The sequence below is a fragment of the Pezoporus flaviventris genome, unplaced genomic scaffold (genome assembly GCF_033815535.1).
Source record: "Pezoporus flaviventris isolate CSIRO_AGI_PZ_B2104156 unplaced genomic scaffold, CSIRO_AGI_Pfla_v1 ptg000213l, whole genome shotgun sequence".
Lineage (NCBI taxonomy): Eukaryota > Metazoa > Chordata > Aves > Psittaciformes > Psittacidae > Pezoporus > Pezoporus flaviventris.
Genome location: NW_026892761.1, coordinates 7,371,801 through 7,490,788, shown reverse-complemented (window position 1 = coordinate 7,490,788; position 118,988 = coordinate 7,371,801). Strand labels below are relative to the sequence as shown.

At 42.0% G+C, this 118,988-nt stretch overlaps 2 long non-coding RNA genes across 2 annotated transcripts; both read right to left on the bottom strand.

Moving 5' to 3' along the window:
- Positions 1-9,474: 9,474 nt before the first annotated feature.
- LOC133262523 (uncharacterized) lies at positions 9,475-12,936 on the bottom strand. The gene is made up of 2 exons (XR_009741336.1): positions 10,805-12,936; positions 9,475-9,890 (listed from the first exon to the last, which is right to left on the bottom strand). It is a non-coding gene; the product is annotated as an uncharacterized LOC133262523 (long non-coding RNA).
- A 13,141-nt stretch (positions 12,937-26,077) lies between these two features.
- On the bottom strand, positions 26,078-109,001 carry LOC133262540 (uncharacterized). Its single transcript, XR_009741345.1, has 3 exons — positions 108,852-109,001; positions 31,917-32,976; positions 26,078-26,777 (listed from the first exon to the last, which is right to left on the bottom strand). It is a non-coding gene; the product is annotated as an uncharacterized LOC133262540 (long non-coding RNA).
- Positions 109,002-118,988: the final 9,987 nt, after the last annotated feature.

Genomic DNA, 118,988 nt, shown 5'->3' with positions numbered 1-118,988 from the left:
CTTTTCAGCATTTTAAGGGACCCAGGCAAGCAAAGCCCTGAGCCCCTGCACTGCTCCATCGAAACTACTTTGCAGGATGCATCCATGAAACATGAGCTCTTTAACCAAAAGACAAGTTTTCCACTGCTCTTCTGTGTTCCTTCGGGCACTTTGCTGTAGAGAGGGGGAGAAGACTTGTTATTTAATGGGCTATGGGCGCTTTACTCATGCTTGCAGTAGTTGTATTTCTTCCTCGTTTTTAATGCATAGATATTAATCTGTGTGTTTGTGTCAGTGCATATACATATATATTTATATAATATAACCATATGTAGCTATATGGATATATTATATACATATAATTATATATGAACACACATTTCCCTCCCCCCACAATTACAAACTTGGGGCATGATCCTGTAATTGGCTCCAGTTGGCCAGACATATGCAGCCACACAAAGTCAGCTACTGGATCGAGGGTTCATAAAATGTATATAATATAGACTACATTTTAGTGGTTTTATTTACAGCTACATGAGATCAGGCTGTGCTACTCTATCTGCTTTTACATGCAACCATTAGTTAAATAATACAGTTTTAACCAATTTTATATTTATTTCCAGAGAAAAGGACTGTCCTCAGACATAGCGTTATGCATTGGTGTATCTTTTTAAAAAGAAAACTGTTATGTTAGAAGTATATAGCTAGGCTGAAGAACTTTGAAATATACATTACTAAATTATTTCCTGTTCTTGCTGAGCAGTGGTTTTCCAGTATTAATATTTTGTTACTTAATACAACTTTCTCTCTTTCTGTAGAAGCATTAGCTTAACCTTGGAAGAGTTAATACCATTTTGTGAGTAATTTGTTCTCACTTTATCTGGAAGATAGCCATATTTGCACATGAGGAAACTGTCTTTCCTCAGTTATCTGAATGTTTCACCACAGTGCCTTCCTGCCATTGTACCAAAGGCCTCCAAATATATTCTCAACAGGGTGAACAACTCTAATGCATTTTCCATCAAAGTTATACCATGTGAAGTGCACAGGGCTTGTTGGAAATCAGAAGTTCATCTCTTTTTTTGTGTGTGTGTGCAGTTTTTTTTTTACTTCCATTTTTTTTTTCATCCAAGCTTTGGCTGCAAATACAGGATGAGCTTCTATAAACTTCTGCATGAAGTATATGAATACCTAGACAAAAATCATCATTCATGATATGTAAACAGTCTGAGAGTGGAATGGGAGTGGACAGATACCAGGAAGATTTGGTTTTGTCAGTTATGAGTGTTGGAAGTACAGTTTGCCAGGAGATTAATGGCTTGTGAAGATACTTGCAATGAAATATGAAGTCCCGGTTTTGTTTTTCTCCATGAGAATGAGCAAATGTCAGATCTGAACAGCAGCGATGGAATGAAAGTGTCTAATGTATGTGTTTTTATTGGTAGAAAGAATGTAGAAGAGCCATGGTTTTTGCACTTGCTTTATTTGTATCCATGTAAATATGTATCACTTCCATTCTTCCTGTAGGAGTACAGCATTTTCTGAATGTAGAATATTTCCAAAACCAGCACTATGTTATTCTCTATTGTATAAAATGCTGCTGCTTAAGAACATATCTAAAACAGTTCTCAAATTAGCTAGCATGGGTTTTTTTGAAGTATATTTTGTAATCCGTATCTTTACAAAAAAGTGTCTATGCTTTTTGTCTGACCAAATATGCAACACCTTTTTGGATTAAGGGTAGTATTTATAAAGGATCGATTTTCATTTTCTGAGTGTATTTTCTATGCAATTGTTGTGGAATTGTTATTGTCCTAAAAAAAGATGTATTGGATAAATTTTCCAAAGGCTTCAAAGACAGCTTTAAACACTTCAGAAATATGTTTCTAAATATTTCAGTCTGTCTTTTTCCCTTGCACTTATTTCCAAATTGCTACTTAATAGGGAACAATTCTGCCAGATGGGATTCCAGAAAATGACTGTCTTAATTTCAAATCCTACATTGATTCGGTTCTTCATAAATTTTGCACCCCTTAAAATCTTCTCATGTTCCAGTTGATCTGCAATTGTGAGTGTATGTTACTTATATTACATATTGCACTAGGAAGGGATGCCAGAGTTGGGTTTATCCTGGGTGTATTGCAGCTTCTTCAGAAATCAGCTGTTTTCCTCATCGTTTACATCCCGGTGATTTCTTGCCTGTAAATAAGGCATCTGTCTGCCATCACATGTGGAAAGTTAGAATTCTTTATTCATCTCAGTTCAGAATGAATAATTCACCGTTTTGAATGTTTGACATAAGATTGACACCTGTCTTGTTTAGTGTCTGCTACTTTAGAACTGCAGCGGGTGACAGCTGATAGCAGTCTGTCTAACTACCAGTCAGTATCTAATCTACCATGGGCTGTTTAAGATTTGTTTAGTCATTCGTATTGTTCCTGGGTTACAAAAAACCTAAATTGGTACCTGGCCCACATCGTAATAAATTTCAGATGAAGGTGCTGATAATGTAGAAGATCATACAGGCTGCAAACCCTGTTATCTGGGGAAGGGTTAGGATTTTGAGTTTCTTTTTAATAACACTCATAAAATAGCAAAACTGCATGGAAAATTCTAGGATGAGTGAGCCACAATAATGAATAATGATGTATGTGTTTGTAATAGCTCAGAAATCCACAGATGTGGTGTTGGAATAATCAGTTATTCCAAGATAAACTGCCATCATTTTACTGATGCTTATCAGTACCTTACTACACAGGCAGTGTGGTGAGACCTGGGACTACAGAATCAACATACAGGCTGAATAATGGTGGCCTAATTGGGACTTAACATATATGTGAGTGTGTGTATGAGTCTGTGTAATTATAAAGTGATCCTCCCTCACTGAAATCCAAACCTCCTTGCTGAAGCCCTGCCCTGTACAGTCAGGTAAAGCCGTATGTTTATAGATACACGAGTGAGCAATTGGCACTCCAGTCATCCTAACAGATGTCTTTGTAGTCAGTTTGTTCAAAAGCCAAAGTTTTAAGAATTGAAAAGGGATTTGTATCATTCACATTCCTACAACAACATTGTAAACCTCCAATGTAATGAGTTTTTGCTATCTGTAAAATATTTTTATATATTGCCTCTACTATGGTAGCTTAGCAATAAATGAAAGGATATCATCTGCTGCATGAGTGTTTGGTCTGTTCTTACGTACCTTTATCGCCTTTGATAAAGTAATATCAAGGGGTGACTCATCCAATGGATGGTTGTCCTCATCACCCTCCTAAATACTCACAGAGACATGCATAAGGATTTCAGAGTGTGGAGTACTTTGCTAATGAGATGCCCAGTACCCCTCTGCGTTAAGATTTCGCTCGGTTTCTGTAGATGAGATGATAGATTGTTTCATACAGTGACAATTCTATGAACTTCATTTTCTCTTACCATTTGTTTTCACTCTATTTTTCCATTCCCACCAGCACCATCCCAATAAAAAGCTTTAAGCAACCCACATCAACAGTTTTGTCCTAAATACAGCTATAATTGCCATCTGTGTAAATGTCCTTCTGCATCAGTATGTGCTTTTTGGGGACTGGGGATGTACACCATTGAGATTTTTGTTCATCTAAATCTTAATTCTTCATTTCTCTACTGGAGACACTAAAAGATACATTTTCCTACTGCTGTGCTGGAAGAATGCCCAGAGCCCATTATGTCTCAGTACGAGTCAAGTTTATACAGCATACAATTAAAGACATTTACCTTAACAAAATCAATATTATCCTTTGCATTTAAAAACAGAGAATTCAAACCATATTTGATGCATTTGTTGGACAGAGAGCAAGCGCTTTGCTTTGCTTATTCACAAAAACCTCAGCAAGCGCCATGTGGAAGTTCTTAACTCCCAGTACCCTGTACAAAGGCTGGGAAGCTCATAAACCAGACAGGCTTCGCCAACAAAGCAGCTGTTACTGGCTAGGAGAGAACGTTTTATGATGAGCAAATATATGGCACACAGGATTTGAGCTTTATTCAGCAACAGGAAAAGTTAAGTAACCTAACCTGGAAATTCCACAGTTAAGGGCTGAGAACTTGAGCACCTGACCTGATACTCTGGCTTTAATTTATATCTTGGGTCCAAATTAAAAGACTACAACAGTACCCCAGATTTTTGCCTTAACGGGAAATTTCCTGGATTTTGGAGACTTAACTCCCTCCTTTATACCCCTTCAGCACAGCTGACTTTTTTTCCCCTGATTTACTTTTCAGGGTAGCTGCAAGGAAGAAAAATTCGTGTTTCTAATGAACATCTGGGTTTCGTATGAGAACTCACTTGCTCGCGTGCTCCATTGTGTAAATAGGCAATTTACAAGTTCTTTTTTTTTTCTTTGTTTTTAATACAAATGTAATTTACTCGATTTAGGAAGCTGCCTTTCAGCTTCATACCAGATTCTTTTCTCAGTACATCATCACTGGCTTGCTCAGGTGGCCATGCTCAAATGAGCTGCTGCTAAGGGAGCTTCACAGGGAAGGATGAGCCGCCACCCAGCACTCGCCTCGTCCTCCCTATCCCTGCTTACCCCCTGGGGACCATCTCCCCCTGTCAACATCACCTCATTGAACTAATGTAGAGAGGCTTAAATCATTGTTATTCATCATTTTAGGGAAGGCCACAGCTACTGAACTGAAGGGCAGGACTGCTGGCACAGCAAAAATGCTGAGGTTGTGAGGCCTGCGGCAAGGGGGAGGTGGGAGAGGCTGGCAGGAGCTGGGCTGCGTGAGGCACAGGTTCTCAAATGGCTCACCCCTGACGTGCCTGGCTGAAGGATGTGCCCACACAGCCGTCTCCTGCTGCCACTGGCATCCTGAGGCCGGGCAGGGCTGAATTCCACCCCATGAACGCATTGCAAGTGCTGCACATCGGCACTGCTCAGCTCGCTCACTGAGTGCTTGCAGGACAGTGGCAGCCCATGGACTTGGCAGCCCAGATTTCATCCATTTTACTGCCTATTTAAGCACCAAAGCGTGTCTTTGTGGTTGCAGGGGGCAATGTAACAATTGCCCAATGTCCCCAGTGAAGCTGCAGCCCCTTCAGGCTCATCCCCATTCCCTGCTGTGCAGCAGTTCCAGAGGGCTGCTGTGATGTTGCAGCCGCGTTACACCAGCAACCGCCCGTGCCCACAGAACAACTCAGAGTGTCTCCCATGAACGCACACTTTTCCTCTATTCCCACTTGTTTACACCAATCCCTTCTGCCCAACCCTTCCCGAGTGCTCCCAGACCTATGCCCTTGTTCCCAGCCCTACACTCTTGTTCCCTTTACCCTTTGATCCCATGTTGGAACCACAAAATGGAGCCCTCCAGGAAGAACACCTTCGTCCTGCTGGTGGCCGAGCTCAGCCCTTGCGGAGGCGAGGAGGCAAAAGGCTGCCTGCAGAGTAAGGAGCCGGTGGGTGCCGAGGCAGGCGTGGGGCCGGGTCTGTGCCCTGGCCCGCAGGCAGGGAGCACGGCCGCTCACCCCTGCCCTTGCTGCTCTGGCAGGCCCTGAAGCCGTTACCGCCCCGCAAGGCGCTGAAGAGAAGGCAGAGGATCCTCCGGCTGAACGCGCCAGCCTGGCAGAGCTGGTGGGTGCTGCTGGACAAGTGGCAGGGCTGGTAGGTGCTGCTGGACAAGGAGCCCCCGGCCTCCTGACAGCTCCTCCTGCGGACGTGCCTGGGGCCCCAGCGCCCCACGGCTCTGCCCGGGCAGCGAGAGGAGACCGGGGTGCCCAGAGCCCTGCCCCACAGCTGCGCTCCGCAGCTCTGGACAGCACCAATGCACTCTTCTGCCTGGCATTTGCCTTACACTTTCCCAACGCATGCGGGAGCTGGAGGAAGAGGCCACCAGCAGGACCCAGCTGGGGCTGCGCGAGGAACCGATGGATGTGGATGTGGAGGAGGATGAGGTGATGTATACCAGCTGGTGAGGGGTAAGGCAGCACGTGCCCCCCATCCACTGCTGGCAGTCAGAGTGGGCTGGCTGCTGCCACACTGGGGCTGTGTGTGCCCGCTCCACTGCACGGACACGGTGCCCGGTGGCCTCACCCTGGCGGCACAAGTGCCACCACCGCACTGCCCTTGGGACACGCGAGCCCAGTGTGATCGCGTAGAGCCCAGCTCCCAGCCCCAACCAGGGCTGAGCCCCGCGGCAGAGTCCCGCTCTCCCCAGCGTGTGGCAAACACAGTGACCATCAGTAGCCTCACTGAAATGAGCTTGTGCTGCCTGTTTCCAGGGCTGGTGGAGTTATGTTTTAACGGCGTTTGAAGATTTGTTTAGAAGAGTTCCAGTTTTCATTGAAGATTGTTCGGTTTAAAGAAGATTGTTCGTTTTTCAGTAGGAGTTGTAGGTTTAGGTAGAATAGGTGTAGTTTTAGGAATAAGCGTTGTTCTTTTAGGTAGAATAGTTGTAGCTATAGGTAGAAGAGTTGTATTTTTGAGAAGAACGGTTGTTCTTTGTCGTTTATTTTATTTTTTGTTTTGTAAATAAATTTCTTGACGTTCTTCTTACCCAGTCTCTTTGTATTCACTGCGATCACACGTGGCTTTGGCAGACAAGTGGTTTCCAGTTGCTCTGAGCTCCCAGGGCTGGAGGGGCCATGGGGGCTGGCGCTGGGTGCTGGGGCACCCCAAGTGTCCTCACGTGGGCTCCCTGCCCTGGCAGAGCGGCTCTTTCAGGCTCTCTGCAGCTGTGGGGAGGAATGGGCATGGGCGAGGGACCAAAGGTCTGGGCGCTCACCCCAACCCCTCAGTGGTTTCAGGGCACCTGGTTTGGTCCTGCCATCGGGCACAGCCTGTGCCAGCGCTGACCAAAGCTTCTCGGGCTGCTCCTCAAGCTGGGGGAAACACGGCCACGTACAAGGGATCAGTCATGGAATCACAGCATCACAGCGTGCCCAGGCTCATGTCACTGTGGGGAGCAGCCTGCGCCAGGCATCCTTTTGGATGCTGCTGCCCAAACCAAGCCTTTTACCCCCTTCTGTCCCTTCCTCCCAGTGAGTCCCTTGGTCCCCATCCCGCAGGATGGGAATTGGGTCCGGGTCTGGAGCTGCTTCGGGATACCAGGTGTTGGCGGCTGCAGCTGGAGCCATGGTCACCCGCCAGTGCTGACATGTGGGACCCTGCAAGCGGGCAGGGAGGGGGAGCGGCCAGCAGCAGAATGGCAGCGGGGTGCAGGGGGAGCTGCCGCGTGCATGAGGTGTGCGTGCAAATGCAACGGGGACACGCGAGTTCAAGGTGCAGAGCTCTTGCAGAGCCCTCCTGAAGCAGGCAGCCCTGGACACCCGCTGCTGGCACCGCATCTTGTGCTGCCCTCGCAGCCTTCGCTGTGCATGGGGAGCAGGTTCTGGCACGGGCTCAACTGTGATGGGCACAGCTGGAGGATGGCTGGGCAGGGCTGAATTCCATCCCCATGGACGCATCCCAATTGCAGCACATGAGCACTGCTCAGGTAGATCACTGACTGCTTGTGAGGCAGGGAAGGAGCGCAGGAGATGGTCCTGGCCCGTGGCAGCACGTGCCCCCCATCCACTGCTGGCAGTCAGGGTGGGTCGGCTGCTGCCGCGCTGGGGCTGGGGCTGCAGGGACACGGTGCCCAGTGGTCTCATCCCGGTGGCACAAGCGCCACCACCACACTGCCCGGGGCTGCTTCTGGGACACGTGAGCCAAGCCTGATCACACAGAGTCTGGCTCCCAGCCTGGTCTGAGCCCTGCGACAGAGTCCCACTCTTCCCAGCATGTCCCAGGGCTTTGGCAAACACAATGACCATCAGTAGCCTCACTGAAACGACCTTGTGCTGCTTGTTTCCAGGGTTGATCGAGATAGAGGTGTTGTGGAGAGGGAAGGAGGTTTTTGTTGAAGAGCTGCTGCTTTTCTTAGAAGATTGTTGTTTTTCGTAGAAGATTGTTGTTTTTCTTATCAGATTGTTGTTTTTTCATATCAGATTTTTAGTTTTCATAGAACAAATGTAGGGTTAAGAAGAGCTATAGTTTGTTTTGTTGTTTGCTTTTTTTTTTGTTTGTTGTTTTGTAAATAAATTTCTTGAGGTTTTCCTGACCCAGTCTCTCTTTGTATTCACTGCGATCGCATATGGCGTTGGCAGACAAGTGGTTTCCACTTGCTCTGAGTTCCCAGGGCTGGAGGGGTGGGAGTGTGGGTGCTGGGACACCCCAACTGTCCTCATGTGGGCTCCATGCCCTGGCAGAGTGGCTTGTTCAGGCTCTCTGCAGCTGCAGGCAGGGCTGGGCACAGGCAAGGGACCAAAGGTCTGGGTACCCACAATGACCCAGGCATCAGCACTGCTCAGCTCACTCAGGCTGATCATAGGACAGTGAAAGAACAATGAGCATGGTCCTTGCCCCATGGAGTTGGCCAGAGCAGCATTCAACCAGTTTAATGTCTATGTAAGCACAAGATTCTCTGCACAGTTCTCTCGCAAGAAAGCATAGAGTTTTGCCGATCTGATGTCTGCCACCAAGTTTCACACACCAGGCAGTGGATAATGATGATAGATTATGCCTTTTCTATTAACCACAGCACCTCTGTATTAAACCAACACAGCTTCTGCAGCAGCTACAAGACTCCCCGGCCTTTTTCTTTGTTCCCCAACACTGCACACTCCTATTTTGGCCTCCGAAACCCACCCATCACACAGATAGGAAAACCACACCAAACTTACCTGAAAAACAGGAGATGGTCGACCAGCTGGGGTACAGAAACCAGAGCAAGGATGGAATGGAAACCAGATCAATCATGGAGACACTGTACCCTATATAAATTGATTATTTCTGACAATATTGCTGATTCACACAACAGGGAGTGGGCTTGGCAACAACCAACCATTGTTTTAACTATCCCTTAGTTCTTTGGAAACAGGTTAAGCTAAACATGTATTTTTTTGTAACTAAGGAGCTATATTGAAATGAGATCCATTTTTTGTTGCTTATAGTCCAGGACTTATCCCTTTTCCTAATGTTATATGAGACAAACCCAAATCCTGCTGGCCAACCTGGAGCCCTCTGAAATAAGCATAATGATGAAGGCGGTGAAGAGGCCGATTCACTTCTGCATGCAATTTCACCTGTTGGGTGTTTTATAAGCAATGAGAGCTGGAGGCTTACCTGGCAGGAGCTGAAAATCAGACTTACCCACTCAGCCTGGCCATCACTTTATCCAGAGCATTTTTCAGTGGTGAAGGAATCCAAGAGCAACGGAAACAGAAAAGCACTGAAAACAGGATTTGCAGGCACACAATGAGGGATGGCTGCAGGTTGTATTCTTTGAAGAATTGTGCACAGTCACACGCCTGTGACTGTTTAGCAGGACAGTCCATCTGGTTACGCTTTGGAACACATTGTGTGTTTCTAGACAATAAATTCCTACACGTATCAGTGTATCCAGTTTTCCATGTGGGAACCTAAGATAGAAGACCCCCTGCATTCGCTGTCAGTCACAGAGAAAACAAAACATGCAAAAATTTAAACATTTTAAGATTACAAAATTCCTTGGGTTTACCCAGTGGTTTTTCAGCCCCACAGCACTAATTTCTCAGGGAAATATTATGACCTTGTTTGGACAGATGGTGAAACTGGGGCATGGGGAATGGACTTACCCAGTGTCCCAGCTCCAGCAACTGCAGTAATAACTGGGGACAAATTCCAGTTATCAGAAGTCTGATTCCAGATCAATGCCCATGCTCCACTCCCTCAGATTCATGAAGTTTGAGGTGAGTGCCTGCATTTCTTACCAAGGAATGACCCCTGATGAAGACTGGCTGCTGGCTCGCTGGAAGGTAAGCAACTGCCGCACTCAAGTCCCATAGAATTGTCTGGCATGGAAACCACGGATCATGTGAACGTTGTTGCTGTTGGCACAGGGTATCTGGTGCTCTAGAAGGAGAAACACCACCCTGTTATTCTGCTGTCCTTTGTTTCTGATTTATGTTCTCTCTAAAGCATGAGTGAAAGGTATTCACTTCATTTCTGCTATGTGGTAGAAAGTGGGATTTCAAGAATGGCCAAAATACCTTCTACATTTGCTGCAAAGACAGCAAATTCCACATTTAATTCCTCTTCAATAGATGCAAAATTTGAATACTAATACAGAAGCCACTGAGTAGTTGTTATGAATATAAATTCAAGGTATATTTTCAGCTCTGGAATAACATGGTTTTATTAAAATAATTTTTTATTATTGTTTGGTTCAAACCCAAATCTTACTGTTCTAGAGGCTGGAATTACTCTTAGGTGTACAGTGACATCATACCTGGCCAACCCTCACTACTCCCCATTGAGTCAGGGATTGCTTATTCCTTCTAAATTCTCTGCTGCAGGATGACATCTACCCAAATGGACACATGCAGTCAGTTTGAGATAGGATTTTGCAAGTCTCTGATTTGGGCATCATAATATAAACCAAATTTCAAAGGGAGCAGTAGGTACCCCATCATACTGGCACGCTGGAAAACATGGTAGCAGGCAATTATATACTGGAGAGCAAAGCTATTTTGGTGAGCTGATATAAGGCTTGTTTCAGTCACAAAATTTCATCCATCCTGTTGCCATGAACTCACTCAGGCAATTCCCATCTGATTTATTTTTATCTCAGACTTAACCATAGGAAGATTTTTCTTTTCTCTCAAACTATATTGCAGGCCTTAGTCCAGCCCTTACTGAAGAAACATCAACGTCACCAATGCATCAGCAATCCCAGATGGCAGCAATTGCAGAAGCCTTGGCAGCAGGGAGGAGGAACACCCAAAAGTGGGGGGTCTTGGCATGGTGAAGCCACATGAACCTCTTACCTTGGTGCAGATCCAGCTTAAAACCCATCAGCGCTGTAGGCAAATTGAATTTGTCCCACAGAGGATAAGGGGCTGGGTGCAGCTGTGTTCCCACTGTGAGAAGGAGAGAGGAGGCTGGGGGTGAGATGACACAACAGGGACAGCAGCAGCAACGCCTCAAGGACTCTAGCACAGGGGCATCAGACAAACTTCCATGCTTGGCTCTGCCCATGCCCATGCCCAGTCCTACCCAAAACCAGAAGGAGCCACAGGCACAGAGCCATCCACATGCCAGACAAACTTCTCTTTCTGTCAAGCAGACCCCTCATCTGTGCTGTGTTTACCTGGAGTGCTGCTTAAAGCCTAGTTCATGAACCTGTCCCTTTTTTTTCCTGTTCACTTTTGTGCAATTTTAAATATCCCTCTCTGGAAAACTGAGTCTCTGAGATGTACAAACCCAGCTGAAGAGTCAATACTGTCTCCTCAGTTGTCATGCTGCACATCAGCAGGCCAGGATCAACACGCTGATAGCATCAGGCCGGTATTGTCCCAGATCTCTTTTTTCCCTTAGCTGGTAGAAGACAGGAGGGTGGAAGAGGGAGAGGAGTTCATCCAACAAAGCATATTTCTTGGTTGCTGAGAGACTTCAACTCTCCCTAATGAATAAACACAGTGCACTTAATTTTGTTTATGAAAACAGACTTATTGTGATGGCAAAAAGCATGAGTCAGTGCCCTGAGTGAAGGGGAGTGCAGCAGCTGGAGACACTCACCAAAAAGCAACGCCTCGGAAACCAGAATAACTCTCATCTCACCCAGGGCCAAGAGATGCAATTTCTCCTTTAACACAAACCACCAGGGTACAGAGAGTGAGAGAAGGCTTCCTCATGGCCTGGCCGCTGGCTGTTGAGCAAGCACTGCCACTGCTATCAAAAACCTTTGCTCATTTGAGAATGAGCAGCAGGTACCAGCTGACACCACATACCCTGCTCCCAGCCCAGCAGCATCCTAAGGATGCTCCTGATGAAGCTGGGCTGAGCCTGGCTTACGGGTTTGGGCTCCTGGGTAACAACTTTGGAGCTGCTGCTGGTCCCTCACTGAAATACAGCAGACACACAAGGGAAGGTATGTATTTGAGCCTCTCAAGGAGAATGAGTTACAGACTCCAAGAAGCACATTTCTGCATTCATCTCTGCATCCCCTCTGATATTTGTTGACATTTATTTAGCTCGAACAAAATAAGCAAAGTGGGATCTGAACCTATCACTGTGGCTTCCTGGCCTCGTGAAGGTCCTGAGGCTTCAAATAAGCAAATACAATAGGAACACTCTTTCCTTTAACTAATTTTACTGTCTGTACTTACTGTTGAACTTCCCATATGCATTCCTCATCCTCTGAAGTGGAGAGCCTAGTGTGCAAAATGCACACTACAAAGTGCCTTTAAGGAGCCCCAAGTTGCCAAACATGTTGCCCCCTTTGCTGCATTGTTCGGTGGCATGTCACCCTGCCACCAGCACCCTTGCAGAACAAGGCTCATTAGATCTTCATCTAGTCCTCAGGACATTACTGGCACTTCATAAATAACATGAGGCCTTCTTTTAGATCATGGGCTTTTTGTTTTCCTTCCTCAGTTTCACTGATGTAAATCTGCCATGTATGCACGAGGCTATGCCATGGTGATGAATGACGCTGAATAAGGACCCACTTAGCCAATTTTCACTGTACAGAGTTTCATTGTGCGGCAGAGGGTTAACACACAGGGCTCTGTTCAAACAAAATGAGGTAAACAGAAGTTCAGTGCTTTTCCTTCCTTCCTTCACAAAAAAAACACAACCCAAAACCAAAACCATTTTCTGAAGGCCAAGCATGGAGGAAGGGAAGAGATTTAAATTAAATACCTAAATTTGCTTATCCTGTGTCTAGGTCAGATATGCAGGCAAATATACTAGATGTAAGAGCAAACTATATCAAGAGGAAGATTTTTAGGTGCTGCAGAGAAGGCAGCAATTGGTGACATTATTCACAATGTAGAAGGCAGATCAAACTACCCAAACTCCCTGAAAATGTCCCCAAAGACTGAAACAGGCAGAGATTTAAAGTTCTGTGTGTTCCACTCTCCACATCAAGTAGAGAACAGCCTGTCAGTCTGCTGGATGGTGTGTCCTGGGTTCAGCAGTAGCAGTCATTTTTCTCCTTCTTGGTAGCTGGTGCAGTGCAGTGTTTTGACTTTCGGCCTGGGAACAGAGCCGATAACAATGATGTTTTGGTTTGGCCAAGGACTGTGTGAGCCTCATGCTCTGCCAGGGAGGAGGGGAAGCCGGGAGGAAGCAGAGACAGGACACCTGACCCAAACTGACCAAAGAGCTATTCCATACCACAGCATGTCATGCCCAGGAGGTAACTGGGAGGGACCCGGAAGTGCTGGGAGACTGCAGGGTTGCAGGAGGTATCGGTCGGAGCTTGGTCGGGCTTGGGGGGCGAGTTATCGGTCAGCTGGTGCTGAGGTGTTGTATTCTCTTCCCTTGTTATTTCCTTTATCGTTGTTATCATTGGTGGTAGCAATAGTGATTTGTGTTATACCTTAGTTACTAAACTGTTCTTATCTCAACCCGTGGGAGTTGCATTCTTTTCGATTCTCTTCTCTGTCCCACCGGGAGTAGGGGGAGGGCAAGAAGAGGGGGGGAGTGAATGAAGGAGCTCTGCCTGGTTTTAAACCACGACATGGTGTCAGCCCCAAGCATGCACACACCAGCACATCCAGCTCCCCTCAGTATTTAATACCCAACACGAACAGGGCTGCCAGATTTCATCAGCTGCCTAAAGAACACTGCAGCTGCACGCACAGCCTCCAATTATCGCATATTTTCACCCATGCAGTCCACTGGGACTGACTCAGAAAACTGAAGGTGTTATAAAAATTTAGTCTTGGCCATGATCTGATTTAATTATTTCATTACAATTGATTAATATCAAGAGGCAATAATAAGCAGCACTGGGCGCGCGGGGAGTCTCCACTCCACCAACAATGCGCACTGGGGTTTTTGGGGTACATCTCTTATACCTCTCGGTCCAGGATTTCAGTTCCTGGTTTTGAGTTCCAGCCAATCCTGTTGTCTTCTTTGCCCGAAACTTGATGTGGCTCCTTTTCATTTGCTTCTGTCCCATCTTCTGACCCTGCTTCTGACCCTGGGGTCTTCTCTCCAGCTAAAGAAACATACTGAAACTTCTCGGTAATACATTAACAGAAAGATGTCTATCACAAGCTTAACCACAATCTTAGACCCATATATTTAACAGGATGTGTCTCCTTGGTTACCTAACCCCCTTAAAGCATTCAAGCAGTTAAAGCTAAAAGCATTCCTTATTGTTTTAACAGTCTAAATGATTAAAGAGGGGACTAGCTTATTCCCTTGTTTCTTCTTTCCCATCATTACATTGACAGCAACATTTATTATAATCAAGGTCATTTTTATACATTCCACACATGGTACACTGGTCACAGGTGCATTGGTAACAATGATTCCTAAGTTCTTGACACGAATCATTCTCGTATTCTTTACAAAGGTAGGTGAGAAATCAGTGCAGGTAATATCAGTTCTTCAGTTAGTATCTTTGATGGCTAAATACAACTAACCACAAAAGAATGGTAGACAGCTCTGGGCTGTCCATTATCAAGGGACTCTTCAATAGCTTTGGCCACAAAGCAGAAGAAGGGATGGACTTGCTGGAGGTTGTACTTCACCTTACCACCACACACCATTTAGTATTTTAAACTATACCAGTTCTCTACAAGCTAAAACTACTGCAGTGAGTACATCATGCCTGCTAATAGAAAAAGGTAGAGGAGGGATGCGACTCGTGGATTTTCATCACAAAAGCCTACACCTTTAATTGAAAAACCAACAACTAGAGAAAATATGTATTAAACAATTCGAAAACAAAACAAAACAAAAACCCCCAAAACCCCAGGCTGACCAAGATAGATATTTACACTGATTTTGCACTAGCATACATCAAAATTTAGGTACAAAGCTCTGAGATCTGAGAATTAATGGTTCACAGGACTACTGTTGAATTGTATCAGTTACTTTTACCTTTTATGTTTTTGCTTCGTCAGCACAATTAATTTGCTCCCTTCCTCATCTAGCCAGTGCCCCCAGCTGATGTCCCCCACACTATGAGAAAACCAGTTTCAGAGGGTTGTTAGTTCAGCACCTTTCAACTGTAACTGTATGTTTAGCTCAACAAATTCTGTTAAAAGCGTGTTACATATCAAACAGAGCCTTAGATAAATAAAGGACAGCAAGCAATATTAGAAGTCCTGCTGCAGACTGTGCTAGTTACAGGTCAGTGCCTTCTGTTACTGTAATTCACAGAAAAATTGCCTTAAAAAAAGGTGAAAACTCCATGATCCAAGATCTTTTCCTCTTTTTGGTACCAGATTTGTCCCCCAAAGCTTAAGATTGTTGAATCGCAGATGGATTCTTTTCCTGTTCCTTTGAAGTTTCTAACTAAAGAATGACTTTTCATGCACCCAAGTAACAAGTGATAGGACAAGAGGAAACAGCCTCAAGCTGCACCAGGGGAGGTTTAGGCTGGATATTGGGTACAATTTCTTCCCCAAAGGGCAGTCAGGCATTGGAACAGGCTGCCCAAGGCAGTGCTGGAGTCACCATCCCTGGAAGTGTTCACAAACCGTGTAGATGAGGCCGTCAGTGACATGGGTTAGTGGTGGCCTTGGTAGTGCTGGAGAACGGTTGGACTTGATGATCTTAAAGGTCTTTTCCAACCTCGTTGATTCTGTGATCTTCAATACAAAACCAATTCTTTATCTGCCACAACAGCAGCAAATGGAAGAGAATGTGACACCAGCCCAAACAAAATGTCAGGAGTTTCATGCAAACCTGTGGAAATTCCTCCACTAGTTCTCACAAAGTCAAACCTCTCTGATTTCCTGACTCCATGAAGAGCACGAAGCCGGAAACACCCATCTCCCCAGCAGCATCCCTGAGACCAACAGGTCCTGGATACGTGATTTGCCCTTCTGTTGTGTGCTGTAATGCACCTGGCACAGAAAGCTCTGTCCCTTTGTAACTGTCATACACAAGACACTAATACAAAGAAATAATGGTGAATGATAATTTTCCTATAAGATCCATATGAAATAGTCTGTATCCAACAGCATTTATAATTCCGGGGGGGGGGGGGGGGGGGGGGTGTCTATTAAAAACCAGTTCTGTGGTACTAAACTTGGCTCAAACCAGCCCCTTAAAAAACAAACAAAAAACGCTGGAAGCCCTGTAGATTAGTTGGCTTTTCACCAACCAACTCTGATTGAAAATCAAATGCAGATGTGAACAGAAAAAAAAGCAGCAATTTCAGCTCTCGCAGCAGCCGCTGGTTGTTGGCATGCTCCAGAAAAACATCATTGCAAACTGGTACCGTCTGGACCATGCTGTAGCCTTCATGGCAATTATGTGGCCAGAGTGTTCTTGCTGTCCCTGTTAAGATAAACAGTGCTTTCCGCAGCAAAGAGAAAGGAGGGATTAAGACAAGCAAAAGAAGAAAAAAGGACTCAGATGGGAAAGCTTACTTCTCTTACAGCTAAGGGGTATGTATGCAACTCAGAGCTAGAAGCCAAGAAATTCATCCTCTGGTTTCTTCTTGAGAATGCCTGGATGGGAAGAGTCCTTCTGCACAGGGCAAACGTGGGCTTCATCACCCCAAATTGTAACCACCACCAGGAGAACAGCAATGGGCTGGAAAAGGGGAAGAACACTGAACAGTTTTAAACCCCTTTAAAAAAGAAATGAAGAAGAAAGAGAGAGTGTGATGATAAAAGATGTTTTGTGATGTACTGGCAGAGGAGCAGAATTGATGATGTGATGAGTCAGTCCCCTCTTCAGCATTAACAATCCTCAACATGCATCTTCCTAAAGCAGCCTCTGTTCAGGGTCCCTGATTCTAACATCAGCAATACTTTCCTTGGGACAAGGATCTGTCTTCTCTCAAACTTAACTCTTCCTTTGGGGGAAGAGAAAGCTACCACCTTGCCATTACAGATTATTTTAAGGGTGGAGGGGCTGCTTGAGTAGCTGGCTGTCTTCAGGCAAGAGGGGAAGTTTTGTATCAAAATACATTTCATGCGACTGATCCTATTTATTGCACAAATTTCAGCCTATTCTAGCTTGCCATACCCAGAAATACAGAGAATTCAACTCCTGAAGACTCATTCCCTCGTGCAAGATGCTTGCGGTGCCTGTCACACAAATGACATGTTGTCATTTGTTGTCTCTTGGCAAAAAGATGTGCAAAATGAGACTTGATTCACCAACAACAGCAAAAAATTCCCCTCAAAGTTTCCTACAGAAGTAGAACCAGAAGGTAACTCTTAGTTAATTCTCTCTGGAGAGTGAGAACTTGGAACATCTTTGCAATACTGTGTAGCAGTATGGTTTTTAAAAGACAATAATTAAGGCTGTAATAATACAGCCCCAGAAGTACGAGTTTTATTAATTTTGTCCCATTTATCTACAACAAAATGATCTGAGATCAGAAAAACCATTGGAAAATGAGAGTGGAAATAAGATCCTTCCATTAGTAAAGCATTCACTAACATGGCTATGGATAAAACATCATCTCTGCTTCCTGACTCATCTCAGAATTTGTAACTATTTAAATACCAAAGTACTTTGAATTTTATGTGGTCACGATAAACAGCAACTAGCAATTCAGTTCACAACCTCAATGTGTAATACTTTATTAAGGCAGGCTCTCTGCCTCGTCATCTGCTTTCTCTTCACCCCTTTTCTCATTTCTGCATCACCTTGCATTACTACCTCCTTTTTCTCCCAAGAGACTATCAGACTCTCCACTATCTCCCGGTATCTCCACACAGGACACCCACAGCTCTCTGTGAGCTCACGCTGGTACCTACTGCAGCTATGAAAGCAACTCCGACCCCTGTGCGCTTGAATCCCACATTGAAACTCCCTGTCCACCCACAAGAGGTGGATAATATATGGTGTTATCCAAAATATTATTTAAGGTGGCTCCACCCATAGTTCTGCACTTACAACCACCAGAAATTACAAGTAATTAGTTTAGAAACTGTCCAGTTTGGGATTTGCTCATCCCCAGATCATCACCCTTCGGGTCAATGTTGCGTGCAGGCTTTGGGCACTGCAGGCAGCAGCTCAATACTGTATCGTCCCCATTGGTCCTTCCACTAGCAAGGGAACATGCTGGCTTCACTCTTTAAATAAAAATAACTGCTTTAACATTGCACAATAAGCACAGTCCTGCTGCAGAGAACAGCTGCTAAGCCAGCTTCAGATCTTTACAAGCCTGCAATCTTCAAAAGAAAAAGAGACAGAGTTCAATTTGCAGTTAGGGATCTATGAATACCCAGTTTAGTTTCTGCTGGGGAGACCTGCAGGACACAGTCCCAGGGAGAAAAGCTCTGTGAGTGCAGTGAGGATGTACTGCTGGATCAGGGCAGAGGTGGCTCATGATGGCTGCACTTCAAAGCAAACTGTGACAGAAGGAAAACAGAAAGAACTGGACTTCCCCCACCCCACACCCCCCATCTATTAACTCTTCAGTGCTAAGCTCCTTCTCTAATATGAGCTTATAAATTTACACATATCCAGTGTTAATGTAAGATTTAATTCATCATCACTGTCACCCCAGAATGCAGACACTACTGCAGTCCATCTGCAGGCCTGGAAGCCCTATGTAAGCATTATTTCGCCTGCATTAGCACACCTTTGTTATTTGATCTCAATGAGGTAGGAAGTACTCTCCGTTTTGAAGAGCAAAGTGGTTTATCATTAGGCAAACCACTAACAACTCGTTAGCACAAAGTAATGAAATCCAGAAGTCCTGGCTCACTCTCCTTCCTCTCTGAATCGGAACCTCTGCCTAACCAGACTCTTTCCTCCCTCCTGACATTGCAGTATCAGAGATCTTCCCCAGCCCTGCAAGTAACCATCACTGCATGGAAACTGGATTTCCCAGTTTATTCTTTCCACCCTATTCACTTTATTTGTGGGGTATATTCAGACCACTGCAGCTGAAACACTCCAAAATCTCCCTTTCCTGCCCCACTGTGTGCAATGAGGACCCCTGACCCATCCCTGGAGCCTGAGCTCAAGACAGAAGTGCTGGTGTCTCACAGGTAGTGCCTCAGCTACCCAAGGGTTTGAGCTGCCACAGAAAGGACAGCATGCATTCCTAGTCCTGTGGATTATGAGAGAAATCTCCTTCTGCAAAAAATGAGCCGAGAGGGCTCGACCTCAGAGCCTGCCTGCAGACAGAGGCCATGTGCATGATGAGCACATGCACATGGGGACAAGCTCTGTGACACGCAAGTTTCTGCCCACTTGGCTAGCTATTGCCCTGGTGGTAATTTGGGTCTGGTATACATAGAAAGCATTTCAATCAGATTTTTGGATTCGTGCTGGAAAACTGAACCCCTGTATGAACAGCCCTGCTTTTGTCTAATCCACCCAGGCTGCACCGATGACAGCCTGGGTCTGTACAAAGACATCCATTTTGCTCAAACTCTTCCCTCAAGACAGAGCAGAGCTGGACTTGAGCCTGTGCCAGAGCTTGCATGAAAGCAAGCTGCTCATGGGCAAGTCTGGACTTGGAAGTGGACTTGAACATATGGTCCATTAACTGCAAAAGCACATCCCAAAAGTTGGGCGATCTGGCCCTTCTGAGATTGATGGCTGCTGACCCCGAAACCTAAAGACTGACCAGGATTTCAATAGCAATATTTTACAAGAGCCTTCCAGCTACTCAGAACTGGATTTTCATCCTTTCTCCTGTTGCCAGAAAGGACTTCAGAGCATGTGCTAAACCCAAAGCCTTTCAGCTCCTTTGCTGTGGAGTTCTGTCCTCCATTGGGACAGCCTGAGCCAGAAACCATCTGCCAGCTCCCCCAGCATGGCTGCAGCCTCCATCCAAAGAGATTTAGGTCCTTTTTTGCAACATCTGCCAGTTCTTACCTGGCTTCTTTAAGACTCCAAGTATTTACCAAGCTCTGTGGCTCCACCATTTACCTCCTATGTGTCAAAGTGTGCACCCAGATGGAAGCACCTGCGGTATTCCTGATACCAAGATCACTGTGGGAGAATGTGTGTGGAAGTTGGATCAGATGAGTGCTGCTTCAGTATTAGGCCTTATCAGCCACGACTACCCAGGTTACATCCCTGCATCCTAGAGAGGGATGCAATGTGTACATTGCTCCCTTCATCATTCTCTATGGGAATTTGTGACATCTGCAATACATTATAGTGTTTTCAAAGAAATGCTGTCTACATTAAGTAGAAGTATTTGATTAGCACTTCATTTAGAGCATGTGGTACCGCTCACAGTTCCATTTTGGGCCAGAGATGATTTTCAAGGGTGGGTGGAAAACAGCCGAAAATGCCAGGAGGCCAGTGTAGTTTGCAACAGCCACTCACCGCTCATTTCTGTTTGCACATTACTGCAGACTTTGCAGGGAAGCTGCTGGAGTTTGTAGCCCCGATGAACTGAGAACAGACCCTGAAAGCAAATACACACACAGAAAGTCACAGGAATGAATGTTACAAATGCCATGTGTCTCCTTCATCTTGTTTCTCACCTGCGGCTCCCCAATCAGCATAGGGTCCTTCAGGAGGGAGACTGCTCCTGGGGCTGTGGAGCTCAAAATTCCTTCCCCATCCATCCCCCCTGCCTGGGGATGCAGCAGGGAGCTGTGCCCAGTCCTGCCTCGCCCAGGGGAAGCCCCGATGATGATTCAGACACCCTTTGAGTCATCATCCCCCCTCCAGAGAGGCTAATGTGCTGGCCAAAGCTAACAACAGCTCCTAAGCCCTGGGCTAGGATCCGAGTGTAAGGGGTGGTATCACCCCATCTCTAACCCAAGGACACTGGTTCCTTACTCCCCACCTGCATACCCAGCCTGAGTCCCTTAACTCAGGTTTCAGGTAAGTAACCCCGAGTTATTTACAACAGGCACAACCTTGCTGTAAATAATTTTAAAAGCAAATCTCTCCAGTGTCATTTAATGGAACTTGCCCATGATTTTATCAGCTCCTGTGAGGACTTGGAAATTCATGCGTCCATATTGGCCTAAATAGTGCTCCTTAGAAGGAGTGCCAAAGCCTCAAATCTAAGCTTCTTGCCAAGGTTGAGAGCAAGTCAAAAGACATCTTACAGGCAGACAAGAGCGAAATCATTGCACTAGAACTGCTGGAGTGATCCAGCTATATATTTCACACCTCTCAAGCTTAAATCTTGATGTGTCCAGCCTCACATTTTTGCATCTGCTTGAAGCCTAAGCCCCAGCTACCTATTACCTTCCTGATACATACAAAAAAAACCCAAACATACAAAAAGCCCCTGGGTACATGGAGCAAATGTACTGTAATATTATCAGAATAAATTTTTGCCTTGTGAATTATTATAGCAAAAGGACAAAACCAAGCAGCTGCAGTTTTGTGCAGTGTTACACCTGAATGCACACACATTCATCCATATAGATATCTACTTATATTTATGTAATAAAAATTCTTCCTTTGCTGTGTACAATCAAGTGCTATTAAAGTCAGCGTGACTCTGTGGTGAACACAAACACAATCATTGATCATCACTTGCCTATTTTTTGTGCAGTGTTTCAACAAGTTTCTATACTGTAGTAACATCCTATACCATCTCTCTGCAAAACTTTTCACTGCTGCAGGTGACACTAGTTATCCCTTTTTCACATTTAATTCTGTTAGCATATTGCCTTCAAGTATCAAACTCTACAAGAATATGGCCATTATCACTGGGGATAGTAAATAACACAATTCATGGACAAACAGGACTGTTGTCATTTTGATAACTAGAGATTCACACAGAAAATGTAAATCTTGGTACTAGATGGGAGGTAACACACACCTCCAGACCAGATTTCTGGTTTTCAAAATGTAACCAACAGAATACTAAGGCTGCTGCAAAATCTACAGTTCAGGTTAGAAAACATCCTTCTGAGACTCATATTTTGTACCCTGGCCCTCACCGCCAGGCATAACCATCTCTATCCTGCGTATGTATAGCATACACTGCTGAAACCCTGGAGTTGCATTTGTAGATGCTCTAGAGCCTTCCTTTTTGCATGCACTGATGATTGTCTCTACATAGCTAGGCAGACATTGGCAACAAGTTCTGAACATGCTATTATTATGGGCACAAACTTGGATTTCATTGGAAAATGGAGCCTATAATGTTTCATGAGGTAGAACTAATATTGTATCTAACACTGGGAAGCTTTGTCCTCTGCAGTGCTATTTGAGCTCATGCCTCTTTGAAGGCTGTTGTATTAAGGAGCTGTTCTGTGTCTCGTGGGGTTATACATCTCATAGCAGTATGTAATTTAGTGACTCTGCTCCAGCAAATTATAAAGCCCATGTCAGAACCTGGTCAGACATGGTGCAGTGAACAACGTGTGCCACCAGGACAGCTTTCCTGGGGTCTCTTAGCAAATTAAAAGGTTGGTCCCAGTTTGACAAAACATAAATGCAAAAGGTGCTGGTCCTGATATTTGCAATCACTGTGACTGTGTCTGCCATGGTAAAAGCATGGAGAAGGCTAAATTTGCTTTTTAGCATTACATAATTCATATTATGCACACAGACTCCTGGGAAGAGCATGGCTGTTCAGCTCCAGCCGGCTCTTGCAGAAGGCAGCAATCAAGAATGAATGTTAGCAGATGCAGGATCAGCACTTCAACACTGAGCATCTCTGTAGCTGCTTCCTTGCAACTGCAGGATAGGGAGGAGCTGGGTGTTGGGGAGAAACACCACATGGAGCAGTCTTCTTGGGGAAGCAAGGATGAGGAAAGTGAATAGAAGGGCAAGAAGTCTCATGGGGAAGAAACTTGGATTTACACTTTCTGAAGAAATAGAGACAGGATATAATGAGGAGAGAGGAAAGATATCTTAAGCTGTGATTCTTCTGGCTTTCCTTCTCTTCTCCACATATTCCCTGGAAGGTTTCCTGGTGGCACAAAAAGCTTCATGTGTATCTTGTTTATTTTTGGCCTGGATAACTTCCTTTGGAGCCAGCCCAGCCCCTGTTAGGAACATAAGATAAATCTGGATTCATTTGAAACTCCCTTTGGAATAGGCAGGGGGGTCCTTGTCAACATGTCAGATTAGGAATGCTCCATTTGGCTTAACTGAGCTGGCCTTTGGTTTAATCCTAAAGGCTCCATATACTTCCATTGTCATTTATGCTCCAAAACTTGCAGTCTTTAGAGTTATAGACTCCCCCCCCCCCCCCCTTTTTTTTATTGAAGGTAGCATCTTCCTTGTTAAATGCTAGTCCTTTGCTGTAAATCAGTTCAATCATATCCACCGGAGATGCTCCTTTGATTCTGGTCTAAGGAAGTGGTTTTATCAATTTGAAAACAATACAATTTTAGTGATCTGAAAAGTTAAAAAAATGTGGCAACGAACAGAGGAAAACTGAGGAAGGAAATATTAATGAAGGATATCTGAAAATCACTGCAGCACCGAGTGGAATTAGAATTATATCTTCTAACATAGGCTTCTCGGGTGTTACTGGCAAGTCACTTCAGATGCATGCCGTAATGTAACGTCCACTTCTGAAAAGCTGCTTTAATTGTCATTCTTTTACCTAACAAAAGGCTAAATTCATTAGTAAAAATAGCCTTCCACGTTAACAAATTGTAGGTTCTCTCAAGTATTACTTTATGGCAGCCAAAATTTTCTGAAAACTGAATCAGTCAGAAAGCCTTCTTGGATTTCTGAGAGGATAGGTAACTATGAACGCAGTGTGCTGAGCTGGCACTCAGAACATCTGGGTTTAAATCCCATCTCTGGCACCTACAGCATCTGGCACCCATGCATCTATTGTGTGACTTTCAATGAGTAACTGTCTTGTATTTCCCAGCCCATGGAACAGGGATAATGACCCTTCATCACGCTCCCATTTTGTCTGATCCAGTTAGGTACAAAATTAATCAGTCCAGAGCCTGGCCTTTCACAGGCACTAACCAGCCAGTGTTGACCAGCCAAGCAGGACCTGGTCAGCTCGCACAAAGCCATACACAGAGCCTCAGCCCTGTGTACGATGAACATAGAAAACCACAGGGTAAAAGGAAATTGGTTTTTTTCTGTGTTCAGGTTGCAGGTTGGTAGTTTCCATTATTGTCAGTTTCATAGTCCAAAGTGTTTGAAATTTATAAATACTGAAACTCCAGGTTGTCTGACCTAATTTTCATTCATAAGTATGACAACTCTTTCCCAAGGTGCTGATTCTGTACCGCTCAGCCAGGGAGTTGTAAGGCAGAAATGTGAGTTTTCCTTTTGTATGTAGATAAGCAATTTCTGGAAACCAAAACCAACCCAAAGAAATGTGCAGCATACCACAGACCTCTATATGCTGGCTGACTGCAGACACACTACTTGGCAATTCAGTGTGATAGATAATGGGACCTCAGCGTGAGCTGTGCCCCAAACTCAATACCAACGTAAAAAAATCAGAATAATCCCTATGGAACAATGGACTACAGAAGATGTTTCTCTCTCTGTTTCTCAGTTCTTTCAGCCTGGTAATTATATCGATATCAACAAAAGAAGTACCAAAAAAAAGTCCCCCATACAAACATGCATTTCAAATTAACTTCTTATATGATGGGCTCTTCAACAGACCAGTATCAGTTTAGATGGTAAAATCATGCTTTGGTCTTATGTAAAGATCACTGTAAGACAAACAAATCAAATGCTGAACCTTTGTGAGAGCCAGGCAAAATACAGAAAGTGATTAGGAAGAGATCTAAAAAATAAATGACATACTTTCCCTACAATGTGAAGCTCTGCAGGCAACCTAGGATTTGTTAATTAAACACCTTATTAAGGGCAGCAAAACTGCTGATCATCTGCTTTCATTATTGCAGAGGAATCCAGAGCAAAACGTGTACAATTAAAGTTACCAAATCCTTCCACCAACTCAAATACACAAATTCCAAAGTTATTGGTAAGATAAGCAATAGGGGGAGGTTATTAGGAAACCATTACCCTTAACTTCACTTCCAAGAAACCCAGTTTCTAAAAATACAGGTACTAGAAAGTTATTTGGATATTAGCTACTGCGCTGAAACAAGTTGTCACGGAGACTTTAAAACCCATAGTGCCACAATCTTGTTGCTGCTCTTTCTGGAGAGGGCACATGGACTGCATTTGCAGGGCACTGCACATGGGTCTGCTGGGCAGGTGCAGCTCTGCATCAGGCTGGACACCTTTTCCTAGTTCAGAGCTTGAATGATGCTGGGAAAGCTCAGGACATTCAGGAAAATGTTCAACCATAATGCTCAGAGCTGGAACAAATAAAGCTGTCATACATTTTTAATATTTCTCAGCTATTTAGAATGTGAATATTCATCATTCTTGCAAACCAGAGCCTGATTAGATTCATAAATTATTATTGCTTAAATGCAGAGCAGAAGAGGCATGCATTTCTCATTTCATGCAGAGGAGCCCTAGTTATCTTATGCACAGTAATGAGATAGCAAGCACACACAGTTTTTACTCTTTATGAAGCATTAAGAGGCAAATATAAAGCAGAACTTCACAAACCATGCCAGCCCCTGCCCACCCTGCAGTCCCAGGCAGCAGTCTTACTGAAGTCACAGGCACCTCAGTGTCCCTTCACTCAACTCCTGCTCAGGTTTTGACTGACACACAGCTCATGCTAAGGCCTCGTGTGCTGAGAGCAGCATCACTGGGTCAGAGAGCAACACACAGGCAGGACATGAGGGGTATAGGTTACTATGCAACTGCTGTCACCTCCCACAGCCATCACCTGCATCGTTGCATTGTAATTGTCTAGAAGCTTCTTCAGAATCTACTATGGAAATGGTATAGAGCAAACTTCCAAGCTGGAGGGTTTAAACAGATCACCTTACCCAAAAAACCTGTTCTGAAGAAGATGCTGAGCAGCAGGAAAGGGTGGGGAGGGACCTGCTCTGTAAGGGTGGTGTGTGTATCAGCTTTTTCCTGCACAGAGTAGAGAAAGCAGGGCCCTCATTTCTTTCCTGTTAGGGTGGTGAGGCACTGGAATGGTTGCCCAGGAAGGTTGTGAATGCTCCATCCCTAGCAGTGCTCAAGGCCAGGTTGGACGAGGCTTTGGGTGACATGGTTTGGTGTGAGGTGTCCCTGCCCATGGCAGGGGGGTTGGAACTGGATGATCTTAAGGTCCTTTCCAACCCTAACTATTCTGTGATTTTATGATTTCACCCTCTCACCTCACTGAATGCTACTGTTTTCAGTGGAGATTACAGAACTCTACAGGTTGTTTCTTAAAAAAGAAAAATAAAAGCTGCAAAGGATCTGAAAAGCTTTTAATCTGGTTGGCAGGGGATTAACATGGGAAATTTACAGCTCTCCACGGTGAACTGCAAACTGCACAGAGCCCTCGGGTGTCCTTCACCCCTCCTGGAGTGTTTGCTCAGATCAGGCTGAACCCAAAGACAGCAGGCTGAAACTGCCTTCTCTGAAATCTTCTTGTGTATCAGAGGGAAGAATAAGTAGTTGTCTAGACTGTGGTGATAGCTGCACCTCCTGAGAAGCCCTCAGCGTAGCTAAGGACATGCATAATGCAACTGGACTAAACACATCATATACGTTTGGGGATATTTCCAGCTCCAAAAGCTGCAGATTATTTTCTGGTTTGTAAATGAATGGAAGCACTCAGTTCCCCAGTGACACTGCCCTGCAAAGGCACCTCAGCTCCAGAAATGCACCAGTGACATTCAAAATGTTATTGGTGGTACAGAACAGTATCACACAGAACGCGGCCAAAGACAGGGAACACAAACAGAGCAACCCGTATTCTCATCAGATATGAGAACTGATACTCACACAAGTGCTGTGACCTCTTGTTGCCCTAAAGTGCAATTCCATTTCCATCCCATTTTCAGGTCTTTTTGAACTGATCTGCTCAACAGAGAGAAAATGACAGGGGTTAGTTCCACAAACTAATAACTACAAGTGAATAGGTCTACTAGGTATCAAAGGATTGGGCCAAATGCATTTCATTTTAAAGATCATTAATAGTAATAACAATAATGATAATAAGAGATGCACCAAATTTGAAACTGACAAGTCTTCCTCAGTATCAAAATGTAGAAATCAACAAGGAATTGTTTCTATTTAGATTTTTGTTGCATAAGACTTCCCATTTTAGCTTCTTCATAGTATAAAAATAGCACCAAGGTTAAAACTAAAATCTAAATCAGTTCTATTATATGTGAATTAACAACAGTTCTAATTTCAGGGTGCCTTTCCTTTTTCCTGAACTTCATTTTTCTATATTTCCTTTTGAGAGTTGTCCAAGATCATAGCCTTGAATTCAAAACTTTCACCGTTTTCTTGTACGTCCAGTTCAAATCCCAGGATTAAATTATTTCCTGGAATTTAAGTGTCTCTACAATGAATGAAGTACAGATTAAAGAAAAAAAAAGCAGATTATTTAACAGGTATGTTTCTTTTGAAAAGAAACAAATATAAAATGCCAATCTGAAATAATAAGAACTTACACTGAGGCATAAATTTAATATAAGCTATTTTATATTTTATATAAATTATTTACATACATTACAAATCGCACATCATTGCTGCTGATGTTATGAAGAAAGTCAAGCAAGTGACTGAAGGAAGTTATGCTCCAAGAAGCTGGACAGTTAAATGAGCTCTACTTTGGGTAGCAATTGTTTCTTCTGTAGGAATGCAGAGGAAAGAAAATGCAGTGTGTTTGTGTTTCAGTATATCTGTGTTCAATGAGTGGGTCATTCAATGGTGAGAAACCAGCTAGAGTTGAAAAAGCAAGAAAGTTAGTTTTCTTCTTCCAACTTTTACATACAAATGAGGTGTGAGAGGCTAAGTGCTATTAGCCAATGCCAAAACTTTAGCAGACACATTGACAAGAAACAAGTGCTTCAAGTCTCAACTTTGAGAAAAACTTCCCTTAGTTCAAAACTACATTCATTTTAACTGTGTGCCTGTGTAAACTCACTGCTTTCCTTCCGGATGTATCCCAAGTATTTAAAGACAGCTTTTAATGAACAATTTTAAGCTGCTGCTTTTGTGACTTTTAAATTACAATTCAGGTTTATTCAAAAGCAGTTTCACACCACCGAAACCGGCAATCCCGTGAATAACGTATGTTTGTTAGCGCATCTAAAACAATAAAAAAACTGATCATCTGTATGAATGCCTACTGAGTTACAGAACGGTTTAAACATTTACCTGTAAGGTCTTCTGTCTGAGAGCGGACTTTATAGAGCCAAAGAAAAATAACACATAGAAATCAAAATTTACTACGAGCAAATGCTAACCAGCCTAAAATCCATTCTTGAAGTCTAATGTCAACGACTGCTCATACAGATCATGGCTTTTAGTTACAACTTAAATAAATCGGTTCTCCCCAAATATTTCATTTGCTTCGCGGCTACTGAGGAGATTGCTAGAAGAGTTACAGCACTCCACAAGTGCAAAACTGCCTTCTGTGGCGTAAGATAACTGGAATTTTACAACTGACGTGCTCCTCTCCAACTAAAGAGAGTACGATGCAGAAAATGTCATTTTCCTTGGTAGCCACAAGAGGGGAGCCTTTTCCTTCTGTAACTTAGGGGAAGTCTGTTCATAAACTCGACGCGTGGAGACCGTTGTAAGATGGAAAGTCAGCTCCTTTGATTTAGCAGAAAAGCTTGGAATAATTTTCAAAGTCAATAAATACATACAAACAGTCAATTAACAAGAAACCAGCCAACTTATAACGGCACTAATTATTTATACATGCATGTTGAAGACCCATTGTTCTAGGGCTTTTACATGAAAAGTTAATTTATATAGAACTCTGCAGTGCTTTTCCTCCCTTGTGTGAGAGCATGTGTAAAAGCCATGCTGTTACTCAGCACACTGTGGTCACTGGAGGAATCCATGGGCTTCTGCTGAAAGGCCAAATAATCTGAAGTTAAATGTTCAATGACAAAAGGATGGGCTTGCTGTAGACTGAGAGCTCAATGTCATGCCTGCTGTTAAACAACAGATTTTGTTGTGAGTGTTCTTGTCTTATATGGACAGTTTAAGTATTTGGTGAGCGCAACTCACACTTACAGAAATGAGCGGGTGTTTGTCTCCTGTTGAATGTTAACAACTCAGGGCTGGATCCACACCCACCAGGGTCAGTTAAATCTTTCCCTTGATTGCAGAGAGCTTGGATCAGCCCACAAGGCTGCGGTGGGACTCAGACTTCAAACCCTAGCATCGCCAGAGGAGGCACCACGGCTTTTGCAGGCAGCATAAGCCAGCAAATGCTGTGCCCAGCCTGATCCCCATGAAGGTGCTGTGGTGGCTCTTTGGAGAGAAGGCGGGTTGCAAGGGAAGACTGATGTCCAGTCTTCTGGCACAGGCTCAAACCCAAGACTCATGGTTCAGGTTGAAGGGAGCCTTACAAGGCTGGGAAGTAAACCCACGAGTGTTATTCTGCTATCACTTGCAAACTCATCCTTTTTTATAACAAAAAAATATTCCCCTTGTTGTAGGAAGCCTCAGGTAATTCCTGCCTAACTTCACCTATCAGTCAGAGCAGGGTGTCTGTGCAGGCCTTTCCAGCTTCAGGGCCAATACTCTCATCTCGAGGAAGGTAAATGAAGATTAAATGGTAACTACCAGCTACCCAGGAGAATGTGAAACTGAGGCCTGCCTGAGAGATAGAAGATGCTTCAAGGTGCGAATATGAAACATTAAAGGAGGAAGAAAAGTGTGAGCTATATTGTTTTTCTAATTCAATAAATAGACTGGAACTCACACACATCTTCATTTTATGGATAGAATGAGGCCCAGCTTGACATTCATATTCCTGGAATCATACCTTTATCTCTGCACAAGCTCAGTCTCTCAGGACGAAGAGCAGCAAGGTACTGATCCTGAGCTGGGTACTAATCGCACTGCAAACACATTTCTTTCCAGCTACAAAAGAGCAGTCTGTTTCCCTTGAAAACTGAAACCCTTAAATCAAGTCAAGCAGTATTGACCAGGCTCCCATGGCGGGAGGCAGCAGTAGAGCTGGCGGGTACCACCCTGCTGCTCCGCTGAGAGCTGCTGCCAGCCCCTTGGGAAGCACCCAAAGCTCTGCACCATCACCAGGAGCTGGGTCAAGGGCAGGACAATCTGTCTCCCTCTGTGCACCCATCTGTCCTCCATGGAGCCAGGCTGAAGCTAACGCGGCAGTGCGACAGACCATTATCCTCCCAAAGGGTCCAGGGACAATCTGAGCTTCACGCATGAATTTGCTGCCTCTGGTTGCATCGAGGCTGAATTTGGTCTCTAGTGTTTTTGCTCCGGCTATGCCCCTGCATGTCCCTGTAATGGGATTATCTGATGACTGTTCAGAAGCCCTAGTGTGAGTATCTGGATATTATATCCCATTATTCTACTTACTATTCAACCTTTTTATTTTAAGGACAGCTTTTCTCTCTCCTCCCACTCCCACCTCCCTCATGAAACTGTGGAGTCATAGAGCAGTTATGTTACTATAACATTTGATAAGCTCAATAAAAAAAGCAGAGAACATGTAGTACCAGAAGGGATACAATGGGATTTTCAACTATTGCTCTGCCTTTGTACAAGAGTAGTATCTTTAGAGCACCAAGCACTGATTTAGCACTACTAGACATCTCCACGATAGCCTGAATCAAGCTATGACAGGTTTCAGATGACACTGCCTCCACCATAACTATCTAATCCAAAGCCCATTACCTTTTGATATACACTGCTGGTTGCTAGAAAAACCAGGGTAAGGCACAGCTGGCTGTCAGTGGTAAAATATCTGAGACTTCTAGTTTTCAATGGCTAAAATTTCAAGCGCATAAATTATCTGAAGTAGTTCAAGCAGTCTTTAGAAAGTCAGCTCCTATCAAAAGCTGATTTAGCAGCTGTTTTGACAGCTTTCCAACCTCTTATTGGGAACCCCGTTGTCTTCTTACCACAACATCATTTTTACATGGCAAACGGGCGTGGGACATTGCTCTGGCTGTGCACTGCACATGTACAAACCTTCGTGCGGTTTAGACTGTAAGCCTGTGGATGAAGAAACAAGCCTTGATTGCTAGGTTGTCAGAGTTCATGGATTAAAGCTTACCCAAAGGAAGGATTACTTTTTGTTACCAATGTACTTCGTTTTCAGAGAAGAAACTGCATATAACAAAAACCCTTCACTTGAAACAGGTCCATAAAAGAGAAAAATAATTGATATTAGGTGAGTTTTTTATCACCAGAAAGGAATGAGGTTTTAAAGCAGTTTTGTTCTTCTTTACAGCTGCTATCAATTCTGACCTTCCCATATAACTCATCAGCAGTCTCTGATTCAGACTCTTATTTCTTCTTCTTTAAATAAAGGGAAAGAAGTAATGAATTTTCACAAAGACATCTCATGCCTCACAGTTTCTCAGAAGTCTGAATTAAAGTAGAACTACAAAAAACCAGTGAGCTTCAAATAGTTTGAAAGAAGTTCTTATCCTCACCATGGATCAGCCTTTATCTTCATGGTATTTCTTTCTCCATCCCCATACCAGTTCTCCAGTCATTTAGGTAGAAAGGAGCTGATATAAAACAAAATAAACCAAACCACAGAGTGAAGGAATTTGACCAGTTAAAATGTTTGGGACTTCTATAAACAAGTATCATAAAGTAGGAATGAAATCAATTAAACCAAAAAAAGTTCACACACTTTTCACCCACGTGGAGTCCACCTCATCAAGAGAAATACCTTTGCTGGGAATGACCCAATCTCCTCTGGTCTCTGGCTTTATAAATGACATTTCTCTTTAGCATGGTACCCACTATTTGCTATAAACAAGTGAAGAAACTTGACCTATACATGAGATAACTGAGGAATGATCCAGCTCCTGACAAACCTAAACGTAAAGAACTGTTCTGAACAAAGATGTGCTGGTCCCACTGGTATGTTCCTGAAAACCAGGTCCCCTTTCAGAGGCATGAGAGAACTTTATTTAGAAGTGTAACTTTATTTAACTTCAGTTATGGAAACCTTGGCCCTAAGACTTCACTCACCTGGCAGTGCTGCAGTTGACGATGACATTTCAGTTGCCCTCATGCAGCAGCTCTCTGCGCCCATGGCAATGCTTCTGAGCATCTCCCTTAATGAGTTACTTGGGTGAAAACAAGTTCAAGCTGTTGCCTGGTGAGAGAAGGTTAATCTGATGTTAGATATAAATCCTTCTGCATAATTAGTGACTGTCTCTTGATGATATAAATAGCATTATTAATTACACTGATATTAATACTGCCACTAACATTGTAAGTTTTCATTATGGATACAAATTGAGTTTGCTGCAGGATCACAAAGCCATTAACAGAAGGAATGTGCAAATCAACCTTATCTGATTCCCTAAGCAGGACACAGTCATAGACCCAGAAATATACACTACAGTGCTCTTGTTAATTTTCAGTCCATCATCACTTTCTTTCCCTGGACAAAGGCTCTGGGCACACCAATATTGAGACGTTATTGAGATGTTATGCCTTACCATCACTGTAAGAAGCTGTGGCTTGTATGTGTTTTGCCTGTTGAAATCAAGTGAGGGAAGGGTGCACTCAACACAAACTAGGAGAACTTAGGAAACACAAGCATGCCAAATACCCAGTAGCTATTTACATATTATTGCATTGAGATTCTATTTGATTTGCCCTCAAGACATTTACTGGTCTTATTTATTTGAGCAGACAGGCCAGCAGCTGTTGTGGCAGAATGTCCCAAATTCATCTCCTTCCCTTTATCCATTTCTGTATGTTTAAATTCCCCTAATAAGTTGGGTAGATGCTGCTCAGGTGTATGCCTGTCTTTCTTACCCAAGCAAAGCAATCTCAGAGATTCAGTGTGCATAAACACCCCAAAGCAGAGCTTCTCTCCATCCTTTTTGGTCACCTCAAGAAACAAAATATCCCATTAAGATTACTGGTTTGTCACATTTACTGTCAGGTCAGAAATCCATGTTCCTCACAGTATTTCACTCTGTTCACCAGATTCTGCCTGCAGCTCAAACTGGAACCAGGCACAAAGTAAATTCTTTGGCACTTGCAGAAATTGGTGGAGTAGGAGAAACTTCCCACCCTCCGAGAGAAACAAAGGAAATCTAATTAATATCCATGTCTGCAGGGAGGCTGGGCTTCTGTTTCTTTGGATTTAGTCATTAATCTGTTTTCATTACTTTCATTAATATTGTCAGCCATGCTTCTGCTACTTTATACTTTACCAAGTTAATTAATGCTGAAGATTAAAATGCAGCTGCCTAAAACATCTTACTAGGATTCAAGGTGGGAAAAAATATATTCTAGAAATAAAGTTTTATGAAAGAACCACGTTCTGAAAGAACCGGTGGAGGAACATTCTTAGATGTCAGAAGTGAGCTGAGCTTCAAACAGCACTGTGATCTCCAGAATTTCTCATCTGTGAGACAGATTAGGGAAAACAAAGAAAAAACCAGATCTCCTTTTCTGCTTAAAAAACTGTTTAAATAATATCCATACTTGGACAGTGTTTTATCTGGGAACATAAAATCACAAAGGACCCCAGACCAGTACGTAATCAATGGATTGCTTTGCCTTCTGCCTAGGAATAACAGGCCCCAAGCGAAATCCCTGGGGCCCTGCATGGCTGAGCGGGCTGGAGACTGCAGATGGAGCTTCCAGCCTCAGGTTGCTGCTGGCTCACAGCCCGTCTGGGATTAATCAGAGGCTATCACCATCCCTCCGCTGTTCCGTGACTCAGGGGCTGGTGCAAGCACAGGCATTTGAATTCGTGCGGCTCATAAAATAAAACTGCTTCTCATTACCATTTGCAAGCGTGCATTTTGTCACAGGCTGTTAGGAAGTTGTAGATGCAATGAACATTAAGGCAACAAATACTTGGAGGCTTTCGAAACCTCATAAAAACAAGGGTTTAAGTCATACTTAATATCAAAACCTCAACCTTCAGAGATCAGAAATTGTGATGTAGGTGCTTAATAAGTATAAACCCATATACTGCACTTAAAAACCATGGAAGAACCAAATGAGAATTTGTGAGGCTATTCTACTGGAAGAATCTCCCCCACACTTGTACTGTTAATGAAACATTACAATCATGAGTGGCTCAACAGGGTGGGGGGAAAAGAAGAATAAAACCAAAGATGCTGCCAGGAGTGCTAAATGCATACATTGGCATATTTGTACTTATTTCCATTCATTTTATATTTCTGAATTAATCTGCACAGGGGGGTGTCAGGCTGTGTGAGCACTGGAAGAAGGGAGCAGGGGGCATTGTGCCACCAAACTCATGCATCCTGACACGGAAAGAGCATTAGCATCACCTTTTGCACCCCCTAGGACAGCACTGCACAGCCTGCAGCCTGAAACACTTGGACTAATTGGAAAACCACCATCCATAGAAATTAGCTGATGCTTTTTCTTGCTGTCTTTTCAAGAGTTCATATGAAGGCAAACATTCTTCTGATCTCACTTGAGCTCACTAAGAAAGCAGGGATGCAGCAAAGATGTGCACAGCATGCTGCAGGTGCCCCCATCCTGCATACACAATGCACAGCAGCAATACAGGGCACTGACAGCAGTAATGGTATTTTCTATAATAACAGCCTGGTGTAATCTGGTAGGAAAAATGGAAAAAAAAATAGAGTAGAAAAACAAAATAAGTGATTGACAAAACTGTCAGAAACACCTGAATTTGATCAGTTACCTACTCAGGTGAAATTAATACTGTAAAAATGATCCTTTGCTTACAGTACACTAATTCCATGCTGGGAATCCCATTCAGAGGCTCACAAGCCATGCTCTTGAAGTTTAAAGATAAATATCATGTCTCCTGTTAAGACAGAATTTAGTCCAATCATATTAATGCTTTTGTAGAAGTAATTGCATAGTCTGTCTCTAATTGTACATCAAAAGGAGCAACAGTTTTTACTAATAATACACATGAGTGAGTACAGATGTATGTGTAGGGGCATTTTGAACTGTAAAACACTGGAACTGGATGACAATGCAGAGTCACAGCCTCAGCTCAGGAATTAAAAACAAACAAAACCTATGAACAAACAAAGATCAGATTTATGATTTTTGCAGCTTTAATTTAATACCTTATATTCTGAAATTACAATGTTCTCATCTGCAATCAAACAAGATGTCTGTGGCACAGCCAGGCACTATACGTCCAACCAGACTTTCTTCCTTTTTCTAACTGTTTTCTTCTAAACACAAGAGAAGAGTCTTTGAGATCTCTTGAGTCATGTACCCATCCTCAGGCACACACCACGGGATGGGAATCTGGCACCCACACATTCTGTCACTTCTAGGGCAGCAGCTTCCCTGGACGTGATCCAGAGTACATGATGCCCTGGCCAGGCTGAATGCAGTTCTTCTTCAGCCCTCCCAAGAACTACACCAAAAAAAACCCCAAGACAGTTTGTATTCCAAACAGAAGACAGCAGGCAGTCTTTGACTTCAGAACGTCAAACAGCCTTGTGTTTGCTAGGATTTTACCTCAAGCTAATCAGTTAATTGGAGCTAAGTACTCTGAGACAGCACACATCCCTCTTCTCCTAATGAAGAGGCCACTGCCGCCAGGCTCCACACACAGTCCACTCACAGCTCCCTGCCCCTCCGACGTGCTCAGAATGTAAAGCTAAGGAAATCAAGAGGACTGCAATTGAACCCAGAGGGTTTTCAAACCCACTCAAGCACCATAAAGCCTTTGGATGCGCACAGCTAGAGAATTGCAAAACTTTATTACTGAACCAAATCTTGCAGGTTTTATCCTGTCTGGTGTCTCTTGCCTATGAGCTGGAATTTGGCATGAGTGTGCAGCAAGTTGCCAAGATTTGCTTCATTACAGCAGAACCTTGCAGAGCAGTCATCCTCATGGAAAAGGACTTTGGGTCCAAGTGGCTGTTAGAAATAACTGATGGCAAGTGATCACTCTGGCATGTAATTATTAACAGTAAAAAAATAGTGCCATCTCACTGCCCATCTATTTGCACGGTTTAAACAACCCGCACAATAGCTGTGATTATTAACAGCATTGCCAAGGAAGAGTTAAAAACTCACAGCTAGGTGAAATAATTTGCCCAGCCAGTTGTCAACAGCAGAGCTAAAGGCAAAGCCACAAACTGGCATTACTAGGCTGTGTCCTCCTTTCCAGGTTGTACTTCTAACCATGACTGTCCCTCTGTGAGGACAGCAGCTGCTCGCTACTGTCTCCCAGGGGTGTTTTTCCTCCTCTCTCTCCTTTTTGATCCTTTCCAAAGTAATCTGTGTGCTGATGGGGGCAGCCAGGTGAGCCCAGACCTGCACATCGGATGAACAGCTCAACGGGATGATGCTTCCCAGGAGCCTTTTTCCCAGGGCTTGGTGGGGAGCGATGGGGACAGGACTGGCAGAAAGAAGCAGTGACAAGCACCGGTGGCTGTCACCTCTTCCACTGGCGAGACAGGATCCAAAAGATGTGTCTATCTGCCACGGGAGCCTCTGTTCTGAGACCTTCAATATCCCGTTTTATAAATATTTCAAGCAGTGAGACTGTTAGCATACAGTGCACCTAAAGGCATCCAGAAGCTGTCAAGAGGTTTCCTTCCCCTCACTGCCTCTCCTCTCAGACTTGACTGTGATCTATGTCTTGCAGGAGGTTTTCAGCTGCTTTGATTAAATACTTACACTATCTATCCCTGCACCAGAACCAAGCCCTCGGTTGATACTTTGACTGTCAATTTTGCCTCCTTTTTCTATAAAATTTACTATTTTTTAATTGATACACTTCACATCATATTTTCAGTTTTCTTTCCCACTGTTCTTTTAACAGCATTATTGATTCAAATGGATGCAATAAATCCTATTCAAAGGAATATGGTTCCTGTTTAAGATCAAATCAGAATGTCAAGCCAAGTTAACTGTTGTCTTAAAAGTTGTAGTTAGATCACAGGATAAAAATCTTTCTATTGGGTCAGATTCTGATTACAGATTCAATGAGATTTGCATGGTATGAGACAGGACAAACCTGACCTTTAACATTAAAAGTTAAGCAATAAATCTTAGCAATTAGTATTTAAATAGCAGTAGCAATATGCACACTATTAGTTACTCTGAAATCTTCAGGTACCCTCAAACCTTTAACACAGGAGAGTTTTCCTATTAAAAAGACTACTGAATCCTGATGATGTGGATAAAACCACAAACAAAATACTAAAAATATCTTTCTGTGGAGAACAGGGATGTTATTTATTCCAAGCCACCCTGTGTCCAAAACTCAGAAAGCTGATGTCCACGTGTTTTAGAGTTCCAAAATTTCCATATATATTTGAGTTTTATATACAGGCTACATTAGATTGCCAATATTGAGCCCTATGATGATAGGGATACAAGATAAACCTGTTATAGCAAAAAGGCCAAAAGAGAGTCTATCCTGCCTCTATAACTCATTTAGAACAAGTAATATCCACTGCAATGATGCAGCAAGCATTGCTGGCAGGGAGAGAGAATAATCTGAGGAAGATAAATCATTTTTAAAGCACCCTGCTTTGTTGGGAAGCAAACCCAGAGCTCAGAAACTGATGTCCTGGCAACTCTGGGCAGCAAATGCAACCTGTAAAAATAGGGGACTTGCAGCTGACCCCACTCACAAATGTGCTGCAATGTTTGATTAACAAATGCCAGGACAGCTCCTTGTTTTCCCTCTGACAGTTCCCAGAGCGAGAATATCTACAAAGTCAGGGTTCAGAATATATTGACTTCAGGTTGCGCCAGGGGAGGCTTAGACTGGATATGAGGAAACATTTCTTTACCAAAAGGGTTGTGTAACCTGGTCCAGTGGTTACACCAGGCTGGACCTGGAACCAGGCTGCCTGGGGAAGTGGGGCACCATTCCTGGAGGTATTTAAAAGACATGTAAGTGCGGCACTGAGAAACATGGTTTAGTGGTGCTGGGTTAAGGGTTGGACCTGAGTATCTTAAAGGTCTTTTCCTAACCTAAATGATTCGATGATTCTACAATTCTCACTAGAGAAACTCCCTAAATCTGAAAAAAACCTGCTAGGCTCTGGCAAATACTTGAAGTAGCACTTCCTGCACTGAATACCTCTGCAAGCATGAAATAGCAAATCTACATCTCTCATCCCACATCAGGCTTGCACTGCATTAATTCATTGATATTACTCTCAGAATTAGGACCCTTGATCTCCTGTGCAGTTTAAACACTAACCTACATACCAAGTTTTACCTGGATTCACCCCAAACAAGGAAAACAATACGTTGGGGTTTATTTGGGGGCTTTCTAACATGTTTAACAACATCCTTTTATACTGCCTGATTTTATATATCTATCTATGCAACCATGAGGTCTTATTACATTCATAAAGATTAATGACAGTAAAGATAAGCCAAACATATTTTCACTTCTCGTCTCACCGTGCCTAGATCCATCCAAGTTAGGCATGTGCTTAAAATGTTAAGCACAGGGATCCACGGGAGCCAACAAACCCACTTGCATGTGTAATGACAGGCATACAGTAAACGCTTTGATGAAATAGGACTGTTTGATAGGGGTTTTTTAGCAATAAAGAAGTTAAAGCTTGCCATTCCCCCTCTTTAGACTGCCATAACTCATCCTGTGGCTTAACTTTGATTCTGTTTCCCTGTGTCCTTGTCAGGAGCTCCTGTTGTGCAGCCTCAGAAAACAGGATAAGCAAAGTAACAGGCAGCAGCACACAGCAATACATGCTGTAGGGAGGAAGCCGGTATTGATCGTTAATGCATCAGCAAGACACAAAGGGCCAACAATTTGTGGTTCAGTGAAAGTGTTCATTCCTTTCACTTTTATTCCCTGTGAGCATCCTCCTTTCCCTTCCTCCACTTCCTCCCGCTACCCACTGTTAAAGCTTTCAGAGCCATAAATTCAGTGGAATGTGTTTGAACCCATCATTTATACAGGGTGATAAATTGGAGCATCATCATTTGCAGATGCAGAAGTTCACCCACCAAAATGTAAAATGGGATTTGATATTGCTGTGCAGAACTTTACCTAACTTCTACTTTATGTTGCACATTACTTCAAGTTACTTCAAGATGTTGGATCAGGTAGAATTTCATGGGTCAACGAGTGGCTGTTTTCAGAGAGCCTAAGACAGTTCATTTCTTTACTGCAACGTATGAATGTGTAGCATAGATAGGGATGCTCAACTCCAAAAACTAGATAAGAGTTGAAAATCAGAACCACACAGCTGTATTTCTGTGACAAGCCAAAGTCTTTTCTTTCAAATGTGGGGGTTTAATTATTTTGTTCTTTGCTACAAAGCAACAAGCACACCCTTTCTGCAACCTGAGGCTGGGTAACTTCCAAATACCAAATCAGGTTTTGATACAAAGCTAGATGGATGCTAAAGATTTCTAAGGGCCAGAAAAAACAGTGCAAGTTGAACCCTATAAAACCTGTCAGTGTCTCTTTTTAGCTTCCGTCTCAAGATAAAACATATAGTTTACTACCAAAGCTCAGGTTTTACCCTATTTGGAAAGACAAGTGATACAGTAGTAGGAGAACAAGATTTTCTCTTCACTCTCAGGCAGCAGCACCCTCAAGCCAAGCAGAGCCACAGCCCAGGTTCACTGCTGACAGGAGTGTTACACAAAACAGAGCAAACACTGCTTGAGTCACAAGAAACAGGCTGAGCAGGAAGTCAGAGAGATGTTAAAAAAACTGGCTTCGACTTGGGAGCTGAATAAACTTGACACAGAAGTGGTGGCTGAAGAGTAAGAGAGAGAAGCCAAGTGTTGGTGCTTTTACACTCGTGTTTTGAAGAAGCTTCTTTAAAAATAGCTTTTAAATGCTCTATGATTATCTGAAACTCTGAGAAAAAGATCTGGAGGAAAATCACTCAGAATTGCAACCAAAACTCTCAGGCCTGGACTTGCACTGTGTGGTCCAAACACCTGGACTTGCGCTATGTGGGTCAAATGCCAAGACAGATCCGAGATATTATTGTAAAAACAACGGTTTCCAACTTTCCTTGTGGTTTTGTGGGGTCATCGGAAGCTATCTGGGAAGGCAGACTTGTGAGACCATGTTCTACTCCATGCTCCTGTAGACAGAGAGACACCCCTCAGCTCTGCCATGGAGAGGACCACGGAGCTGTTTGTCTGCCACTCGCTTATAAAACAACCAGTATTTTTAGATATCTCACTCACAAAAAACGCTGCTCCTCAACTTGTGAGAAACCAAAAGATCCCAGCGGCTGGAAGCTACCCAGAAGGAAAGGAGGAATTAGCTTTCCTAATTCAAAGAAAAAAGGTTTTTAAAATTGCATTCCAGTAGAGACTGAAAGGCACTGAAAAACCAGATCAGATTAAGCCACTGACTTTAAGGTTATGCCTGCAGGGAGTACAACAAACTCACTTTGGGCTGAAAACGCCAATTTTTATATATATATGTGTATATATATATATGAAGTAGACAAGGGGTAAAGGGTGTTTTACGAAAGTATTTTCTTATGCACTGACAATTTAATTCCCTGACATGCAGATATAGAAACGGATGGGAAAGGTTTAGGTGCGGGAGGTCTTGATCATTTCCCAGTGCTGGTTCCATGTCCACCCCAGGGTAGCTGAATTACAAAAATCTCACATTTGTTATAAATTTCAACCTCCTGTTTTTTCTGTCGCTCTCTGCAGCACATAGAAGCATTTTAATGTGTGCAATCCTTAAATGTCAGTATAATGGAAAGCAGATGAGTCTTTTATGACAGCAATTTTTCACTTGCTTTTCTTGTTAAAACTATGCAGTAGGAATAAAAAAAGATCTAGATGGTGAAAAGTGTGGTTTAAATCAGACACCACACTAATTCTCCTTGCTTGAGCCATTGGAGGCACACAGGTACTAAGGCATCAGCCTTAGTAGATGCAAACATGCTCTGATGCAAACAGTAGATGCATAGAGTGCTCTGATGCAAACAAAACTTGGGAAGTTGAATGAGAATTCCTCATTAGCATCTCCCAACCTTTTTGCTAGTCAAGCTTTGTTAGGAACTTAATAATGGGAAGCTGTTATATGCTATAGCACTCCGTGGGCATTGCATGGGACACTTCAGATGAGTGACAGTGCACGACCAGACAGTAACGCATTGCGGGGCATAACAATGTGAAGGAAAAGCAATTTTTATCCCGTTCCTCCTCCTCCCTCGCCTTCCAGAATTTTGTTCATGGCACTTGCACAGCCTGCTGAAGGAGCCAAAGATTTAATGAGCATTTGAAAGTTAAATAATTTGTAGATGTGACTGTTCTGAAGACTCTCTTTGCCGAGAGCCAAAAAAAGATACGTCTCTGTACGTAGATGAAGCTGAAGTGCTCACAATTATCCGAACATCTCTCCAGAAAGTACAGGAAATGCCAATTGAGCCAGATACACACCGCATTCAGGAAGGTCCCTGTGTAAGGATATGTTCCTGTTACATTTGCAAATGGATAAAGATATCTGAAATGATGACCAGAGTATAAAATAGCATTTAAAAGGTGGATTAAAGTTATTGCAAGTCAACAACAAAATAAATTAGATGATCCCTTTTACATGTACAATCAATATCTAAGATGGTAAGTTAATGAACTTCCTTGGAAAATAAATCAAAATAACTTCATTGTAGGGTACTGTAAAATTCCTTAGTTTGTGTTAAGTTCTGTTATTTAATGTTTTTCATTGAGAAAAAAAAAGCTGTAATCCACCAGTGGGAAATTTAAATAAGTCCCTTCTTAAGGACATGCAAAACTTGTTTTGTGTGAAAAAGTAAAAATAAAAATCCCTCACACTAAACCCCCACTTTCTTATGTGCATGCAGCAGCAATGTCAGTATTCCTACAGTTCTGCTTCAGACTTTGTAGTATGTAAAAGCTTATCTCCAACAGTCAAATGGATTCTGGGCATCCAGTGTGAAGTCTACCAGCATCTGAATATCCATACATCATCTACCTACTGCATAAGTAGATGAAACATGTATTTTCTTCCCACCCTTTTGAAAACTTCATTTCAAACATTAAGGTACTTCATTGCACTGTTATTCGAATGTATCATAGCACAACCTTAAGGTATTTCTCATGTCAGGATGGAGGCAGCGTAGAGCTCTAACTTTAAAACAAACTTATATGTAATAAAATTAAAAGCAAAAAAAAAACCCCCACGACCTAAAAAAAACAACCTCCCCCCAAAACCAACCCTCCAGAAACATATACAGCCTGATACTGTCAGCTTGGCTCTAATCACAGAAAACCACAATATCTTTCTCATTAAGGCAGCTGCTGACTTGTAAGCATCATCTGAGATGCTTTGCTTCCGGCTGGGCTAAGGATCCACTTTTTCAGTTGATGTGAGAACAACTGCCTGTGGCGAGTGCCTAAGGTGAAAAAGAGTTTCAGCTGTACCTTTCTCATATCCAAAGACCTCTTACACTCAGTGCAAGAGATGAGATGCAGAAGGCAGGCAGAACTGTCACTATTTTAGGATCTAAACTTACATCCCTTTTTCGAAAGTTCACAGAACATGTCTTGCATAGTTATGCTCGTTATCAGTAAAAATGGGAACTGGATCCTAAATCATCACCAGTAGCCTTTTAAAATTCAACTCTGAGACTACCGAGATTTCACTACACAGAAGAGCAGCTGTTCCCAAGACTTGATACCTTTTCAGTAATATAAGGTGAAATGACACAAAAATCAGAAAATTATAAAAATCTTAGAGTAGTTCGGGTTGGAAAGGACCTTAAGATCATCCAGTTCCAACCCCCCTGCCAGGGCAGGGACACCTCACTCTAAACCATGCCACCCAAGGCTCTGTCCAACCTGGCCTTGAACACCGCCAGGGATGGAGCATTCACAGCTTCCTTGGGCAACTCATTCCAGGGCCTCACCACCCGAACAGTAAAGAACTTCTTCCTTAGAGCCAATCTAAACTTTCCCTGTTTAAGTTTTAACCCGTTATCCCTTGTCCTATCGCTACAGTCCCTAATGAAGAGTCCCTCTCCAGCATCCTTATAAGCCCCCTTTGTCCTTAGTTTTTCTACTTGCCTAGAAAGATATTTGTTGTGAAGTTACCAACTTTGAGAAGAACCAGACAGCTGCTTTGTCCATGCAGTGCTCAAGGGAAAACATGCTTAAACATCTCTACCTCACAATATTCGCATCCTGCCATGCAGGGGCAAGAAGTGTTGAGGCCAGCCTGAAATCCATAGCAAGGTTATGCTGATACAGGACTCAGTAATCCAGATCCACAGCCAAGGAAACACATTCACAGTGGACATAGCTTTCAAGGTGAAGCTACTTGTTTGCCCATGACCTCATTAACCACCCAGTGTGGGACCCTGAATAGATGCTGTGGTCTTCCAGCTGTCAGATATGCCTTGAGCGCACATCCTGTGACTCTCCACCACATAAAAGCTTTGCTCTTAGATTCATAGGCTCAGCAAGGTGATGGGGACGTTGCACAATTCTCAGCCAGGCAGACTCTTGTAACATCCACTGGTGAAGATGGATTATCTTCTTCACAGTGGACTAACTAAATACAGGCCTGCCTGTCTGCTGTCCCTACACAAAGGTCTTTAAAAACTCTTGCTGAGGTGGCTGAAGCAACTAGGCATTTCCCAAAGGGGGTGCTGCAAACCCTACACTAGTTTCCTCTAAGGCCTGCAACTTTGCTTGTTGTTAATCAGCTACTAAATAAAACTCACACCTTCCTATGGTCCTGTTTACTCAGAAGAGCCAAGGAAACCACATTAGGAGGTGGTTTAACCCTTCAGGTAATTATCTAAAACAGCTGTAATTAAAAATCTTCCTGTAACTGAATAAACTGGCATCAATACTTCATGCTCGGAGGCAGAACAGGACTGCCCTGTTGCTTGACAATTTGAAGATGGCTGACAAACAAGTGGCAGAAAGTTGAAGAGATGATCTGCCCAACATAGAAGTTCTTTTAATTTACCATGCCTTGTTAATGAATAAGGCTTTTACAGTGCTGAGCCACCTAAAGTAACTAACAGTTCAAATCAACTCTGTATAAAGGCAGAACAAATTGTATCATTTGCAATGCAAATGTGATTTCAAGCTTCATTAGCATCTTCTTTAAGGTCTAGTGCCTCAGCAGTAGGATAGAATGATGCTCCTCAGCCTCCTAGACATGTGCCAAATGCCCTGTCGCTCCTTAGTTCCTTTCATCAGGGAATGCAACAGAGGAAAGCTACATTCATCAAAAGCCAACAGTGGTAACACAACTTGCTTTGCTCCAATTTGGAACTAAACCCAAAAGGCTAGCTTTCATTTTAGTGGAGTAAATTCCCAAAGAACCCAAATATTGCCATTAATTCTGCCTTTGCTTAAATAGCTTCCACAGCAGTGGATGTGAATGAAATTGAGTATTAAGTTCCTCAAAACAAACCCAGACCTCTGTGAGCTTTCTTTCACTCTCAGAATTGCAAATGAAATCAGATTCTGACAAAAAAAAACTTTATAAAACTGGAAACATATGATAAGAGCACCAGGATTTGACTGCTCCCACCCTGCTCTGCTTTTCTCCCCTGCATCCCTTGTGCTTACAGCATGAAGGCCAAATTCTGCTCCATCACACAGGAATGCAGCAGTGAACAGTGGAGTTGTGACCCTGGGACCTGAGCAGGGATGGGAACAGCAAAACTACATGGCAAGAAAAAGCAATGTGCACGCACCAGGATTCATAAGCACAGGCACAGCACTGTGTTGATCCAGACCTCCCAGCATATGTGGATGACTCCATGGTAAACTATTTGGTGGCTATATAATATGCAATCTGTTTCATACCGAGTGCGTTTAATGGAAGATACAGGATCGAAGTAATGATAGATATTTTTGAAACATAATATTAGAGATATTTCAAGGTTACTTACAGAGGAAACCTTATTGGTTAAGTTGGGTTGTGAATTCAAGCTGCTATGATTACACTAGAATAGCCTTCCATGAGGGTACGAGGGTACCGGATCAGTAAAGCTGCACATAATAAAGTTAAACAAGTCCTCAGAAATATCCTTATTTGCATAACTGGAGAAGACTTCCCGTGCACACAAGCCTCCAAGGATGGTTGAAGGGTATGGAAATAGCAGTGTTTTGACATCGCAGTCCACTAGAGGTCCTGCTCAACTCAAAATGATCTAACCTCCCTCTGAAACATGATAAAATGCAAATGAAAATATGTCCAAGTTGTGCACACAGACTGGCTACATAGATGCATGTGCTAAATTTAGGAAATGCAAATATGCATCTGATTCATACCCCCAGTGACTGCCAGTGCAGGAATAAATCACTGACTCAGGCCAGGGTAGCCAGACCACTGTCTGCTGACCATTCTGTGTACATAATCGCACCAGCTGCATGCACAGTTGAATAAACACCTGTAATCAAGTCAGGCTCTGTATTATTAAAAAGAAAGCTGAATGCCTGGTGCCACATTCGGTCTTAAATCAAAATCTTATCTGGGGTTCATGGAACAGTTTCCCAAGGTTTAGCACAGGGCTGGTGAGAACCCATCTGGCATTCAGGAGTCTTGCATGAAAGTAGGTGCAACCAGTACGTCTATTGGGAGCCAGACAATGGTAGGGAGACAGACATGAAAAATCAAACTCTGTTGGCAATTCAAAAGCAGCTGGGTGTGAGCAAAAAGATAGCTGTGCAGCTGGTGGCATCAGCTAAGGCAGAAGGTACCTTCAGTGAGGCTGATGCACACAGAGTGTTGGTTGCACAAAAAAATCTGAATGGGGAAACAAAACACGGATTATATGTACAGACAAATGTGCCTTAGATGATGTGTTGAACTTGGATCATTAGATCAGCAGGGCTGGAGTTCAGCCACTTTGGGAGCTGATGTGCCCCCTTTCAACCATTCACTTTTTGGGAAAGTGACCCATAGAATAGTTAGTTGTTTTTTTTCCATGGGGAGCTGTGGAAAACTGAGCAGGCAAATGGAGTGAGTGGCAGAGGACTGGAGTGCAAGGATGCTGTGAATGCATGGCAGTCACTCATTGCTTTTTCACAGCCCATTTTAAATCTTGCTCTGCCAGAGGTAGAGCAGAAGAGCCTTACTCAGCTCTTGGTTTGCTCTTTGAGTCATAACTTTTTATTTTATTGACAAAAGCAAGTTTTCCACCTTCTCAGCTCTGAAGAACCAGCACAGGGAGCAGATTCCCCTGCATGCATCACAAAGACATAGCACAGCTCTCACAGCCAGGAGCTTTTTCTGAGGAATGGCAGATGCAGACAAATAAAGACCAGCTGGCAGAAAAATCAAGTCCTGATGTCTCATCTGAGGCTTGAGTTTTACCTTCGCATTTGAGAGGTCTCCTTTAAAGCAACACAAGAGGCTTTCCAAAGCTGCACACATGCCATTGCTCTGAAAACTTCTATAATTGTATCTTGTGAACAGACATGAGTCATGAGCAAGATTCTGAAAGACAAAAAGGCTTTAAAATTAATCTAAGTAATCATCACATTACCATCAGTGCAGCTTAAGTCCTTCCTATAACTTACTTTGTCATTTTACAGATAAAGATAAGCACATAAACAGTGTCCAACTGGCCAAGCTACCATAGGCTATAGGTGGGGATATGGGAGGAGAAAAGCAAAATGATACTGAGGGTTAGCTGAAAGTGATCCAGTGACCTGGTGAAGGGACAGGTAGAGAAAGCACTCGAAATAACTGAATAATATTTTCTTTCCCCCCAGAAAATATTTGTTTAACTTTGAAACCTGAGCATCCAAACAACAAGGCTGCATCTGCGTGTTCAGCTGATGTTCTTCCTCACCATTTTCATGTCATTTATTTGGATATTCAAGTAAGCGATGTCCAGAGCCACTGAGAGTCCGCAAAGCTGCAGTTACATGTCCAGCTGCAGCCCAGGACATGGTTTTATGCAGGGCTTTGGTATGGCCTCACTCTTTTGCAGGAGCCTCTATATCAGAAACATCCACTGCCTTTCCATTTCTTGGTAATGGCCCATCTTATCCTCCTTACAGTTGAGACAACTTCGCATCCTGAGCAGAGGAACATCATACAGCAGAGTCAAAACAAAGGAAATATTTGGAACCAAGACAGAAGCCAGAAATTCGTCGGTTTTGGAGCTTTGTCTGCAATAACCCAGGAAGAAGGTCACAGAGGGAAGGACCTGATCAAGCTGAGATGGTCTGAGCAAAGCCCAGTGTCCCTAGGAAGGTGATGAGGAAAGGATGGGGGAATTGTTAATACCATAACTACAGCCCTCAGAACTAGAGGTGAGGGGTACAAGGCCTGCAGTAAATATGGGAGAAATGTGAGATTCAGTAGGTACTGCTGCACCACACAAAGTCCTTGCAGTGTTTTTCTGATAGAAAACAAGGTCTCTCATGTATCACTTCTAACTTCCATCAAGTATCAATGCAAGTGCACTACATCACTCCTTAAAGTCCCATGGAAGCAGGTCACAATCTTCTTGTCAGATCATAGCTAAGAGGCACTATACATATATTTATTTCCATCTATTTATATAGCTTCCATCACCATAGTAACTTATCCTTCTGTTAATACTACACGATATCTTCCTTTATTCAGGAGAAGTGAAATACAGTTTCCCCTTATGAGCACACCATTTTCACAGGTGACTTCAAGACCACATCATGGCTTGCCAAATTCTGCTGATTACTTTGGCCTGGGGTAGAAGAAGGAAAAAGAAGCTCTTCTCCAACAGGGCATCAGAAACAACACTGCACTGGAGCGCAGAAAAGAGCAGTATTTATTCTTGCGTTCCGTTCCATCTCATGCCAAATCAACTGCTCTAAATATTGGATTTTTTTTTTCTCCTAATGCTTAAACTACAAAAAATAAAGGCAAGAGAGAATCTGAGTCCAAAGGGAGGCTGCAGGCACTGGTTACTGCATCTAATCACTGAAAGCTGTAGGGCTCTGAATGTATTTCTGATTATGTTTCAGTTCTTCATTATTAAAAATGGGCTGCAGTTGATTCATAGTTTTGCTGCAATCAGCTGAAACCCAATTACCATCACAGCAGAAACCACTTCTGATGCGGACTTTCAGACTTCCAGGAAGAAATACCACTGTATTTCTAATGCACTAATTTTCCCCAGTGGCAAATACAGCTCATTTGTTTACACAGCTTGGAACTGTCTATAAAACTTTGTACAAACTAAAAATTACATGGACTTTTAGAGAGGGTCTGGACCACTCAATGGAGCTGGATTTTTCCTTTCCAGTGAACTTTAATTTGACATGGACCATGGCACTATGTTACAGCACCAGCAAAACAAATCTTTCCACCACGGGAGGGAGCTTGCCTCTGGCCTCCTGCAGGCGAAGAGCCCACACGGCCCTAACATGCCCTACCTTCGTCCTGCAGAGACACATCCTGCTCTCCCCGGTTGTCTTCTATCTTTAAAGTCAAATCTTTTCTCAATAGCCCACCAATTTTCTTTAGAACCACCACGGGGTAGCAGCAGGTTAAGGAATAATGTTTATCTTTTTGCCAGACATTCAGCATAAGCAGTGTGAGCAACAATGGCTTGTCACTCTGCCCATCTCTTTTTCCTTCCCTCCCTTCAACCTGTCACTTTTCTCTGGGATTGCTCACACAAAGAGCTAGGAAATTACTTCCATTTTCCCTGAATATTAGACAGTTCCTCTGTAGATTCACTTTTAGTGCATTCTTCCTACAGAACAACAGCCCAAAGGGTGTTGGCAGGCATGGATGGCAAGGCAGCTGAGGAGTGTCACAAGAATCAACAAATCATTAAGCCACTACTGTGTTCTACCTCTTATTATAGGTAGCTTGCATTGCTAATGTGTTTAATTATGGCAAAATATAGCCCACGTTCAGAAAGAAGATAGATTTGTGCATCAGTCAAAGTTCAGGCTGCAGTATAGAGAAGCACAGAGAAGAGGAAATGACAGAAGAGGGTTATTAGGAAATCGCCAGCAGGAGAGAAATAAAGCATGCTGTGTCTTTGTGCTTCTGTCCTTCTTCAGAGGTTGTCAGTGAAGTCACATCTCTATTGGCAACATCACAATCGTCTCCACAGCAACAAATGTGATGCTGCAGAACACTGAAATATCTATTTTTAAAAAGGTAGGAGGAACAAACAAATATGGAGCATGTAGGGGTTGAGCAGCCACACGTCTAATGACTATAACGGGAGGTGCATGGAAATACTCACTGAAAGAGAAGCAGAGCAAAATCAGCTACTGAAAACGTCTCCAAACGTAACATCTCCTGGACCCCACATTACACCTCACGGGCAAAGATAGCAAAGAAGTCACAGAGGCAGCAAGATTCTCCCACAGCCGGTATCACTGCCTTTGCTCCAAGGTGCTCCCAGTCCCACAGAGCCAAGCTAGGCAAGTGCCAGCAGACGTGCTCACAACCATGAATGAAATATCCGTGCCTGTGACTTGCATAGTAAGAGGGACCAGCAAAAGCGTAAGCTTGTGTTTTACACCGTGTTAAAGAGCAGTAACTTTTCAGAGGAAGACCACTCACCCTTAAAAGGGCCTAAGAAGGATTTGCAGCCATAAAACATAACGGGAATTAAAGTGAAAGCAACCTTACTTTCCAAGTCTGATCTAGATGCAGCCAAAATATTATGAGAAGAATTGCCTTTAGGTTCCTTTAGCTGTTGCTGAAAACACTAGGAAAGTTCTGTTATAATTTGTATCATCCAAGGTTATGACACAACCTCTTCAGGTTAGCTGTTCTTGGGAACAGCTTTGTGACATTTTGGACTCTATTGAAAACTTCCCTTAAAACGCAAGCATGTGTGAATCTGAAATCTCACTGACTGGCTCTGTCCCAAACCTTTCTGATCAGGTCAGGCCTCCTGAGTGGCTGAGAATACCTTCTCCTTAGCAGTCAGAGAGTGGGATGCTAGAGAGAAAAACCCTTTAATCATCCTTGAGAAAACAGCCTTGGTTTAAAACATAAGCTGCAAGAGGGCTGGCTGCAGTACTGAATTCTGTAATGAACTTAATTCTTTCATTTCCAAGACAACTCTCTTTAAAAGCCATTTTGTCATGAGGCCCAGTAGGGCTGCCTACAAAAGGGAGAGGTGGATGCGTTCTGTTCTCCTTTACTCTCCCCTCAGCCATTCCTGAACTCTAAATAATGATCTTTCTCATGCACGAAGAAAGCAAGCAGGACACTGGCAATCAGCAAGTGCATTGCTGGGTGGGACAGGTCCTTCCCCACCGCATCGGACAGCATTTACTTACAAAAAGTACCCAGGAAAAAAAAGAGTGTGGGATAAGAATAGATTTGGGCAAATGAGTAGCAGTGACCTGCAATGCCTCCAAATGCCTCATATCACATTCTAGACAACATTGCTATTCCCTATGTTTGAAAATTTTAATCAAATTTATGCAAAACATAATTCTAAAGAGATGGAAAACTCTTAAACTTTGTATAGCAAATATAGTACTGTAAATATTTGTAATTGGCTCTGTGAATTATGTTTTATACTGCTTTGGCTGTGCACTGTGTACGTATTGAAATCAGTAGTTTATCACAGAAGCTGGCTGATAGTTTCCACTGCATGCACACTAACAAGAACTGGGATATGAGAGTACAATAAATACTGTGGAATAAATGGGAACACTTCTCACTGCAGAAGTAATATATCTTTCTTCAAAATGTGTCTCTCTCCTCTCTGGCTTGACGACACAATTTGATTGTCTTCAGCCAATCTGGAAAAACCCCAAGCCTCAGAAAATGCCAATTTCTCAAAAAACCAGAGTAATGTATCAATTTTTAAAAAGGTTTCATCTGGAAATGTTTCAGACCCTGAAGGACTTCCAGAAAGTCTAGGGAGTGGGAAATGTTTGCTCTGCTGCCCAGCGATGTCTGGAACACAGATCTAGACTCCTTTTCTCAGTGGATCAACCCAAATGAGTGCCCACGCTCCGAGAAGCCTGCTCTTGCAAAGCAGGTAGGTCTCCATCAGAGTTGTGAAAAGCTTCCAGCCTCACCCTCCAGCACAGCTCACACTTTTTTTTTTTCATGCCACAGTGAAAATATTTTTTTCAGGACAGGAAATCAGTTTCCTTCCCAACTCCATTTTTAACCAGCAAGCCAGAACAAACCCACCTACTAAAGCTTCCTCCGTGCTTTCAGAGGTTTCTCTTTCTCTGCACCTTGCAACAACTACAATTCAGATATGCATTAAAAAAATGAGAAATAACAAGGTGATGGCACACGGCTGTTCTGATTTCTACAGCAGTACAGCCAGCTGCCTGCAAGAAGAGTGAGGCACAAGAGAAAACTAGACTACCCCTCTCTCCCTTGTATGAATGAACCCAGAAGATGAACAATCCTACCCGAAGCAGGCCCATGGGCACATATAGCAGGCTCCTGGCAGTGGCCCAGGCACACTACAGGGAGGATTTCTGCATTCAGAATCATGCAGTAAATTTTTAAATCTCCATAAACTAGAAAAAAACCCCAACATTTCTTTAATAAAGCAAGAATTGTGGAACAAAGCTAATGTATGCCCTTCACGCAACATCAACAGAGGCTCAGTGAGTTGTTAATACATTTACATTGCTATGTAACAGGAAAGAGAGATCCTCTCTGAAGATTTTCAATAACCCTTAGACGCCAGAAGAGTGAAATAACTCTGTTAAAAACTAAGAGACTTTGAGCATTTCTCACATTTCTGTGTTCATAGCAGTAAACTTTCAGGTAGGATTGCCGTGCAGCCTGGAGAGAACAGCACAAGGTCACAGCAATGCATTTGGTATCACATGTGTTCACCGAGAAATTGAGTTAGCCCACATCAAAACAGGTCCAGGGACTTTCAACAGCATGAGTGCTTAGAAAGAAACCTCTGAACACTGATCTTGCACTGTGAACTCTGCTGAATTGCCCAGTCTACCCCTGCTAAACAATAGCTGTGCCCATGATGGGTGATTAATAGTTTCTGTTATTGAAACGACATGTGTCTGTAGGGATTTAAAGATATCTCTTGGTTTAAAAATACCTTGAAGAAGGTATCTTCTTACAAAAGAACTGCACAACCATTCTTGTCAGCTGAACTGGTACCTGGTAACAGCTTCCTTTTCTCTTCTCTTCCAAAAGCAGTGAAACTACTTCAGAATACAAAAACACGCAATGCACTTCCAAGGGTTTAGTTTGAGAGGTGTATTCTTGACCCTCCAGTGTCTCAGCCTCTCTGTCCACGTTTGTGCCTCAGTCCCTATAAGCCTCTGTGTGTGTGTGATTGTCACCTACAAGCAGGAAGGTGTCCCCCTCATTCACCTCTGGGTGCAAAATGGTTCCCCATTCCCAATAATAGGTATTTAGAGATCTACATTCCTCCCAGTGACATTACTTTATCTCTTATTTTTATACTGATAACAGAATATTAGCATGCACAAGTGCAATTCATATTTTATTATTTTCCTATCTCATAAAACATGGAAATTTAAAACACCAAGGAATTAGGGGAATGAAGGGAGCATTATGTTTAAGCAGCAACATAATGTGGTTTGCATCATGTAATGGGACATGTTTAATGTGGTTTTACAGAGCAGCCTTTCATCATTTACATTTGCCTCTGGCTTAATAAACTGTGTCATTCTGTTTATGTTTGTTACAGTTGGATATAAATGCTTCCCAGGCAGCATCCCCATGAATAACACCTGGAACATGGAAATTGGCAATCAACATTTTCATACATCACTGATGTGCTCCTGCCTCCCAGCCTTAAGCTCTAATATTTTATTTAGGAGTGTGCCAAGTATTTTCAATTCAATTTGATGACCGGCCACGAGCACCACTCTCAGACAGCGTAAAAGGATGTAAGGTTTCTGCCTGCTGTTCTCATTCTGAGTGACATCTTGTTCCAGGAGTCATCATGCTAATGAGGATACGTACACCCTATTAGTCATTGAACGAGATGAAACGGGGCCTCGTCGTATATTTTGTCACTACCACAGCTAAGTGTCCTCCACAAGGGAGGATCAAGTCAAAACCAGATTTCCCACTGACTCCAACAGATAATAACTCACCTCAGCTGTCTGGCGGCTTTGAGTACATACAAAAGCAGTGAGCAAAGACATGTTACTAGAGATGGTTCCCCTGCAAGGTTGTGTTTCCCAGTGAAAACGTGCCTCTGTGTCATAGTCTTCATGTGCTGAGGAAGTCCTCCACAAATGGCCCTGTCTGAATGCCCAGAGTGGTACATCACAGAACCATGGCAGAAGTTCAGCCTACTACAAGATTAGTTGTCTTAATATATACTTCTAAACCCATAACCATAAGTAAGATTTCACAAAAGACAGAAATTTATTCTATGTATTGTGAAACTGTCAAGAAACAGCCCCCTTCACATTGCAGCTGATGCCTTTTGGGACACTGGAGCTGCTGGAAGTAACAGAACTGGAAATAAGGAGCATGGAATTCTGCATATGGCCCAAATCTAACCCTGGGCTGCTGCAGAAGCAGTGTCTCTGGTGCTATTCAGCACATGTATACAGTTTTGCTCCACGACTTGAGGCAAAGCTGTGCTGCAGGTAGCTGCAACGTGTATAAAAGGACTCACTGCAGGGGGATAATGCAGCCTGCAGCAAAGGGAGATGGCCCTGGAGTTTCACAGCCTCAAGGACAGGAAAGGAGTGAAGTATCTGGGAATTTGGTGGAACCCAGAGCACAACAGAAAAGTTCCAGTAGGAACAGGCAGTGCTGCATGGGGCCAGGGCTCTTCCTAGGGGCACTGCTAAGCACCATTGACAGGGTGGCGAGGTCTAAATAAACACTACTTTTCCCAATGTACAAGTGGGGAAAACATGTTTATACACATTTACCAACTACACCACAGTCTGACTGCCCTGTCCTCCTCAAACCAACAGGCATTTGCAAAAGAGACTAGTAGCTTTGTACCACAGACCCACTTGAAATCTGTGGAGCTAAAACCTGAGCATCCCTGGCTGCAGTACGCTGTGATAGCAGAATGGTATCTCAGTGCTATAGGGATGCAATCTACACAGCACAGAGCAATGCTGTTGTAGCAGGGGAACACGACAGCGGCAGTCAGAAAATGAAGACTAATTCCTTGACAATGTTTCCCAGTGTAAACATAAATCCAAGAACATCCAGAGAGTATTAGATTTAGCAACCAATAAAACAAGAATAAACATTATCAGGATTTCTTTTAAAATTGCTATTCATAGATACTTTTATGCAGGTGCAGCGTGTAGAAATCTATTCACTTTATGAAAGAGATTACAAGTGCATAGATCTCTAATCTCTTTCATCAGTTTTCATTGACAATTAGGAGTTGTGCCAGGTTGAGAGATGTCCAAGATTTCATTACAGTGGGCAAAGCTGGAAGAGGAATAACAATTATGTTCACAGGGATGAAGCTTTGCTCTCATTATAAGCTTCACGCTTTCCTCTCAATACTGGGCTTCCATTTTTTCCCTCCGGCACTTTCTGGCTCCTGTTCATTTTGATGTTCATAGTCTTAATTTAAATCCAGACGCAGTGTATATGATACAGCATAACAGGTTACAAATCTTGTTTGGAAAATTGCCTTTTTTTTATAGGCATGTCAAGGAACTTTTCATAAGTTTCTACCTAAAATGCTCTTCACAAATAACAGAATTACAAAGTCAGCATAACAGTAGCAAAAGAAGATGAGAGGGAGAAAGAAAAAAAGGAAATGAAGCAGGTAATAAAAAAAGATTTTCAAATGAGATTTGAAACCAAAAGAAGTGCCAGGAAGGTATTTCAATGGAAAGGAACTACTCTGCATGTTAAGAATTGCAGAGGAGAAGGTTCTTGTATGAATCTTACAGTAGAGGAATGCAGGCAAAATAGATCACAAGCTACACAGATCACTATAACCAGGACAATTCAGGGATGAAAGGAGAGCTTAGAGAAGGATGTGGCTACATCCCTACAGCATGCCTGTAATGGAAGTGGCAGCACAGAGTGTGTGAAGAAAGGCTTGAGTTCTGAATTAGGCACTAATAGTCACCGTCATTGTCTTTAGACACAACTAAACCTCTATCCAGGACAGAGTGGCTATGGGATTTTTGGACAGCAAGATGTTCAGACTCTGCGCTCTACTGGCAAAAGAAAGGAGTCAAGAACAGCAAGAAATGGGCAGGCAGTAAAACTGTGCTTTTAGTCTAATCATCCTCTGAAGGCAATTACACTGTACTCTGTAATTGCATGGATTGCTTCCATTCACAGCAAAATTCATTTAATTCCAAATGATTATAAAAGATATATCACAGCTGCAGTATTAACACATTCAGACCCTGTCAAAGAGTAAGAAGGTGGCAGCCAGAAAAGCAGATAGTACTTCTGTAATACTTCCACACTTGAAATCACTGAAGTTAATCCCTAAGTTCCTTAATCAAAACTCATCAAGAAAACAGTTGATGAAATCAGAATATTGCTTGAATAACTCTTGAGATGGGATTGGAGATTTTTGAAGCACTACATTATTAAAAGTGATGGGCAAATCCTCATCAGCTTCTAATAATGTCAAGTGTACCAATCCACCTGGTTTTAGGAGCTACCTTTACCCATTTTAACTACAAAATCACTATTAACCATAAACTTTTGATCTCAAACAGGTTTGGAAACCCCATTGAAACAGAAGTCAATTCATTATGCCTGCAAAATATCAACAGAAAACAGTAAGGAAAAATTTCTGACCGGCTCACATCAAAATTCTACAAAGCAAAAAGAGCCCCAGAGTGGAGCACATAATGTGGAAAGCGTAATTTGACCAAAGTGACAATCAATAAGACCTTCACTGTTGCCTACCAGGTAACATTCTGTAGTCCAAGTTTAATTATTTTTCTTCACTGAAGATTTTATACAAAAATCCATTGCAGCCTCCTGCTCTCTCAATCTTTCTATGGTATGCCAGGAGTTAAATCACATATTTTCCAACACAACACTGCAAGAACTATGATAAATCCATTCTGCAATGGCACCGATACATTATATTCATGACTTAAAATGATAAAATACCCTTAATGCAACATTTTATTGCTTTCATAAATCAAATTCAAGTGACATTACTTTCTGGGAACTTCATATGAAAGATCTCACTCTTTTGTTAGACTTATTTCTGTGCAAAATACAGAGTACTCCTACCACAGGTCATGAGAAACCCTGCTAAAAATTCCCCCAATGCCTGCAGTTTTCATCCTGCCTTTCTAAAGGCTGGCTCATTGCGGCCATTCCCTTTTCTAAACCACAATAATTTGCAATAGTCTGGAATAAATCAACCAAACCAATGACAAACTCATTGTACCATGAAGATGGAGAGATCAAACCCATCAAAATCCAGGCGTGTCTGAGAAGCTGCAAGTGCTCCTCTTTTTCAGGCAGGGCTCAGAATTAGCAGGCTCATTACAAGATCAGCATGGCTATGATGTTAGCTCTTTGTTCTAAAACAGGTACAATTAACCATGCCACCCCATGTATGCACTGTTTGATGTCCCTCCATCTGCAGTTCTACTGTCACACTATGCATATAGTGTTTAAATAAATACATCTGGTTTATTTGTTAAGAGCAGGGGCACCAAATGACCCAGTCCCTTTAAAAGTCATCTTTTTGGCACTTCTAGGATTACACGCTTACGGCATTTAGAGTTACATATGGAAGAGAAAAATGGACACTGGCCCCTACATAAATGGAAGGGAATTCTCCTGGGAATTCTCAGCCTTTCTTGTCAAGTTTTACTCATTTTCTGCTTCCAGCTGGATTGGGAGCACAGTTTTTGCTGCTTTAAGAGAACCTCCACTTCCAGCCTGGGTGGGAATTGGGGTTTACAGAGAAATGTGGAAACAATTAAACTAAGGAAAAAGCTACCCATGTTTTAATTTCATGCTTAGGTTCATTCAGAGTTTGAGATGAAGGAATGAGTCATCAGTTTTTATTTTATTCAAACTCAGCCCCTGGAGAATGGATTACATGAAGTTACAGCCTGTACTCTGGCAATTAACCAGGTTCGTATATAGGCTGCCATTTTTCTGATCCTTCATATCTGAGAATAAGCCCAAAATCCACCAGCCAAAAAGCAGAGCCTGCATTACACATAGCAGACCCAACCACCAAACTGCTGTGGCTTCATCACCTCTGTCATTAACACCGTGCCAAAAAAAAACCAGCCCTGGGAGGCTCCAAACACTTCCTTGGACATGAAGGACTGTGCAAGGCTTTTCACAAGAGCCGATGCTTTAAGGTTATTGGTTGTGACAACTTATAGGAAACACATCCAGGAATGCTTGATGTAAAACAAACCACAACTAAACAAAGAGCTACTTGCCTGTCTCATCAGTGCCCCTTCCCCTCCCTTAGTGATGCTGGTGCCACAGAATATAGAGAAAACAGTTGAATGTTGCTTGTGACTAAGGATTAACCACAACTTCTGAAGTTCAGACAGTGACCTTTCCTAAAACACATGATTTTCTGACAAAAGCACTTGTAAATTAGAACGAGCTTGTCTGTGTTTAAAGGTTTTGGTAAGGGGGAGACACTGACTTTTTTCTGCGCTATACATCAGCTGTATAGCTGCGCTATACATTAGCTGTATCGGAGACATTTCCTCATTGTAATTCTGAATGGGAATGAGCGCTGTTCCTTGCAGAATTCTCTACAGTCTCATCTCTTCCCATATTCTCTTTCAAAAAAAAAAGTATTTTTCATAATGTAGTGCAATCTGGTTTCAAAAAACAGGAAAACAAGAATGTCCATTTCAGCACAGAGCCAAAAGCCCCTCTCCCCCTCCAAAGATGACATACAGTACTGCTTTAACTAGAGCAGATGAAATTTTCATAAGCTCCTAAAATGCATCATGACACTTCACAATATATTCGCATAGTAAGAACACAAAAGTAAGAGAGCCCTCTTGGTCACACAATACATGATCATACCCGTGAGCCAGACAAATGGGATGTTGAGACTGTGACTCTGTTCTGGGTGTCCAGTGACACCCATAAAACAGAAACTCCAAAGCAAAAAGGAATTTAAAGGCTTAGCTCAGGCCAATAGTTGTCTGAGATGATCTAAGAAGCCAGGGTGCGCTTTTCTGTATATGATCTACATCCCCTGCTGTTTAATGAATACAGATCCGCTGCACAGCCACAGGAGCATATTTCATTTGAAACATGGAGCTGTTTGCTGTACTTGCAGAGACGAGGTTTCAATAAATGCAATATATAAGACACAGGTCTGATATTTTTTGTCTTTGGTTACTTATTTTTTCTGTTTTTACTCATATATACGAGTAATAAAAAAGATGCATTTGTTAATGATCAGGCTTTCATTTACATTAGCAACTCCAATGTCCTTCAATTAGTTGCTTTAACAGAAATGGAAACACAACCAAATTCAAGGTTCATCATAATTCAGACTTATTTTTTGTAGTTCATACCAAATCACTTATACCTTGCACGTACTATCCCTTCTAAGCTTTCATTACCCTTTATACTGCAGCTGGGCTCATAACTCCATTCTTTAAGAACGTGATTGTGGTTTCAAACCATCACTCATCAACAAAGACATTTCTGATGGTGGGTTGTGTGTACCTTGTACTTCTCTGAGGTCATCAGAGGTTTTCATAGTCTTTGTTCCTTTTGTTTCAGCAATTTTTAAAACTAATACATTGCATAGACATCATGCTTGATTTGTATCTAACTTTGGTTGAAAAAAAGGAAGGGTCTGAGCCCTCTTATCCATAACGCCATTTTTGTAGTCACTCACAACATGCAAGATAGCCCTATACAAGCAAATAGTAAATTCGATGTATTGTGAGCTTGATTATTTATTATTGTGTCTTGGTTCATTACTATAGCATCAGCACACATTAGGTTTGCTCTTTCCAGCCTTCCCTCGGGTTGTTTTGACAAGAGAAAGACTAATTGGTAGTGGCTGCTGATGGGCTCCTGCCTCTGCTTGGCCTTAGGACATTCAGCAGGTACCTGGAAGCAAGGAGGCACGCTGCTGAGGACTAGGATGGTCCAGTTGCTATTTGTTTTGCAGCCCCTTTCGGCCACATATACTCAGTTCCAGTTGTAACCACTGCTCCACAGAAAACAGAAGGGATTACGCCAAGATAAATTCTCAGCTATTGGAAGTCTCTCAAAAGCAGAAAGACTGAGGTGCCTTTTTCATTCAGATCTACAAGCTTCAAAAATCCCCTCTAAACCATACTTTGTATGTGCCAGCACATGCAAATCATCAGTTTTAGTAGTGAAAAAAAAGGATTTCCAAAGTGGGGAACACTTTAATTCATCATTAGAAAATCTGTCGTCAGTTCGCCCAGACCACTTCATAGAATTTATGAGCACTTCATATCTGTCAACACTCGTTTAACTGCCAGCCTCAGACAGGCTTTTCATCTTACAGACCTCTGCAGTGAAGCACAGGCCTGATCTGCCCCATGAACATATTGTTCGCTCCCCACCCCAGGAGTTGAGAGACAAGTGATTTTTTACAAGGGTCTCAGCTTCAAAGAGTCAAGTCCTGGCTGCATCTTGCCAATCTTCTGTAGTCAGCAAGTTAGACATCACATCTAGGTTTGGCAGTGAGCCTCAGCAATCTCTGCATTCAAAAGAGAAAAATACATTGGAAGGGTAATTAAACTCCTAAACCAAGTAGACAGATCACCCTGCGGATGCTCAGCTTCTCTTTGTAGCCTATAGAGGGAACTCAAACCCAGCTCTGCTGGGACATTTTGCATCTCGATGGTGCCTAGGTGAGTTGGAGTGAATAGTCAGCTGTTTCTATTAAGATACGTGTGCTGGTTTGCGCACACAGCTCCAGCCACTGCACACAAATCAAGCTGTACATTCAGAGAATACCACGCTCCCCAAAATGCAAACATTTCAATATCTGCACATCTCAGGAAACGTAAATCTCCTACAATATGGCACCTGAGGCATAGCCTGAAAGATACTTTTGAAAATCAAACTCGTCTGGCAAGAGATGAGAGGATTACCTGGCATGCTACCTGATAGTCAAGGAACTAACTACTCATTCCTGTTGACAATTGAATAGGACAAAATAGATCAGCATATACATAATTTTTGGATAGATAATTCTGCACCTAAAATCCCCAAAGAAATGTTTTTGAAAAATGAAACAGAAGCAAGTGAAGGCACTCAGAGCACCCAGGACATGTACGAGAAGCCCCCAAGGTTTGGGGTCTCATGGGAAGTTTTGTTGTTCTATTTGAAAGATTGGATATTTTTAAATCTCCTGCCCAGAACCACATCTCTTTGTTTTAAAATCCTATGAAATCTTCAGCAACACCAATAGCTGGCATTACAAGAACACAATGAATTACATCCAGATAACAGTCAGCATCATGAATTTTACAAGTGACAAGAGTGTGAACCACCTTCCAGGTCAGATCAGTCCTTGGTAACCCAGATTCATGAACAGCAATTTTCACTTGAACAAGCAGCAAATGAGAAAGAAACCATGTATTTCAGAGTTACAAGTTGGATTTACAATTAAAAGATTTAAAACAAAACAAGACTGAAGGAGATGGAATGTTGAGGGCTGCTATATGAGTCATATGTCAAAAAGACTCCAATCTAGGGAGGGTGTAGGATGAAATTCAGCATGCTGATTTCAGCATCTTTAGTATTATAAACAATTTCCAGTGGTGCTAGATATTCAAAGATGATCTATAAACTTAAAAAGACCTTGAAGGTTGCTGATACATTTGTTGTTAATTCAGAGTGGTCTGTTTAATGTCACCTTTCCTATAACTATAGCATTCCATCTGCTCAACGTAACTGGATAAATTGGTATGTATCTGATGATGCTTCATCTGCATAATCATCCCTGTATAGATTGTTAACTCTTAGTAGAGGAAGTGAATTCATTGTAAGTGTCTTTAAAAGCTCAGCAAGTAAAATATAAAAAACTGTATTCATCCCAGTCACTACCTGTCAACACTTGGCCCGTTACACGGTACACCACAGTGCCGGTGGGCAGGATGTTTCAAATCAGTCAATGCTATGGTTTTGTTACTATGGTTAATGACATTTGCATGCTGCAGAAGGATCCAGTTTAGCTCCCGCCGTGCCATATTCATTTCTCCAATAAAAATCATACATGTTGCCAAACCCTGCCCTGCGGTCCTCTTTTAGGCTTCAGGCAAAATTCTAGTAAATGCCAACAAAGACTTTTCCAGACTACACACTTCAGTTTCTGACCTTTTAATATTATACATATACATCAGAATTATGTGAGTAATACAACTTACTATTGGCACTTTTCAACATATGATTACATGTAAAGTTCTGCTACATATCTTAGCGTGTATTAAGCAGCCAGCAGTGTGAACTAGTGGGTTTGATTCCCAGCAAGGAGCTCCAAACACTAACATTTTAGCCACACAGACTCATTCTTTAGCCTTTGACCAGTTACTTGAAAAAGCTTTGGCCTCAGTTTCTCAACTTGTGCCATGTGGCATGGGAAGTAAAGAATTATCTTATCTGTATAGCAGTTTAAAAGCCAAAATACAAATAAATAGCATAGTACTTGGGAATTCACAGTAAATACATTGAGCATTTCAGATTCTCAGTTGATTCTCATCCTTAACTAGTGCAAGTCTAGTTACAGCTTGACTCCCACATACCAAGAAGTAGACCCTCAAGAAACAGAAAAGCAACTTTAGAACTGTGTGCCTGCAGCACAGGCTGCATGCACTCAAATTCATCCCACCCAGCATTCAGACACCGCATTTATAGGGATGTGATGGCTTTTGTCTTACTCAGAGCAAAGACTGATCTCACAATCTTCCAGGCAAGAAGTAGAAGAATATTTGGAGCTGAAAAAATCAGCTCTGGGAAGTGCCATTACAGCTTACTCAGACCCACGGAGGGGCTTCAGCTGGAGTGCACAGCAAACAACAGGCTGTATGGACACAGTTGCTGGAGGAGGACAAGCGCTAGCAGAAGGGATTCCATTGAGAAGCAAGGGAAAACGTAAGAGGTAAAAGGATGCCTTCTAAGAGAAACTGAAATGTCTCTGAACGGAGTGCACGTCAGAAAGGAAGGCAAGTTTCCAGTGTTATAAATAAAATATATTTAAAAGTATATATATATAACACCCAGCTGCATACAAATACACACTCAGTCCCAAGGTGAGGAGGGAAAAAAAGCTTTTTTGGCTGAAAAGATGGTGAACCAAGGAGGAGGATGAGGGAGAGTTAACATCAGAGTAATACTGCCTGTTTCTCAACAACCTTATGAATACACAAAATATAACCCCCAGCTTTTAGCTGTTTTGCAAGTTCTTAAAATTGCCTCAAAAGCAAAATTTGGGTTTCATCTTCAAAGTGAATGAGGCACGAAAACCAAATACATTAATGACAGATACAGATGGGATCCCATTAGAATTTCAATCTAAAACCCTGGTATGTCCCAGATAGGACTCACAAAAGAAGAAAAGATTTACAAAGCAATCCTGCAATGACAGTCACCTCACTAACATATTGATAGGATCATCGAAGGCTACAGCAAGATGTAGAGAACAGCATTATCTCATTTTGGGTGACATTTGCTTTTTCCAGGTCAGGAGCTCACACAGTCCCTCTCATCTCATTTCTGCTGCTCTTCCTTGTTCACCTTTGTGCAATCATCCTGTAAACCAGGGAGGTTTTAGTGAGTAAACCACGCAAGACAAGCATCACTTCAGACAAAATACTTTCCAAAGCTTAAGGTGCGCAAGAACTAACTTGTTTTACCCAAAGCACTAGGTGTCAGTGCTTCCTACTGTACCTAGCTCCAACAACTGCAGCTGTCTGACTCAGCTGCATACAAATACACACAGTCACAAGCTAAGGAGGAAAAATGAGCTTTTCTAGCAGAAAAGTTGGCAAATCATGCAGAGAGTTGAGATAGAGTTAATATCAGAGTAATACTGCCTGTTTCCCAACAGGCTTATGAATTCAGAAGTATTCAAGCATGAAAGAGGACAGCTACAAACTTCAGTCTTAATCTGACCCTTTACTGAGAACAAAAAGGTATTAATTAAAATGTATCTACAGGAAGCTACAAAAAGCTGCATTTCAGAAGCAGAGCCCTTTATGCTCTTGAGAAGAGCCAGCCAGGCAACACACATGAGAAGAGGGGTTAAAACCACAGGCTGAGAAGAAAAAGATGGCAGTGGTCCTTCACCTGGCTGACTCAGGGACCAGGCTAAATTGCTTCATCTCAGCAAAATGAACACCATGTTTAGCTGTCTTAGAGGAATACCGTCAATGTTTTCAAAGCACATCACAGAGGGTAACATAGAAGTAGCTCCATAGGAATAAAAGTAGCAGTAGTCAGTTCTCCATCATCATTAATACTATCATTCCTGTTCCAAGTAAACCAGTACATTATTTTTCCCATGCCAAAAGTTCCAAATTCCATGATGCAAGAGAATCCTCAGAATAAAGACTTTACAAACGATGGCCTGCTTAATCCAAACATTTAATCAAGTTAAAGAAAGCAGAAGAGCAGCAAAAAAAGGGGAACTAAAAAAAAAAAAGAGGCTAAGAAAGAATTAAAACATGTTAAAAAAAAAATACAAAATAAGACTCACACCTTGGTTGTGGCTCTTACTTCACAGCTTAGAAAGCAGCTGGCTCCATGTGTCCTAATCCCTGGCCTTTCTAAAAGCAAATGTCAACACTGATGCCTGACTGCAGATGACGGCTATGCTCCATGAAGAGCAGCGAATTCCAGCAGTACCTCATCATTCATCCCTTCTAACTCAGCAGCACAGACAGCCCAGAGCATCAACCTAGAATGACATTTGGGCTCCAATTATATATCATTGCATTAAAAGCCCGGAGCTGATCTTGCGGCGTTGTTCTTCTGTATGGAACTTATTTATGAGATTCCTAAATGCTTTTAAAAACAAAGCTATGAGGACAGCTCTAATAATTACAAGAAACTAACCACTTTGAAGGGTAATTTGTGGTGGCTTTTGGTGGGGACTAGCTGCTCTCACAGTTGTGTTTCTGGGCCTTTTGAAGCTTCCTGATGAATAAGAACTTTAAATGCTACACAGTAGAGGTACAGCCCTCTCCAGCCTACATGAAAGCTGGCAATTACACAGCTGCAGACAACATAAAAAGCCTTTAAAAAAAATTACAGATATACTTTAATAACACCTCTGCCTTCTTTTAGCTTTGCACACCAGGTGCTGTTTGAAATGCTCAGTTCCTACAGGGCCAGAGCTTGGGAATGATGAGAGGCTGGCCAGGGCTGCAGGAAGGGATGGCTCCAACGCCTTGCTCTGCATAGTGATTACACCCAGGATATTACAGGGCATGACAAGCATGTCAGGGCTGTTCCCCTTCCCCAGCACACGCTGCCTCCTGAAATTCCTTATCTTCTCCAAGAAATCTAATTATCAAAAGACAGAGCTGCAGGGGACCTATGAATTGTGTACATGTTCTTGCAGCGCTTAACAACTGCTGTGCGGTTCCTGTTAATTAATGCTCATGATTTGCATTTACATTGGGCCTAACTTGATTACATACTTGGTTCCATCATCAGGGGACTGTGTAATTCCCTGGTTCAATTGCAGAGAGGGATGTATTAGAGTCCATTGATCAGGAGGAGATAATTCAGGTGCAGCGTGGCACTTCACGGCAGGCAAGTGACAGATGACTTTGGCTACCCTGTGCTGTGCCATTTTCCAACAGTACATGATGTACCTAAGAACTTAGAGGTTCTATTTTTAATTCCTTTCTCCTTTACCCTCTTTTCCCCACCTCTGTGCTCTAAACACATACATTCCCTCTTCCTTTCAAGTGTGTTTATAGCAACATAGTACACGAGAAACAGGAATAAAAACTACTGAGAGTGCTAGTGAAGAGTTCTTAACAGACTTTCAAGACCTCTGTGCATAAACCTACCAAAGTAACACTTAGCAGTAATTATATCACTGTCAGGCTGTTCTTCATGTAACAAACTTAAAAGAAAACTCAAACATTAGGAGACAACAGTCAAATCTCAGTACTGAGTTTTCTTTCAACCAAATTTACATGAATTACATGTTTAGTAACACACATATGTTGTGATGGGGTTTTTAATGATGTATAGGATGAGAATATTGCATATCTATGTATATATACAGACCCTTACAGATTACCCCCATGCTATTGTGTTTATTCACGTAGTTCTATGGATAATGTTCATTGTCCTTCCCACGGTATGTTAACTTCATATCATCACAGTTCCATAAATTCTGGCATCAGTGCTAGAATATTTACAACTTGACAGCTCAGTTATCCCTTCATTGAGATGCATTGTGTGGTGCAGATTTATCCTTGGAGAACTAAATCTCCCACTGGTTGTCAAACGTAGGATACCAACCAGCTATTCTTCTCGGGGCCTTTTCACCTTCCCACATCTACATGCTGGCTGGAAGCTGACCTTGCCCATAAAGTAGGCAAGCAGAAGCACATAAAGCATGAATTCATTTTAGTATTTCTAATGGTCCACACCACTAGACAGACACTGGTTTTGAGATCAAATACCTTCTTTCCCTTTATCTTTCCATTTGACTGAGAATCTTCTAAGATGTTTAATTCTTCAATGCTGGACCTAGCTTTACCCTTTAACAGCAGTGTATTTCCTTCTGCTCAGCTTGAAAGGATTGTTCTAACTGATTATCTCAGACATGCTCCAGGAAGACTTGCTTTTAATTTAATTTTTAAATTAAGAACATCATGTTCACATTAGGAGAGGCAATAAGGGGAAAAAAAATAAAAAGAAAAAAGAATTTCTCAATAAGCATTAAAAAGACCAGAATTTCAATTAAATTCATGGCCAGTAACAGTAAGGGTAAGAGGATCCAATTACAGCAACTCTTACTTCCATCAGATGCTCCATGGGAATAAAAATGATCACGTGTGAGAGTAAAAATTGCAATATGAGACCCCACATTAAGATGTTGGCTCTGAACTGCAGCAAAAAGCTTTGATTTTCTGCCACTTACACTGACAAGCAATGCCCTTCTCTAGCTTACACAAAATCAGTACTTATCAACAAGGTTTCATTTGGGTTAATAGATATAAAGAACCCATCACAAGTACCTTGTTCTATATCCTTCCAGTGTGCAGCAAAGCTCTGTAAATTTTCTATAAGCTCAGCTATACTGTGATAAGTGGAAGCAGAATTGTGCCAGCCACTCTATAAATGGAATTTTCAAGACAGAAAGTACATATACATACTGTACAATAGGATGAGAGATGGAGAAAGTTCTTGTCTGTCAGAAGAGCTGCTGTTGTGGGGAGAAAAAGGATGCATATGTCCAATGTCCCTTGCTTCCGAAAAAGAACAAAATAAATCTTTTCCCTTCCTATTTGTCTCATAGCAGGGATATCATCTCACTGCTACAATTTATGAATGACATCTGAATTGAAAGCTTCTGCCCACTGCAAAAGGGGAATGCATGCAACACCACATAATCACAGCTGTGCAGTGATATTTACTTTAATACCCTGCCCAGACAAGCAGAAAAGGCCAAACAAAAAGGGCTCCTGCAAAAAGAAGGGAGTGAAGTTTAAGAGGTTACAGCTCAAGAACCATATGCATTATAAATTTATAAGGCTATTTCTTTGCAACATGCACCTTTGCATTGTCACATATGCTCTCATGAATTGGTAAAGGTACACCCCACTCTTGCAAATCACTGCATCACTTGGGAAACACTGAAAAGATTTTTCTAGAGTTCAAACATGCCATTCCAACAAATGAGAAAACAGAAGGTGTTAAGCTACTTTTGCAAAAGCTCACTGCTGAGTGCTGGGCACCTTGGCATATATTCCATGTTACCTAGTTCACATATCATAAAAGAGCTAAGAAATAACACAGAAAGCTGTAGGCTCAATCTTCAACTCTATATTCTCCCCATTTCATGTACTTCACCTAGAAGTTCACAGAAAAAGCCAAATTTAACTATTAAAAAAAACCAAACACCTGGGTAACATAAGCCCAGTTCTCAAATCACTGCTGTAAATGGGGATGTCTTGAGACTGAACTGTCACCCAGCTGGTCTAAGTCTATTTTCCTTGATGGTGTTTCACCCCCCCCACCAAAGAGATCCCGGAGGGGAAGGGTCAACTGGCCCAAACACATTTGTCACAAGTGTGTCTGGGAGCACAGTTTGTAACAGCAGCTCACAGCGTGCCCACGCAGGCTGCCTATTTGTTCATGGAGTTTAATTGATAAGCAAATGTCAGGTTTGTTTGGTTTTTAATTATTCCTCTATTCAAGCCATCAAAACGTTCTGGAACGGAGGAGACAGCAGCTCTTCACAAAGGAAAAGGGCAGTTTCATGTTTGTGTGATAAATTTACTGCAACTAATGTGTGTGTTTGAAATAAGTGATCTCTCCAGAGGGTCTGAGAGTGTCTTTCCTGAAAACAAGTAGGAAAACACATTTTATAAGTTCCTTTCAGTTCAGGGCAATGGAAGAGTTGAGGACATCAGTGCAAATATTTCAGCTGCTATGTCCACGTCTGAATCCAAACACAATTTGAGTGATGAAACATTTCAGCCAAGAGGAAGGATAATACTCTTCAAACCTTAAAGAATTAGAAGCATCTAAATCTGTGCTGCATGGCAAAACACAGTTTGCAGACAGTGCAGTGAAATGCTGGGAGATGGACGGCTCCATCAGCTGCTCTCCTGCATCCTGTGATTACGGATTGCTCATCCTCAGCCCCAGAGCAGCGCTTAATTGCACAATGTGCTTTCCATCCAGAAGATCTCAGAATACCTGGGAAACTTCACTGAGTTACTTCAAGCATATATCTAGCTGAAGGGTCACTACTGCAGACCCAGTTCATTCCCTGCTCACAGAGGCTTTGTCTCATATAAAACATACACTACAAAAAGGAGGAAACTCATGAACTTATCATGGTACCAGATAAGCAGCTTACTGATAGAGACTTCACTGACAGACAGCTATAAAGACAATTCTCTCATTTCAAACCCTTGGCAGATATGAGGTTTAGTAATCTGCATGGGGAGTCATACAGGACATAGTGCTGGGATGTGCAGAGAAATACAAGACAGCTCATGTAAATACACAAGAAGACAAGAAAGCTGCAATGCTGCCTGGGTAGAAATACAGGACCCAGTTTGAGCCTGGGGCTCCACGTAACAGTGAAACCGGACAAAGATTATCTACTGTCTGAAGTCCATCCCTGGTTTTGTTTATTGCAGAAAGCCAATTCCTTCGAGGGATAAACCAGCAAAAATTGAGTACAATACTAGCTGTACAAACACCCTTATTTTGGCTAATTAGTCCTGCCCCAAAAGGAACCCTTTAATAAAGGGAACCTCTCTAAACATGGCTGCTTACTTGGGCTGCTGCTCTACTGCAGCTGGGATTTTCTACACAAGACAACAGGCAAGTCTAATACAGTTTTCTAAAGTATTTAAAGGCACACCATTCAATTCTCAGGTTCTAAAATAGCACCACTATTAAAGTCTAAATGCTAGAACACTGAGAACAATCTTTTTCTACAGGAAAACGCAGAATAATATTAACTAGACAGAATCTGTTCACACTGGAATTTTACCACATAAAGACTGATGTTCTGTGCAAAACCAACCAACCAACCACTCCCATGCAGATATTTGATTTGCAAGGGCCACACTGGATTTTCCACACAGAGGTAATGGATGTATTTAATTTCTGAAATGGTACCTTTTGAATATTACATTTCCAATGTGATGGAAACTTTTATTCAACCTTTATTCATAAACAAGCCCAGCAAGTTTCTGAGAATCTGGCCACACTGAAATAATGGTGCAATTTATACTCATATTTAATGTATGATGAAAACCCACTTTCACTCCTTGAATTTCCAGTACTTCTATTACTTGCTGTAAGACAGCCCACAGAGCGACAGGGTTTACTTTCTCTTTGTTTTCAGAAAGTAACATAACCAACAAACTAAACTCTAGTATTAAGTCTCATGCAGTGTGGGACAGCAATGACACACATCAGCACTGACTGAAAGAGAAAGTCATTAACCTCAAAAACAAAAGATACTTTTCTAAGAGGAAATATTTTTTCCTTTATAAGGGGAAGTCACTTATATAAAAGGAGAAAATTATTGATACCATTTGACGAGTTAAACAGGGGAAGTTTAGATTGGATATAAGGAGGAAATTCTTTCCTGTGAGGGTGGTGAGGCACTGGAATGGGTTGCCCAGGGAGGCTGTGAATGCTCCATCCCTGGCAGTGTTCAAGGCCAGGTTGGACAGAGCCTTGGGTGATATGGTTTAGTGTGAGGTGTCCCTGCGCATGGCAGGGGGGGTGGAACTTGATGATCTTAAGGTCCTTTCCAACCCTAACTATTCTATGATTCTATGACAATAAATACACGCAGCTGCAACAAGACCTCAACTAAATTTATAGCATCAGAGCATTTTACCTCCTGCCCGCTAAGAGCTGAGCATAAGCAACACGAATAAAGGTGCTCAGCATTGTTCACATCCTCACTTTAGCTCAGGTACAGGCTATTGGAGGTATATGTGCTTTCAGAAATATCTTTTTCCAACATACAAACACACTTCACTGTAAAGTATCTGGTTCCATTTTTCTCATGTTTTAAAATGGATTTTAGACAAATAATGGCAAAGCACAATTATTGTCCTCATTTTCTCCTACAGGTTCTCCCAGTGATGCTGGGACTCAACCTAAATAGCTGGATAAATGAGAGTCAGAAGTCAGCAGTGGAAAGGAAGTGAGATAACAAAAAACCATTACCTGATGGAAGATACCTACAGAGCTCAGCATTTTTATCAGTGCTTGACTAATGGAACTTCAAAACTGGGCAAAATAGGAAGGGAAAGAGGTCAAGGCCAAACACCGACACTGAAAAGGATGCTTGTAAAAAACCAAAAATCCAAACCCACAGACCACTGAGCTGTCATACACCGCTCTTAGCTCCCAGCCATGTAAAAACAACTGGCCTGAAGCACACTTTGCTGCTCTTAGCATCAAACTTCACCCAGCACAGAAAATTAATATAAACCTTCATATTGCATTTTGATACACAAAACGTACATCAGGTTTTAGTCTTACCTCCAGGAACATGGGATAACACCAGTGACGCGGCTCTTCAGTAGCTGTACCACTGCCAGAGGCAGGGCAAGGCAATACAAAGGAAGATTTTGGTGAGGAGGGAAAGTTTTGCAAGTAAGAAATAGGGCTTTGTGTGCTTAAAGCTGTTTTTTAATTCAGCAATTCTAAAGCCAGTCAGTTTAATACTTCACACTCTCATGGGACTAATTTGGCACATCCCATACTATGCCTCTTCTTGTCTAACCCCTCTCCCTTAATTACTAGTAATTGTGACATCAACCTGCCCTCTGTGGCTACCACTGCAGAAGCAAACTGCTTCCCACTACCCATTTCTAATACCTTTCTCCTTTGGACACCTCTGTTTCCTCTCATTTCTTTTACTGATATAAAAATATTTTAAAAAATGCTTGTCTTAACTACAGTAGTGTTAGAATTGAAAGTGTTTCTAGAAATGCACTTACCAAAGCAATTGGATGCTTTATGAACCCAAGTCTTTTGTTGGATGAGAAAAGAATCAATGTCACTAGAGGCAGTGTGTATATAGGTTGTCACCTGCAATCAGGGCCAGCCCTGAGACCTTCTGCATCCACAGACCATCCTGGAGGGCTGTGCCTGTTCTAGTGTCTTCAAAATCTGGTCCTTAACCAGAAGAGCCTTAATTACAGGCCCAATGAGAAGCACAGTAACAAACATACCACCAAATTTTAAACCAGATAAATCTGAGTGTTGTGATAACATTGCTAAATCATCTCCTAAGCACTACTATTCCTCTTCTGGGCTCTCCATCCCTAAATTGGTATGACAGGGGAGCCTGGGATACTTCTAAAATGCTTTGATTGTGTTTAGTTTTCCCTTTTCTTCCTTCACATCACTCTTCCCTCTTACTGAGTCAATAGAATAATAAGGAGACTGTTCTTAGATTTGAAGCCAAGCGAGTAAGTGACATTCCTATTCATTATTTATCTGTTTTGAAATGCTCATAAATACTGCTGGTGATAATCACCTAATTTCTATCAATTCACTTCTAGGTCACCATCACATAAAAAGCGTCCTGTAGGTAGCAGCTCAATACAATATTTATGAAATGATTTTTTTTAATGAATATAGAGAGACTCAGTGTAATTCCAACTAGAGCCGCTCTTTGAAATTCCAAACTGGGGACACATTGAATGGAACTAGATCTCAGTTTGGTGGGGCTTACACAATGCCTTGAAAACATCATAATCTTTTAAAAACACATATAGCAGATCTAGCCACATTGTGCTATACAGAATTAGACCTGCATAAAATGTCACTCCACCTAATAAGTTCTGCTATTTCTGCTCAGCAATGTAGTAGTGTACCATCATTATTGTCAGCATCCATCTGGGATGAGATAACAGCAACCTGTCCAACAGCCACAGGCAGAGATTCTAGAGGTGACTGCAGAGAGTTTTAGTCCACGCACAACTGAGCTGTTAGGTCAGGGGTGGGGGGTGTGAGTGGTGGTGGTGGGGAGGGTGTCTTATATCAGCTTAGCACAGCAGAAAGTTGGCCAACTGTCACCAAGAGATCTCACTAAGAGATTTCAAGGCAAGCCCGAGGCAGAGCTTGCTGGAGCAGCTGATGCTGATGGTGCCAAACCCATGAATAGTGTCAGACCTCTAATTGGATTATACTTCAGTGAGAAACTTTTCTGTGTTGAACCATATGGTGCTTCACTTGCTGCTCTCAAAACATTGCAATTAGAGGCTATCCATTCACAACAGTGTAAAAAATAGCCTGGGGAATTCATGCACTTTGGGATCTTTAAAACTTCCAGTAGATTGTAAGGAAAACTGATCTCCAGGCTGGATTTTGTCAGACAACCTGGGTAACTCCATCACATTTGACATGTTTTATAGAACTGAATTGCTTTCACATCCTATTTTACAGGGCTGTGTTATAGGTTGCAGAACAAATATGTATAATTTGGGAAGCTTTGGTAAAATAAAGGGCAATGACTAAAACTGATACCTTCAGACTGCAGTTACTGACAAAGGATGATAATGAGCTCTGTTGTACAGTTAACATGGAAAAATGAAAAATGGTGCAAACCCAAATGAATAGCAGCATTCAGTGACTGTCATGACACAAGCTACGTATTTTGCTCAAACCAAAGACTAGAAATTGTCTATGGCTGCAGATTAAAAACAAATTATACTTATTACAACCTCTGCCAATGCCGTTGCTCTGTACAACCCCTCGTTTTATCAGATCTTAAGAATTGATGCAGATCTTCTGTAGAAGGTTGGAGGTCACAGTGCACTTTTATTGAAATGTTGAACAAAAAGGGTTCAACTGCTCCTCCAGTGGACACATTAGAACCATCTGTTTGCACTGAATGAATTTGTAATGCCTCCCGTGCAGGACACTGGCAGCTCTGTTCCAGCCATGTCCATTTGCCTGGTGCAGGGTTAGTCCAGAACAGCCTGTAGATCCCCTTTGGGAGCCCAGGACACCTTCATACACTGGCATATGTTTGAGAAGAACCTAAAAGCCTGTTTTCAGTTCTGGATAAGGGTCAAAGCCAGGACCTTCAAAACCTGTTGAATATCTCAGGAAGTTTTGACTTGCAGCCTTTGATACAAAACACCATTCAGGGGCCTGGTGCCACCATCAATCCACAACCTCCACGTTATTTATCTTCTGAATCTGTACAGCCAAAGGAATCTTATTAAGACAGGTGACTAAAAGATTTCAGGACAGCTTATACTGAAATTGTGTGAGATGATTTATGAGACTTTAATGCTACTGAATCTGAACTCTGATTCAACCTTAGATGTGAAGCAAAAGCTGATGTATATCTGAATGCCAACAGCTGTCTCCTACAATATATCTACTCTTTACACTGTCCCAGCTATTCCCTAACCCAATTTAGGCAGCAGTGATCAACAGCAGACCCAGGCAGTTGTGAGTTATTTTCTTCTGAATCCAACAAAGTTTACTGTGACTCAGTCTGATCTTCATTCCAAAACAGGGAAGAGAAAAGCAGCCAAGATGAAGAGAAGCAGCAAAGGGAGGAGCAGGCAGTTGGAAAGAAGAGCAAAAGGAAGCTCAGATGTCAAAGTCCCAGGCAGAACCAGCATCCTATTTTTTTATCTTTCCTTCTCCATTTAATTCAACAGTCACACAGGCCCTGGGACAAACAGGGGAGCAGAAAGAATGACATTTGTAATGAATGTATATGTAATGAATAATTATACTAAAGATCTTTTTCGGTGTACATAGACACCACACATGAAGAGGATGATCAGAAATCCTGGTGGTGGGCATGGAAAAAGATCTAAAGAGGAAGCTTCCACACTAAGAATGCCCAAATCTGTGTCAGGAACAAACAGAAGATACACTGCAGTCTTTATCTAATGATTTGCTCTTTTCTCTCCTGCTCTGAGCACATTACAAGAGCAAATCCTCCCTCTCTTGGAGTCATTTATATAAGAAAATAGCCGTGGCCAGCTCTGCAGTCACTCAGTATTGAAACTCAGGCTACTGTGAGCTGGCTCTCCAACTGCATGTAATCTGGTAGCTATTAGCAAGAGAAGTGAACTAGAAAATAATCCATAAGCAGCACATGACCAGAAATGAAGTTTAAAGAAGAGACTCCATCTCAATGGGAAAGCAGCCATGAAACATTGCGTGTGCTCCTTAAAAACCCTGCAGCAGGCACAGTGCTTGCTTCTAGAGTTTTCCTGCACTGGGGATAGTGTTAGGAAAACAGTACCAAGGTTTGTAGTCTGGATCTCTTTTCTTTCATACCTGCCACTCACTCCCTCATTTGTGTCTATGTGGATATCAGCCAGGCCCCTTACAAAGTCCTTTAAGGATTTGCAACACACTTTTCTTGTCTAAATGCCAAAAGTTCCTGCATATGTTCAGCATTTTCTTCCTCTGGAGACTGGTTCTTCCAGTGACTGAGTGCCCTCAGTCTTTACAGGACTGTTTTATTGCATGATGAGGGCATAAAAGAGTCTTTCTTGGTCCCTTTCTACCTGTGGGACCACACAAAGGGTGTGTGTGAGGCAACTGAAGCCTTCCTTTCAAGGCTCATGCTGTTCTAATCAATGCTATAGAAGTTCATGCTTGTAGGTCTGGTGGTCCCAGGGTCAGCACCCAAGTGGGTGTGATTGCATTTTGGGCCAGTGTCTTCCAGAAGGATGGGTGGTAGAAAACAACTATAAAAAGGAAAAGAAAATTAAGAAAGCTATCAGGAAGAAAATATCCGAGCGGAGCACAGTGTCAAGAAGGGCAGTATCAAGTCGAAGGAGCACAGAGCAATGTCATTGCAGATCTCTGAACTGGTGGTGGTAGAAGAGGCCATGATAAGGAGAGATGGATGTCAGGAAAGCACACAGAATTAAACTTCCTATTTCTCAAGTGCGAATATACACAGCTCACACCAGATATTCAGCAGGAGCCCTGTCCAAAGACCCAAAACCACACTGAGCAATAAGTTCACGCATTCGACCCCAATGTTCTTTATGGCCTCAAGGTACTTGGGGAAGCTGGAGCACCAGGAGGAAGGAACCTTCCCTACACTGCCCCACAAAATGGACCACTCACTGCAGTCTTGTTGCCATAACAACCATAAGAAAAGTCCATAAATAGAATATCTTCTGCCAGCAGGATATCATATTGGCAGAGAAGATTTCTCTCTAGCTTCTTACAATGCACCTGCTCCTTATATATACACATATATATACACGTTCAGAATGTATAAATGAATTCATATATATTCATAAAAGAACTATATAGTCAGAAATACAACTGTGTAAGTAACCAAGCCGTGAGTATGACTGCTCTGAGTTTTGTGGCAACTATGGAAAGATTGCTCAGGAACTCCGTTTTCTCCTCTGTGCTAAGGAAGACATTTTTTCCAAGCTATGTGGCCTAAGAGCCCTGCATAAATCCCATCAACTCTGCCTAGAAAGAGTATACCACAACTTCCTGCTTCCTCTCACCTTTGAGCATCAAAAGATAAAGAAGTACTACCCAATTACTTGTAAACGCACAGCAAATAATCAGACCACTCAGATAAGAAGGCAATTTCTGTGGCAGGAAAGAAGCAGGGGATTTTTCACGGTCCACACAGCTCCCAGACACAAACAGAAATGTTCTTTCTCAGATTGCTGTATGATGCAAAAACTTTTACCACATCCCTTCAGTGAACACCAGCACATTAAAGCTTCTGTGACACTCGGGGTTTTAGACAAGAAGGCATTTATTATAGAAACTGCATTGCTATTATTGTTTCATTTTTATTTTTTATTTTTTTTTTACTTTTAAGCTTCAGCTGTCACAGCAGCAAGGGGCTTTTAAACTACACTCCCCCGATAATCATAATAGCTACATCCAGCCCTTGCCATCAGGGTTCCCTGAAAGGAAGTGAATGCTGTAATTCAAATCCCTTCCAACATAAATGTCAGTCATTGTTTTCAAATCTTATATATTGCCAGCAATAATAATACCTCCGCCTTCCACCCCCAGAACAAGTCATACCACCAGAGCTCCCTGCAGCCCCTTCACTTGCATATTTGACATGCACACTCCAGAGGCAGCAAAAGCACATACACCATCACCAAATCACTTCATGTGTAATAGAATCTGTCCATCTCTCCTTGTGTGCTCACAACCCAAGAGCAAAGCATCACTTCAGAAATCTGTGTAGCATCCAGGCACCCACACTCTAGTCAGCCTAACACTTTCTTAGTGAGTGAGGATAATAATGTGCCAAATTTTAGAGACAGGGACAGAAGATAGAGAGCACAACTTAAATGAGGCATGTAGGAAGTCTGAGCCAGGACAGGGCTCTGTAAGAATCAAGTCCCAGGGCTAGAGCCCTGAGAAGGAAGCGTGAACAACAGTTGCAAATACAGGACCACGATGACTTGTTAAAGGATGGTGTTAGCTTTCAGAATCAATGAACCAGCAATGTAAACAGATACAGTCCAAGCTACCCAGGCTCAGCTCAAAGTTCACGGCTTTCCTATCCTAAATCCAGGAGTTGTCTGATGGCTCTATCAAAACCCAGTGAAAACTCTCAAGGATCACTCTATGTTCTTGTCTGTTTAAAATTACTCCATTAGGTGAAAGAGAACAGTGCCAACAGTGCCCCCCTGCCCAGCTTTCTCTCTCACATGTGAAGCCACCTCTTGGACAGCAAGGTCCTCTGCTGCTGTGGTTTATTGTGGAGACAAGTATCACAACCCTCATGATACAGAGGAGGAAACTGAGGCATGGAGACATGGCATGTTAGAAATAAGGTCATCCAGCAAAGTCATGACTAACACTCAGGCCAACTGACCATAACACTATGTTTTACCCACAGGTGAAACCATATCTTAACCAGGGCCGTAACAATCTCTACTATGATTAATAACTCTCCAGAGTCCTCAAGTCTCACCTGCACCAGATAATACACTGAGATAAATGAAGATAAAGAAAAAGCTTCCCAAGAACCTGATTACATCCCTCTTATTTACTCTTGGTCTCCCGCAGCTGCTTTAATCCTACTGATGTTGGGCTAAACTTGAAAAATTAACAACATGGTGCATTTTCCACCACCATTAAATGTAATTAATGGACACAATTAGTACAATTAGTCAGCCAAAGATAAAATCCCCTGGCAGAAAGTCGCAGCAATGTGAATTTTTGCTCTTTTTATGTTATTTATTTGGCATTTTTGTCTTTGTTTTTCATTTATCATAACCTTTTTACACTCTAAAAATCCACGCAGGTCTCAATTCAAACTCTGCTCTTAATCTCATCTAATAAATGCAGATGTTAGACCATTTCATATTCCAGTTCACTGGGAAGCTGGCTAAAACCATTTTTTAAAATATCATTTTTTTATCTAAATATCTTTCAAATTAGATTTCCAGCACATCCAGTCATCTTGCTTACTTTATTCTTAATCTAAATCAATGTGTATCACAATAAACACCTTGACTATGGGCCAGCAGATATTCAAGTTCAGCCTACAAAGAGCTGATTCCCAGACTTTGTGCTTCTGATTTGGAGCCTATAAGCCATCCAAATAAGGGTTCAATACTGGCACATAAGGAACCACATACGTGTGTCCAGTTCCTCTGGATACATACAAATGGCTTTTTATTTTTTACCCACAGCAACACCATTTGGGCCCGTGGTCCCATTAACTCTGCTTGCTGATTCAGCAAGTCATCGAGCATACATTTTACTGACAAATTGCATGGAAGAATCAGAGTACAGGTATGTAAGGAATGAAGACTAATGAACATGAAAATCCTGAACCCTCATTTTTTCAAGCAGTTTCTAGTTATGTAGATGCTTAAAGCCAACTGAAGCTGAGTGAGTTGAAAGCATGTAAAGCAACAGCAAAATCTTCTTTCTATATACTCAGTTTTCCATGTCAAATGTTACAGAAAATCTTTTCCAAGATATATAACGTGAGCTAAATCACCACAACTCTAGAATGAGAATACCTCTGGGCTGAAATTTAATGAATTTTTACAAGAGAAACTTAAAAGTATGGCTAGAATGTGCTGTGCACTGAACTTGCAATGAAAAATACAGCCAGGACACAGGGCTAACATCATAGGTCTTTCAAAAGGTGCTTGCATTGCCACAAGATCTTCTTAAGGTCCAGAAACATTTAAAACCTCAGCTTTAAATCGGAGCTAAAACAGCTCATTAGCAGTGCTCCATAGTTCACTTTACTGGCAGGAAACCTACCCTGGTCTGTGCAGAAGGGCTGCATGATCTTGCCTCCATCCCCCACTTCTAATCAACATAACCTCTCAATTAGAGGATAGGTGAAGGTAAAAACTCATCTGGCAGCTGAGTGGTCGGTGAAAAATTGGTAAAATAATGGAATACTAGTAAAATAATGGCCAAGGAAATTGTGAATGCTCCATCCCTGGCAGTGCTCAAGGCCAGGTTGGACAGAGCCTTAGGTGACATGGTTTAGTGTGTGGTGCCCCTGCCCATGGCAGGGGGGGGTGGAACTGGATGCTCTTAAGGTCCTTTCCAACCCTAGCTATTCTGTGATTTTATCCTACTCCACACAGTAACATGTTTATCAGATAACTCTTCTATTTTACAAAACAGATGTTTGCAGTAGAGGGCTGAAGCAACTCCACAGCGTTTCAGGAGCACAAGCAGCAAAGTTACAAGCACTCACTAGTGATTATTTTACTCAAATCTTCCACCAGTCCTCTAGTAAGAAATAAGAAGCTTCATCAAGAAGCCTCCTCAAACTAGTATGGTACAAACTTGCCCTCTGCAGTTAACGTGCTGCAACAAACTCCTCCTTTTTAACTGACCTCAGTAGTGCCTTTCCCATGTGAAAAATGATTTCTTGCTATGGCTGCAGTGAGCAATCTCTTTACCAATGATTCTTTCTTCACACACCTTCAGGCTTACTTGAAAAGCTTACATCTCTTATCAATCAAAAGAGATGAAAGGCAAGGTTCAAAACAGCTACTTAAGGAATATATATCATACGCATCAAGTGAGTAGGTTAATATAATTATCATCAAAAGTTCTTCTAAAGAACAAAAAAGTCATGGTCAAAATTTGTTATAATGGCATGTAAGTTTTCACTGAATAATAATAGATATGTGAACTGAAATAGTGATAGAAAACAGTGTGGGCAACAGCTATCAGACCACAAACAGCTCACAAACTACAGGTCACAGCTTGGGAAAAAACCTTCCACAGATCAATATTAGTAACAAGTAAAACCAATTACAGGCTTTGATTTTGCAGAACATCAGAGCACAAGTTCTCCTCATCTCAGACCCCAGAGTTCAAATAAATATTCTAATATTGATTTGCCTCTAAACACCTCACTTGGAACAGAAACCTGAACAGAAGAAAGCTGAGTACATGAAACCATAAAAATAAAGAAAATCATTCTAGGCTGAGAAAATTGGGGCTGTTCAGCCTGGAGAAGAGAAGGCTGCGTGGAGACCTCATAGCAGCCTTCCAGTATCTGAAGAGGGCCTATAGGGATGCTGGGGAGGGACTCTTCATTAGGGACTGTAGTCACTGTAGGACAAGGGGTAACGGGTTCAAACTTAAACAGGGGAAGTTTAGATTGGATGTAAAGAAGAAGTTATTTACTGTGAGGGTGGTGAGGCCCTGGAATGGGTTGCCCAGGGAGGTTGTGAATGCTCCATCCCTGGCAGTGTTCAAGGACAGGTTGGACAGAGCCTTGGGTGGCATGGTTTAGTGTGAGGTGTCCCTGCCCATGGCAGGGGGGTTGGAACTGGATGATCTTAAGGTCCTTTCCAACCATAACTATTCTATGATTCTATGATTCTGTTAAAAATAAAGAAGGTTTTAACCCTTACCAAAACAAAGATGATCTGAAAAACCCAGAGGAACACAACCACAGGACAATTGGCCTTTGAGACCTAAATTAACATGTGAAGAATTAATTATTAATTCACTATAAATCATGTGGCTTTATCTGCCTCCTTCTTTGACCCTGGATTTTAAACTAGCCCCTGCTATATCTACCTGTGGTCTACTCATTCCATGCTTTGATGAGAAAATGCTCTGGAATCTCAGCAGGGCTGAGAAAGCACCAGTTTGGACAAAAGCTACACCATCCCATACACATTTTGTACATGTAAAATATCACAGTGGAAGTACCGCTTACCCAGCCTAATATTTGAGGAGCATTTTGATTGTACATAGATCCGTACAATCACCCTTTGCCAGCAGCCAGGGACCACTGGAGTTGGTAGAGATGGACTGCAGAGCAGAGTCTGGAAGTCTGCATACATGGAGAAACACAGTGCTGTTACCCACAGTACATGCAAGAATAACCAGGTCTGATCTTCACAGCCACCCCCAAAATACATTTCTCAAACCTGAACACAACATTTGCTATGCGACAAGCGGCTGTTCTCTTCATACGTGACCTGCTGTCACTTAGCTGTTATATCCCTTTCCAAATAACTTCTACAGCTTTACTTTGAAGACATTCTTCCCCTAAAATAAACCAATTTTAATGTAAAATGATTCCATAGCATTTTGCAGTTGAAATATGCTTCTGCAAGAACTAATCCATACTTCATTTTGAAGAGAGAATAAAATCAGAGGGAAACACTTATTTCTGTAACACAAATCTATAACAGCAAAAGTCAGCTGTAATTTAATTAGCAGCTATGGCAGATTAGAAGATCTGCGATTCCTTCAGTCAAGATTTTTTAGGAACAATTAACACAAGACCAGATGTGAAGCCTTGAAATTCAGAGAGAACAAAGGTGGGAGGTGGAGATGCAAATAAAGACACAGGAACTTGAAACAAGCAAGTTGTTTTCTAATTTTTAGCACAATTCCCTTTGCTTGGGGCAAAACAGGTCACTGCTTTGGTGGGTCAAATGCCTAAAACCGAATCAATGCTCCTGCATATGCAGAATATAACTCCTGTTCTCAGTGTCCCTCCATTTAGAACGAAGTTGTTTATTCATTTAGAAAAATAGATTACTGGTAGCAGAATTATCTTTGGGGGTTCATGAACCTTTATTATTTGTTGCATTTAATAAGCACAGAGAAAGGAAAAGATCATGTTTTGACTGGAATAGCTTGTTAGCTAATACATCAGCAACGCACAGCAGCTGAAGATAAACACAATCCACTTCTAGTTGCTGTATTTGATTGTTTTCCTTATGGCTTAATAGTGTAAATTGAAAGAGAGCTTGAATGTTAGCATATCTGACAAGATGGTAAATTCAAAACAAGAAGCAAGCAAATAAAATGGTTCATGGGGAATTTTGCAATATCTCAAAATATGTCAGCCACCAGATGTCACAGAACCTGCAAGTGATGATGCACTGCAATGAGAAGAGCAAGACTTTAGCAATAGCACCCAACTGCACAGCATGTCAGGAAATTTTCCTATTAATCTCTATAAATCTTAGATACTTGGAATAAAAGGCATTAAACACACCTAAGACAAAACAAGCTGATATTTTCTCTGCCGTCATTTATCTCAAAATGAAAGTAATGTGTTCAAAATCAGCATGACAGAAAATACAAGCTACCAGTGCACTAAAAAAGAGCATTTAAAAACATACAGGGCCAATCTGATCTTACATAAGCACTGACAAGGACAATAGGTTTACTATCACAAATTCTACAGATCCAAGCAGTTACTTAAACTGCCAAAAATACGAATTCTAAGCTATTTTTTATTCGCACACACATATATAAAATGCTCACTGTACTCACCATGCAACAAATCCTATGTAAAAAACACCATTCATAATAACTAGAAAGTACTACCTCCACTGGCTTTGCCAAACCAATTATCACATCCTTATGGAAACACAGAAAAGATGTATGGGTTAACTTGCACCACATCCTCCTGCTGATAGCAAAATCACTAGTCGAAGAAGTAATAATAAAGAACTTGACAAAGTCTCACTCTTCATATTAGTTTCACAAAAAACATATGAAGCTTCAACTGACATAAAGATTAAATCTCATTCTATGCAGTAATAGAACTGTTTCATGCATTGTAGAAAAAAAACCCTGCATTTCCCCAACCAAAATAGCAATGTAAATCAAGAACATCTATTGAGGGAAAGAGTACAATAGGTATGAGTTAGAGAGAAAGAGATTCCTAACATTCTGCATTCAAATAGAAATTCATTCAGAGCAATAAATAGCTTTGCTCTGTTAATATAAAACCCTGTTCCTTTTGCGTGATGCAGTAATCTCCAGAAGCTGTAACGATATGAAAGAAAACACATACTGAATTTGACCAAGGAGATAGCAGTCTGTAACCTCTGATAGCGCCGTCCTACACTTGATTGCTTTTATTTACTCCCTTTCTCTTTAAAAATTAAATGCTGAGCACTAGAATTATCTACTGCCAGTACCAAAACCTTGTATACTGCATGTCTGATGTGAAATTACAGTATTATATTGCACAACTCAGTAATCATAATTTTTCATCTTCTCTTAACCCTACTGCGGAGTGTTATTGTTGTACAAAGCGCTTAGAAATTAGAGAGATGGTCAGAGTAACTGTGTTTTATCTTCCTGAAAACTACATTGAGATTTTGTATTAGCATTTGTGTTTTCCACTATGATGAGACACACAGGGACCCCTGTTTGCTACTAATCTAAAACCTAACGTTAGAAAATAAACTCTTCTAAGCAAACACAGTACATGGATTACTAGTGCCTCCCCGATTTAGAATAAAACAGGTCGTTGCTAGAGAGAAACAGTACCTTTAACACCTTCAGTACACTGTTTTTAAGTGTGTTCACAGTTACAACGGGAGTCAGAACCAGGAGGTGTGGCACACTCAGATCAGGGATATAAGCATGCAGGATTCATGTTTAGTCAATTAATTAGCACATTAGAGTCAATTCAGGAGAAACGGTTGGACAGCAGAGCCAGGAAAGAGGAACTGGAATTGCTTATTCCAGCAGCACCAAATTCTTAGATTTAGTTAAGCCAGTTTTTTTCCCAACTAAATAAAGATCCAGATCCAAGGTTGCTAAAATACAATGGTCCTGCAAGATTAGTATGTTCTGAAACCTGGAGTCTAAAGCCTTAAATGCAGACCTGCACACAACACATAAATGCCCCTTCAATTAGTTGTGCTTGGGGGTCACAAATATCATGGCCCACATCAGGGTTTTTGAACACTTATAAAGGGCCAAGAAGAGAATTATCCCATCTGACTCTGGATTTATAGGGTTGGTTTGCAGCGACTGAGGAGCTCTGAAGAAGCATTACTACCACAACAGGGCATCCAGGCAGCAACGCAGCAGGATGCCTGTGGACACGCAGACCCTTTGGCATTGGGGTGCAGCAGGGTAACAGGGTTAGTTAACAGAACGTTAGGGTAAGAGTGTGTTCAAATTCATTGAGATAACTAAAGATCACCAGTGAGAAAATTAAAAAAAAAGTGATTTTCAACTGCTTTGACCTCAAGTTGTTAATGAAGTGCAGGTCTTCTCACTAGGAAATGTGGTTGCATGATAGTCTGTAACTGAACCTGCATAACATATACATCCTATTTATTTTCTTCTGGTTGAGGAAGCAATAAGGGAAATATGAGGCTTCTAATTTGAAGCAGCTTGTGACATATAGAAAGGAAACAGAAGTGGTTTTTCAGTCAGATCACCCACTACGTCCAAAATAACAATCCACCCTATCCACTCTGACAAAATAACACATAATAGAACTAAAAACTGTGCTGATAAAAATAGTCTGTTAAGCTTCTCATTCCTCTGAGGCCTGAAGTCTATTTTTAATGTTGAGAACTGAAGTTGCATATTCCCCACCGAAGCCTGTCTTGGCTCAGCCAATTGAGAGAAGCAGCCTGCAAAGCATTAATAATTCATCTGATTCAGTTTAGCTGGCATAATTCAGCAACCAAACTGCACCAAACTCACCTGCAAGGAAAGAGAGAGGGGTTATATCCGAAGGAGCTTTCCTCCTTCGCAGCAGGTTCTTTTTCCATTTACTTTCTTTCTCTTCCATGTATTTATTGGTGATGAAAAGTCTTCACAGGCAGTCCAGGAGAAAGAAGGTCTCCATATAGGATCAGAGTAAGAAAAGCAGAGATATCAATATTTCCATTTCAACTATGATCCACCAGTCTGATTTGTCTCTGGTGAAAAGCAGGTAATTCTGTGTTTCTTGATAGTCATTTTGAGAACTTTTCCATGGTATACAACAAGTAGCAAAGACCTTTGGCTGCCATCTCTTTTTTCCATGCAGTCTTAAAGATGAACAAAACTTAAATGCAACACCATATAGAAGAACCCACTATTTTTTCATATTGACATGAGCCATGGACAGCTTTAAAAGCAAAGTCTGCTGCTTTGCCACACCAGCACTTCATTAACCTAATTTCTACATTTATGTCCACTCATTTTACATTCCAAGTATTTTCTAGAAAATGGGAATGAATTAAACCATTGGCTGCCTCTAGGTTTATTCACTCAATCGATTGCTCTGGAGATGAGTGGGAGTACTTATTCTGAAAAGGTTCACTCAGGAGGGAACATGGAGGGTGCTAAATGTATTCACACTGGTGAATAACATAGCTGAAAGTGAGAAGAGATGCAACTATGAATGAATAAGAGTGAAAGTACACAGAGGACTGAGGTCTGCAACTGTAATTTTTGATGACCACAACTCCACAAAGAGGAAGTTGAGAATCTCCTGAATCAGAGATTTCTCTCTTCTGACTAAGCAGGTGAAGTCTAAAACACACAGCTTTAGTTCTTGACAGCCCTGTTCCTTTCTATGCAATGACTTTGGCAGGGGAAGAGTTGCAGTTATTTGGTTTTACAGAGTGTACTGGAAACCAAAGACTTGCATCTCCCGCACTGTGGGTGCCCCTTCCTTATCTTTCCTGACCATATGGCTTCAAAGGGCATTTGCTACTCATGATAACCTGTCCCTTCATTACCTCCCTTGGAGGACACCACTGTAAGTTTCTGACCAAGCTGTTGAAGATGGTACAGCTTATAGCACTCTCTGTACAGCTGTCAACACTACTTCATATGCTGAACAAAACTGGGACCAGTGCAACCAACATGCCTAGGGAAGTCCCATCTCCACCACAGGCTCCTAAAGGAGAAGGGGCCAACATCGTCAAGACTCCTGTGGCTAGACATGAAGCAAGATTTACTGCCTAAAAGGATTTGTCCCAGCTTAGTAGCAATATTAGGTTTCACAACATTTTGCAAGTAACAGAAGTCCTGTGAGACCCACAATTACCTTTTATATCATTGTTAAAAGTGTGTATGTCAAAACCCAAGAAAGATGAATTATATTGCATGGTCATTAATCATCCCAGCACCTGGGGACTCAAAGCTCTACAAAAGGACACAATGTTTGATAACACAGCTCAAAGAGAAAGTACATGGTCTGAGACAGCTTGGGATTTCATCGAGAACAGCTACACCTCCAAACAAAAGGATTAGGAATTTATGCTTTCAGCTTTGTGTTTTTATATATATAAGCTATAGCTTGACAAAAAACACACAAGTTAGGCTACTCTGGCATTAATTTCTTGGTGGTTTTTCATTTGCATGAAACAAACCTAAAGAAATTTGTGTTCATTAAAAAAACCAAGACTTTTCACTACGTTGAACTTCACCCTCTCATGGAGCAGGTCATTTATTGAATCATTACTGAATTATCTTTCAGTAATTAACTGTCTTCTATATAGCAGTTTTTCATTTGAGTAGGTCTTAAATTATTACAGAAAGAGAGAATTAGAGACCACTTTTTAGAAAAGCCATTCAGTCTAGGAAAATAGAATATCATTTGTCCTTCCCAGTATGTTATTCTGGCCCACAGTACCACACAGTCCTTAGGCACTACTGGGTCAGACACAGAATTGCTTGGAAACATTTGCTCACCCACACAGGGGAGACCACCTTCTTCTTTGAGAAAACTCAGCATTTAACCAGAGTGCTCACCTTCCCAGCTTCTGTAACTGCTTGTGCCATGCTAACAGGAGGTGAACAGCCAGATCTGTCAAAGCCACAGGAGCCACCACTTCAATATCTTGCAAACAAATAAACCACAGGAAGGACTTCTTTCAAAATATAAGTATCACATTGCCTAGGTTAGCTCTTCAGTGCCTTGGAGCAAAACCAGAAGCTACATGTAAGAAAAGCAGGACCAAGCCAATGTACTAGAGAAGTCCTGTAAGTTTTCTGGCAACAGATTTCCCCTTAGAAGTCCAGCAAACATCAGTCCCCACCTTGGCATCCATCAGCCTGAGCACTGCACCAGGGATGGAGTCAGTCTTGTGATAAAAGCAGAATATGCTACAGTGTGAAGTAAAGAACCATAGTTTTCACTTTGAATTGAAACAGATTCTCCTTCGTAACAAGCTTCCTTCTGCACATGATGCAGCAATATTGAGCATTGCAGAGACACAGCAGGGAAAAACACCACCACCGCCACCACCTCATTCCCAGGAGGCCTCAGTCTTTGGGAACTAAATCACAAAGTGAAGGTCATTCTATGATTGCAGCTACCAACATGATGGTCCCAGGGGAAGCAGTGAAAAGTGCTGTGGATATGCTCAAGGCTACGAGCACAAACCTGTAATAACAAATTCTAGACGCAGCCTCCCCATGGGACACACGCTCAGGTGCCTTTATCAGTACTTACTGGTTCCCCATCACTGGCAGTCCACAATTCAGTATATTTCTCGTCTCATGGGGAACACTTTTTCACGTTCTCATTCTTTTTGGCTCCTGTGATTACTAAATTAAGTAGTTACTAAATTAATTAAGTAATTACTTAGTAATCACATAATTGCAACGATAATTTCAGCTCTTCCTCATTACTGGCCAGTGAATAATCCTCCATCTTCTAGCAAACAAAGAAAAAGGAGTAGCAAAACAGAGTGATGAAATGGTACAACTATGTTAAAATAAAAGAATCGAGGTAGCTTCCCTAGGGATAGCTGAAAACAGTATTCATTTCCTAGGTGGAATGCTGATGGTGTGTTTGATTCAAGAGAAAACACGCTTTCCCTTTATCAAAAGTTTACACACACAGAGAATACCAAGCTCCTTTCATAACCTCTGTAAGACCAAGTAAATGAAGATAAAATCATGTCTTAATTTTTCTGCCACTTGTAAAGCAGTGATTTATCCCCATCTCCATGGGCTCCTTGAGCTGCCTCTTCAGGAGTCCCTGGCTAGTCAGTCAGTTCCCAAAAAATTCTTTAGTAAGAATCCACAAGAACAGGGGTTTTGTCAAAATATACCTAATCCTAATTCCTGTATCCTTCCTCCAGATATGCCACCCCTTTAAGACAGCTGCTTAATTCATGTGTACAACAACAGCTCCAAAACAAGGTGGTGATGGTGGTTTTGAAACACCCGAGAGCAAAATACTGTCTAAAACAACAAAAGGACCATGTACTTCCTGTGACCTTTTTGGTGTTAGATGGTGATGAGAAACAAGAATACACTTAGGAGCCCTACCAAAAATGGTACAACTGGGAGATGCTTGGCCTTCTTCAGTGTCACTCTCCAGGCAGAAAGCATAACTCAGGTGAAGAGCCTTTAAGGTCTGTCTGCTCTTGCAACTCTCCAGACATGCCTTTTAAGGAGTTTCTTTATTTTTTTGTCACAATAAATTTCCATCCGGACAGGAAGTTATAACAAGTGCTACATCAGGAGAAGGTCATTTTTATCTGATGGCTTTGACATATTTCATCTGGTAGTTTGTTTTTGCATCTTGCATCAGCCTTTACATTGCAAAACACCACCACTGCTACATGAGAGCTTCCTACCAAGTAAAAGGAAATCACTTCTTGGTGGAAGGCAACACAGAACTGCACCCATGTATTCAAAAACTGATGCTTCCTATAGGACAATTTTCAAAGAGGAGGTTAAAATGCCTCAATATTTCAGCTGAGAAACATACGCTTTAATTTATGAATTGTGTGTCCCATTTATTTTAACAGACTGCAGTTCTTGGGTGGATCATTTATTCTTTATGGGTCTTCTTTCTTCTTAAAAGAGCAGTGGATGCTGGACTGCAGCAACAAGGCAAGCTGAGAAACTGTCATAGTAGAAATAAGTGGAGGGAAAAAAAATAACGCTGCCAAATGTCCAGCTGCACATGGAACCATGACAGAGTGTTTTCATGTTCTCTGTCAGCAAGCCTGGGGGCTTGAGAATAAGCTTGAGTCATTCAGAGATGTGTAAATCATAGAAGGGTGGAAGGGACTTCAAGCATCATCTGGTTCCAAAGTTTCTAGGCACAGCATGACCTAGGCTAGATGTCCCACCACCCTGTCCACCCACATCTTAAAAGTGTCCATTGCTGGGAATCAAACCGTTTCTCTAAAAAGGCATCCAATACATTTTGACTGATTTAGCCTCTTTTTCAAGAGAAAAAGTTGTCCATGCAGACAGGAATCTGATCATTTGGCTGAGGATTTCCAAGCCTTGAATAGTGCCACTCCCAGGGCTGCAAACATCAAGTCCTAAACAAATTGCCACTGAACGGCCTCAGTTTATCCAGTAGCACAGGACACGTTTGTAAGATAAAGATGCCCTTGCAGTGACCCCAAAAGCAGAGCCACATCACCACTCCTATAATCCAGTGCTAATTCAGTGGCCACATTCAGCCTCTCATGGGAACACCAGTGTCCATGGTCATCAGTGTTGGGGTGCACAGGCTGCACCCTGTTGTGGCCCCCAGGGGTTTTAGCACTTTAAGCAAGTGATGCACTCTCAGGATGTGAATGGCTTATTTAAAAAAAAAAAAAGCAGATATTTAAACAGCTTTTATGTATTCCAAGGATTTAAGAGCTGGAATCCTTGGCTACATAAGACAAAGTTATGTAGCCAGAGCAGAAATCTCATGCATGGAAAGAAGAATGTTCGGAGACTCCAGGAGCAGTTGTAGTTTTTTGCAGGAAAGCTCCCTGTAGGTCAGCGTGTCCTCTGGTACGCTCAAACAAGAGATTAATAAGAACACAGGCATGGTTTTCCTGCAGAGATATAGCCAGTTCTCATTAGATTTCATCTTGTTAGGACAGAGAATCCAAATAAAGAAGTATAAATTGCCAAATGACCCAAACTGGATCTTTGAGACACATCACATACCTCATTTGCTTATCTGTTTGTTCCCTGCCCTCATTGCTCTTACAGCAAACAGAAACAGGTGTTTTGCACACTGGTACAAAAAATAAGGTCTTATTTCTGTGTAGAATTCATTTATTAGGAAATGAAATTCACAGGTAACACTAAGGGACTTACTCTGCTTTTATGCTCATAACTCAGGCTTCCCGATTTTGCTTGTTTCTGCAATTTCAGTATACAAGGCCTGTATTATTGAGTTGCCTGGCACAAAGCTGGCATCATTTGCCTGCTCTTTGATGCCAAATGCTCTTGCTTGTTACATCATCTTCCATGACCTCAGGCACACAGCCCAGCAGCCACCTGCAGAGCTTTCCCCTCCTCCCCGCAGTCTTCAATCTAAGCAGCAGTTACTCAAAGACTGAGCCACAGTTCCCACAGGACTGCAGCTCTCCTTCAATTTGACTGCATTTCTAGCCAAGCTTCTTTCCTGTTTTATGACGTTATTCTAATCAGCAGCGTCATGTAACTTCACAACTCCTGGACAAAGCTGTCTGGAGTCCTGCAGCTTATTTCCATCGAGTCTTATGGATAAATTACCAGCACTGAAAGATTAAACTGACAAACAAGCTCCCCACCCAAAAGCATGGGGATTTTAAGAGCTCTTGCCATCACAGCAAGATTTCCCAAGACAGGTAGGTTACCACAGGTCTCAAATCTGCACTAAGTGAAGAGAGCCCCAGACCAGGCAGGTTGAACACTTGTTTCAATACCCAGTTGTTTCAGTTTCGAAGCACTGGAAAAGGCTACTATTCTGCACACCATTCCCTTTATTTCATCTGGGAAATTTTAATCCCTGTTAATGATATTCCTTGCTGACAGCTGGAGTTTTCAACTCACCCAGGGTCATGCAGCAGCTCCCATCCACCACTGTGCTATGGGCTGCCCAGATGTTATACGGGTTGTGCCCAGTTTACTTTGTTACTACTGGCCTCAAACACTGCATTGCACTGTATAGGGTGGCTTCCTCCCCTCCAATTTCCCCTCTAACCTGTGCTCTAGTTTTAATGTCTCCAGTCCCTTTGATCTCACCAACTCAGCAGAAGCATGTAAGGAAAGGGAAAAATCAGCTTCATTGTTATGATAACTAAAACCCAGTATTTTCTGAGGATGAAGAATTTTGCATTTTTGATTTTATTTCTATTATCTTCATTTCCTGACCTAGGGTTGTTTTTTTTTTTTAAGTTGAAAGCTGCATCTATCACATTGCAAAATACCATTGCTACAGAAATCACCCATTGGATACTGTGCCCATGCAGACCTATGGATAGACAGATAGGGGGGTTTTGTAACATCTTTATTGATCACCTTAACAACAAAATAAATCACTAACTTCTGCTGCACCTGGACTGTTGCCACCACTCTCAGCAGTGATCCTGCAGCTCTGTATGCAAACATGTCAAAACATCAGCCATAAAAAGGCTGTGCTTGTGAAGATTAAGCCAAGCAAACCACTCCCACTGAGAAAGACAGTCACAGCATCCCTCCCCAGCTACCCCTGCCCACAGCAGCTCAACACTAGGACATGCATTTGTCCACCTGCACCATGACCTGTTCAGAGTCAAATGTATATGGAAGGTAACCTGGCAGGTCAAAACCAACAACAAACCAAATTTGTTTTCAGTTGTTTTGTGGTCCAGGATGGCAGAGGCAGGGAGGACAAGCAGAAAGCAGCATCACCCCCCATGCTGCAATCCTGCCCATGTGCTGCGATGGACAATGTGCAAGACTCATTGCTCACAGGGCTCAAACAGGTACCAGCAGAAGATGTCAGGATCTGTTGAATCACGTATATTAGCTTAGGAGGAGACAAAGCAGGTTGCTTCCACTTGAAATTGGAGTTTTAAAATATGAAAGACTGATTGCAGCAACTGTAGTTTGACTAGGACACAAAATTACCAAGAAGTCAAGGTATTGCTCCAATGCCTTCCAGCATGTGGAAATAGGGTTACACAGCCTGGCATAACCCTTCTGACTGAAGGGCAATGTCAAGACCATCACTTCCCACAGCCCTGAATTAGTGACTAGAGTAAACATACTTCACTTATGAGCCAACTCATCACCAACTTCAAAGTCTTTAGCTTCTCGGGGACCAACGTGCCTGCACTGCAGTGCTGGCACACAATGTTTCTTTCTGCAATCCCCACAAGGGTTACACTGGTCAATAATTTCTCTGCCATCACTGCCCTTTCTGCACTCATTTTGCTGTGACAGAACAAAACACAAAGCCAGCCCACACAACAGCAAAACTGTTATCATCAAAGAAAAGCCTCCTGCCCTCATGCCATTCTGCCTCCGAAATTCCCCTCTGACAGCTAAGCACGTTCACCCAGAGTACACCACGTCCATCAATGAACACCGACTCTCATTTATTACTTTTTACTGAGAAATCAGCAAAATAATTCAGGCCATTTTTAGAGTCTTCCCTTCAATTCATTTCAGCAGCTATTGTACTTCTCTGGTTAGCTGTGTTCTGTTTTTCACTTACTTAGGTTTGTGGCTGATGTTTGTTGCCCCTCTCCCTTCTTTTCTTTTTAATTCAGTGGGCTTACTTTGGTCCCCATGACCCTATGACATTGCAAGAAATTGCAGAGAGGACTGCAGCTGTGCTCACGACCATGATCAAATAAGCAAATCCACCACAGAGCCCTAATAACCATCATAATCCTGAAGCTTAGAAAATGCCCCTGCCTGTTCGTCAGACCTAAGCCTGACCTTCTTCATGCTGCACACCTCATTACAGGGATCAGAGCAAGCAGCTTTGAACTCCCTCGAAGTTCAAAGAGATGTGGCCATTTGGATAACCCCTGTATCTGCTGTAAAGATGAGATCATGTTCAGTGAAAGAAACAGAAGGAAAAGTCAGTCCTCTTTCTGGCGACTGTGTCTTGCTAAACTGCTGAAGTGAACTTGGAAGTGTGAGCTTAAGAAAGAGTTACCATCTTAGACAAATACAAACCATTCCTTTGTCCATCCTACATGACACCTTCAACTAAAGAAGTGTGTATGAGCATACATCCTGCTCTAATTACTTCTCTATCAACTCAGCCCCATTGCAGCTATAGAAATTTGTGCTGTCCATTATTTGAGTTATGCATTTTTCATGTTTCAGCCTCTTTTCTCAATACAGGCTCATCTGGCTGCAGTATGCAAGCTGCTTGCCAAAGGCGCCAATAAACATTAAACAGCAGCAACAAGCACATGTAGCTAGTCTGTTTGCAGAGGAAATGTGCCACAGAGGCATCATGGCAGCTAAGCAGTCTCAGACACATTTGCCTAAGCCTGTATCTATTTAAATGGCACAACTGTAAAACTAGTCTGAACCACATTTATATAAAGGGCTTACTAGATGAACAGAATACACGAATCACACTTTCTTCATTTCCATGGACACACAAGAAACCACAAGAACTGCAGAAACCTGTAATTCATCATGGTGACATTTGCAAGCCCCTCACCAGCCATCCTGACAGCATCCAAGTGTCACTCAGCAAGTGCAGGGAGGTCTTTTAAACTTCATGTTATGCAAATCATATTTGCTTCTTTCAACAGCCCATTCAGTCTTCATTCATTCCCCTATTTATGATGCACAATATGGGGTTTGGGGTTGTTTTGTTGTTTGGGGTTTTTTTTGCTTTAGAAGTTTTCAAATCAGACTTTTCTATTTCTCTATCCATGCTAAGACAAAATATTTAACCAGCTTGTAATGGAAGAATCCTTCCAAGGTCCAAAGAAATACAACTATTTCTACACTGAAATGCTAGATGTCATCAAAACAGAAACCAACAGTAAACACTGCTTTAAACATGCAATAGAATATATCAAAATATGTACGACATCAGCTAAAGGTACATTCTCTGCAGAGATACTACTTGACAGCTTGTTAACCTGCAGAGAAGTAGCTTCTGCCCCTCTCAGCAATTCAGGAGATTGTGCACCCAAAGGTGCTTTAACATCAGTAATGCAGGGATCGTTTTCTTTCTCTTTGAATTGCACAAACCCATTCTTTGCCCAGTTAAAAAGGCATTACAACCATTTGAAGATACAAGGGGTTTTCTTCTGTTTGTTTTTACAGTAATTTATTGTACCTTTCACGAAGGACCTGTTACCAACAATACTAGAAAAGGGCAGCTCCATCTCATTCCCCTTGTAATGTATGTCTCCAAGTACTAGATCTATTACTTTGTACTGTAACCCTTGGAAAGCAAATTTATTGCAACATTAGCCACACTTATTCCCTGGCTGCGTGGATTCTCTGACCATCCTTTGCAGTACAAACACTACTCAGAGAGATAACACAGAGGATGATTGTGATGTTTGTTTCCTCATAGAATTTTTCAGGTTTTAGTTGGCCAATGGCCCATTTACACAGAATGGTAAAACAAAATGAGAATTTTAAATTGACATAAGTCTCACACTTAATTTCAATTTAGGTTTAGCCCCCTTGCTGAACACCAGACACTTTTTTACATGCTAGCCAACCAATCACGCAAATACATGTGATTATTTAGAGACAAGCTTTTTCTGATGCCAGAATAACATGTCAAGCACTGGAATTAAATTTCCATTTCTAATGTTTTTGGAAACTGAGCACATCTCCATTTCCACAGCTGAACAGGAGTTAGGGCCATATAACTTTCATGAGTGTGCAGCCTTCTACTAACAACCACAAAAAAAATGACTCATTGCCTGCAAACTATGCAGCAGCTGTGTTAGCATTCTCTGTAATCTCATAAACTTGCATTATTATATCCAACATAACATGCAGTATAAGAGGAATGTTTTTATTTAACCCAGAATGTTACATAACTTAACTGTCAGCAGCATCTTCTCAAAGCCTAGTTCCGTATCTTCATAGCTTTCAGCAGTGCCCAAGCCATGAAAGTGTTTATTAAGCACACACTATGAGCTATGTGATAGTAAAGATTTAGCTATTCCCTAACCCTCTCCCATTGCCCCTCTTCCCATATAGCTTCTCCTAATCAGCTTACGGAAGTGAATGTATGCATGCTGATGATCTGGGGAAGTTGCCGTTGTTGGGGGGTTGCACAGAATGACCCACAATACCTTAAAGCGGAGTCTGACCACAGAGTTTGCAGGTACCTTTGATGTATCTTGTCTCCAGCTGTGAATCTTTCAAATTGTCCCACTCTCTGTAAAGTGACCTCTGTAAAGCTACAATTTACCCAGCTCTCTCTTACAGCTTACTTACAAATTTTACTTTTTCCAATGCTTTGTGTCTAAGCTACTCGGAGTACCCCCGGTTACTACTATCATTTCAGAAGAGAAGCTCTTCAGACAGGTGAAGGAAAGCAGAGAGGCCACTGATGAATGATGTGGATTCAGCCATCCCCAGATACCATGACTTGCATTGCAGGAGAATATGGTGTTCTTACCAAAAATATTCACTACCTAGTAGTATAACAAAATAAAAGCAAACAATAGCCACATTCACATTAGTGTTTCTCCATATGAACAGCTCCTCAAAATGCTAACCAAGTTCACATGTCTGTTACTTTGAGGGTGCTTTACTATATACTTTCATATTTAAAAAAAAGCTTTGATAAAGATTACCTATGATATTCTTAACATTGTTTTCAGAACACAAAGCTATCTCCTGTATGATGAAAATGTATTTTTCCTTGGTTTTAATTCCCCTCCAACTTGCAGAGACTTTATTTGGATGATGTCTTACACCATCTATTCTGAGTTTGGTTTATTAGACCATGATCATTGCTGTGGAGTTGCTTCTTAAGACAGAAATGTGGAAATTCACATGCAAATCCCAATTTTAAACCCCCAATTGTGAACCTATTCCCAGCATTTTCCTTGGGGTCATCCTTCAACTGACATGAAGGCATTTTTCACACCTATATTGTACAAAAGCCCTGAATACATGGAATCCTCTCCTTCAGACTGACGCTTCATGAGGTTGCACCCAAGGGGTCAGAAAACTTCACAAAGTTTTATAGAGATCCTGTGGCTGATTAATCTGAGCCTGAAACAGAATCCACTTATGAAGACCCTTACCTGTTCCCTCTATGTTAATGCAAGATCAGTTATGTCTAGCCTACCACCACTAAATGCCTGGCCATGCAAATCTTCAAAGGCAAGAGATCCCACAGCCCATTGCAATGCTTCACTACCCTGGCTGTTGACAGGTGTTCTCTCAAATCTGATCCAAATCTTCCCTTGCCTCAAATTAAACCAAATAATTATTGCCTTAGTCTCTCTCAAAAAAATCAAACTACTGCCATTGCTTATGTTGGTGGTTCATTGTGTACTGTACTTGAATTCAAATCCAGCTGGTAAATGAAACCAAGTGTCTTCAAACCCTAATCCTTCCCTCCTCTTTATTATTGTCTCTACAGAGAAAACTATTGCTGGAAGGTAGAAGTACTTATTCATGAAGCACTCACCGGTTTAGCTAATGGCTGCAGTCCTGAGCTGAAACTAATCTGAGCTTTGCCTAAGGTTCAGTAAAATCCTTTTACTATCTGGAAATTACTCCTGCCAGTCTGTAGTTTGTGGCTCCAACACAGCAAACATGCTTATGCCTCTTAAGTCTTGCTTCTACAGTACCAAACCCAAATTACAAGCGTCAGCATTTAACAGTACAAGACTCTTGCTTCTAAGTGCCAAAATACTATCAGACCTTTCATATGAAAGGGAGCAAACCATCAGGAATTACTGTAAGACAAACAGATTTAACAGCTGCTGTGGAGAACAGCAGATAGTAAAAGACCAAATGAAAGAAGCAACTCACCCATAGGCTATGAAATGTTGTAATGAAATATATAGGTAATTCAAGAAAAATTAGGTGAAGTTCCTAAGCACTATAATTTGAAAGTTGCTGTGAATAAAGGCAAGAAGTTCTCTCTAGACCAATGTAAAAGTTTTATTGAGTTTCTGTTCAAATAGTTGGTGATAATATTTGGCAAATTAACCCACAGAACTCTGATATTCTGAGAGACAGAAGTTATTTATGACTGACAAAAGGCACAAGATACCAGACCACATTACTTTGCAACAGAGGGGCAGGCTATACCAGATGTTTCATGGCAGTATATATTCTCAGTCCTTAATTAAAAGAAGAAACAAGAACAAAGTCCCAAGTCACAATCATTACAAAGCTTTGGAGGAAAAAACTTAAATGAAGTCTCTTATGATCCTCTATGGACTTAATTCAAGTGAGTGCTCGATAGAATGGGCAGTTAACCATATAAGCAGAGAGCTCTTCACTGCTTAAATTAAATGTGACTTATGTAAGTCACACTGTTCTTGGAAGCTTCAGGTATGCTTCTCCTCAAGGGGGAAAACTCCAGACTATACCACAGCATGAAAGTTTAGTTGATGGAAAATGCAAGCTTTGGAGGTAAAAATAGATAGAGTCAACTTATTACAAGGAACAAAGAACTTGTGAAAAGGTATGCTATGTGTTGTGACATTGAATACAAGTTTTTTTCTTCCAAGGGGAGGATAACAGGAAGAAGCTTCATCACACAGCATTTCAAGAGAATTGCAGATTTATAACGTATACACGTGAACACTGAACAAGAACCACCTTCAGGAAAGAAGGCATGTCTACTTCCTCATCTTCAGTGAAGCAAGACTATTTTTAAGAGGTATACAATCTTCTGGTAAAGGGAGACAGAAATAAGGAGTGTGTCTTTCAGCATCAGGAGATGTTCTATACCGAGCCTGCTCTTAAGTGAGCAGAGAAACTGTCCCAAATCCTGCCATCTGCAAATCACACCAGAAAGTCTGGGGAAGTTACCAAAATGTGACAGTGTTTTCATAGGAAATTGGGACAGTTTGGAAAACTTTGGGTTTTCTGTTCACAATCAGAATTAAAGTCTTTGTTACCGAAAGAGAAACCCAAAGGATGCATTTCAGGAAGAGCAAACCTGAAATGAAACACAGGTCGTGATACCTACTGCAAACCAATTGCATTGACTGGAAAGACTTGTCAGGCTGCTCCCAAAACTCCAAGTCCAGGGGTCCCAGCTCCCACATGGCCTCTCCTGGCTGGATGCCCCCAGTAGCACCCCTGGAACAGAACAGCAGCTCCTGGGACTGGGCTGCACTGCAGGAAGCTGTAAAGGTTTTTGTCTCAAAGCCCAAAAGAGGGAATGGCTAAGCTTGGAACTTCACCTCCCAGGCTAGTTTGTGTGCAAGTGCATACAACTGCTCAGATGGGAATTAAGGGAGACATTAAGGCTGGCGACTGCGGAGCCAACGTAGGTGAAGTAAGAAGAGGTTTAACTTGTCTGTCCCTTTAAGTTTAACTCCAGATCCTGTCAGGGACTCAAAACACTTTCAGTTAAGTGTTTTCCCATGACTCCTAGCCCTAGGGTTAGCACAGAAACAACTGCAAGGAAGAAATGCTTTCACTGGCCTGTTGGAGAAAGCATAGCTAACAGAGTTAGAAACTCTCCTGTTTGAAGCTGCTTTCCTTCATTAGCTGCTCAAGGAAGCTGAAGAAATCCCCCAAATCTTGTGACTTTCTTCAAGCAGAAATTTTGAAATACTAATCAAGAAACCCCCTTTAGCTCCCCTTTGCCTCTCTGGCAAATTGACTTTTCTCATTCTGTTGCAAAATGTGTATGTCTCTTTCATCCAAAATTGAGAAATGAACAAAACCCCTCAGCGAAAGAACCACAGAGGTGAAGATTCTTTACCATGGGCAAAAGCAAGAACCATCATCAGCAAGGGCACCTTTCATGAAGGTGTTTTACATGGTTCTCTGCCTGCAGGTTTTCTGATCATAGCTTTATTGCATTGTTTGATCCCCTGGCATGAGAGAATACTATATGAAAGATTATTACAAAGCAGCTGAACAATAAGAGATGACCCAGCCTTAATCCTACCTCTACTCTCTTCATCCCGTTGTATCCACTGACCACTTTCTGTACATGGAAAGGGATCTCTGCCTCTTTCTGGCTAAATACACCATTAAGGATTGCTCTCAAGGAGCATTGTACATGACTCCTAGGACTGCAAATAAAATAAAATGGACTTTTAAGCCTGGGTGGTAGACCCAGCTCTTTTCCCCTTTAGCACTCCCTGTACAGACATTACACACTCTCAGTTATGCGAGACAGTAATAACTGCCCAGATTAACTGCAGTCTGGCCAGACTTGATCACATCTTTATTCTGCTCCTTATTCATGTTGTATTACTGGCATACCACCTGCCTGCATGAGCAAATTCCTGCTTCATTAAGTACCAATTACAGCTTTGCCTCATGCTATAAGGAGTGTTGTGAACTGCGCATTAATGTCTGCAAAGTGCTTGGAAATCCTGAAATGGAGGTGCAACATATTAGATGGTTTATTATAAACTCTCTAGCCATATCTATAGCACAATGGCTGGCCACTGGATCAACTAACATTAAAACTTTTGTAACAGCAGCAAGGAAAATTGAGTAACTTCAGTTTTAAGTGGAAATTTGCTTGTGAATTCAGATTTTTAATTACAGACAAACTGTACTTTGAATTACTACCTGTCGTCAAACAGAGCAAAGAACATTTGAAATGCTCTCTCCTACAACAGGGATGCATGCAAACACAAAGAAATGACTGCAAAACTAATATGCAATCTAAACATCTCAAAATGGCCAGCTTGTCTTAAATCATTGGTTTTCAACCAGCTATCTCTGTTCATTACAAATCCCTTCCCCTGCCAGAAACTTTATTGTTTTTAACATAAAGCAGGCAGCAATACTAAATAGCATTTGTGCAACCAACACTTACTTTAGTGGTCGTTTTACCTCTGACTGAACCACAGAGGCTGTTATTGCTGCAGGGTAAATCTGCACAAAGTGGTCACTGAACAGTTTAAGCTTCAGGGTAAGATCCATTTCACTCCAGTGACGTTAAACTACATTTGAACTTCTGAAAACCTAATTTTCTTTTGGATCAATATAATCAATACAGGTGTTAGGGGAAAATTACATTTGCTGTACTTCTGCATTTCATGATAACACAGACTGTTTGCTGGCCAAGAAAAACTCTGCTTTTCTAATAAATCAAAAGGAAACGCTGATCATATGCTACTCTGAGGAGAAAAACAATGGACAGAACCTTTACAGGTGTTAGAACCTGCAATTATTTCCTCTGGTGACCAAAATCACTCTGCTCTCACTTTAAGATTCAGGAGTCAAATGCTCCATCCCCCCCATCCCATCTTCTGTATTGGACAGTTTTCTGGGATATTAAAACAAGGAGTATTGGTGGTGCCAGAGCTCTCTGTGACAGCAACCTGTGGATCAACTAGAAGGTCTCTAACTATAATATTTTCCTATATACCTAGCAACAGTGGATTTATTGAGACAACTGTCAGCTTCTCAGTGGAGAAATTATATCTTCTTAAACATCTGTGCAGTATGTAGTAAAACACAACCTTGATCCAAATATAAGAAGTGTTTAGGTAGGAGATGAAAGGAGTGGTCTCCTGAATTAGAAATAATATCCTAGCCAGGAGATACTCATGAATGTGGAACCTTAATATTTACTTAGGCTTTCAGCAGCACCCATGTGCACTGCAATTTGTTAACTTTTCAAATATTGCACAGTGTACCTGGATACTAATACATTACCCACAAGAAGCTTACATATATATATGTGTGTATATATACATATCAGAGCAGCATCTATTTTAAACATAGATCTGGGTTTCATTCTTTTTCACAAAGTCAAGGATAAAATACTTATTTCCATATTTAAAAGTAGGATTTTTTTTTTTTTCCCCTTATACTGGAGCTCTAGGAAAAGGAAAGCATTATCACAGACCTCAGCTGCTACCCTAAACCAGCCCAGAAACAAGAACGTCTGTTGGCAGCACCTGAAAAGGCTGTGTGGATATTGTGGATTCCTGTTTCAATGACAGCCTCATATCCCTCTGCTCCTAACAGAGCAGTTGGAGCCCTGTTAGCTACAGAGTTTCTCCAAGTGGTCTGCTGAAATGTTAGGATCCACTGGCACTCTTCCCCAAAATGGAAAGGTCCAGCCAAGGCAGCCAATTCTATCAAACACCGATAAGGACCCGAGAAACCCTCTGTGAGCCAAAATCGAATGGAGACAGCTCTACTGCACAAAAAACACTACACCATTAAGTAGTCTGTTGGCACCTTCTATCTGAAGGTGTAAACATCCATGGTGGATTGCTCCAGTTTTCAATTGTTAATAGCATCCAAGACTGTATTGACTGTTTTAGACCACACACAATAGCTCCTGTGTATTTCACATGTTGGTTCTGCACTGTCTAGAAAATCCTGAGGAGATGTAACTCGGCAAACGAGTTACGGTACGGCACAAAACAGTTTACCAGTAAACCTTCTCCCTGCTCACTGCATGTAAATCGCTTCCATTTTAATAATTTCAGTTCTGAACACTTGAATCTAGCTGAAGATTCCTCAAGAAAAATAATCAGACATTATTTACACAACAAAACCTGCACATTTTACCATAAGTCAGGCCCAAAAACATGCTCGGGGAAGGGCAGTGAAAGGGAATGTGAAAGGGTAAAAAGCGTTAAGTGCCACAGATCTGAAAGTCTTCCAAAGGGAAGCACAGGTCTGGCATGTTGCCTTAGAAAAGAAAAGGTGTTGCAGCAAGAAACACATAGTCCTGTCTTCCAAGGCATGGTTCTCATCAATAATGAGTACCTCTTAGCATTCAATTGGATTTCTTCACCGCTTAAAGTCTGATACGGCTTGTTCATTTTCAGTAGGTATTTTTCCCCTTGAGGAGCCCCAACACTTTGTTGTCACTGCTCCTAGAACTTCCTTGCTGGCACTTGGCCCAGACAAGTTGTTACTGAACACACACCTTTAATACTCCTGAACAAGACACAAGATTTGACAATTCTGATAGAGAACAAGAGCTGGACAATCCAAGGAACACTGACTGCTCCCCGCATTCTAAGCACTTAAAATGGTACCGAATATTTACAGGCCTCCAATTGAACTTGTTGCAAGAATAACTTCAAGGAAAAAATTCTCACTCCTCTTTGGCAGAGAAGCTGTGACACCTACAGTCTTGTAGCTAAGTATTTCAGTGTTGCAAAAACTGCCAGGCATCAGTCTGGATATGGTCAATGATAATGCATTTGAGTTAGCCTGGGTTGCTGAAACCTACTAACTCATAGGCTACACTTAGGTCTAGCCACCTGATGTGCCTCTGGTCTTGTTTCAAATACTTTGTTTAGATTAAGCAGCTTATTTCTCTTTTTTTTTAATCCATTCATGAAGTTACACAAAGTAGAATCTCTATCATCTTGCTCAGCTGCATGTGTCGCAGTGAGGTGTAAAGCACCAAATTGATGGATCTCATCACTAGTTTCCAGATACATAATTTCTCCTCATCAAATTTGTCTATACCAGAAAAGCCTGCCAAACCAAAAAACATATGGTTTTCCTTAGCACACTTGGAGACCCTATTGCTTCCAAGCACCATATGGATAATGAACAGATATGCTTTCTAGCTGGCCATACCAGTTTAGCATTCATGAGTAAGTAGACCCCATACAGTTTTATCAGACCTGTCTCAGAATATTCTCCCATTATTGCCCAGCTGTGAATTTCCAGAGTCCCCTGGATCTTTTGCAAAGCCAAGATCTAAGTGACATTGTGACTAAAGTGAGCAGAGCTAGAAGAGGCAGGCGATAAACAGCAGTCTGAGTCAGGCAAAGGTGCTAAGTAATAATAGGACAGATAACAACACTTTCCTCTGCTAAAAATGCATCACCACACAGTTGTTTTTTCTGTCTCATCCTATTCTCTCCCCCCTTCATTATGCCTTACTTGGAAAATAAAAATGCCAGTATGATCTCAGAGAGCTGAATCTGCATTTCAAAAAAATCACACAACAGTTGCTGTTGGAAGGGACATTTGGACACACTCTAGTCCAAGGCCTCAACTACAGACAGTTGCTCAGGACCTTGTCCGGTTGAGTTTTTAGTATCTCCTAGGATGGAGAATCCGATCCAGTGTATGACACTTTCCTTACATTCAAATGGTTCCCATATTTCAGTCTGGGCCCATTCATTGCCTCTTGTTCTCACACCTGATATAACTGAAAGGAGTACTACTTCTTTACTCCTACTCCTCACACACATACCCATTAGGTATTTGTACACTTTAAGGTGCTCCCTGAGCTCTCTTCTCCAATCTAAAGAGATCCTCCCCTCAGAAGATGCAGAGTCCAAATGTATGTACTGGAAGATGCCTTATGTTATGTGAACCTTTTGATTATGCAGTAGAAACATAATTCAACTTGTACATCTGACCACATGCTGTGAAGCTCTACAAGACAAATGGACAGAACACTGTTGACAAACATAAAGGAACAAACCTTATTAATCTGTAGTAATTTGAAGGACAGACCTATTCTACAAGCTATGGATTCACAGGGCAGCAGGCACTGACAGCAGTTTTCAGTTCATGAACTGTTAACTATACATTACACTTTCCATGAGATGAGCATTTCTGATGAACAGATTGTCTTTAGTCCATTGACTGAAGACAGCAAAAAGGTACAGACTGGCTGAAAATATTATCTAATAATCCTTAAGACAAATATTATGATTTTTACTCAAATAACAGCACAATCCATATTATAACAACCAAAGTTATAATTATAATTAAACAGTTTCCTCTTTAAGAAGCTCTTATGCAGGAGAACCACACTAATATCCTTGGGACTTAAATGAGAGTAGGACCTAGTCTACAACTTGCTCTTTAAGGAAAGGACTGACTTGGAATTTGAAGTTTTTCCATAAATTCTATTTGGGGACACAAAAGGTAGGTGAACAAATGGTAAGCTGTGTTGCCAACCACAAATTCACTCAAGAAGAATGGGAAGAGATTCAGAGGGTATTTCAATAAATGGTTGAGAGTCCTGCACAACCCAATGGCAGAGGCAGCATTAAAAGCACTTGGTCTCTCCTATGTGAAGCATTCATTCTCAACACTAACAATTTGCAGAATAGGATTAAGCTGGCCAAGGAAAGATTAGGAACTGTCATTCGTATGACAACATTCGCCTTTTTGAAAAATTGCTCTAAAAGAAACTAAGAACTGTATTAGGTTTACAAAATTTACCTTCTAAGGAACATAGGCTGGGCACATGGCCATTAGCAACTGTCAAAGACTAGATCCGGAAAGAGAGTTCTCCAAAACAAGTCTAAGAACTACTTAATCTGCGTTTTTATCTTTTAACCTAAAATTAGAAGAGATTCAGACTATAAGAATCTTGTAACCAGTCATTTGCAATGCCACTGATGAAACTCAGAACAAAGCCCAGACCACTGCACCATGAATTCAAATAGAGAAACATTAAATTCTTTCCAGGCCAGTTGGAAGATCCTTATGTAAAAAGGAAACAAAAAGTTAATTTGTTATGCTTTTATATTCACCTTAAAAACTAATGGCCAGCATGCTAAGCTTCTAGCCAAATTCCACCTGACATTCATTACTTGTCTTGTGAATTGTATTTACAGCTTGGAGGCACACAGTGGGACATTCAGAGTTACACAACAGCAGCATTGCACAGGGTTTTAGCACAGAATTGCATCCCTGAAATCCTTGGCTGCTTTGTGCTGAATATGCTAGAGAAACCATTCCCTGCAACACAGCAGGAACCTGCAGTATACTGTATGCTGCCATGTTTTTAACATACCTTAATGATTTCATGTCATAGCACTGTCAAGGTTAAGCTTGTACAAAGAGCAGGAAGGACTGAGGATGCTAAAGTAATGGGAGACTTTGAAACCAATGACAGAACCTAAAGCAAATGGATTAAGAGTGAAAACACAAGTGCTACAGTGAAGAGCTCGTGCCCTGAAACTGAGCATTCTTCTCTGCTTGTAGATACACTTGATACTGAAGACAAACTTCTACTCACATTATTGGTTTTGAGGTTTGCAAGTGTTTTAGCTAGAATTCCCTGTGGTAACACTTTCATCTCTTCAGTGCTACCACATTGCCAGAATCAAGTCAAATCCAATAACATGGTGCAACTTGCAAATGGGATATTTGTTTCTAACACATTTCTGAATGATTTTCATTATTACTATTGAAGATGCGAGGCTCAGAAAGCCTCTGTACTGAACACTTAAGGGTTTTCTACAAAGCTGTAAGAAATTTTGTAAGAGGATGGTAACTTTATGCTGCCAATCTGACCACAGATCTCAAGTCTGTATCAGCACACGATAAGAATGCAACCACATCAGCTTTTTGCAGGAGGATGGAAGGGAGAAATATGAGTGCTGGCCAGGCGCAAATTCAGCCTTCGTGTTATCTAACCTGCAGGCGTCAGAGTTACTGGAGGAGTTAATATGCAGTTCCAGTAACTGCTAAGCAAGACTATATAATCAAGAGAGCCATTTAACTTGTTAAAAGTGAGGAACGTTCCACACCAAAGTACTGCCTTTCACTTATGCCCAAAGAAATCCTTCTAATAGCAACATTTAAAAGACTTTTCTCCAGACCCCATTGTACCATGTGTTTGCTCTTTTCTTCCTCTTGCAAAGCCCACTACTGAGAGACCAAAGCTGTAATTTCTTCTGCTTGTAAGTGCTCCACAGGTTTAGCTGACATTTAGAAACTACATTCTTTTCCATCACTGTCTCTTTTAAAGCAGCTGCTTTTTTAGAGCACACCCCAAGATCCGAGACTTCCTGGTACCATGGGAGAATGACAGGCAGACACATCCTGCAGCATCAAAGACCACACAGGTTCTCCAAAACATTGCCTTCCTTAGCAGGGTGGTGGCAAGTACACAAGAAAGTCATTACTAGATGTGCAAAGAGCACACCTAGCCTCTAACATGCAATTCTGTCACTGATTGCCCCACTCTTCCCTTGGCCAGCACTCCACTATTCAGCAGTACCTGGAGCCCAGACTCTCCTGTCTAATGCTTGTTATTAGCCCTGTGTGGAGCCTTGGGCAAATCACAGGGACCAGCTATTACAAACACCCCCCTTGCACATCAGCCTGGCTTGTGCATTCACTTGAGACAGTCTGTAATTTCTTTGAATTTAAAAAGATGTTATTTACAAGCCAGTCAAGCTCTTCATTAGAGCAAAGCATTTACTGTTCACCATGTATGTACAGGTCTATACAAGATAAGGCAACTAAAAAGGACTTTAACAGTATCAGGGGCTCTACCCCCACATGCTCACAAAGGGGGAGCACACTCACCATGGAGGAACACAGCTTGCTCAAGGACAATAACCATGAGTCTGCTCAGGAGAAGTCCATGGGAATTGCCATGGTAGAGACTTGAGGAACACTTAGCTGATCCCATCAAATGACCTGCTAACCAGGGCCCAGACTGCATGGGAGGGTGGAAACTCCATCCCCCATGGATGTGATCCTGCATTTAACACCTTTATGACCCTGCATGTGTAAGCCAGCCACACACATCTCGACAGCTTTTTATATACAGTAATTCTAATTTGGAGGGAGCCTTTGTTTACCTTGTTTTTTCCCTGCAAGTCAGGCAGATAAGTAGCCTTCTCCCTTGAACTTACCTCCCAAACTCTACACATCAACGTCTCTCAGTTTACCAGACTGAGAATTTCCAATTTCCTTTTCACTAATATATTTAAGACCTTTGTTTAATTAAATAACATAGAAGTCCACAGGATCCATAAATTAAAAAGTCATCCTATAATTGCATAGTAGGATAATGATCTAAATTCTTTCAAATAATTCATTAGGGACTGTAGTGATAGGACAAGAGGTAACGGGTTAAAACTTAAACAGAGGAAGTTTAGATTGGATGTAAGGAAGAAGTTCTTTACTGTGAGGGTGGTGAGGCACTGGAATGGGTTGCCCAGGGAGGTTGTGAATGCTCCATCCCTGGCAGTGTTCAAGACCAGGTTGGACAGAGCCTTGGGTGACATGGTTTAGTGTGAGGTGTCCCTGCCCATGGCAGGGGGGTTGGAACTGGATGATCTTAAGGTCCTTTCCAACCCTAACTACTCCACGAGTCTATGAAAAGCACTAACTGCTGAGCCTGACTCCACAGGTGTCAGCAGAGCCTGGCACCGTGAAGTGAGGTAACAAGGAAGCAAGAAGTCCAATTTTACAGAGCAAATGAAAGAAGAAGGTGACAGAAGCTAAATCAGAGGCTCCACTGTACCAGCTCTGAAGTACCAGAGCTCTTCCTGCATGTAACATGAACCACAGTTTGCAGTTCCAAGGTTTTACAGTATCAGAGCACTGGATCTCCCCACTCAAGTTTCCTGCCTTCTAATAGAGTGTGCTTGTAGAGTAACTTGCTGGCAAATAGCAAGCAAACAGCTCCTCTTCTCCTGCAGGTACTTCATAAGCTATGAGCATGCCAGTGGTGTCCTCCCCTGGACTCTGCCTGTGTTATCACACTCTTAACTCACAAGTAGAAAAGATAGCAACCAGCTGTAAATGCTCAAGGGTTTCATTCCCCACTACTTACTCCTTAATGCTGATTTGCAATTAAATGTTCTTAAAGCAGCACTGTGAACAACAATGCGAACATTTCTGCAAGCTCCACAATAAGCCTTGTTTTCAATCACTTCCTCCAACAGAAGAAAACAAACTATTTTTACAACCTGACATTCAAAGCCAACAGGCAACAAGACTAAGATAAACCAGTGCATCTTGAGGGTGATATGTGGGAGAGAGATGTGCTAAGTAGATGGGTTGGGTTTTTTTAGAGACCTGCTGAGCCACTGACCAAGAGCACAAAGAAAGTGGAATTGAGAGAGATGCTGTTCACTCAGCTGTGGAGTGGTGGCCCATGTGCTTTGGGGATCCAGAGACATAATGCACAGGCTGTACTGTAGCAGCAGGGATATAATGAGCTTTCAAAGTAAAACAGTTTCCTCAATGATTATAGGATGATCTCCTCTGCATTACTATGACAATTTAATGACACCACTGCGCTGCAGGCTGATACCGTCCAGATCATTTGAGATTCAGAAGAAATTTTTTCCACTAAGCTCAGACAGTTTAAAGACGGCAAGTTTCCCCACATACACACTTCCGATCAGGAGACAGGGAAATGCCAAATCTCAGCAGCTGTAGGCTGATCTCTCAGTTATTCCCAACGCCATTAATTCACCATCTTCCTTTCAAAGTTCACTACAGCCAATAGTTTCATTCCTGAAATTTCCCACACTCTTCAGACCCTGACACTGTCCGGGTGCACAGAAAGGGAGGAAAGGATAAACCAACAAAACTAAACAACCTGCTCCACACTGTGTCATGGTGAAAGTTTTCAGCTCCAAGTCTCCTCCTCAGAAAACCCTAGCTTAGAGAGGAAACCCTTCTCCCATTAAAGATCTTTCTTATTCAAAGATGGGCACTTTATATACTCACTATATAAGACATACTGAGAAATCTGTTTGGATATGAACTTAAGCTTTAACTCCACAGTTATAACTACAGTCAAGATGTATATTCTATACTACTGATATTTTACCACAGCTTTTGATATTAGCAGGACCAAACACCACCTTCATAGCACAGGTTGTATTTAGCACACTCTATCAATTCAATACACCTTCTCCCTTTAAGAACACAGGTCCAGAAAAGCAATTACAATACTTCTATTTCTGTTACAATCAGATACTGACACCACAGTCATGTACAGTATTTGAGGCCTCTGCATAAAAACAAACATTAACAACAGGCAGTAATTTAAAACATACTGCCATTATGTTTTGCTAGATGTAGGACTTTAAAGGTCTTACAATTGGATCCCAAACGTGCTGCAGTCATCTGCAGAGCATGTGAATTTAAGACTTTCTTTTGGACTCAGCTTTAACCATAGCTGATCCTGCTAGGGTTTTTAAAGAGAAAGCATGGAAAGTTGATTTAACGTAGAGTGAGTTATAGCAAAACACCAGACAAGCTCCAACATTAGCCCTTAAAGGACATTCTCATGACATTAACAAAACAAACTACTACAACAACAAAAACCCAGACTAATAAGAATCTGGACCATCTTCATTTATACTGTAACTCAACAGCTGTTCATTAGAGGTTATTAAGCTAATAAATTTAGTACAAAAAGGTGCTCTTGAGAATGCTTAAGTGGCTTCTCAATTTTATTAGAGAGTTTGAGGATGAAAGTTCTTAATTGTCATGAAACCCACACCAAGAGAGGCATTCACATAAACATTATTTTAAGAAATAGTGTAGTACAGAGTCACCTCATCCAAAGCTCACGACCTATTAGTCACCATCATTTCAACAGCCCCATATGTACGAGATCTTATTCTAACACTGGTTTAGTGCAGCTTTAAGTCTTTACACAATTAATTTCCTACAAAGAAATTACAAAAAGCATTAATGATAGCAACATTTCATTAATTAGTAATAAATACAACTGAATCAGTCAAACTAACCAACTCAGTAGAACTTCTGGTGCTCACAGCATGCTAATATGCTGCTAATTAAGACCATCAACATTCCTTTTAATTATTATATTGGCTTGCTGAAGATTTGATTCATATTTTACCAGCTCTCCAGTTCAGAACATATGCCATCAAAGCCTACACAAAAAGAAAAATAAAGCAATTCCATTCAACACTTGTGGAAATAAGTTCAGCATTTTAGCTTCCTGCTCCTTCTGCTTTCCACATTAGGATATGAATGTGAGAGAAAGACAAAGGAAAATGTATCTGAATGCATGCACACATTCACATACACAGCTACATATTTGGGGGAGGTTAGAAAAGGAAGTTCTGGGAAGCCTGATCTGCCTGCAGATGCTGGCTGAAGCTCACCTCCAAGATGTGAGGTCCTGGTTCAGACCTCATTCCTGCTCAATGGTACTTATATTTGGGATGTATATTTATGAGGAAATTAAACTCTCTTCTGCAAGCATCGTCATTTCAAAGTGCTTCCCAGCCACACAACCCCGCCATCAACACCACAACACTGCAGGCATTTTACAGCTATTTCTCCTGCTTGCAGTCCAAATATCCATGAACACTGGTGCCTTCTTCTCTAGGTGAGAGATAGGAAGAAAACTGATGACAGTAACACTGCAAAGATCACATTAGGACCTACTCTAGAGTTTCTCCTAACTTGGAATAGTATCTGGTTTGCACCAACACAGAGATTACCTAACAAAGGAGTCAGAAAAACAGTGCTAATTAAAATCATATTCTCACCTCCTTGTATGTTGAGTTTCACAATACTTGGCTTACAAAACACATGCTTGTGTCTTAACCAGCCTTTCCTGGCAAGTTATGTTGCAGCTACATTATATTACAGCTTTCCTATAAAGTGAATGCCAGTTCCTGCTCATGAGGAATGCTAGCACTCTCCAGCAGTGTGTGACCCTAAAAGAGACAGCCTTACTGTATTAACAGGAGTGAAGTACCACATGACAGATCCTTTTTGTGGGTCTTTTTAGTTGTCATTTGAAACATTTTAAATATAAACGTAGAAAGAAGTTTAGACAAACTGTCTTCTCAACCTTGGTTTAAACAATCTTAGCATTAGAGACATAATAATGGTACTGGAACAGTGAAGAGGATCCTTTAATAGAAGAAACTCGTTTGTGCTCTGCAGTGGACAAGGACAATAATCATTCTGAAGCATCTGCAGCCTGAGAGAGTCAAGTAAAGGATATATAGTGACTACATGTACATCAGAACCAGAAGAATTCTGGATTCCTCCATAATCTGGTGCCTCTGAAGCCAGAGGCTGCGATTCAACCAGCAGTAAACAGAGCTTTGTCTTCCAGAATTTGAGAACAATATATATTGAGAACAAATCCTCACAGGACTTGACTGCTTCAGTGTTCACAAGATTTGTGTCTCATCAAGTGTAAAGTTAAAGAATAAATCAGCAAATCACCAGTTCAGATGCATATCTCTAAAAGCAAAATGCCAACTATTTCTACTATACTACAGCATTTCTTCAACCACCAAAGAGCCACTTAGCAGATCCTCCCATCTGCTTTCTTCCCTGCTTGGATTGCTTCAAGTCTAACAGAGCTTCTGAGCAAGCTGTGTGCTTAACAGCAAATACCCTGAAGAGCTGTCAAGCTAGGATTCAGAAATTGTCAAGTATAACCTCACGAGAATTTACCTTGAGGCAGAAGAGGGAGATGAGAAACAAAACTATCACCATTCTTCTCTTGCTAGACATATTTTGAAGTATTAGAAAAATATCTAAGGGTTTCACATACATTAAAACTGAAGAATGGCCTTTAAACAGTAGAGAAACTTCAGTTTCGGATAGATACATACCTTTACCTATCCTTCATTCACCCTCTCATTCCCACTTTAGTTCCATTTCTACAATATTAGTTTCCTTTAAGACTGAACACTGTCAGGAACAAGAGGTTTCCAGTGGGTGTAAGAGTTGCATCTGAGAACTTGTAATACTGAGATTGTAATCAGTCCTTCCTATGGACCAAATCACACAGTCATCAATTTACTCTCATCAGCCAGAGACCTCGTAGTGTTACAGAAAGTGCGAGCAGCTCACAGCAACCAAGTCACCCTTCAGTGGGGAGAGAGAGGGGAAACATTCATCTGAGATGGCTCTCACAAGAATCCACATCCATGTGAGCTAACCCGGTCTTTGCCCTTTGCAGCAGTTGGCTTAGAAACATGGGATTCCTGTTGTTAACCTGTCTTGATAACGATAGCACAGTTCATTTCCCCCAGCAACAGGGCAAAAGGAGAGTGAATTGCTATACGCATGCCTGCCCAAGTTCTTTGCACATGCATGCCTGCCCAAGTTCTTTGCACAATCAGACTTTTTTTAACCAGGCAAGAAGCACAACTGTATCCACACATTACGTGTACAGTGTCAGTACCCCTTCCAAAAGGGTTTCTTACCAGGGCACATTCCCAGGGAAAGAAATTTGCTCCAAGAAGAAGAGTTCCCTAGAATCTGACCCCCTTTATCTCCTCAAAAGGAACCAACAGCAAAAATTCTTCAGTAATTACATTTTTTCCAGGGGACTTTAGCCAGCGATGGAGACATCTGAGGGGTATAATCCCCCCCAGTGCAGTATTCCTTGAAGGGCTGAAATCCAAACGAGAATGTGCCCGGGATGGGAAAGTAAGGGGGGGAAGGGGGGGAAGGATAGAAATAGAGGCATTAAGAAGGACAACCGTTCTGTTGGTAGACAGGCTTATGGTGAAAGGGGATTATGATGATTAAAGAAACTTTTAAAAAAGCCTCTTTAAAAAGGAGAAAAAACTCCCCACATTACAAGAAACAGAACAAACAAAAGTGTCCTGGCAGAAAACGCTGCACTCCACTGGGCCCCGCACATGGAAAATCCCTCAGAAATCCCAGTCCTTTGTTTGGATTTCATGTTACTTGTCAAGGGAGGAAAAGTGCTCTGCACATCTTTGTGTTTTACCCGTATTTCCCTTTTATCTTGGGGAGTTTCACATTCATTTTAAGTTTTGGGTGCAAAAAAGCACAGTCTGGCTTATGTCTCAAAGGCTTTCTCAAGCAGACGGTAAGTCTCGTACACTGACACCAGCAACTAATCCTCTCTGTATTAGGCAAAGAAACATCTGGCAGATCAAGTTTTTCACTACATAGAGCAGCAGGTAGAGATGCATATGCCCTGCAAAAGACAAGGGCCAGAAAACATTGTTCAGGTCACTACGACATCTTTTCCATTAAGAACTCTTACAATTTGATGGTAAATTAAGCAAATAAATCTACTCAATTTACTCAGAGACCCAAGACTGCTCTCCTAATGGACAGGCTTTCTCTGCCTTCTCCAAGCTGTGTGAAATGCCAGCTCCAACCTCCAAGAGGCTGGACAACAACCATATGGAGGATGCTGTTGGACTCTTTCCCCTGCCCTGAACAGCCATGGCAAGGACCAAGCCTGGGACATACCTACTCATGGACAATTTCATCCTCCTGGAAAAGCAGATGGCAGAAGGAATGTGCATGTTGCAATGTGCATACAGATGTGCTGGTATTTGTGAACCAGACTGCCAGCTGTCAACCAGCTATTAGGTTGCCAGGGCTTGCTGTTACACTTTCAGAGGACTGTGGATTTGGTTCAAGCACAAAACTTCTGCAAGTGTTTCGCACTACAAAACTATCTGAAAATTGATGCCTCAATTTGTGCTGGTAAAATTAAACTGCTAGAGGGTTTAGGCTGCTTTAGACAGACCTATATTACTTCACCCACTTGAAGAAGCCACCTGTGCCCCCTCCATTACAACTCCAACACTGGAACAACATTTGGCATGGAATTATTAGTCAAAAGTAAAAGTGAATTACTCCCAAGACTCCCAGGTCTCCACATGCTGATAAGCTATTTAACCAGTCAGCTATTTTTAGCTCTGCCAAGAAATCAGGATGCTGCTCACAAAACACTTCACCTTAAAATATAATTGCTTTCCTCAGATGACATTGTCAGGATCTGTTCTTTTCACCTTTAATGTGAAGCTTCAAAGAAAAAGAGATAAGGTGGTTTATTTGAGAAAGTAAAGACCATTCCTAATGGTAGAGAAATGAATGTATAATAGCCTTAAATTTCACTTTAATGATACCAAGTGACTTATCACTCTATGAAAAGATGTTGAAAACTAATGGATGTAAGATAACAGGGAGGAGGCAAATTGGTCAAGAGTAACAAAAGGAGCAGCACTGCACTGCCTTTCACCAGGCATTTCTGAGCCAGCTTTGGGAGAAGCTCTTCTCATGGCTACAAGCTCAAAACCACACAAGAGCTTCAGATGATTTGAGGGTCATGTCTTCAGCGCCTACACTGCTCACAAAAGGCCTTCTGCCTTCAATCAACTGCCCACAGCCTCAGAAGAACCCAAGACCACCCTTAACAGCACAATCTCCAATACCAAACCATCTATATCTATACCCTGCCACACTCTTACCCTGATAGCGTCTTGCCCATCTCCTCTTCTTTTGATCCCTCAGATTCCACACTTACCATCTCCCACACACAAATGCACTATCACTGTCTCCTAGTCTCAAAAAGCCCCTCTCTAACATACAAAGTTTTGCTCTAGCTGTCCACTCTCCCTAATCTCCACAAGCCGTGGAATTTTGATCTTCTCAGGCTTAGAATGAATGAGACAGTCTGAGGTTTCAAGAGATTTGAAGACAAGTCTGATTCCTGCTTAGGTCTCTGGGATGTTTATGTAAGCCCAGGGAAATGCCATTTAAAGGAGTATTACTTCAGGTGTTACACAGCATCACCAAGATAAACCCCAGTTCTGCTGCACATAAAGCAACAGGCTCATTCATGAAGCAGAATAAAATAAAACCAGAAACACCCCACCACCAGAACACCAAGTGATCAATGTCTAGCAAGACATTAACTGAAGAATCAAACAATAACCTATGCTACACTTGTGTTACCAAAACCAGAATGGGCACAATTAACCTTGTGAAGTGACAAGAGAAATCTTTCCTGTATCACAAATCACCTTCATCCTCAGCACATCTTTTGACTGTCACACTCACATTTGCAGAAAGGATTCATCTTTATCTGAAGCTGTAATTGAATGCTGGTAGTTACCTTGGTGACATTTAAAAATCTATGGCTGTGCTTTCCTGTCAACACTTTATCATAAAGTGCCTTGTGGAACAAGTCAGAACACAGCTTAGGAAATAGTTCCTATGACAACTATATGAATTGAGGAGATGGCAAAGATCCCAAAATGTCAAATGGACAGTAGCATGCAGGTAAAGAAAATCCAGGCTGAAGTCAGTGTGCTTCCTAAAGCTGTGCTGAACTGCAGCTCAGAGCCTGGCTCCAGCCATGTCCATAATGCAACAGTCCCCAGCCCTTGAGGTACTTTCCATTTTCACTGAAACTGCCAAGAGCCCTGAAATTCATTAAGCAATCAATTCAGCTGATTTCAGCAGACCTCTGTTGGGACTAATCATTAAGAATGAGGGAGGAAGAGCCAGGCTTCCTGTGAATAGTTTGTTGTACTTCAGATATTAAATAAGAGTTGAGAATTTAATTATCGGTCAAAATACAGGACTCCCATTCTGCTTATGACAGCATGTCCATTTGCTTTCAGATACTGGAACAGAGCAGCTCTGGAGTCACATTCAGTCTGTATTTACAAACTGATTGTTCATCAGTAACTCAGACAGATTTATTTCATTGTCACTGGTCCACAACTACATGCTCCGGGTCTAAACAAGACACGTGGAAGCCAACACAGCCTGCCAAAGCTGGGTCTCCAAATGGCAGCCTATTCACTGCAAAGTCATCCCTGGGTCCTTTCCCAGGAAGTACACAAAGTCATCCCTTGAGGAGGTGTGGGGTCAGTTCCATCCCGAGTACATGGTTGCTGTACTCCATGCATGGCATGGTGGTCTGCATAGGCCAACAGGACAGTGTAGCTCTGTACAGCTGGGAGACAGCCTTGGCCAAAGCAAAGGATTGCTGAGGATAGCCCCCATTCAATTCTTTCCTCAGGACTGCCTGCCTGCCTCAATCTCTTCTTCCTCTGTTCCTGCCTTTCTCTTCCCTTAAGTTTGCAAAGCTTTTCCACCCTCTTCCAGGCTTTCCTGCTTCCTCCTAGTTTCCTCAAACAACAAGTCTTCTCTCCAGCACACAGGCCTCAGAACAGAAGCATCTGGACCATTGGCCCCTAAAGCAGGGAATTCTCTTTTGTTGTAAAACTAAATCCGAGCACCGGTTTGTTTGGAAAACACTCCAAAAACTAGCTGGTTTTGACTTCAGTCCTTCCATCACATAAGAGCTGTACATGTCTAATGTACCTGTACCATATCTATATTCCAAAGTTCCAAGCTCATTTCCAGGCACCAGTTTGGAATGCTCTGAAGATAAGACTGAGCTTTTCAGCTGCTCTTTCATTATCAGAGGAAACCATTCAGTAGAACAACACATTAGAAACTTAGGTTATTTATTTTAAAGAGCATCTCCTACTTGCACAAGGGTGATGGAACATACGACCCCTCCAAGCACACTCAAGCAAATCTGAGCCTCAAACATGAAACTGCTCAGTAGGAAGGCTTACAAGAGAAACAGGCTGCCTACATACTTACAAAGGAAGGTCAAACAGACATGAACATTGCAACAAGAACCTGTGTTATGGTCTAACTCCAGCTGGCAACTAAGTACCAGGCAGCCACTCACTCATGGCCTGCCAGTGAGATGGGGATGAGAATCAAAAGGGTAAAACCTGTGGATTGAGATAAGACCAGTTTAATAATTGAAGTAAATAAAAATGGGGGGGGGGGGGGGGGGAGAGGAGTAAAACCCAAGACAGACAAATGATGTGCAATATAATTGCTCACCACCTGCTGACCGATGCCCAGCCTGCCCCCAAGTAGTGATCAGCCCCTCCTGGCCAACTGCCCCCAGTTTCAATACAGAACATGATGTGCTATTGTAGGGAACATTCCTTTGGCTAGTTCAGGTCCTGGCTGTGCTCCCTCCTGGCTTCTTGTGCAGCTCTTTGCTGGCAGAGCATGACACTGAAAAGTCCTTGATCAGGGCAAGGGCTCCTGAGCGACAGCTAAAACATCAGTGTGTTATCACCATTATTCTCAGACTAAAACACAGCACTGCACCACTAAGAAAGACTATCCCAGCTGAAACCAGGACACTTGGTTCAGGTGCTAATAAGCTCTTTAGCAAAATCAGGAGAAGGCATAGTCCTCTGAACACAGTTCTGTTGATAGTATGGGGAAAGGGCACATGCCTCAACCAGAAAATGCAACAAAAACTGGCTTTTTAGTACTGCCCAAAGAATTTTAGCCATGTTTTCACCGGAACCTCAACCTGAGAGAGGACAAAAACCCAAGTAACTGATATGCCCAAGAAAGACAGTCTGTCTTGTTTACACTCTCACCCTCCAATAAAGTATTTTTTTTAACCTTAAATCCACCTGGAATAACAATCTTGCCACTGGAGACCACAAAAAGACGAGTTATTTGCATAAAGAATAGGCTCACAGAAGATTAAACTGCTGTGGAAAACGAGAGCTTATTATGCAAGAAATGTGATAAGCTAAAACATACAAAAAATCCTCCTCAAGATCTGAGCAACACAAGCTAAAAATACCCCTAGTGCGTGTCATTTACAAATTCAAAGGGTTGTTTAGGCTGCGTTTAGATTGTGATCAAACAACACTCGATACGTTTTTCTCCGCTTATGATTAAAGATAGTACTGGATTTTAGGTGTTCTGATTGCTTTCCTCACTTCATTTTTATTTCTATTTTTAGTTTGCACTCAGAGTTCCCTGCACCCTTGCTGAAAGCAAACAACAGCACTGGGAGAGGACCAAGGGAACGTATGGTTATTGCACACACTGGCCACTCGTCCTAATGAAAGGCAAAGGGCCCAGAGTGGGAGCTATTGCACAAGAACAGCCTGGAAAGTGCATCCCTGATTTACACAATAAACAGCAGAAGATGCTGCATTCCCAGCCTTTATTTTTGGTCATGTACGTTCTCACAAACGTGTTTTGCAGATGCAAGCACTATTAGCCACTGCACACACCTTTCCAGTAGGCCAATGCGTGTTTAAACTCCATAGACCTCTTGTGCCAAAAAGGTTTCTAGGCTCTGATGCATCAAGCTACCAAACATCGAAAACTTCCTGAGTCGCAGGCATTCAGCTGATGTTACACTACACAAGGCAGCACCGAGATAGGTGAAAGCTAGCAGCAGGGCAGGTATCCTGCACCTGCACATCAGAAGTGCTGTGCAGGTGCAAGGGAGGTGAATGAAGAGTCCCAGTACAACTCTTCAGAATTTTCTTTCTTTTGAACTGTAAAGCAGAGTTCAGTGCTGTGATAAAAGATTCTTGAACATAAATTACCATCATTTTTCTGTTACACAACATGATCTATCCAAAGCATGTACTGGGCTCACTCCAGTTTCCACTGAAGTCAATAGAATTGTAAGCATTCAGCACCTCTGAAAAAAAATCAGGACATGCTTATTCATGGGTATAATTTATGGTACCCAAATTAGAACATTCTGTCCTTAACTTACCAGTGCAGAAAAGCATGGCTTTACTCCTTTCCCTGCTTTGAGGGCATTAATGGAGCAATGCTGAAATTTACACCCACATTGTCAGTCAAATGCTTAGAACTGGTCAAACTTGTGAGCTGTGGTTTGTTTAAAGATCTGAAACACTGGCTCCAGAAATCTTTTCTACCCATTCACAAAATCAAGTCAGCTCCAACCAAGATTTTTGTCTATGAGAGCCCTTACTTCCATGAGGTTCACAAAGGAGTAACTGCCACGGAGATGTTCCAACAGAAGCACATTTCAATTTATGCATGAAGAACTATCATACTAGCAAGGGCATCTGGAAACCTAAACCCAAAAGTCATGAGTTAAAAGCAAATGACAGCTCTGATCATCCTAGTGGCCACTGTCGCAATGAAGTACTATTTACTAACCCCTCTTTATGTCTTTTGGACTCAAGCCTTCATTCCTTCTGGGTGTATTCACAGCTTAGGTTGATCAAGGATGGCAGTAACAACTCAAAAACCAGTCATGGATCTTTTATTTCTTCTGAGCAAAGCAGACAAAAATCTGCAAACCACAGTTCAGTCTTGCTTGAAGCTCCTGGGATCTCTTCTGCAGTACTGAATTGAGGGTTCCTCTCAAGCTTCCCTACGGGGTGAGGAACAAACGACATTGTAAAGAACCAACCCCTTGGTTGTTTCTGGATGCTGAGAAGTTTGGGACTGCTAAATAACCCAAATATCCTCAACCTGCACCCTACTCCTGACATCTTAGACTACCTTACATCACAAGATTGGTATGACCTTTCCTACACATCTTCAAGATACACAGACATGGAAGCAGCAGTTTGTGGGTCTGACCATCCAGCCATGTCCACAGCATTCAGTTGCAAGGCAAAGAGCACAGCCCAGGTAGCCAGTCCCAGTCCCTGCAGCCCCATTGGGAAACACAGAAAAAGAGAACGGGGGACCAAACAAAAGCCACCCAACCCAACTGGCACATTGCCAGTTGATCCAGGTTGGTTCAGTTCAGATGCATTGCATAGCACCATGCTGCCAAACCGGCAACGAGACCACAGTGCAACATTGCCCTTTGTTTCTTCACAGCCTCCTCTTGGTCACAGCCACATCGCCCTGAGCATCTTCCTCTCAAGGAAGCACTGAAGTGGTGGGAGCAGTCCAAAGGTTCTGCTCAGTGGCATTTAAAGCAAAAGAAGTCCTTTTTCTTCTCTGAATTGCTAAGCAAGATCCTTTCCCACCTAGCCACTAAGGAGCTTCCTAAGCTTTTCATAGACCTTTTGCTTTGCAGAGCAGGTAGGCACTAGGTCAGCTCCACCAGACAGAGAAGCAGAATCACCCTCACAGCCTGGGGAGAGAGGAGTTAAGTGAAACTTGGCTGGGAATACACCAGAGCCAGTAGGAAGATATATTTGCCTTACACCAAAGTAACAGCTCTTGTTTTTATCCAGTATCCCAGGCCCCACACAGAGGACAGGCAGATGGATCCCACCAATCACTCAACGCCACAGTTGTGCCACACAAATGTGCTTGAAGGAAAACTCCTGCAGCACCAAGAACAAGGCTATTATAGGAGTCCAGAAACAACAGCTTGTGCGTTCGCATTTCTATTCCAAGTTCCAGATTTCTTTAGAAAACATAAGGCCAATCTAATCCTTTTGACTTCGAATCCTTTAGAGGAAGGATGCCTAATCTGCTCATCGACTGAAAAGGAGATACAAACCTTGTTCCCCTCAGCTCTGCTCCAGACCAGACTTATGCCAGGTCCACCCTACCTTCCCAGGTTCCGAAAGTCAAAAGGACTTTTCAAGAGATCTACTTGCAGGTGATCAGACAGCATGAAATACAGTGATTAAAGAGAACTGGCACATGCTGTGGAAGAGCTGAAAGCAGCACTGAGTTTTGCAACTGCAGCATTTAAGTTAAAAATATCAGGCTGGTGGAATTACATAAATTCTAATTTCTAACAAGTTCCTAAACTTAACCCTCCAAAATGGCCTAAACCACAGAGCATGTGTAAGTCACCTGATGAAGAAGGCCTGAAAACAATCACCCTGCAACCCCCCAAGAGATGTCATTTCTTTGCTTCATTCAAAGATGTGAGATAAACCGAGACTGTGGACAAAGACACCTACTATCACATAGAATCATAGAATAGTTAGGGTTGGAAAGGACCTTAAGATCATCCAGTTGCAACCCCCCTGCCATGGGCAGGGACACCTCACACTAAATCATATCACCCAAGGCCTCATCCAGCCTGGTCTTGAACACTGCCAGGGATGGAGCATTCACAACCTCCCTGGGCAGCC